At 32.4% G+C, this 113,212-nt stretch overlaps 7 protein-coding genes and 2 long non-coding RNA genes across 23 annotated transcripts in view; 5 read left to right on the top strand and 4 right to left on the bottom strand.

Moving 5' to 3' along the window:
• LOC117681861 (uncharacterized) overlaps positions 1-4,118 on the top strand; it is a 20,566-nt gene extending 16,448 nt beyond the window's left edge. Inside the window, exons 3-7 of the mRNA XM_034448204.2 lie at positions 832-999; positions 1,266-1,474; positions 1,838-2,004; positions 2,170-2,345; positions 2,937-4,118. Coding sequence (XP_034304095.2) covers positions 832-999; positions 1,266-1,474; positions 1,838-2,004; positions 2,170-2,345; positions 2,937-2,992 — 776 coding nt within the window. The 3' untranslated portion in view covers positions 2,993-4,118. The remainder of the gene's footprint in view (positions 1-831; positions 1,000-1,265; positions 1,475-1,837; positions 2,005-2,169; positions 2,346-2,936) is intronic.
• An 887-nt stretch (positions 4,119-5,005) lies between these two features.
• Positions 5,006-22,871, bottom strand: LOC105336809 (modulator of macroautophagy TMEM150B-A). Of its 5 annotated transcripts, none has more exons than XM_066085151.1 (9): positions 22,734-22,871; positions 13,221-13,376; positions 12,882-12,938; positions 11,989-12,056; positions 11,385-11,539; positions 10,680-10,860; positions 10,463-10,536; positions 9,800-9,949; positions 5,006-9,227 (listed from the first exon to the last, which is right to left on the bottom strand). In XM_066085151.1, the coding sequence occupies exons 1-9, from the start codon at positions 22,817-22,819 to the stop codon at positions 9,138-9,140; spliced, it is 1,017 nt and encodes a 338-aa protein (XP_065941223.1). In that variant the 5' UTR covers positions 22,820-22,871; the 3' UTR covers positions 5,006-9,137. The 5 variants fall into 5 exon arrangements, with proteins under 5 accessions (XP_065941223.1, XP_065941224.1, XP_034304082.2 ...); XM_066085152.1 differs by lacking the exon at positions 22,734-22,871 and adding an exon at positions 20,960-20,997; XM_034448191.2 differs by lacking the exon at positions 22,734-22,871 and adding an exon at positions 19,893-20,056.
• Positions 22,872-26,722: 3,851 nt separating this feature from the next.
• LOC105330907 (DNA damage-regulated autophagy modulator protein 1) lies at positions 26,723-45,530 on the bottom strand. Of its 5 annotated transcripts, none has more exons than XM_011432843.4 (9): positions 45,382-45,530; positions 35,218-35,326; positions 32,363-32,416; positions 32,013-32,080; positions 31,351-31,511; positions 30,842-31,028; positions 28,569-28,627; positions 28,037-28,195; positions 26,723-27,888 (listed from the first exon to the last, which is right to left on the bottom strand). In XM_011432843.4, the coding sequence occupies exons 2-9, from the start codon at positions 35,304-35,306 to the stop codon at positions 27,853-27,855; spliced, it is 813 nt and encodes a 270-aa protein (XP_011431145.3). In that variant the 5' UTR covers positions 35,307-35,326; positions 45,382-45,530; the 3' UTR covers positions 26,723-27,852. The 5 variants fall into 5 exon arrangements, with proteins under 5 accessions (XP_011431145.3, XP_065941221.1, XP_011431143.3 ...); XM_066085149.1 differs by lacking the exon at positions 45,382-45,530 and adding an exon at positions 35,408-35,692; XM_011432841.4 differs by lacking the exon at positions 45,382-45,530 and adding an exon at positions 35,411-35,692.
• A 7,166-nt stretch (positions 45,531-52,696) lies between these two features.
• On the top strand, positions 52,697-64,654 carry LOC105334201 (uncharacterized). Its single transcript, XM_011437568.4, has 10 exons — positions 52,697-52,837; positions 53,919-53,972; positions 55,240-55,296; positions 55,454-55,534; positions 55,687-55,722; positions 56,103-56,177; positions 56,396-56,551; positions 60,897-61,063; positions 63,607-63,732; positions 64,243-64,654. The coding sequence occupies exons 1-10, from the start codon at positions 52,786-52,788 to the stop codon at positions 64,345-64,347; spliced, it is 909 nt and encodes a 302-aa protein (XP_011435870.3). The 5' UTR covers positions 52,697-52,785; the 3' UTR covers positions 64,348-64,654.
• Positions 64,655-66,283: 1,629 nt separating this feature from the next.
• Positions 66,284-69,841, top strand: LOC105334191 (uncharacterized). The gene is made up of 4 exons (XM_011437557.4): positions 66,284-67,183; positions 67,299-67,491; positions 67,822-67,904; positions 68,451-69,841. The coding sequence occupies exons 1-3, from the start codon at positions 66,508-66,510 to the stop codon at positions 67,856-67,858; spliced, it is 906 nt and encodes a 301-aa protein (XP_011435859.3). The 5' UTR covers positions 66,284-66,507; the 3' UTR covers positions 67,859-67,904; positions 68,451-69,841.
• Positions 69,842-70,335: 494 nt separating this feature from the next.
• Positions 70,336-78,130, top strand: LOC105334161 (uncharacterized). Of its 7 annotated transcripts, XM_011437531.4 has the most exons (7): positions 71,684-71,917; positions 72,152-72,166; positions 74,603-74,696; positions 75,741-75,835; positions 76,002-76,087; positions 76,348-76,470; positions 77,836-78,130. In XM_011437531.4, exons 1-7 carry the CDS (start codon positions 71,838-71,840, stop codon positions 77,946-77,948), a joined length of 606 nt encoding a protein of 201 aa, XP_011435833.1. In that variant the 5' UTR covers positions 71,684-71,837; the 3' UTR covers positions 77,949-78,130. The 7 variants fall into 7 exon arrangements, with proteins under 7 accessions (XP_011435848.1, XP_065941218.1, XP_011435840.1 ...); XM_011437546.4 differs by lacking the exons at positions 71,684-71,917; positions 72,152-72,166 and adding an exon at positions 70,336-70,445; XM_066085146.1 differs by lacking the exon at positions 76,348-76,470 and having other exon boundaries at positions 71,637-71,917.
• Positions 78,131-81,066: 2,936 nt separating this feature from the next.
• LOC105334158 (nacrein-like protein) lies at positions 81,067-85,351 on the top strand. The gene is made up of 8 exons (XM_011437502.4): positions 81,067-81,392; positions 81,819-81,980; positions 82,109-82,272; positions 82,437-82,529; positions 82,655-82,717; positions 82,971-83,130; positions 83,397-83,557; positions 84,975-85,351. Exons 1-8 carry the CDS (start codon positions 81,236-81,238, stop codon positions 85,131-85,133), a joined length of 1,119 nt encoding a protein of 372 aa, XP_011435804.2. The 5' UTR covers positions 81,067-81,235; the 3' UTR covers positions 85,134-85,351.
• Positions 85,352-87,269: 1,918 nt separating this feature from the next.
• On the bottom strand, positions 87,270-90,170 carry LOC105334249 (uncharacterized). The gene is made up of 4 exons (XR_010713769.1): positions 90,083-90,170; positions 88,557-89,140; positions 88,338-88,431; positions 87,270-87,459 (listed from the first exon to the last, which is right to left on the bottom strand). It is a non-coding gene; the product is annotated as an uncharacterized lncRNA (long non-coding RNA).
• A 4,534-nt stretch (positions 90,171-94,704) lies between these two features.
• On the bottom strand, positions 94,705-104,498 carry LOC109619469 (uncharacterized). The gene is made up of 3 exons (XR_010714268.1): positions 103,400-104,498; positions 103,089-103,245; positions 94,705-94,956 (listed from the first exon to the last, which is right to left on the bottom strand). It is a non-coding gene; the product is annotated as an uncharacterized lncRNA (long non-coding RNA).
• Between the last annotated feature and the right edge of the window lie 8,714 nt (positions 104,499-113,212).

Below are 113,212 nucleotides of genomic sequence, written 5' to 3'. Positions count from 1 at the left end.
TAGTGCATAATGTTAAGTTATCAACTGATTATGTCCGACACAACGAGTCGCTAGAGATGTAATAAATGCCATTGACCCGTTAGCCATTCCTTCAGTGGTTCTTCGAGCCATTGAGTCTGTCAAGTAGTCACTCAAGCAGTCAGTTCGGGGGGTTTTCTAACGTAATTTTGTTTGAATTTCTTGAAAATGTTATAGTTAATACGCAAGACATTTTTAATGTGCATTAACATTACAAAATAACTTATTTTTTCTGAAAAATCTCCATTTTTTTTCTCTCTTTTTTTTACCAGTATATATACTCTGTCACTTCTAAATTACACTGCTGAAGAGAATGTCATTAAATCCTAAGTAGATATTATTAATTGGAATTTTATATCATTTCTTTTCGAAGAATGTTCTCCTTTATAACATAGAATTTGATTGAATTTATTGAAACAATTTTTCAGCGCAACCGTTGAACTCAATTCTCCTTACCTGTGTGATGCTCACATTATACAGTGTTATATTTGCATTTATTTATTCCCTTTCTCGCATATCATAAACATATTATAATTAATTAATTAATCAATATCTCTGTCATAGATGATAAACGAATGCGACTGTTGAGATGATACAGGTATAGTTTATATGAATCAGAATGTGTATTTTTGCAGGCTGGATTGATCTGTTATTTTATACTTACTTAGGAGTTGTTCCTTTTTTACTGACTAGTAATTTTCGATGGTTTTTAATGTATGCTCAGCCCATCATACTTATGATTATATATCGTTGTGCGAAAATTTTGGAGGATTGGGTATCTAACTTGCTCACTTTTTCCCTTGTGTTTTGAAGAATGTCCAACAACAGATTTAGAGTTGATTAATGGGGATTTTAATGGACCAGCGATAAAGGTAGGAGATAACCTGAATTTTACGTGTCACCAGGGATTTTCCAAACCGAACGTGACTCTAACGTGTCTTAGCAGTGGCAAAATTAAAAATGCTGAACAAATGGCATGCTGTGAGTCTTAATTCATTTTTTTTTTCAAATATGGTTTTATTATTACATTAAGTCTTGTAAAAGAAATAACTAGTAAAAGAATATATATATATATATATAGTCCCAAAAGTGAAACAGGGGCATTATTGCATTGATTTAATACGTTTAGAATAACAATGTATATACATGAACACTAGTAGAATGTATATTTTCACTGCGTCGATTATGATATATTTTGTAATGAATAAATGATTCTGAAAATCTCATTTTTGTGCACACTATTCTAGACAAAAAGGATGGACTTTGGACGCTGGCATACATAATTCAAAGTAACTCTGGCGCCAATCCACTAACCGCTTATTTAAAAAGTGGTATACAACAAGAAAGAAACGCTTCTTTTCCCGCAAATTGCATTGCCATGACGAAAGTAACTGGATGCTCTACTCCTTACCGAGCAGGGCTCATTGATGATTGGGAAACACTATTAATAACAAAAGTAATGTTTAAAGTTTTTAAAAATGCATAATGTCATAAACAGTCTAACGCCAGATTTGAGAATTCCTGTACATGTATGTTTGTTTTAGCTTTAAGGATTAGAATTTACCTATCAGATCCTTAGCTACTTTATTATTTTAAAGCTTTTTTTTAGCTGTAAACTGTCATTTAGTAAACGAAAATTCCATAGATCTGAACTTAAAAACTTTGATGTTTTTATATCATTATATAGATCTCTCTGTCTAAAGAAGACTTATATTGTCCACAAATAGTTTCGCTAATCTAACCCTCTTAAATCTTCTACGATCAAACTTGTTTAGCACTCGAAATGCAAGTATAGTTATAAAATATTGGTATCTTTCAGATTCGATTTACGGTAACCTTTCCTAATTCAACCCGAGAAATTATATTTAATGGCACCGGATCAAATTTAACGAACTGGTTTTCCGGAGATCAAGTCACTTCATCTTCCTGGCTTGATCTGTCCCCAACAGGAATATATCTTTACTTCACCATGTTTGGATATCAAGAGTAAGTTTTTTAACATAAAATTCCCCTCAACAACTTCAGGGTTTCATCACACAGAGACAATAAAAATCGAATATATCATATGCACATGTACACGCAAGTGATTTGTAATAGCAAGGAAGAAATATTTGATTAATATTTCAAAAATACATGTTTAATGTTTTTCAGCAACTTTGTCAACCGATTCTGGTCTATTATCAAGCTTCACGCAGGTTGTCCAGAAGACATAGGTTGGTTAACGGGGTCTTTTGAACCTCCTGGCGGATGTCTGTTCGACCTGACCAGCGGTTCTTTCCCGGTCTTCCGCGCATGTCCTGGAAATAGCTCTTGTTTCATGGAAAGTGGTCAGTATAGCTATGTTTACCTATACCAGTTTTTTATGTATATGTACATCTTACGCAAAACGCTGCTAAGAATAGTGTTTTCATATCAGTTATATTATCTAAGGAAGCTTTGAAAAAATATGATAATTGATTTTAACGTAAATTTTTACGGTTTCATGGGATACTTGTCGATATTATAAATTGTGGATAAAAGTACATCAGAACCAAAATACTTTGACCGATTAGAAATTTTCCAATTTTACACTATTTGACCCCAAAAAATGTGTTTTGAAAAGTTTTGGAAAGGTTAATATTACAAACATTCAGATTTGATTCGAAATCACGAGTAACATAGTCCTATGTAACGCTCCTATTGGCTGCGCTCTTGGGTAACGATTTTGCAAAAGAAAATAATATAAATGAGGCGTGATACTATTGTTGATTTTTAATTTATAGGAAGTACGTCGTGATATGGCGGTGTCTCATATCATTTTAACATAATCCTACTTTTGGCGGTTTTCTCTTGTTATTTGTCTTCTTTGTAAAGAGAATATTTAATTTACTTGTTTATTAATATTATACCTATCGAATATAAATTCATTGTCATTGCAGAAACTATCGAAGCGGAAACAATTGCAGTGTCCGTTTTGGCAGATAATTTAACTTAAATAATTTGAGAAAATCATAAAAGATTGACTGTGATGAAAGAATTATTTCTAAGAATATCAATCGTTATTGAGTATGTACATGACATTTAGCATAGATTTGTTTTGTGAAATTCATGAGGCATACATATGTGTCTGCAGTTTTATCAATCAATAAAATTGCTCGTTAATAATTTATTTTTATTGATTTTTCTTAATGTCATAAAACCTTTTTCGATATAACTATAATTTCCAAAAATTTACACCTTACAATGTATGTACAAAACGAAGTGTTTATAATTAAGGTCGATCGCATCAGGGATGTGGTAATGATAATTTGTAATAGAAATTGAGTATTATTAATTACAAATTTTAATGTAATTGAAAGCAACGTGTATTGTAATTTAATTAATTACTCCCAAAAAAAGGCATGCAATTGTACTTACTTTTTACTTTACTCACTGATGTATATATGAATAAGAAAGTTGTCCATTATCCATTGTCCCCAAACACTTCCAATAGTACAAAACTATAAAACAAAAAATACAAATACAAGATTAATTAAGTTAGGAAGAGTTTAAATGCATTAAGCTAAATAATTTTTAAGGTTCCCAAATTTATGAATATCGGTGTTTTTAATATTTATCAATTTGTTAATGACCAAATGATTTGAAAGGTATGCACGATCTCTTTAATCACCGTATTTTACTGGAATAATTAATGTTTCCAATTATTATTTTAAAAAATTTCTTCTTGTGTTACAAATAAAATTCAATGTAATTTAAACTGTATAAACTATTAAGTCATACTTTTTAAATGTCAGTTTGACCTTAAACTATATCTTCAGGAGGGTTTTTAAATTTTTTGTTGGCAAATCTGTTCACATGGTGGGTTCCTGTATTGAACATAGACTAATAGGTATAAATTATTGTGTTTTAATAAAACTAATAAGATTAAATTTGCTCTTTGTCCCAGATTTATTTGTATTTTTCCAACTTATAAAGAATTTAGTAGATATAAATGTTAGGTTTCAGCATCTCAGAACAGACTTGTAGATCTGATATGGGACATATATAATGAACAGTTAATGAACAAAACGTGCAACTGAGAACATTTGTGCGTCTTGTAGCTAAATCATTAGTAAATTTTTATTACAAAATTTGTACATATCATATTTGCTTGAATTCAATAAATGTATTTTTTCTCAAATGTAATATGTTATTTTATTGGTAATATTTGCAAAGTAATTGTAATCTAATTAATTACATTCAAAACCCTTGTAATGTTAAGTATAATTTAATTGAAGGCTTTAAGCAAGCCATTGTAATTTAATTAAATACTTTCAAATGTAACTGACCCTATCCCTGCGCAAAACTGAACAATCAGAAAAACTGATTTGACACAGATAGATGGCCTTGCATAAGTAATCATGTTTGTCCTGCTGTTGATACAGTAGAATGAATACACAATATGTATATGTTTACAATTTATTGACATAATATCAGACTTGTTAATAGACATAGGGATGGACTTCATCGGGTTTTAACTCGCCTGAACTGAAAGCTCAAGTGAACTTTTCTGTTCACTTTTTGTCCAGCGTCCGTCTGTCCGTCCGTCTTTCTGTCTGTCAACGTTTTACATTTTCAACTTCTTCTCTAGAACCAATGGGCCAATTTAAACCAAACTTGTCACAGAGCATCATTAGATGAAGGGAATTCAAGTTTGTTAAAATGAAGGGCCGAGGATAATGAAAATTATTAAAAATTTGTTTCAAAAATGTTCTTCTCCAAAACCATTTGGCCAAGAAAACTGAAATTTGTGTGGAAGCATCCTCAGGTAAAGTAGATTCAAGTTTGTTCAAAGCATAATCATTTAATATTTATTCGTTTGATGAGATATTGGCGCTTCTGATTGGTCGAAAAATTTCTTTGATACCTGCATCAATAAAATTTTTGCCGGATCTACTTTTCTCAACTGTTCTGATCTAACACTATTTATAGAACGGGAATTTCCTAAATAAACACTGTCAACAAAATGTAAAGTTGTGTCTGTTTTATTGTCAGCAAAAGAAAAACAACTTTATAAACATAAAAAACTTGAAAGTTTAACCTTCAAAAATAAACAAAACACATTATTTGATTCACGAAATAGAAAATTAAGGGTCTTCTCACGATTTCGTCTGCTTGAGATCAATCAACATTACTGCGATGCTGGCTGTTCCTTTTCCAGAATAATTATAACGAACATATAGGCCTATACACTTTCACAGTAACATTGCTGTTCAAATTTGGTAACGATGATTTTTAAATTTACACACGTACATGATCGGTCATCAGAATAATCATCGTAAAGCAAAGCTATGAGTAATGCATCGCGCATCAACTCCTTAGGCGCATTCCAAACGGCAGATATACCATTTAAGTACATCACTGGCTATCTAGTTACCGCAACGTTTACAAAAGTCGCTTATACATACTATTCTTTGTCGACATATCAATTATTTTCGTCCACGATCGCCTTTCCTTGGATGGTTATGTCCAGTTGCATATTCCAGCGATCTCACATGAAAACTAGTTTTATTACGAATCTTTCGGCACAGTGAATAATATCACAAGCTATCGCATGTATTTTCCTTTCGTTTTCAATTCAGTCGGTTCAGATTTTAACTCACTTTTTGTGTTTAATCCATTAAATTCAGCTCAGTAGCTCTGCATTAGCTGAAGGGCATCCATTTTGAATATTGTTGCTGTTGTGGTTTTGTATTCATACGCGCCGCTTCATTTATGTTATTTACATTTTTCATCAATGACACTTCACATTTTTTGATTTGAAAATGTTTTATTAAATGATAAGAAGTAAAGATAATATTTTTTCTATTGATCGACATATCAAAGATAAAATTGACCGGAAAACTGTTTCATCAATGCGCTACGCGGATATGTTGGGGCCGCAATTGGATTAACGTTTGTTCAAAGCATGATCCCCAGGGGTAGGGTGGGACCAAAATGGGGGATCAAAATTTAACATAGGAATATATAGAGTAAACATTTTGCTTATTTACAAAATATGAAATGTTAAACTATGTGGTTTTACTTATATGCAAGCATTTTGACAGATGTTGATTCTTAAAAATTATTTTGACTTTGGTCGATTCTTCGGCCTCACGAGGGATTCAAAGTTTTGCGTAGGTTGATATCCCATACATTAATAATTGTGTACGATCTATTTTAGAACTACAGTACCGATTAGACCCAACCTAACACCAGAGTAAACCCCAACTAAACCCCAGGTTTACTTTGGGTTTACTCTGGGTTTACTTTTTGAAAATTTGGGTCCACTCGGGGTTTACTTTGGGTTTACTTTGAAATTGCTTTTGAGGTCAACTGTATGCACTGGAGTGTGAAGCAGACTAGTATTTTATCTTACCATCCTACTACGTACATGTATAATTCCTACCCTTTGTATATTCCGAATACACAGGTAGCGTCTACTTTTAGGGGTATACTTCTGACTGGGTTTACTCTCTGTGTCCACTCTGGGTTTACTTTGAGTTTACTCTGGGTCCACTCTAGTAAACCCAAAGTAAACCCAGGGTTTAGTTTAGGTTTACTTTCTGTTAGGTTGGGTCTGATCGGTACTGTATCTATCGAGCCATATTTAAAATATATGGGCAATGTATTAAAACGGATCCTGTTTAAAAAGACTTTTAATATTTTCTCTAGATGCATTTATGTTAAGCATTGAGTCCCTATTGCAACAGAATGGTTTTAGCTTTCATCTCAGAAAAGCTTAAAACATCTTTTCTAAAAAAGAAAAAAGTCTATCATGAAAACGATCTTTTCAGGTGCATTAAACAAATGATTGTTTGCCATTACGGAGACCTTCTGAAATTGAAGCCCTTTGCAGAAAACGTCGAATATAAAAATGGGAGAGGGCTACATTATTGCAGCTAGGCTATTTACATGTATTATTAATATCAATACAGCTCTTTTGTCCTTAATTTTAAATATCGTTATAGTAAAACTCTTTTAGTATGAACACGAATATGCAAACATTAAGTTTTTCTGAGTTCCCGGTAAAGTTCATAACAAATCTTTGCAAAAGTTTGTGGTTACATGTATAACGAAATCGAATATAGATGTAACAAATTGACGGATATTATTAAATTAGTTAAGTGATTTTAAGTTGTGTAGAGGTAAATAATGACAAAATTCAACACTTTAATATCGAATTTCTTTACAGTTTTAAAAGTTTCCACTCACTTCTATTTAACATAATAGTTTGATAAATTTATTCTCTCATAAATTCTTCATTTAATATTCAATTCGATTATTGAAGATATCAAATGGTTAGCAAATATTGTGTTCTTGTGAAAGAAAACTTGTTTATAGTGAATTCGCTATTAATAATTATTTTTAAGAATTCGTTAATATAAAGATTTAACTAATTTCGGATATAACTAAGTAAAACCATTGGTCCCTAGGACTTCGCTATAACGGAATTTTACTGTAGTTGGTAAACGTGTGCGACCATAAATAGTATTAAGTTGATTAAAAAGACTATTTAGTGTAAATTCATTAATTGTTAGTAAATCTGCATTTTGAAACATATACAGTACCCGCAACGTTATTTTTTACAAGACAAACGATAGGATAGGATTCACGCACGATAGGATAGCATTAACGCACGATAGAACAGTATACACGCACGAAAGGATAGGATTAACGCACGATAGAACAGTATAGACGCACGATATGATAGGATTGATACACGATAGGAAAGGATAAACGATGTTCATGATAAACGTATGATCGATTTAAACGATATTCACGAACAAACTGATAATGGCAGAATTTGAGAGAGAACACGTACAAATAAAGATTTACGTGGAATTTCTTTTCAGTAACAATTGCCGAGTTGTTAATCATCGCTGCATCATTTATAGAATGTATAAAAATGACAAGTTAATTTTTTGTTCAACTAAAATTTTGAGCTTTAATGATCAATAAATTTTCTGTTTTGTTTAAATTTTTTTCATTACCGAACACCCTAGCCGATCGCAGCGAATATTTCAGCCCGAGATTAAATCACTCGGAAAATAGCGGGTTTAATTATATAAATCCAACTCTTGTATAAAGTAAATATAAAATCTATCATAAGTACATTTCTTTCTGAATAAGAAAATGATGCATTAAAAACGAATTATTACAGGCAATTTAAATAAATATTTACGCAGATACACATTCCGCGTACGATTTGTTAACATTGTTTTCATTACCACACACCCTAGCTGATTGCCGAGAACATTTCAGCCTGAAATCATATATCACACGGTAAATAACGGGTTTAAAATACAACTCGGGTTTTAATTAAATATAAATTATATCATAAATAGTTTTGTTAATTGTTAGTAAATCTGCATTTTGAAACATATACATTGTAAGTCAGGTATGTAACCGGCAAAAGTTTTAATTATAAATGTGGATACGTACAACATTAACATGTTAAATAATTTAAATGCAAATTAGCTATCATACATACATGTACATTCAATTATAGAGACTATTCTTACGATTTTTTAACTTAATTAATAGGATTTCAATTCCATTCGAATTCATTGAAAAGGTTCTGTTGATTTCCAATTAATATTTCTTTAAAAAAAAACAGGCATGGACAGATTAAAACTCATAAAATTATAACAAATGAACAGAACGAAACAATATTTCAAGCAGGTTTCACATGGTAAACTAACTAACTAACTAACTCTCTCTCTCTCTCTCTCTCTCTCTTGCTCTCTCTCTCTCTCTCTCTCTCTCTCTCTCTCTCTCTCTCTCTCTCTCTCTCTCTCTCTCTCTCTTGCATTGATGTCAGTTACATGTATACATGTATGAATACAACTTCCACAACTTCTTTTTCATAGTAACTCTTCACTGAGGAACTCGCAAAGATTTCCTAAGCATAGGGCGATTGTTGTTCATGACGTTCCGGAAATTGTTAGACTTTACTCTATAGAGACGTCCGTCCAATCATTATGCGTGTGAAGACTGAAAGACCGATTCTGACTCCGAGGCATGCATAACGTCTGAGCCATTGGATCGCTTCGGTCTTACACCAGTGAGTGACCTTAGCAGAGGTCTTTCCGCATTAATGACTCAAACTTATAACACACTTATAACACACTTGAATTAATTGTGTTCATGTTTGTGTCGTCCTTGCTGTTTTTCTGTGTTCCATTTGTGACAGATCTTGTTTCTCCGTTCTAAAAAATAAGGAATCCGTTTGTAGAGTTATATGTTAAATGTTTGAACTAGATAATATAAGTCTTTACAAGAAATGATAATTTTGTTGGTGTACACCACAGGCCTTTGTTTCTGTAATAAACGTTAACCTCGTGGTATAATAATAACATATTATTACTACATGTATTATTACATGTATTATACCATAAGGTGAACTTTTAATACAGAAACTAGCGCATGTTGTGTACAAATTGTCTGAATAACTGTCAATGTAATGAATTATGATTCTTTAAAAAAAAAAAAAATTTAATTATGATAACTATTTTAATATCAACATTGCGTAATGGAAACTTTTTTTCGAATAAAAACTGAGTAAACTTTTGAAATGACGTACGCCTCTAATACAACCTGTTATCCGTGATAAAAAAAAATCTTTTGATCAATGTTATTAATACAGATTCTTTGTGAATTTCAATTGAATTTTGAAAAGCAGTTACAAATTATACATAATTATATGGTCAAAGAAAGTATAAATGGTAGAATCAGAAATTTGTCAGGCTCTTAGCTATATCAAAACAGAAAAAACACAAACCTCAATCAGCTCAAAATTGACATTTACACGCGGTGTTTCCATGACGAGTGCCCGGAAGTCCCACATGAACGTGAGAGCGAACGTTAGTACAGATGTCGCCACTAACCATTCTGAGATCGTAGATACCAGGTACACTTCTGGTACTGTCGTCTGCAAAAGAGGATGACAATGTGTGTACAATTGTATTACTTATATATTCAAATCTGCCTTTTAATATAGTATTGCTATAGCCTTTCACAAACATACATATTGCTACATGGTCATATAAAACATATTCTAGTATCCTGTGTTATACCTGAGTCACTCAGGTGACCTAATGCAGTTGGTCTTGGTTCGTTGTTGTGCTGTTCGTGCCCCCCCCCCCCCAACCACCACACATACACACACACATACATACACGCATACACAAACACGCAACACATACATTTCGAGAATAAGTGTTTTTCAAACATCAAATAGTCTCAGATTAGGGTTAAGACTTCAAAATGAAGCTTAAAATGCAAAGATGGGACTCCGACAGATCAATATAAGGGCTATGATACTCAAGTGTCGGTCACTGACCGTCAGGGCCTGCAGGCCTCTTGTTTACTGAACAAAATAGTTAACTTGAACCTCAGATTGTATGAAACTATAACTGGTACTGAAATTTCAAAGCTGACTTACAAATTTTGTATCCGTTATTCCTTTTTTTAAATCTCTTGCTTCCTGGACTTTGTAGATTATTTTCGTTACAGCGACTGTAGTATGTTAAGGGAAGTAGCTTTAGTATCTTTTGATACTCTTGTAGAAAAAAAATGTATAGTGACAAAGTTGTCTCGTGGAAAAGCACAAGTACCAATTGATTAAAAAAACACGTTTCTGATTTAGTTCAAAAGGATACACAGAAGAAGGAACACTGTCAGTGCAATACTGTTGACAAGCTGGGCTACTGCAACAAAGTGGTTGCCATATTTCTCGCTGCGTAGTTTCCATGACAACCGCGTCTGCAGCCAGCAGTAGGCTAGACCCAACCCAAAAGCTAGACCGGCACCAACGTAGTGGGGTCCTCTTTGTACAACTGTCTAAAAATAGAAGCAATGTTTTTTTCTTTTAACTTCACAACAAAAAGTACTTAGAGAATGGAAGAGAAATAGATGAACACTTACAGATGATGAAAAAGTCGAGCGCAAATAACACCTTATAAAGCATCAACGATTAGTTTTAAAAATGTTGTTATAGTTGTTAATTTAAGATTTTAAATATTGTGGGTTTTTTAACGGATAGGGGTATGCACACGTAAGGATAATTAAGCAATCTCATAAAAATTAGACTTGTAAATCCGCTCCTCTACGATAATATAGCGTATCGTACAACAGATTTACAAGTCTAATTTTAATTAGATTTGTATAATATGAGGCATTTAAGTGAGGCACGGACGGTAACTATTGAATGAAATTTAACACAGAAGAGTGGATTATTTCTCACAACCATATAAATACATTTTACAGACATTTAAAGTTTAAAAAATAATTATAAACAAAAAATATTAAAAGGTTTGATTAAAATGTAACCAGTTTCCTACAATTGTGAGACAAGTTGAAATTACCTGGAAATTGGCAACCATGCTAATGCCTAGCGCAGAGAGAAAGCCGAGGATAATCCCAGCAATGTTCACCCTCTGCCATTTTATCACGTCCTGTACTTTCTTTTTTAGGAAAATTTCTTTGACGAACAAATACCTCACCCAGACATTCATGCCCACTGAAAGCAAATAGTGTGATTGTTAAGAAATGTAAATACGTTTGAATATAGTTCACCGTGTGCCTATCAATAATAAAGAATATTTCGATCCCCCTTCCCATCCCCCCCCCCCCCCGGGGCAAAAAGAAATCATTAAAATCATTAATTTATTGATGCTAAAAACAGTCATTTAATTAAATGTTCATATTTCAGACAACTTTTCAAATTTATGTTTTTCTTCTTATTCATTTATTATCTTTAGACTAAACAGTGAAAAAGTGATAGTATGTTCGTTGAATGACAAACGATTATTCATAACATTTACATAATTCAAGCCATGACATCCTAACAAGTGCTTTTAATCTCATTTTCCTTGATCTTCATAAACTGTGAGCGTTAACACAGATAAAGAAATGAGCATCGCTTGCGAGAAAAAAATCTTGGGTTTTCTTGAGAAGCTGTTGACTTACACAGGACAGCGCCAATGTTGATAAGTTGTCCAAACACACAGCGTTCCGGGGCCTCTATAGCCGTATAGCTGGAAAGATAGCGAAATTTATCACAGGATGAGAGCAGTTTATATACCACTTTCATCCCGTGTAAAACACTAAAGTAGACACTTCATATTCTTTACACGTACTAGTAGCTCCCGTATAGCATAATGGTATGATCTATTCATATAGTCAAATGTACATGTACATGCATAAAAATAAAAGAACTGACGTTTTATTTGAATAGTTGACAAATAAATGTAGCGGGTGTAATCATCATGCATTCATAGATCCTGAATTTTAATTTCATTTTTTTTTTTGAATTTGTATTCATCATTTTAGCTATGAAAACAACTACAGTGCAGGATCCGTTTTAAGAATTACCATTGCTAGTAACTATATAAGTGTAAAACTCTCGTTCAAGCTCAGAGTTAAAGATAAAACATGGAGTTGTGGGCGTCATTTAATCAATTACATTGAATGAAAGACACAAGTACTTCATTCAAGATTGTTCAAACTGTCCTGAATACACTACATCAATAACATAAGGGTGACGAGATCAAATCGATTTCGTATTACGTTTACTTGTTGAAGTCTTTGAAAGTGAACACGTACCTGACGACAACTTAAAAAATTATAAACTTTTATTAGTTTTGTGTTTTTTTATAATGCAAACGTTTAAAATCTAACTGATGCATTAGCTGACATGCACATGCATGTACATTTAACGTTTTCATTAATTCTATTCAGTGATCCATACATGTATATACATACGTGTACATGTATATAGGTTTGAAACTCAGATGCCTTCTATCATTGACATCTTAAACTTTTTTACTTTAATTGCAAGCTTATATCTTTGTTTGACATACCTGATATAAGGGAAATCATTTGGTTGAACGGAGCCACTCTTAATTGAAATACCATACCTAAAACACAAAAGATGCTGTGTTCTGATAAAGCCGCACATGACACATTAGAAAGATAACACAACTTATTTCCGTACGATGCAGAACATTTATTTTGTAGATAATAAACTCAAGTCTCGTTTGCTATTACAATATTCTTATTCTTGAGACAATCGTAAAAATCAGAATGCCAGTTTAGCCTTAATGGAAAATTTCAACGGAGAATGCCAAGAACAAATCTTAGAAAGTTAAACATAAACATGAATTGAACTTTTGTTTCTACAGAAAACCCAGGTGCCTTACGATATAAAGAATGCCATGATGATCCATACGGCCGTTATCAGGGGCAGCAGATAGAGGCGTCGCCTCAGGAAGACTAAGCACGCTAGACTCATCACTCCTGGTATCCGAGGGGGGAGAGTAGAGGGAGTGTCAGGGTCGGGAGTATCCTCCGTGGCTCTGCATGGGGAAAATATGAATTTTTAGGAAAAAATATTTGACGCCTATATATTTCTCTTTAGGTTTTGCCCCGTTGGTTCGTTTTTTTTTTTAATGAAAATTTGCCTTTTATCAAGTTTCATAATCAAGCTTTTTTCAGGTTAGTTTAATTTCATTTTATCTTCTAATGATATATTAACACTTTGTCAAAATGTTAAGTTGTATTAACAATATCCTAGTATGTTACTTGTAAGATCAATTGCAACTCACAACATCACGGCAAAAATGTGTTACTTGACCATGTATCCTAGAAAGATTAAGTACTTTCCATATTTAAAAAAACCCTGAAATCATTGACCATGATTATCCATAAAACACTCAAAATAAGAGTTCAATGATCTGTTAATAAACCAGGTTACCTGCGCCCGATGTTTCCCCTTACATTTGACGCTTGCATAAAAAATATCAAATACTGAAAAAAAGGTAACAACATTTGTAAACCATTGTGTAGGTGAACTTTTCAACAAAATTAAATCAATATCTGACGTGGTTAGAGATTAGCGATATATCTGTCCCTACTAATGAACGACTAATTATTTAAATTATATCTACAATTGCAAGACAATAGTTAAGATCTTTTAAATGTTTAACGTCCAATCGATTTTGATTGATTTCAAGGTATCGGCGCCGTTAAAGTATATTAAAATCTAATATATAATCAAAGTCCTGAAGAACTGACGGGAGTTGATTTTATTGATTATTATTTATTTTAAAATCAACGATAATATGTGCATGGCAAATAGTTTCTTAGCTGTATTTGAATAATTAAACACATTTTTAACATGAATTATCGGGCTTTTCCGACAAGAATTTAATACTTAGTTAAAGATAGAATAGAAGCCATCAAACTCTTACATGCATTATGTATCAGTAATCGAAATATTTCTGGAAAATTGTATCCACGCAATATTGATTTCTGGCGTAAGGATACACACGTCAACAAAAAAATATCGAAAATGTTTATAACATTTAAAATCTGACTATTTTCAAGAAAATGCTTCTGAATATATATAAGATTGGATTTATCGATAATTTTCAAGTAGTTAATCTTGTCAACGGTTATGATTTGTGCTTAAGACCAAGCTCTGTTTCACTTCCGCTTTGCTAGAGTAACTGCATACGAGAGCTGATTATAATAAATCCCCAAAAATGATATATGTTGTCTCTCTTTTTACAAAAGATACCACTTCTGTCCTCTATCGGTTGTTAGTTTACCTCTAATATCAATGCAATATCAAACAATTTTTTCTACGAAAAATCGAAGTAAAATTCAGTCACTGTAACTTGCGTGGTACACAAATTACAATCTCATGATTTCTTTTTCATTCTGAGAATAAGTTTAACAACCTTGTGTGTTGCTATGGATCTGTCGACCGACAGAGCCACAGGCGGCGACCAAAACATCTAATCACCGCAAAGTGTCAAAGTTACAGCCAGTGCTCTTAAAGAATATCCCATTTTGCATATAAAATGCATCATTGACTTCCGGTCGGTGGAACTGATAGAAAACGGGAATGAATAATGAATTATCCCGGGGTTCCCCTGCATACATGTATGGAAATAATCAAAAGCGTATTTAGAAAAGTGCAATGTGGCAAAAACAAATAAGCAAAAAGTTCTGAACAAAATAGATTTCTTTTTAAATATTCCCTTTCATTGCGTTTTAACCTAAACAAAAGGAAGCTTTAGAAGTTGTAATTAATTCTCGAACCAGCCAGTAGCACTAGGTCGACCTAATCTGTCAGAGATGCTGGTCTTAGAACAAAGGGATATTAAAGTTAATGGACGCACAGATGTTAGAAAAATATAAACATGTAAACTAAAATTCAGATACACGTGATAATTGTGAAACGAGGGCCTCGAATTAATTTTAAATGAATAAACATGTGTAATTTTTTTTACATTAATTAAATTACTTCACCGTATTCCTATCATTGCAATCAATTAGATTTGTTGGTATCTATAACGATTCATACAGTAATACTTAACAAAATACAACGGAAAGTTTACAATTTATGTAAGTGTTCTCTATATGTTTTTTTAGCAATGGGGATAAAAAGTAACAATACTTTTTTTTCCCTTCGAGTAGACTACAAAGACTTACCTTGCTTCCACGGCTATATCCACAATGATTTCAGCAAAAGTTGGGATTTAATTAAGAAAAACATTGACTTTCGTGACAACAATTGCTTTGTTCATTCATCCCTTGTCCACGACCTAGTAATTACGTATACTGATCACAGTCGTTCAAACAGGTGAGACAATAGTTCGATCTTTTTACCAATAAATCACCTGAAAGTCAATGCTCATAAAAAGGCTAATAAGAATGACAGTTACACGTCCGACTGCCCGTTCAGCCGTCAGATTGAGGGGTCGGGTCGGTAGGCCCTACGTGATGTTGACCGGACCGTCCGGTTCTTTGGAACTGAAATGACCCACTGAAGGCAAAAGCAATTCAAGATTCCTAGGAATGTGGTCACACAAAGGACTGCGATTACAGAAGGAAAACAATCGCTTATGAAATCCTCTGAGCCATTTCTTATGTTTTTATAGAATTATTCGGTGACCGATTCATGGGAATTGCTAGTTGTACAAGAATTAACTCCGTTCCCGCCCTCTGAGGATGATGGAACATAGTTCTGGTTTTAAGGGGTGTATACTTTAACCATATGGCTTAAAATATCATGTGCGCTTACGTAGTAAATATATACGCCTATCTTTAATGAATGAAATATGAAATATTAGAACTACCTATAATGTTCTGAAAATTTGAAATCTGCAGTATGAATAAAAGTTTACATGTATAATTTATGTATTTACCGAATAGCTGCAATGTCCTAAGTTTGTCTCGTCCTTTATAATTTTCTAATGGAATATTGCACAATAAAATCAAATGAATGTTTGAAGACCAGTGGGTTTGAATTGAGAAAAAAATCAATGAACTCGATTTTAGAAGCCACATAACAAAAAAGAATGAGAAATCAATGGTATTTAATACAATACATACAATATCTTGTTTAATTTATGTAAGAACAGATACATGTAAATGAATATAACATGCATAAGTATAAATGTTTTTAATAGCATCAGTTATGTAAATAAGGTCTTGAAATAACCTTTCATATCTCAACTGTACTTCCTTTTTTTGCTATTTTTGTTATTAGCATATTCTAAAAACATAAATGTGATTATATGTTACTTGGAATTTCGGTATCATTGTATATTATGAAATATGATACAGATGTGTGCCCCCCCCCCCCCCCCCCGCATCCCCCGCTCCTTTCGCAGTCCTGTGTGGCATTATTAAACTTAATGTAGCGGAATAAACTTTCATTGATCTATGACTGGAAACCCGGTTCCCCCACAGAACTCACATCAGCAGGGTCGGATGAAAACATGGCAGTCATGTTTAGATCTTATGGTTAAGGTTTTAATGGACTGGAAACCAAATTCACACGCTGGTTTAAAAAAAATGAAATTCGCGTACGAGCTTAAAACGAAAGTACTAGATCATTCATAAAAAGGCTTCGTCGTAATATTAAAACCAACAAATTTAAAATCTTCTGTTTCATGTCTTAATTGTTTGTAATAAATACACTTGGCCTAAGCAAAAAAGGTGTAATTTTGTTAGTTAAGATAATTTTACATTATGCAATTATTATACAAGCATAATGGGTTCATCGCATAATGTCAATATAATCAACCGTTTCAATATAGGAAGACGCTTAGTTTTCATTGTAGATGGTTTTAAATTCTACAGATTTCAAAACATTAATGTAACAATTACTCTCTGTTCTAAGAACGATCTTATCATCCATTTTCTGTTTGTCATTTCGGATTTCTAAAGAAATACGATCGCAAATGTAAACAAACAAAAAGCAATCTCGCCATACGGTACGAAAATGGGAGCATTATTCTAAAATTAAATAGGTTTTTTTTGTCTCTTTAAATAGTTCTTAAAATTGCAGGTCGCGATCGCGTTCTCTTTTGTGTCGTTTGCAATTTTTTTTACAACCCTAGCTGATAAGGACGCCAATACAAAAAAATATATAAATGGAGGACACGATATTTACAATCACGAGCAATACTGTAGTACATGAAAATGACTTAATTTGAAATTACGACTTCCGCAGTTTTTGGATTGTGTTCGTGTTATAGTTTAATAGACCTAGAATACATGAATGAATGGCATGTGTTTTTGAATAATTAAGTCATTTGATTCACATGTCTATATTTGTCAATGAATAACCACTTATCAACTCCTGACATACTAATATTACATGCGGCCGCGAGGTATTACTGCACAGGTACATAACATAACAATCGCATTAGCTTAATATCGAATATGCAAACTATCGAACTTGTAAACAAGATTAAATGGACAAAAGTTCAACCGTTGACACATTGCATTGTGTAGAACGTTATGGACTATCATCAGCTCGCATAGAGTAACATACAATAACAGTGGACCCCTCAGATTAAACCACGGGGTGATCCGAACTGTTGCACCTGCAATATTTTTTGTACGTACCGTAGAGGCTGAACTTCCTCTCCTTCCGACATGATTTTGTTTTTATATTCCGGAATTGTATGCACCTGGTTCTAGAGGTTTAAATGGTATTTCCCGTGTAATATGAAATCGAAATATGTCGCCGTACGAGTCTCCTATACGTATGGGGCCACCCGAGGGGATTGTTTGTTGAGCTGCCGTTTGAAGTGACCGGAATCTTGTTATTTTTGGTAAGAAGCTGACGAGGCTTTGTCAACAAAGCCCACTTCATATTTACAACAAAGTTATTCAACCGCACAGCTAAGGGTATCAGGTTTATAATATTGAAAAGAGAAGGAAAAATCTGACATTGTAGACACCGAGAGTAGAATTTCCAGAAATATCAGTACACGAGGGAAATTTCTAGTTTAGTAAAATAGAGTTATTTTAATCCATTAATCATCCACATAAAGCGCAATGAAATATTAAGCTTAGTTTTTTCAATTTATTTTTCCCTCGCAAACTGTTTCACTATGTTTATACATGTGAATATGTAGTTTATGCATGCCAATTACACAAAATTTAATGCACTCAAGTATTTAAAAAAAACACGACTTCCGTACCTAATGAATTGACTGTACCTAGTGTAAAGCAAAAAATATATGAAAATAAAAAAAAGGGAAGAACTCTTCTCTTCTTTGAATATATCGTGATAAAAATCTGGATGCGTCCTCAAAGCTATCGCGTTCCGACCCGAGCAATAAAAACGTAGTGAACGTGCCTCGGGGTTCGTCATAGGAGAACAGCTACACTATTTTTATCGCCCTCCCGAAACACTTAGACCATTGTCCAACAGAATAAAAACACAAAAAAGATTTCATTAAACGGCGTCTTCATTGAGACATTACTGAATCCATCAGTTGTATATATGGATACACGAACGACTTTGCTCATAAAGTTAATTAAAATAATTACTTGTATTATGAAGGTTCTTAAAATTGCGTACATAATAACATGAATGTATATATAAAGATTTAAGCGGTTTCTCGCTTTCCTTCAAGTACACGGATTTCCTTGATAAATTCCCCGAGTATTCCTCACGTTGAAATAAACGAAGAGAGCCGGAAGAATACAATACTAATGAATTACGCATTCTACATTGTCCCCTCTTTTAGTGACCGCCTTATCATCACGTTGCCTCAAATCAGATATACTATTAGCAGGGCTGTCTATGCTTTCTGGCCAACTATCTGTCTAGAATCGACTTATTACATGTATTTTTCAACAATTAGATTCTCCATCTGTTAAAAGCAGCATGCTTAGAGTCGTATTACAGCAATACGGAAAATTACAAAAAACATACTACGCATATTTGAGACAGAAATTAACTTATCGTATGTCACTTAAAATGATAGGCGGAATTTTCCTAGGATATCATTAGAGTTCAATTTATAACCGGAACGTAAATTAGTATCTTTGGGTCAATGCTGATTACAAGAGAGAGAGAGAGAGAGAGAGAGAGAGAGAGAGAGAGAGAGAGCGTCCTCGCTAGCAAAGGATGACAATCCACGAATAAAGAAACAAAGAGAGATGGAAGAGAGCATAAAATATCTAGATATCTGAACTGTTACTATAAGAAATATAAAAAAAAAAGCACGTGTTAGGCAGTGAATTAGGAAATGCGCTGTACATGTACATGCAACTATGAGTACAATGTCGTTTACATGATGGTTTAGATCGGTGATACTATTTCACAGTCCACTATTGATTACTAGTATTAATGTAACAATGTGGAAAGTTCAAAATATAGGAAGAAAATACACAATTCATAGTATTTATTTTTAGATGTAGATGTATGTATAAAAAAATAAGCATTGCATGAGTACTAGCATTTTAGTCTGTTTATATAAAAACAACAAAACCGCAAATTGAAAGATAGGAACTCACGGAATCGGCAGTGCATGTAGTACTAAAAATGGATAACTTACCTTACATATTTTGGCATGGTGAATTAATAACACTTTCCTAGCTCTGAAAGTCTATTTATCCTTAGGTCTCTATGTATTTGCTTACACCTACGTTCAGCATATGTAGTTGAAACTTGCTGTATCATATAGGATGTAAAACATTACAATATACTTCCTCCTCTCTCAGCTTTTCACTTTGTACGATTCATATGTATATAGTATAAGTACATGTACATTGTACAAACCCATTTCAGAAGAAATACATGTACGGTTTATTGTTCTCAAGCTAACGGCAGCTAAAACAAAACCGATAAACATATGATCCCTTGCCTGATCTCAAAGGTAAGGAGGGAACATATATTATAGTTCAAAATTACAATGCACCATACACGATTGATTTAAGAAATCATGTATATATGTTACAGTAATATATCTGTCATCTTTTTAATTAATACAATTACAATAGATACATGAACATGCAATGCGTTGAGAGTTCACACTGCGACAGTCCACAGCATAAATCAATATTATAATATACCATCGTCAGCTAAAATATGTCTAAAAAGGAGTCGACTTTACATTACATTGTATTACATTCTGCTGGGGAAGAATCGCCGTCGTCAAAAGAAATAGATTGCTTGTATACTGCCACTGGCAACATTAGGAACATTTTGCACGAATGCTACCACTGGCAAATCTAATAAATTACAGAATATATATTGCACGTGCATTGTATACTACCACTGGTAACATGTGGAATAAAGTACACGTATATTGCCCTGGCAACATTTGGAAAAAATAAATATCACCTGTACCGCTGTATGACAACAGGAAAATAAACCCATGAATACGGTGCCGGTAGTACGTTCAGGGGCAACGATATTAAGGACGTTGTTTACTCTGGGTTTGAGTTCTCAAATTCGGATTGGTATAAAGTTCAATGTCATGAGTAAAATTTGTTCTAAACACTAAAAGTATTTATGAATTTAATTATTAATGACAAATGACACATTGAACAAAGCAAAAGACTTTAAAATACTTATGAGTGCATTTTATGTACTGTATGTTATAAATGATATTGAACTTACGTAGCATATATATCATCAGACATCTCCTCATAGAATACGTGTCTTTAAATACTGCGTATATACATAAATAAAATACTTATAAAACAATATACTTCACACAGTCATTAAATTTATAATGTACTTGTGGTAAGATTGTGATATTGGCGAAAAAAATACATGTACAATAAAATTGTTCAGATTATTAAGTTAACGCATTGTACTCCTGTGTAGTATTTATGTAAATATGATTGTCTATATAAGAGGCCCATCCCACTTTAACGAACACTTAAATATTAGATTGTAGTGACAATGGGATGTTTCTTTGTGTTCTACGGTATGCAAGTTAATAACAGTTTTTGTTTTAAATGTTAACTACAAATGCACCCTTTCCGCTTTTCATTACTACGGATTTATGTTTAGCATTCAATTTTCCAATGTACAGCTGTATATGTTCAAGCGAAGAAACATAATCTATAGACAAGTTGATCGAATTGTTTTAAATCAACCTATAACATGTAGGTTTTTTAAATAGAAAGAGTTATCGTTATACAAGATCGAAAATATATATATATATATATATATATATATATAATTATGTACAGTAAATAGTGTCATTTTATTTTCAATGTTCCCTCTCATTGTATGCATAAAAAACCATGCTCCTTTGCATGGAACATCCAACAAAAATGAGATGGATATAGAACAAAATCCAAGCACAAAAGATTTCAAAACATTTCATACGTTCTTTTTACTCCCCTATTCACAATAATGCAATCGTTAATTAAAAATTATTTAAAACCATAAATTAATTTATTAACGACATAGCTCCAAATCAATAAGGACGCTTCCAGAACGTGATACATATTTCCGCTATAGATCACCCTTAACGGGTGGAATAAATCATACCAGTGTTCAAGAAGAACAATATACGGGATCGATACCTAAAATAAGCTCTCTCTTTACTATCCACCCTGTGATCATCATTTTTTTTTTCGATGTGTTTTCAGGTCAAAGTACAGGTAGTCTCTACAAAATCATTTGTCTTTTAGGGGATTTTGATGGAAGTTATAATTTGTTTTAGATATGCTGCAAAGGCACACGACGTGGTTGTTTTTAACACGTAAATTCGCAATTAATCATTTCTGCCAACAACGAGGTAATTCGGGTGAGGAGAGAGTGTTCGTTAACGTTCCAGATCTTTATTCCTTGAATTATGTAATGCAGTTATTTTGTTTTTATTTTAAAGTGTATGATTGTGTTAGTTTGATGAATATTAATGAAGCTCATGAAGAGAGGGAAAAAAAGCAGAAGTATGTAATGGAAAAAATTGTTTATGGTCGGCGGTGAAGGCACGATATTGACCCTTTACAGTTAGATGTCTCGGATAATCGACAAATATCTGGAAATGTGCAGGGTTAGAAAGTAAATCATTTAAAAATTTCAGAATTACAGAGTTCTGTCGAGACGTCGGATGCATCAGGTTTGATTAAAATAATAAAACACATTAATATGACTATAATTAACTATATACATGTAATAAATAAACCAAAACAAATCTTATTTACGTTCACACTTTTAAACATTCTAAATTCATTGATGCATTTAAAGACGTAAAAATAGATTAGTTTCAAGTAATAATGACGGAGTATCAAATACGAATGAAAATGGATTTTTTTGTACAACTTCAGACATTTTACCACTTTATATATATATGTATACATGTACATACGAAGATAAATGATTACTTAGAAAGCATAAAAATCCACCTCAAAATATATAATGCAAAAGGACTCACCTTACAGCTTGATAAAACCAAAAATGAAAATTAAGATGAAATTGCAAAGGCCCTCGTTTACTTAACATACATGTACATACATACATGAGGGTTCCGACCCCCGTGGAAGGTGACACGTCACTATGGGAGTTTGGGAAACAAGACGATATATGTACTTGCTAAAACTGTTAAAATGATAACGAGGCAAAGAGATGAAATGTGACGATTTAAATTTTTATGGACTAAGTGATCGACCTAACACCCCAAGTCTGCGTTTTATCATGAGAATAACGGGATCAGGCACATGAGATTGTCTCCATCAATGTTATCAGCGGCAATGTATCCGAAATGGGCGAAATGTTCAGAATAAGAACGGTTCGTGACGAGGAACAGTCGACTCGAGTTTAAATTTGTTTACAATCTGTTTGATATTTTTGAAGGCAAACAGATATAACCCCGAAAGGTCGTACACGGCATAATCTACAGAGAGAAGTTTCTTTTTACAAGATGAAAAATGAACAATTCAGCGAAATTCGTGTATCACCAGAGAAGCGATAAATATAAAATGAGATTTTAACTCCAGGTAATTATCAAGTTAAAAAAAGTGAAAAAGGAAATCTAGTTGTTCGTATGGGGTTATATAAGAATATGCATTCAAAAGATTGTTTTATCAAACACCACACGCCAAAGGAATAAAATTTCATTTAATCCCTAATACACGCGTACTGTATCAGTCAATGCAAACCAGAATAAAGCTCACCCAAAAGATCATTGCAGATAAACCAAAATATTGATCAACTGATTAAACGAAAAGATTATCAATTTCTATTAAAATTGCATACATTCACACATTTCACCCCCCCCCCCACCAAAAATACGCATGGAAAGCATTTTTGCAGTAAAAAAGTGTGCAGTACTATACAATCGCACCACCGGAGTACCAATACACACGTTATGAAAAATTTCTGCGGATGGGGGGTGGGGAGGGGGCTACCGGTATTTTCGGTAACTTTCTATGTAAATTAGTAAGCGGACTACATGTAGATTTACGTAATGTCAATGGTACGTTTTCGTACTATGTATAGCACGAAAACACTGTTATTTTATAATAACCTATGAAATGCAATATTTTGCAAATGTTTTTCTTGGTGTGTGGTATTGGGTTATCTTTCTTGAATTGGTTTTTGCATTGAGAAAAGAAAAAAATGACATGTTCTTTAATAGTATCGTGTTTTACTGGAATATTTAGTTTTTTCTTCGTAAATACACAACTGATAGTGTAGCTCAAGGGCTAGGGAATTTATATATACTCGAGATGTATGAGTGGGGTTTTTTTTTCAAGCAAGCAAACGTTGACTGAATTAGTACAGAAGTTGGCCATAAATGAGTTCGCAAAATGGCCGACGTTTACTCAGGTATCCCCATCACCTGCATTTTTGAAAAGCTACTTCTAACAACAAAGTATACATCATGATGACAGAGCATACATTTATGATTCTTTGTATCATATCCTTGGGTATGAAAAAAATCTTAAAATTTATTTTGTTTAGCCATGTACAAGCGTCGTATTCACCATAAAGGCAAACTAATACCTGAAATATCAACAATATCTCTTCCTTAGTTACGAAAAATTCTGATTTTTATACATGCTTAATCAACATTTCCCCTATGTTTTTAATTAATTAAATATTTGAACCTTATGTATGCCAAAAATGAGTTGATACTGTTAATTGGATATAGTGCATGGATGTTTTGTTATAAAAATCTACCTCACAGGAAAAAAAACCCGATGTTACGGCGTGGTCATTTTGCGAACTCATTTATGACAGTCACGCGAATGTATATGTGGTGTTTTCCCTCAAGACTTTTGTTTATTGTAAAGCAAGAAAAGTATTAACAAGTATTTGAACATATTTAAGACTAGAACATGATTTCCATTCTTAAATCAGCACAAATGTTAGAGTATTCGTGATAATCATTTCTTCCGAGAAATTTATTCACTAAATTCTTTGCAATTTCAAGGAATTCAGCATATTATCGAGTAATGATATGGGAACGGGCAATTTTCACAATCCCCAGTTGTCTTTATGAAGCCTTTTTATCATTAAGTTTGTTTTATCCATGAATGATTTGTTCATTTTCTTGCCACAACTAGGATCAGAAAACACCCTTGTTCATTATTCGCCGGGGAAATTATCCATCGATTTTTTTCCCCGACTATCTCTGATGTAGCGGATCTGTACAAAATGAGCCTCTTTAAAGTACTCTGTAGCATTTATTTTGTAATATGCTTTATATACATTGGTCAAAAGATGAGTGCTTTTGTTCACATTTAACCCCCCCCCCCCCCCCCCCAGTGTTGACCATAGGAAAACCCTAGCAATCACTGTAATGTACATTGTAAGTACTTTCGAAACATAAGATTGCTAAACAGAGCAATTGATGTTAACTTTATTTAAATATATCAAATAATATAGTTTAATACAATATCGTAAGAACATTTCAGGACATACCTTAATTTACGTCAAAGGACGAAGAAGCTGTTTAATGCATATCTTTGGACTGTATATACCCGGTAAATAATTATTATTGATTGATTCTTGTACGTTATCAGTAATATTTATAACGACAGTGGATTTTTAAGCAATAACAATGCAGTAAAACAATACGTAACCCGGTCATTTCATTCTACCGACCGTCTTTGAAAAGGAATTAGTTGTTCTATGCAGATTTCAGAGGTTTACACAGGGTTACAGTTGTCGAAATTAAATGTACATGTATATTTAAGGAATAAAGAATTATTCTTTGAGTATTATGAGCTCGGAGATATTTTTGGTCTGGGCGTGATCAAGTCTATCGTAAAGCCCTTTACGATAGATTTGATCACGCCCCGACCGAAATTATTACTTCATAATATACGAAGAATGATCCCTTATTACTTATATTTATATAATTTTCAGGAATTGTACAATTTATAATATTTGAATATAGATAGGCAAACCCCGCTTGCGCCCCAATTATACGTCATTTGAATTTATTGGACTGTATAGTACAAAATCGATACGTAGACACTGAAAAATGTAAATATTTAAAAAGATTATCTTTGAAAGCTAATCTTTACAATATTTAACGTTTGGTACTGTTAAATTTTCCCCTTTTTCTAATGTCATTTCTTTACCTATTTGCACGGTTACATTGAAATAAATGTTAAAACGGGCTTGCCCCTGTGCCAAATTGTAAAATACCGTGTAACAAGTTAAAAAACACCAATCATAAGTTAGAGAGCAAAATGTTTTCTCGTCCTATGACATACTGTGAAGTATTTTTGACATCTTGTAAAGTCATAAATAATTTGTACTAACACTTAGAGTCTATGAAAAGATTCGACTATCGTACTTTGATGGTACATGTATGGGATCTACCACCATTGTTTTCTTCCCAATAAGTCGTGTATTTTTTATCCACGCGCCTCGGTGAAGGATACAAAACACACGCATCCTCGTGCCTTGGTGAGGGGATGATCACGTGGCTTCGTTGGATAAAAATATGATAGTAACTATTATAACGAGAGAAATTCTTTGTGGTTCATTTCCGTTGTGTTCTAAGAGTGCTACACCGCTGCTACGACCATTTCTCTATGTCTTCACCATAGTGACAATATTCCACTTTAACAGATACTAAAATTATTTAATTTCTATCGATTTTCAATTAAATTCATTCCACGTCTACGTATACCATAACACAATTATACTGTCTTTCTTGACGTCAGAGATGGTTCTTATCTTTAGAGTTTGAACCGATGGAACGAGGACCAAACTGCTGCTGGGTTTATATATCTGCCTCTTTGATCAGTATATGGCCATATTCGATCGCCGCTGTCGTCGGTTTGCAAATCAATAGCTGAACGGCGGCAATAAAACCAAGAAAGAGATTTGTCAATAAGATACTGATTTCATGTATAGGTAATCACACAATTAATATTATACCTAGAATAAAAGAGCCAAGATGAATTATGAGAAAAATAAGTCTTTTATTTATTTGACAACAAAATCTGAGCTTACAATCGTACCCAGGGTACACATAATTTTAACAGTCATGTATGAAAGTTTTTTTTCGTGAATAGAAATGACAAACATAATAAAAATATTGTTCTTTCATGATGATATTTTCAGTGTAAAAATGTTAAATACAAAAAAAATGATTGCCAAAATTTTTTTGTGCAATACATGATCGAATCATGTCCCTTACAAACATCGTTATTTGCGGCTACATGTACATAAATAACTGACACCGTGTATAAGTAGTCAAACCGTAAATGTGATCAGTTTAATGTACACACATGTTCTTCAAAAACAACATCGACAGGTTAGGGTATGGACATGAACGTGCATAAATGCAAAAACAGATTTCATAAAATGCTATCTTTCCCAGTAGAATCTCGCTCTGCCTGTGTGTGTAATGGCAAAAAAAATATGGACGATTTTCCGCTGTCTTTCTTAGATCTATGAATATCAAGTTGAGGAAAGAAGCACCATTGTCCACCGATTTAAAACAACGTATGTTATCAATAACATACAGACTTTTCCCCATGGCCATGAACGGTCTTTGACTACCGTTAATATACTTAGTACAGTGTACCTTTTCTGATAAGGAAAGTAACCTAAATGAGGACAAACACAAAACTGATTAGTTGAAGTATGATCCTGAAATTGTTGGGTTTTTAATATGTTACACATTGGCTTCAATTTTTAATCCTTGATAAAATATTTATCACTAAATTAATGAACTGCAACTGAAAATATTGTGGTTAACAACATGATATGGTGATAATTAAAATTCTCTTTATACAATTTTGATAGGCCTGATTGATGATCCTGCGGCTAGGCACCAAATGACAAAATGGCACAAGCTCTCAAACAGCATTGATGAGGCATCGCATCCGAGTTCTCTATATCGGAGCCGTAGGAAGTAAGCCATTACATAAGTTGTCGCTGACCATAAATAACGTCAAGTGACGTCTAGCTTTAAAAAACAATGATTTTGTGCTCTTTTCCCAACACATGTTCGATATGTCGTCGTGATAAAATGACTACGTCCACTGTAGTGTACTATATTACAGAAACCTGGCTGATAATGATCTTCAAGAGCAACAGTTACACAGCCTCAGACAAACATTCTGTGAAAAATTAAGAGGAAATATTAAATTATAAAAAGATAGAGGCGTGTCAAACTTATTACTAAATAAATAAATTAATATGCATTTAATTTCAATTCCGTTCTCTTTTCTGCACATAAATGCATGTTTGTTAAGTGATGCTACTTACTGTTTTGCTGTTTGTTGCCAGTTGTTTAAACTTAACATTGAAACCATCAAATTCTAATTTTCTAAAACTTGGTATAAAGGTAAGGACATAGGAAATAGTGGCAATCGCCAAAACCCACTCCGAGGTAGAGGCCGACTGAAAAATGCCTCGTAACTCTCTCTGCAAAGTAAACGTAATTCGCGATGTATTATTAATGGTGAAATCTACTGAATGTACAACGTGATTTAAGAAATTTTAATATGAAAAATTCAGACAGAAATTTTTAATTAATTTGCCACATATTCATGGATCGATTGAGAATCTTTTTTTCGCCTTTAAGATGTCTCTTACTTTCATATAAAAACATGACATTGTACGAGATTCCCTGCTATGATATAAAGTCAATGGTTTTTTCTGTCTTAAAAGTGTATTTCCTTGATTCCAGATTACTCAGATCATAATCTTTTTAAAATCTTTTAATCTTCAGTAAACAAATTTTTAAACTTTTTTTCCCTACAAAATATTATTTTTAGAATCTAGCATATATAAATACCTCTTTAGTGCCGTGTCCCTGTTTCTTCTGATATCTGTATGATGCAAAGCTGATAACGACTTTTTAGGTTAAGGATTATGAGATTTTATAATATGATTATAACATGCGGACGGAAAATGTCTTCGTCATACTGTGGCATGCCTAAAGTATGCATCAATGTGCACACAAAGTTCTACATTCAATTTTCATAGGTTATTATCGTTCATCAAGAAAATTAGTCCTTATTCTGTGCAAATCGGTGGAACACTTTAATGAAACAAAACATCAATCTTCCAAACTGCTGACATAGAGTAAATATATGAAAGAATGTTTAAATGAAATTTAAAAAAAACCCGGAATGACGTTAACGTGTGATGTTGCTCAATTCCTCTAGTGGCAAAGAAAGATTCATCAATTACATTTTCCCCTCAAAGCACCGTTTATAGGTAGGCTAATGAAGCGTAAATGTGTCGCGTAAACCATGCAAAGGCATCTGTAAAGAGCCCCTAAAGCCTCTTAGAAAGAAATAATTTTAATTAATAAAACCCAAGGCCGTTCATTATCCAAAGCGAGGAGAAAATCACTCTCAATTGCTCACAATCACGAATCGCAATCAACTTGCCAAGCCTTAACATCGTGTTCAGAGTTCACTGATCTCCCCGTATGTCAGCCATGGACATTCTGTTTGTCACAACTAAGAGACTTTATTAAGCCTTCTGCAACTTAAATAAAGCAAGCAGTTCTGTCTTAAATATTACTCGAGTTATTTAGAATCTTTGGTTATGCCGCGGTAGTCGTTTCATCAAGTAGAAATTCTTTCACAAAAGAGGCTTAAGATATTAAGTCTGTTTTGTGATCTTCGAAAGATGAAAACGTTTTTTTTTTCATATGATATTCAAGTTAAGTTTACATCTTGCTCTTATGATGTTGAATGAATCATGTGGAATGGAGTCATACATAGTACATGTGCATTTGTATAACCCATTGTTTCAAAACGAAAAGTCAAGATAGAAACTCAACATCAATCCCAAATAAGCCTACTGACCATGACCACTTACAAATGTAAGTGGTGTATAAGTTAGCAGATGTTTTTCGTCCTAATGAATAATTCATGGCATGTTACTAAAGGCCCCTTCACACTTTCGTGAAGAAAATTTAACCAACTGTAGAAATCGTTAGGGTTGCGTTTATCATCAGTTGCTTGTTTTCATGACATGATATTCAAAAAGAACCAATCATTAGTACTAGAATGATAATGTCTTAATATCCAATTTTCATAAAAACATGAACAGTCAACTAGTTGGTTGTTGGCGCGAGATTCGACAATGGCGGATACCTTCATCTATCTTCCCAAACATACACCCATTTGAATAGATTTATGATCTTTCCGACATAAAGGATGTAAAATAAAGGTGAAAATGCTTGCAAATTGATCATTTGCCAGCTGCAGATCTGTAGCTCAACACAAAAAAATCCGGCTGACGGAATAAAGAGCTACAATTCCTTGATTGCATGTCTTGTTTGAGGCGTAGCATGTGAAATTATCTTGCCGGATAAACAAAATATGTGGTTATGCTGTCTTGAAATATACATGCAGGCGATATTTGGGTACGGGCCGAAAATGCGAAGAGGGCTGGACAAGCCTTGCCCTCTGCCATACCTTTCTTACCCTTTGCAAATACACTTATCGTCTAACAGCTAATATTTCAAGATACTAAACATGGATTTTATATTTGTAAATACTTGAAATTATAAATTTTTCAAACAGTCTAATATTTAGCTACTGTTATTGTCGCTTCAATTGCCTGGAATCTTCTCTTAAACGCTAACATACCTCATAAATCGAAAATGATGTGATCAAGACCTAGAGTCGCCAATTTAACATGCAAACAAATCACACTTAGTCTACTTCATTTTACGGGCCTGGGGAAGTTTAGAGGCAAGTAAAGTGATATATGTGATAACAGTCTGATGATTTTTTGTATCGAATACTTGTACAGAGTATCTAAGGAAATTAGATTAATTATTTCAAATTGTGTGCAAATTTGTGTACGCCGTAAATTGCAAGATTCAAGTGTGTTAAGCACTACAGCGCAATAGACCGTCAATCCGAAATGTATCGAATAACAACAGATTTTCAGAGCTCTAATCAGTTGTATGCATGTAAAATCAAAGTTCTGAAAGTTAGGTAACAAATTTTAGAGAACATGATCAGTGATTTTAAAATTTTTTACATTTATATTCTCTTTTTAAAAATAAACAATTGGTATAATTTTCCCTCTGTTAAAGGATACATGTGATGAAACTGACTGTGATTGTTATGCTGACTAAAACCTGAAGAACAAACGTGAGTTTCAGCATTGACTTTCTCTCTTCTTTATACAGTTTGTAGGTTATGGCTGCGTGAATCCAACAGCAAATGAACCCAAGGCCAAAGGTCACGAAAGCTCCCATGTAATGAGGCACTGGTAATGTATCCACCTACACAAGTAAAATATGATGAAGAGTGTATGATACATGTATTTGTAATTGTATTAAAATAATCACTATGATAGTCTTACCTATAGCTATAATTGAGGTGTTTTTTATGTAAATTCATTAGTGTGAATTATGAACATTGGTAACAATTGAATTTTTCGGGATCATGTTACATTACATGTAAACTTTTTATATTCAAAGACTCCAAAACTTAACCATAACAACTTAGTTTGACGATCTTGGATTGTAGTAAATACATTTACTTTGAACATTGGTTTCAGACTTGAAAAATAAAGTTAACGTAGGAAAGTAACAGGTTTGCTACCTGGAAACTTGCAACAAAGACAAGCCCAAACGAGGCGATAAGCCCGAGTCCTAAGGTCAACTTGTTGGCGGTGATCCAACGGGACTTTTCCGCAGGGGTCAAGGACATTTGTGTCATCATAAGGCGGACGTACTGGAATCGGATCTCTGAATTAAGAGCCACTGAAACAGAAAAATAATATCAGAACGGAAGGGCTTTCCATTCTAGGTGTTATTAATACGAGTTTTCTCAGCGCTTTCAATTTTAGCTGTTATCAATGCGAGTCGTTCCCAGCAGGTGGGTCCTAGTCGTGTCATTACAGACACTTTCGGATCTATACGGGAGCGTCATCGTACGGAAAATAATAGGAAAGCCTTTTTTATGCTTAACGAGGTTACCTAAACACCTTTGTACGTAGGTCTCAAAGTGCTTTTTAACACTGATAATCATATTTAACAAAAATTATTGTATGGTACTTGAACTTCACAATATTATACTTTTATATAAACAAGCTGTTTTGGCACACCCTAAACATTACAGTAACAACGAATCACTCTTACATGCATAGGAGACAAAATGTGTCGAACTGACTCATCACTTTCTGCAAAAGGAGTCATTTAAACAGAAATGAGACTGTAGTAAATAGCGCTGACCACGGTTTTCGATTTTTTAGAACCACTTACTTGAAAGACTGCAGACAAAGACGATTAAGGAGAAAATCCCTCTCTCAGGAACTTCTGTCCCTGTTTTGCTGAAAAACAAAAACAGTGCATGATACACATATCTGAAACAAGAGAATTATTCTGAAAATAATAACTGAAATCCCAAAAGCTGAGAGCATATGCATTCATGGAAACGAATGAAGTTTTAAAAAACTAATTAACTTTCTAAGTATGTGTAATATAACTTATATAGGGAATAAATTTTTGAAAATTTGTATTATCAACTAAAATGCAAGTTTTTAAGTGTATAATACAAAAAAGATAGCTTGATCAATATGTCTGCTTTATCAACATCATATTAATTCCAATACCTTATGTATGGAAACACATTAGAGGTGTGATTCAATGCCTGGGAAATGCCGTACCTGCAATGAAATACACCGCATTAATAAAAGCAATTCAAAATCTCGATCTGGGGTTCCTAAATGGAGCGGTCGTTAGCATCGCTTCCGAGTGGTAATCAGCGTCTCTTAATGATCCCAGAGCCGACACTGAAGTGGGATGGACGGAGGGATCTTCAAGGACAAGCGTACTACACACAGAAGCACTGCCAATTGTATTTAGAAGTAGCTTCATACTGTCCGCATTTTTCTTCTCCTAAATCTCTGGAACGCTCTGAGCATGATCAAAACATGGCGTTCCTAAATAGTACTTCAGTGTATTTGGTAAATCACCATTGACGTCTGCTCGTCTTTTATGATTCCATTGATAGGAATAACGTTTGTTGACTACAACTGTTTGGAACTGGCCTTATGAGACCAATAATAATTTTTTGTAGTATTTTGTGGCAGTAAATGCTGTCCTTACGGATCTATGAAACTGAATGAGGTTAAATATTTCCATTTTACACATGTGTTAGAAATTTTTTATAACAAAAACTGTCGATCGTCATTTGCGTAAAACTCGTTGATATGTTGATACATACATCATATAATGAAACAGTCTGCCAATTTTATACGGAACCAAACTGAGTTTGAGTTTTCATGATCAGTTGATATAAATGCACGTCTAGATCTCATGATGTACTGAGAATTGACTGGCATAAACTAATGGGTCTCGGGTGTTTAATAAAATGACAGGTTTGAATTTGGACAAAAATTTAAACAAAAAATAAATTTCAAACAAGAAATATCGATCTCGATAGAATAGGGTAGAAATATGCGTGCGATTCTACTTGTATTATCTTTGGGAAAACCAGCGAATGTGTGGAATATAGAAGGATCTTCATTGACTAAATCGTTTGGGGTGCTTAACGAATTTTAAGAGTTCATCTCTTCAAACCTTATGAGAAAATAAAAATGTTGTAGACAAAAAGGGTTATTTTCTTTAGACTCGAAGTGATTTACATGCATTGTATTTCAACTATATTTCGGCGCAGCAACCCTTGTCAGAGCAGCTGACTTCTTCTCGCAACAATAATTCTCTTGGCAAAATGAAAATAATTTTTATCTTGTCTATATACCAAAACTCCTGATAATCAAATATGTAATGAGTTACAATTCCTTTATATCCAGATTCATTTAATCCTGCGATAAAGTTTTTATTCATGGGATTAGAGTCATGGGAAAAAGAATATCGGTTCACCATTCTCTGACGACAATACTGGCATTTAATTATTTTCTGAAATCCGGATGCATCATCCGGATAACAGTCAGCAAGCCTTCCAAGATCAGCTGGAGAAAGAATGGGTTTTGATTTGGTTTAAGTGAGCTAGCTGTCGTCAATCTATATATACATCCTCGATCTACAATTAGCATGGACAATGAACGCACCTTAGTAGAAAGTCACGTTTTTCTCATTTGTCTGATTTTTTATCTCAGTTATTATGTCTATTCCTTTTTTTTCTTACTTCCCTTGTTGATTTAAGGAATGCATTTGATTTGGTTTAATTAAGTGACGTAGCTACTGTAATTCACATGCGTCTTTAATCTACAATTAACGTGGAAAACTAACGCACCTTAGTTACTATGGAACGTAATGTCTTTACCTTTTGATTACCTTTTATTCTGTTATTACGTCTTTTTTTCAATTTATCCCTTGTTGAGTTGAGAAAAAAACCCGGCAATTGTTTAAAAAAAGAAAAATCACAGCAACTGAATGTTCAGATTTACATCTGGTTGGCTCATTTATTTCCAGTCCATTAGCTAATGAAAACATATTTTTGATGAGCAATGTATTTTATGAAGCAAGGTAGGCAGGGAATTGATATAATAAAGTCAATAACAAAAATGTAAAAATAAACTGTAACCAACATTACTAAATTGAGAGTCCTAAATATAGCTCATCACCCCCACCCCGCACGGAAGAAAACAAATTGTCTTACTGTAATAAGTCTTTTTTCATTACAGTGCTAATTCATCCGTGTGACACTAATAGATTTGAATTGCTTTCTCCAGACAGATAATACTAAAAAACAGCCCGTGGTGTTGAAAAGTATCTATTATTGGCTATGTTAATATTTAATAAAAGTACTTTGACATGATTATTCATTACGCTTTTTTATGTATTTAAAATAGTATAGCCAGGTAAATGTGCTCATACTTTAGAAACACACGCCATTGTTTTGTTTGAAGGTTTCATTTGTTTTTGATTCCTTTGATATGAGGTTTCTTCTTTTCATCTCATAGATATATGCACTTGACTATTTCATGCAGTGGACGTTCAGTATTATTTAAGGAATGGATTGCACAACTGAGAACCTACAAAGAAGAGCCTGTAACATTGAATAATTAATACCACAGAAGATATTTTGCAATTGAAAAAAGAATATTATTCTCAAAAAGCGCCTTCGTATCAAGTACGTCACCATACTAACCATTAGTTTAAAATGTCCTACTTGATATTGCATGTATTTAAGGACCTGTACTCGAAGGAAAGTGCTATGAGTGATTAATTTTGACAATAAATCTCACATTGATCAAAGTCAATAGATCTCAAACACGGAAATCTTAATTTTAAAGTTCATGCACCTTGGTACATACACGGATTTTGAACAATCCACACGTGATGGGACTATTTGTCTCTTATAAGAAAAGGGTGTAGTCATTAGGGAAAAAATTCTTCCTTAACAAAGATGAGACGAAAACAAATTAATACATCATGGCTATTACATCACACAATAAATTTTGTTTTTTAACCCTTGTGTTATGAAAAATTTTCTACTCACGTTATAGCGAAACCCGAGACCGACCATATAACAGTAAACAGGGGTAAAGTCCAGAGGCATGTCCTCAGGAGGTGGTAGATGGTTAACATGTCTGTCCGTTGGCCTCAACCTTAAATTAGACAAGGTGTGAAACGTATTAATCACATCACGTTGTACAGTCAACGGTTTGCATTAAAACGAAAGTAATAACTACTACTGTGTATATCTCTCCACTCCTGTGTTGTGTAAAGTACTTTAAATTCCACTACGAAAACGCCCGCTTAACATTCACAGTATGCAATCCATGTAAAGTTTTTTCACCACCAATTGAAAAACAGTACTGAATCAGATGTCGATCTGTACTTAGAAAAGAACGTATACCACCTTCACTATAAATATACACAGTCGACCCTGATTGCATCAGTTTAGCCCCGGACAACAAAACAAGGAAATAAAACGAAAGATAAATATCGACTCGTAAAACTGAGTGGTAATTTAGTTTTAAAACTAACCCGGAACTATTTTATACAGAGTTTCAAGAAGATAGGCCATAGCACGTGTAACATGCGATACTTGTGTTATCGCTGCAATTGAACTTTGGGTAAGCGCCAGCTGCAGTCTCTTGCTTACTAAACGTTCTTCGTGGAATGTTATGCATACAAGATGCTTTACTTTTGTTTACTTAAATTTTGTGTCTGTTTTTTAAACACAGAAAGAAAAAAGAGGAATGAGAGGTAAAAACTGTGCAGAGATCGAAAAAAAAGTTATTCAATATAAAACACTGAATTCTCAGCTTATATTAATAAGATGTGGGAAAATTCAAGAAGATGGCCATGGGCCGTATCGTCTGCCTGAGTAGCAATTTCATACTTTAAATCAAAGAGCCATCTAGCTTCTCTTTATATCAACCTCAAATGCAATGCAATGAATCCCTAGAGTTTTAATGTTCAAACTTTTATATGCTTGTTACCTTCCTGGTCACAAACATTTTTAAATGTTACCTCTATGAAATGTTCCAATTAATTTTACACTCATAGTGTGGCTGTTTGAATTTTTTATCTACGCTGAACATATTGCAAGTAACAAACAAATATCGAAGTCAAACAGATTCTTACATGTATATGTATAAATATTATCATCTCATGCGCGGATCCAGAAAATTTTTCCAGGGGGGGGTCCGAAGGATAATTGTGTTTGCCAGGGGGGGTCCGAGGCATATTTTCGCGATAATTTTACTATGTAAATTTAATAAATTTTCATTTTCCAGGGGGGGGGGGGTCGGGACCCCCCCGACCCCCCCTCTAGATCCGCGCATGCATCTTATACCGACACATTTGTCAATCATTGAATTGTGAAATGAAGACAGCCACTCTTTCCATATAAGAAAGGTTTTGTGATTGTCTTGCATGTCAGTTAATTCACTTTGTTTAGCTAAAGATTCAGTCACTCTCGAAACAGTCTACCGTGTATTCCTAATCAAAAGTTCAAACACTGCTTATATTCATTCGTACAATATGATGTTAAAACTCGATTTAGTCGTGATCTCGAAGCAGATTTCTTAGTTCAGACGCTGCATGAACACAAAGTTGACGCAAGTACACAAACATTAACGTCTGCTCATTGTAAACGTGTGCTTTAAAATATTGTGGTTTAATGATGAGTGATCTTAAAGCCAATTCTATGTATTGGTATAATTCACTCATGTTCATGTTTATTGTTTTATACAAAGTCATAATTTCAGGCAGAAAAAAATATCTGTACTCGCTTTATTGGTTTCAAAACTGGATTCTTGTGATCATTCAATTAGAAGGGTTGATATCCTGTCAAGCATCACATTATCCAATTTGAACTTCTTATCAGATGCCAAGCAAATTGTTTTACAAACAAGTCCAACAAACAAGATGAAATCAACAAATTTCAAATATCGTAGAAGAAATCAATCACATACAAATTAGACCCCGTATTATTCTAAACAGAAAAAAGAAAATCGTGCTTGCAAGATGACACTCTGATGTCAAATGAATAAAACCATGTCTTTGAAATGGAAAGGGGAGCTGACATACCGCGACAGTTAATGGTTGGCAACGTCAATAAAAACACAGGCTGAAGTCAAAACACGAGTATCTTCTTCCGTCCTAATGGCTTTTCAACATAAGAAGTTTTGAACATATGGTTTAGTGATATCTGTGACTGAATGCAAGCGAATAAGCTCTTGCTACAGTGTAAAGCCTAGAATCATCTCAAAGAAAATAGTTTTCATGATCACTCGAGGACGACATATTGACTCTACTTTCTATGAATGCTAACGTTTTCTGTAAACCAAACCAACAGAATTATGTTTGTTGATTAATCTGTACATGTTTTGATAGAAATTCGCTTGATTTAATCAACTGTATGCGTACTTGAGAACATTTTTCGCCCAGCTTTCTACATTACGATGAATTAAACTAAGAAATACTCATTAAAACTATATGATTTACCCTAAGTGTAATCCTAATATGCGAATCAATTATCAATCATAACTGAATGTGGGTGAATACCCTTAAAGTATGTGGGAATGACATTAATCCACTAAAGTTTATACAGAGTTTTAGCTGTTAACTACTAGATTACGTCCCACATCACACAGTGATAATTTGTGTTTATAGTCTGGTTATCCTGCAAGTCGTGCTGGAAATGACTTCTTTAATTATTAATATATAATCAATGGGACCAAAAGCTGTCATCATGATAGTGCCATTATGATAGTATTGTCACACTGCGTTGGGCGTGTATGATATATTTTAATTGTGAACAAGATATCGCTAGATTAATTAAGTTGCCGGTGTCTTAGAATATAAATCATATTTCTATTGTTTCAGATTTAACACATGCTGAATGAGGGTGACATCACCAACATGATCCTCGAACTCCTTATGAACATGTACAACTTCTAGGCAAGGAACTTCTAACACAATCATGTACAATGCAGTTTCAGGTTTCATTTTGTGCTACATTTTGATTAATATTTTGATACTGCGTCAATATCATACTGCATTATAAATATTTTATTAGAATATTTTTCTCATTTTTGCGATATGGGTGAAAAAAAGCTATCTTATAAACCTTGAGAAAATCGCAAACGATTCTTTTACATTTAGCAGCACTTGAAGGACTGAGGAATCTTAGGGTTTTTTTAGACCATCACCGGTGTTCGACCTCCACAAATACATGTACGTCTTTAACGTTTGTCTATAGGTCTTTTTGTCAGGATCGGGTTCAGATTCTGCAAATCGGTCTGTGATCACGCCTTACACTTCCTAAACCTGAATCAGAATTAAATAATCTTAGTGCGCAATGTCCAAAAAAAGTCGTTTCCAATCTTTGAGAGACTATCAGAAAAGAACATTTTGATATTTCGTCGCAGCTAATAAATACTGAAGTATCATTTCAGTACAGATATCGATTTTTCTAAAATTCGATCCAACTAGCTTAGGGCCGAGACGAACAATTATGGTAACAACGTCCATATTGTCTGCATCGATAGTGGCTTTATGACAACTCATTAACAGTCGCAGACACGTCGTTAATCACATTTTTAAAGGAATATAATCCCTTTACCCCGACCCCCTTCACTTTACAGAGTAAAACCCCATGGTTGGTTAAATTCACGAAAAAGTTGGATGAACTTTCGTTGACGAATAAGCACGTGTGCAAAATTTGTCTTACTCATATGTATAGATCTATAAAGATTTATTATAGTACTGTTCAATAGATAATAAAAAGGACGAAGTGTTAAATGGCGCAACTTAAAAATCTTGCTGATTCGAAGGAGCTTCATCTATGACTGAATGGTTAACATTGAAAAAGACAGGCCTACAACACTTTATCTCACATTGCGTTTCACACATCTACCTTAAGGCCATAGTCTTGTAACATTGGCTCTTAGTCACCAAAAATTGGTCCTGTTGATAATTATTGGTCAGTTACATAAAACAACGAATTAAAGGACAACACTTATTGTTCGGTAACAGTAATATATAATTACTTATGTTTATTCAGTAAAAGGTGCATTTTCTAATTGACATAATTTAACTCTGGTGGATAACCTCTCGACGCGACCTTATAAGCTTTGTTATATCACATCAAGGTGAGACCATAACAAAGATACACTGGTTCGAAAGGTTGTAGAGACCAGTAGCGTCATTGATAAAGCCTTTTTCACGCTGCTTTGCCTCATGTAACCATATCTTTCACGCCCCTCGGCTTTAATAACACCAGGAAGGTCCTTTTTCCGTACCCCGATTAAATAGTATTCCAGCGGGCAATGACTTCAAATGATTTCATATATGTTCTTTGATGATTTTAATGACTTAAAATGTGCTTATTTCTGCACTTGCTCGTCCAGGAATTTAATAAACGATGAATGTGGCAGGAGAAGTTAAAATCATTACATGACATTGAACATCACAAAAAATGAGTTACATTTCTTCAAGGTTACCTGCCCTTCTCATTTACTTTATAAACAAATGACACGTAATAATCCACAAATTTAAAGTTGGCTTAGAAACATTTTTATAATATTTTTATTTCCACAACTTCTTCGTTTAAAAAAATCTCAGAATTTCCAATATGGGCATGTCCTGGCCCGCGGGGAATGGGTAAGTAGTGGGGGACCGGTGTCACCATAAAAACAGATTGAAAGTGTACCTCACAAACATACAGATATCGGTAACCTGTTCACAATTTCATACAAACTCTAGTTTACATAATATCAGTTGCATGTTGCAATTTAATATTGAAGCATTTCAAAACTAATTCAAATCTTCAAATTAAAATTTTTTTTTAAATAGAGCCCCCTGGTAAATTCTTTCGGAACGAACTTGAACTGCTTTTGGGGCCATTAATAATCCAAAGTCATGAGTTGTAAGGCAAATCTTCAATCATCACTATATGTAGCAGGATTCTTGCAAAGTACAATATTACATACAGTCATGTACATTTGTTTTCAAGTAGTTTATCCATGTGGACCAGTGCAATCCCCATAACCCCTTCCTTAGTCAGTTTAGTGCTCATTGTTTGAATAATCTTGAAACTACTTCAAATAACTAATCTTTAGTTCACTCTCAATATTACTGTAAATTTTAATGTACATTTTTTTCTTTAGAACAGGCTATCTACTTTATTTACCCTTTTAACTCTTTCAAGAGTAAGGTAGCCAGCCCCGCACCAAGACAAAACCCCAGCGTAAATTCTACAGAAGACATTTTCAAATGATGCACTAACACTTTCTAATATTTAATCAAATGGTTAGCAGAGAGACGTCTGATTCATAACCTTTTTTGGATCAGAGTTAAATATAACGGACTGTATTAATTATTTCTTGACAGCATTATCCGTAAGCCTTAACTTCCCAGGTGAAGAAGTTGAAAATTTATTACAGAAAGCGTTTCCACAATCTATTCTTTCCCAGTAAATGGGAATTAAAGGTATAAATTCTGTTTAGCGGTATCAGAACTTCCGAAGGCTTTTAGGCAAAGGATGCAATATTGTCTTTGATTATAATCTGGAACCTAAGCATAATGTATTGACTTAAGTCTAATGGCAATATATCGAGATCTAGCATTGACAACAAGACATTCTATTCAGATAATGGTTTTTCTCTTCTATGAAAGTAGTTTTTTAGGTTATGATCCACCTGAGCAAGCAGTTTTCTCAAATTGCAATTTGTGTCAGGAAGTTGTTTATATGTGAATATCATTAGTTTTAACGTTTTCATATACGCCTTCTCACTTCGACAAATTTTGTACTTATATCTTCTTTTGCAATGTGTTTTTGATTAAATATTGTGGGTAAATACTACCTTGCAATGAACAGTGTCTTGTATAATTGTTGGAAACTGTTAGACTGCTATCATTTAAATGTTATACGCTTCATCAGCCATAATGGATTTGATTTATATCATGTCTAAAAGGGAAAATATTATATAAATGCGCCTCTGGAAACAAAGGACAAAATGCAACCCTAAATTGTTTTAAATACTTCAATATGTGATAAAATATTATACCATGTTATTTTTATTTTGATATAATACAGACTTGCAAAAATGATGTATTAAATTGTCCTCATAATATATTAAAAACTTGATGTTACCGATAGTATTACAGTTATGTCGAATTATTCATATTTACCTAAACCAATTTTCGTAGATCGCCCTCTTAGTTGTTAGGGGACGGTATTTTGTATTGTTATACTTTCATGTTAAATACTGAAATCTGATTGGTTAAGACGCAGTTAATAATATTTACTATTACCCTTAGCGTTAGCAACGCACTTGGCAACGGGTAACATTAAAAAATGTTACATGCGCGAAAATTATGCGCGTACGGTTCGCTGTAGAATTCACGTTATTCCTATATAAAAGCAGTAAAATTTTCTTAAAAATTTTAAAAAAGACATTCAGTATAACAAAATAAATAGTGCCTGTTTGGGAGGATAACAGTTGAAATTGACACCCCTCGAAAACCATTGTCAACCTCCGCTTCGCGTCGGTTGACAATGGTTTTCTCGGGGTGTCAATTTCACCTGTTACCCTCCCAAACAGGCACTATTTATATATTATTCTGCATTATAAATAATGTATTTAAGGTCGTGTATTTTTATACTTGGAGAATAGAAATTATTTTGTGGATGTAGAGTATCCACATCAATTGAAACAACAACAGTTCTAACTATTCCACTTTACAGAATATGGCTGCTATTAGTGGATACAATTTTGCCCTAAGTAGATAATTTACAATATGACAACAATCAAAAATTAAACGTTAATTAAAAGTTTGACCAAGTTATGGCGAATTCTTATCTCATGAAAACGTTGCAACAACGGTAATAATTTTCTTTTCGTTGATATAATCCAACTTATTATTATTTTTTAATAGCGACCGACTGCATAAGATGGCAACATAAAAATCGTAAACTGGATTTTGCTTTGACTGCTTTTGCACCAAGCTAGCAACAATTATGATTTACTTATTGCAGTATATCTACATAAAGATTGCTTACGTTTCTAGCTCTTAGGGCACATTCTAATTGCACATCCAACCTATCTTGACATAATTTAGGTAAAAAAGGTAACTCTGTAAATTAAAATAAAGCTTAATTTATGATCTAAAAATCGATTCATTTCTTGGTAAAACCTTTTGAGATAATATTTGACGCTAAAAACACACTAGTTGAGCTGCAATGGGCAAGGGAAGGAGGTAGGGGTTACCGCTTGTGTTCTCCCGCGGGCTCGTAAACATATAACGCATGCGCAGTGGTAAGGTTTGTACAGCAGTCAGAATAGCTCTTTCTCGGGTGCAAGCACGTCATGACTCCTTTGCATTTTACATGATTTTTTTATTGGCAGTTAAGGACTTGACAAAGATGTTAAGTAGTGCTTCATTGAGGATTACAAACAGAAACTTTCCATTTAAAAACATCTGACTGTATGTACAAATGAGAAAGATATGGAAGCCAAAACTGATCCTGTTTTGCGTCTGAATATAAACGATCTGGTGTTCGAATTAATCGGTGGATGCACCCACAGTCCACAAAGATAGACGTATTCAGGGTTCTTACCTATTAATTCGTATTGATTGGAGATAAGTGCATTGTACGAGCGATAACTTAGTTTTTTTTAAATAAGAAATGGACAGAGGGCATTCACTGCAAAAAAGTATTCTTTGATGGGGAAGATAACAGAGTACACTATATAGTGTTTGAGCAAAGCTATGACGCAGGTGCGGGACAATGGTGAAGGTGGGAACACCATTTGAGAGACTTCAAATGATCTTTTTTAGTTGAATTGCCTTAAGAGAATGTCAAAGTGTGACTTTTGTTATACAAAGTGGGTGTGCTAGGACGCATTCAGCTAAAGAGAAACAGGTGGTTTTTCATATGTAACTATTTCTTTGTGCACTTTTCATAGTTATTGTCCTTTCATTTTTTTTTAAAATAATTATTAACCCCCTTTTATCAAATTTAAAAGTAAATAATGCATTCATTTAATAGTACTGCAAAAGTCTGGTTAAAATGAATTAAAATTTCCTGGTCAGATTGTAGGGCTTTTATTTAGTTGAAAAAATGAAATTTTAAAAAAAATGTGCAAATATCCTGTGACGTATCATTAGACAATATGCTCTGGGTTAAAACCAAAAGGGATATGTTGAGAGTGACATGCTTTTATATCTTTTATATCTGTACGTTTTCGAGATACTTGGTGTGACATTTTTTTAGCCTGTGTGTGGCATCTCTACTTAAAATTTTTAGTAATGGTGGTGGAGCCAGGGTTTGTCTTGTATTTTTTCTATCTCCAGTACGCAGGTGTGCTTGTCTACCTGATCGCTTTAAGTCAATACTGTTGATGCTGTTATAACATGTTCATGCCCATTAAGACTGCGCAGAGATGTCGACTTCCGTTCTTGCACAACGAATCATTCTAATAGTCGCAAACAAAAGGTGAACATACACGTACACATCAAAACGTTCGACTGACCATAAATAAATGACAGGAAAAGTGCAGATAACGGCCTCATTTATTGGAAAAGTGTCATTGATACTTGTCCATTATTTGTATATGATAGACATAGGTCGTATGTACTGATGATAACTTCAAAGAACTTTAAGAAAAATTGTGCCTCTCTTGGTAAGGAGGCTGGAGTGAAGTTGTCGATTTTAACTACGGGCACGTTTTTGTTAATGTTACACTTGACAAGAGCAAAACAATTGACTTCTTTTCTTTTATAAAAGAGATCTTTTGAAAAAAAATTCTGATTATACCTGGCAGATCCTTGTAAAATGAATATGTCCAGTACTATGTTTCATGCTCCCTATATGTTGCATTCTGCTATTCACTTTTACAAAATAATACTCTTTTTAGAAAAAGTAACACATCCGTAAAATACATGTTTTGAGGAAACATTCTTACGGCGCATGAACATATAACTGTATCTTGTGTCATAGTGTGTTGAAATCAAACGTCAAAAAAGTCTTTCCCTTATCGATCCCCTTATCGAACACATGCTTTTCTTTTTTCTGGTGCATTTGTTTTCCTAAAAACAATTGATGGTGTAGTTGTTTTTAAATCTTAACCAAATCTGCTCTAAGACTCTGCTCGTGAAGTGGGCATTTTACAAATGTGCCCTTATCTGTACTTTTTTCATGCGCAAGCTTATACAAAGACTCCATAATATCTTTTCTCTATTCTCTTGCAATATTGACTATTTTTAATTTTAGCACCAAATGCAAGTCATGTCTTTGCCCAAGGGATATGAAATTAAAACCCTTTGTCTGTTTAGACAGTGAGAATTCAGAATATCTATCAGTGACTCAAGTAACAAATTAGCGTTTGTAATGCAAAAATCATAGTTTTCTACAAATACATTTTCCGCATTTGTAATTTGATATCGAGCGTATGCAGCAGATTAGCAAAGCCTTGGAAGCAAATATGTGCATACTGATAAATTTGATTGGCATATTCCTGTAATTATGTAATATGTCAATATTATTGTTGAAGGTTCTGCAATGCAATATTATTTCCCAAAAGCCTTGTCTTACAAATGTTCATCTTTCTTCATTGTGTGCTTTTTTCAACAAAAAAAGGAAATCTTTCAAAATTAATATAGCATGAAAATCTAGAAGTATAGTGTAAGGTTGTTGATATTAATTAAATACGGAAATTATGCAACATACCCAGTAATTGAAGCATGCAGTTATTTTTGACAAGTTATAAAATTAATGTTATTGCACTGATATTTGTTTATGTATACATGCATTACACCTTTTGTATATTTATAAACACTTTTTTGTATATTTATCAATAGGCAGTTAAAAAGTGAATACAAATAGCAAAATCTCATTCCATTAAAAATGAATTAATCGTATATGAAAAGTATCCAGCGAAAACTATATGCATTTACAAAAAGGCTAACAGCATGAAAACATTTTTTCAGCATTCCTATAGATTCAACTGATATTTGTTTTTTATTATAATTGCTATAATTACATGTATTGCATTATATTTCAAAATATTTTGACAAATTTATATTTTACGTGGTTGAATAAAATATAAATAATTTGGATCGTAAAATTTCCAAAGTTTGAGTGAAAAAAATTATTTTGCGAATGAATTTTTAAAAATTGTAAACCTATGCAAAAAAATCTTACCATGTATATTGCGTGCCTTATCCTATGAAAATGCATGTACACGCCTGGAACTAATCATTGGAAATAGCCCAGTGTTTTCCCGACACTGCAAGCCGAAGCTTTCAGCCTCTCACGACAAACAAACCAATCGATACTCGTCAGAAACACCCAACCAGTTTTGATTGTATCACATAAAGTCTGTGTGTCGCAACAAGAAATCACAACATGCGCGGATGAATGGGTGAGTCAGGGGGTCCAGACCCCCACCCCCTGTGCTAGTTAAGTTTTCAACCTTCTCACCCAAACAAATTTGCAATGGCGCAATTATTTAGAAGACAGGCAAAATCTTTACTGATTGAAACTTAACATATTATACAAATGGAATTTTCCTTGCATGACAAACTCAAATCGTTACAAAAAGCACATTGTTAGTTTGTAAAATCAAATAAAAGGGCAATTACCAGAAAAAATATGAAATGCATATTTTTAGAGAAAAGATATATTGCATTGTCTGTCCTCTTAAATGCCTACCCATTGCCGGTTTTGGGTTACACTTTTCATATGTTCATTTTGTAGATATGTCCTAATACAATACAGTATAGTACTAGTAGATATAGTCTAAATGAATTAGATATTTCATTATATTAAACCTTAATGAAAATGACTGCCCTATATATCAATCTAGTAAATATGCAGGTAAACTATCAAATGTCTATGTAAATACATATTAAAGGGACTTGGACACGATTTGAGATCAAAAATTTTATTTTCATTTTTTATGTATAAAATGGTTTGCTGGTGCATTTTAAATGACGGACCAAACTATTGAATGTTTATTGTAAACAAAGCTCGAGTCTTATAGTTGTTTACAAAAAATGTAATGTAGAGAATCACCATTTCTTGGACAAAATGACATGTAAAAAACAATTTAAACTAATCCAATATCTTCATAAATACTATTATCAACAAAAGAAAGATACATTTGATTGAAACTTACACCAATACAACCCATATGTAAAAAATGACAATATTCGAGCTTTGCTTACAAAACAAAGAATTATGAACCCTGTATCTTGCTTATAACATGATATTTGACTTTCAAATTTTGACACAGCATTATAAACTTCTATATCTATCAGTATAAACATTGAAAATGGAAAAATAAAATTTGAAAATTTTATGTCAAATCGTGTCCAAGTCCCTTTAACCGATTAAGTTCACAATGCATTGGGTTGCATGGATAAAAGTATATATTACACATATCCTTTACAAAATCATGAAACTCTTGATAAGTGCTGTTTTAAAAGTGCTGTATACGACATTGGCATTATTTTTTAACATCACCAGCTGTACATAATATATCATAAGAAAAGATTAAATCTATTATATGTATTTCTTTACATTTTTAAAACTGAAGAGTCTGGTAGTTGACTGAATGACAGAGCTATACCATTCAGTCACCTTTTAGGGACCTTTCAAGTTCATTTCTGTTGTCTGAATGGCATAGCTTCATCTTGCGAGCAATTTGTTTTACATCATTATTTTAACATTTTTCACATGTTAAATCACATTATTACGAATTGTTTAATAAGTTTCCAATATATCAGGATGTTAACCAAACTGTTTTTCATAGAACCGATCTAGTTATGAAGAAAAAAACATAATGATAAAGAGTACAATGTTCATGCAGGGATATCAGCAACGTTGAATATTTCATTTATGACAGATTGGAAGAAGCATACTTTACTTAACAACACATGTACAGAGATTTAAAAGAATACACTTTTATTAAGTAAAGAAAAAATGATAAGTTCGATACAAACATTTTTGACACTGATATTTAAACAAATTTCTATTTAATTGGTGTATACTTTGATTCAGTTGCAGCCTTCTACTATAGGATGATGCTAACAATATTAATCATAATATCAAGATATATTAACTTCACATGGCTTCCAGTTTATTTCCTTAATGTACGTAGATCTTTATATAATACAAGCTTCGTTGTCTTGCAAAGGCGAGCTCGACCGTCGGCTAGAAACTCGGTTTCCTTTTGATATAATACAATCGAACTCGTTTATCTATAACAAAAATAACAACTAAAAATAACTGAACCTATACCACCGTTTAATTAAGAAAACTATCCTTCTATACTACAAATACGTATTGCAGACAAAAACTTCTATTATTTCTCAAATTTTATGTCGCCTTTCCCAGAAATAAGAAATCAGAATCAATACTCTTAATTTAAACTTTTCTTTGACAATTTGCTTTATGTGAAGAATGTCAATTTGAAAGACAAATTGTTGACCAGAGACCATTAACAAGACGCGTGGACGACGAATTTTAAGTATTTGCTGCCCCTAGTAGGCTATATTATGAAAGACCTAGTGATACTAGTCTTAATGGCCGGCACAATTTCCCAGTGCTTATTAAATAAATAAAAAGAAGTTCATATCCACAACTTTTCTCAGTGCATCAATTCATCAATTTATTTTAAAACGTTATACATGAAAACAATATTTGTCGAAATTTTATAATGAAGAGTATATTTTTTCTTAGAATAATCGCAGAACAAGATATTTTAATGGATGACAAATGTAAGGTATGGGAAATATTAAAATCTAGAATTATAAAAAAATAACGTTAACTTGTTTAAAAAACTTAGGTAATGAAAACAAATACCTATGTACATATATACATGTATCATAATGGTGCCAATATTATGAAAGCATTTTATAATTTTTTGAAAATGTTTTTAAGGAATGTTTTCTTTTATAGCGTAAACATCTTTATACACCATAGTTTTTATGAATTGAGTAGAGGGCTCAAAACGATTTATAGTTGATTTTTCATTCATACTTGAATGACAATGTTTCGAGTTTTACCAGTTTCCCATTATGAAGACTCTATATTGATCCACCCTTAATGACATGCCCACATAGTATCAATTTTTACCCTTGGACATTTATCTTTGAATCTTTGTAATCTGATTTCACCAAATCAAAAATGTAAGAAAAAAGATATTTCTGTCTCTAAAATTTACATTAACATCAAAAGATAGTTTTGTTAACAGAAATCATTGAAGAATGGCTCTGCACGAGAAATCGTTCGAAACTGTTATATCAATAATGCACTCAATAAATAAATGTATTTAGTGCTTCTTTAATCAAGTTATTGTGATATCAAATAAAACATTCTTTGGACAAATATGCTTGTTTTCCATCAATTCATGATCAAATTCTGAACTATTATATTCTGAAAAATGGTAAGAGTATTCACTCATTGTAATTTTGTAATGGTTTTCTCTCTTTTTAAATTGTAGTTTGATGTTGTTGGTGAATCTGGTAATTATGGTTCAATGTATTTACAACCATACATAATTATCAAAAAAAATAACAATTAATCATTGGCTGCAATGCTGATATGATTCTGAATTATGTCAAAATATGAAAATAATGAATTAGGCAGTATAAATGTAATGAATATTAATTGTATAGCATTCATCTTATAACCCCGAACCATAATAAAAATATTATTCGAAACAAGTTTAGAATAAAAGTCAATGTTCTGTACTCGATGCTATAACATTGCAGGCATTGATTTTTTTTTTCATTTTTTGGGGTCCACATATATCGTGATCACATCTTTGGATTATACTGTAAGCAATCGAGAATGATGACTATCTGCTGTCATTAGTGCACAATTCAATAATTACTGATCGCCATTTGATGCTATAGGTTACTTTTTGAAATGTGAAGGTTTCGTTTATTCAATTGTATCAGAAATCTTTGAAATGATTAACATGAAAGAGTATTGAGCCAAATTATTTTCCTGTAGAAACAAATTGATCATAAAGTTATTAAATATAGAATATCTATATTATCTTTACCAATAATCCTACACAATATGCTTTACTACAAAAATTATTTCTGTCTCGGTATTAATTATTTTTCAATGATATCAGTTTTCGAAGGTGAGCATCTCAGCTGCTAAGTGACCCACTCTAAAACGAAGGATTACACACTCTCTAGGCGATTGGATATTGTATGGATTTTTATATACGACACTCAGACGGATGAAAATAGCATAACACTTGCATAATTATCATAACATATTGTTATAGTAAATACGTCTTCGTTGTGTTAATTTGGAGTACATATATCTGAAATTTCGTTGAACGTTGAAAATAGAAGGTACTTGTAAGAAGAGACCCATGGGCCACATCGCTCACCTATTTAACATTTGCCATGATGGCTTTAATCAGTTATTGGCAGCGTATGGAACAAGGACAAGCTCTGATATCAAGTATAATACAAAAAATAAATGTAAACAACTGAAGCATCAACAATTTCTTAACATAGTAATGCCAGCTTACGCATTAGTTTAATTATTTTATTTGTTTATCTAACAGAGTGAAATATTAAAGTCAGTGAGTTTGAAGTTAAAGGTATACTTGCTGCCCCCCCCCCCCTTCCCCCCATTTGGCTTTTCAAGAATGTTTTGGATGAGTTTGCCCCCCCCCCCTCCCTTTTCAAAAAACGATGCCTGATAAATTCAAATTGACTTATTAAAAAAAAATGTTTAAGTATTTTAAAAAATGCTGGTTTTCTCAAACTTCTAACCTATAAAAAAAACCTATAAACCTATAAATATATCTATTTTAAAAAATTTAAATAAAGCTGAAATTGATCAATACAAACATAGCCCCCCTCCCCCAAACGGAATAATGATCAACTTTCTGACCCTAAGGGTATGGTTTAAATGGATTTGAAGCATTCTTATATTTGCTTCTACTTAAAACAATTTTACACATGAAAAGCTACTACCTATTTGCTTTATAAGAATTTCTTATCTATATAATCCCTTAATTTAATTCCACCCCTGCCTCATTTTTGCTCAAGTGGGTAAAATAAACATCGATTCTTAACTTAGAATTTGGTATTATACACATAGCTTTCTTTTAATCTTTTTTCGCATATTGTAGCCTTTCGGTTCTTCAGAAGAATATTAAAGTGTTGTTTTCTACTTAATCTATTCTGACTTCGACCTGTGTTAGGGCTCTTTCCAGACCTATGGGTCACGATTTGAACAAATTTTAATCTAGATCCACCATAAATGTTAATGTTTTAATAAAACAATTAAGTTTTTATTGCATATAACTCGGAAACTCAAGAACCCACAAAAATGTTTACTTGTTAATGCCAATTTCGATTTTTTTTTATTTCTATCTCCTTTCTATTTATGAATCATTCATTTTTTGCTTGATTAATATCGACACAACTCGTTTAACCACGTGCAACAGGACTTGTTTCGTCAATGAAGAATGAAGGAGTTCTCGCTCTTGAAAAACTTTCCTCTATTGACTGGGGATTCTTTTCACCTCTACTACGAAAGACAACTTACGTTCATAAAAGTCATGCGCTTAAACATTTATCATTAACTTATATACACTAAGTTGACCATCCCCTCCCATTACTTTGGCAAGCCAATATACTGCAAGTTTTTGTCCATTTCTGGAAGATCTTGTACTAACAAGATACAAAATAAGAAAGATTGTGTCAAAATGGAATACAACTTAATAATTCTTGATACTAAGTTTTAGGTTTTTTAATATGCGATACAGTCTACAATGCAAAAATTACGAGGTAGTTATTAAATTACAAGGTAGACAAGCAAAGTGTTTCTTACAAATGGCAAATTATCATACAACGTGATTTGCATTGATTTTAAAATACGATTGATCACATGGTTCTGTAATTCTAGTGGACCGCCCGAATAAAATTTAAGTTAAATATTTGTAAAAAAAAAAAAAAAAAAGGAATATTCCTAATAAATAATGATCAATATGCTTCATTACTTTGGAAACACACCTGAACAAAGAAACGTGTTAATAACTTGACATCTAATTGTGTGATCAGGCCCTTCTGAAAGAAAGGATGAACATTGGTTTTTTCCAGGAACATAAAAGTTAAAAGATTGATGGGGCATGGTCACATTTTGAGCAATTGTAAATTGTATTTGTCCCTTTTTGATAATTCGAATGCTTCTTTGAGGTATTTCTGATGGTCAAACAAACCTTGGGAAGTTGAATTATAAGCGATATACTGAGATCACGGTTCTTTGTTACGTAAACAGAGTTCGTTTCATGTATTTGTTCGCATACTGATTGCTGAATAAAAGAAAAAAATGTTTCAAAAATGTAAATGGCTCTGACTAAAAATAGTTTGTGTTCATGTCAAATGAGCGAAGAAAAGAAATCAGCTTGAAACAGGTGTTTTGGTATATATAGACGCAAATGTATACGTAAATAAAACAATTACACGATCTCTCTCTACATAACAAAATATATGTGAGCTCTACATCTTGTATATACCTTGACATCTGACATTCAAATTTTTATTGATAGTCAGCTATACATCTCAGTGAAACATTATACACTTTAAAGATGAAATATAAAGTATGAAAATTTTCAGGTTATCTGTGACCTTGTTCCTTAAGCAAAATAGAACATCACATCCCTTGGCTTTAAAAAAAAAGTATTAAGAATCCGTATTCTGAAATATTTTGTCTGACAAATAATTATGGGATGAGAAAGTTTGTCTGAAAGAAATTTCTTATTATTATTAACTTTTTGTGATCCAATAATACTATTTTTGAGAAATTTTTTAAAGAGATGGCACTACCTTATATGCCAATTAATATAAAATAGTTAGATTATTGCCATGCACCTATCATAGCCAAATTTGATCAACAATTTTGATTTGGCATATAAATAGTTCCTATTTCTTCCACCCCTGCGCGTTGAAATGATACACACTACTTAAGGATAGAGTCCCTGTAACTACATGCGTATGAATTTACCAAATTTCTTTTTATAGTCATATTCAGGTGTAATTTTTAATACCAATAACGTTAACCCGTTTCCAAAATCTAGAAATTCCGTCACTGACCTTCAAATATTATCAGAGGTTGTGTTTCGACCTTCTTATCAAGACTCACGCAAAATCAGATAATTATTACAACAGATTTGTTGTTGCTGGTTTTTACAATCATTAACCTCAATACACTGCATCAATATCGGTATTTAATAGCAGCATGATTATGGTTACCAAGAAGATGAGGTCTAGAAGTTTACATGTTTCTTGGTCAATATATGTTATATTTTGCCTTACTCACTAACGATGATTATGATTTCTAAGAACGTTTTATATACATATCTAGTAGATAGTTTTTTCTTGAGCTATTAAAATCACAAAATTGATATATGTAAAATCATTTAAAGCTATGTACTGATCACATTTGTGTTATCTTGCATGACTTCTTGATCTTATCGGTAGCCTTGGCCAGGAGCGGAACCTAATTACCGTCTTTTGTCACATTTTCAATATTCCTTGGAACTCGATCTCAGCAGAACCTGTCGTAATGGTTAACTATATTTTTTCATGTGTGCTAGTCTCTTTTCTGTTCATTTTAGGTAAGACAAATATGATATCAATGAATTTCAAAGGTATCCAATAGAATGCTTAATTATTTATTTTATTCTAAATATTTATATATCTTCCACCAAAATTCACATTTAACATATATATATATATATATATATATATATATATATATATATATATATATATATATATATATATATATATTCAAATAAAAAAAAGGAATTATTATAAGGGGGAAAACGTTATATCCGGTGCAGTCGGAATTTCTTTATTTTTATCATAGTCACCATCCTTAATATATGCAGATCTTGATATCGACAGTGTCTCTGTCCTTCATGATATATTTACATAGAAGATCTGAAAAAAACTGACTTTCTCATCTTATATTTGGGAAAAAGATTGACAAGTTCTCCAGTTAAAACAAATTAATAAGTAACAACGTTAAAGTATTATGCATGTTATACCTTATAATATGTTGTTGTTAATGTTTTTATACATGTACCCCCGCTCCGAAGAAGAAAGTGGTATGCTGTTTTACCCCTGTGTGTCTTTCTGTCTGTTTGTCTATCTGTTTCTCTGCCCTTTTGTCTGTCTGTCCTTCTGTCCGTAACAAAAATTTCTGTCGCATTTTTCTTAGCAACTATTCATTGCAGGTGCTTGAAATTTTAAAACACTTTTCGTTTAGGCACGCCATATGGTTGGATCTATTTTTGTATCAATCGGACGTCAACGTCCTGTTAAATAAGGACTTTGTTTATTTTTAGTCTAAATTTTCTAACAAATTTTCATCAAAGATTTTTCAGCAACTATTTATCGCAGATGCAAAATGTTAAGTGTTGACTATGCTTTTTTGTATATTCACATCAGAGCGGGGGTATTTCTAGTGAGTATTGACTCACAGATATTAATAAAATGTATAAAATACATATCTACTTAGCAACATGAAAATAAAGACATATTTATGAAATTAGTATATCATTAATACCAATATGCAGTATATCTCATGGTATAACATGTTTAATTAAAATAGTTAATACTATAATACATGTAGGTGCATTGTACATAGATGAATACCACTTAATACCACTATGTTTTTTTCTGTTTATTCAGATGCATCTTTTGCGGTACCTGTAGAAGTATGTGACAACGAACACAAACGTGACGGTAGGTGTTACCTGTCAATCGCAACTTCTCAGGTCTTTCCGGCAGAGTTCGGGACAAGTATTACTTTTAAAGGAATTATCGGCATGAAATATCATTGGTCAGCTCTGTTAACATAATACGAAAGCATTAGGCTACATGCATTTAATTGTCTATACATGTATAACACCGTTTTGTTGATTTCCGAAATAGCAAGGCATGAATAAGCTTTACCTTTAGTAGACAAATCATACTTCCGATAAATATTCTTACGCATATGTGAAGAAAAACGTAATTTGAACCATTATGTATGTAACTGTAAAATTGTTTTATTTTCAAAGCATACGGATAAGAGTAACGTTTTCAGTAATCTACGTGTAATTAAAGATTTAACAAACCTCGAATGTATTACATAGGCGCCCCCTTTCATAAAACTTTCTATAAATACAACACATTTTACGATTTGTTGAGATGTGAGCTAGACTTCATTATTTGTCATTTAATTGATATACATTTAGATATTGTAACTGCGTTTCTGCGGGATAGTTTTCTTTTATAGAATTAATAGCATGCCCATTTTTATGAATTAAATTATGTAGATATATGTTTTATGCCTTTAAAAAAAAATAATATTACATTTTTTTGTTTTACTCTTAAATGTAAAGTATTTCATAAATACACAGTAGCGCCAGATGAAGCATATAGACCCCAAAATTTTGTTTTGAATTTTATTTAAGCTATGTGTGTAGATTTTTAAAAAATACTTTAGAAATAACTTTAAGACTTTTGATGGCAGGATCCAACGTCCTTAAAATAGCATATAGGCCCGACGGCCGGGTGTTAAATCAATGCTTACTATTGTTGATATTACACTTGGAAATGTATACACATGTTACTATAAATAAATAAATTACTTACTTATCTTATTTAGAAGCGACTCCATTTTGTATAAAATTCTAATAACATCCAGTAGTCAGAGTTAATACATTCGAGGTGTTTTTCCGAGCCTGTCGGAAAGGCCCGAGAAGTTGCGATTGTGTTACCTGTATATTCTGTTCATACCAAGTCTATATAATTTAAACGAAACCTAAAAGAACATCCTCAGGGAATATTAAAAACCAACCGAACAAAAGGGAATATACATATATGTATGTATGATGTCACTGTTTGTAAATAGAACAGTTTAAATTTATCAATTCTTTAACCAAAAGCCCTCTCTAACATAGTCTTAATAAATTGAGAGTGACAGCTATTACCAGTATATAATTCATTAGTTTTACTTTATTTGTAGAGATTATAAAGGGATTTTCTCACCTTGTTCACGACGCGAATAATGCAGAACTAAACGGTAAGTAGAATATTATTGAAAGCAGCAGTTACATTACTTTTTTCGTGTTTTCTTTTGTTGTAGAATAGTCCACTCGCGATGTGTTTAAATATACGCCAAAAGCAAAATAGTAAATGAACACTTATTTCAGGGTTGTTTACATTTCGATAAATTTCAGTTTCCAAAGACTTTTACGCTGATATGCTTTTGTATGCCTTGCAAAATAAGCAACCACCTCAAGCCATTCCAGCAAAAAGAGGTAACAGTCCATGACATCGATGTTCTCACTGATTTTTTAACCGTATTTCAAGATTCCATTAATAACAGCTTCAGAACCTGTCTTTGTAATTCCATAAACAAAACAATTGCAGAAATATATATATGGAGTTTTTTCATCTGTTTTCTCTTTAGCGCATGGTCATATAGATCATCATTTCAGTGACAAACGTAAGTATTTATTTAAATCTTTTTTATTATATGAAAGTTCAATCAACTTAGGTGACTCGTAAGTATGTCAGTGTCATTAGGAAATATGATCTATGTTTGTAATTAAATTATCTCCCACTGAATTTTTTTTCTTTTCATCCTTTTAAAACAACAAAACATCTAAAAATTGTCCTGTCCTTTTTCATATAAAATAATTTTCAATTAGACTGCGATGTTATATTTAATACTTAGTTAAATTTGTACAACTCAGGCAATAAAATAACGTTTATAAAGACAGTTGGATATTTATTAGTTTTCCTTTTATAGTCACTTTTTGGGTTTGTTTTTCTATTTTCTTCATAAAATTGACTTATTATAATTGTGAAATTCTTTCTCTTCAGTTGAACATTACAAGAGAGATATGCTTCACCATATGAATTTGATTTGTGTTTCCCAAATACTGTGGGAGCTGGAAAGTAGGTATTTTATCAAACGATGCTGAGTTAATTTACGTCTGTTCTTCTGTCTGTTTGTCAGTCAATATTTTGTCGATCGACCTCCAGGTTGTAACGCATTTACTAAATTAGTTTTTATTGGTACCGATTTCAGGCTAGTACTGTCCTTCAAGGATTCCTTTAAATAGGATATTAACTAAGATTTGCTTTTCACAATATGTGTTAATAATTTTTTTCAGACATTCTTGGTTATCCACATGAAGTTGCAACCGTTGCAACGCAGCCAACACACCATGTGACGCATGCCAAAACAACAACAACAGCTCGCTACACTACAGCTACGACGACAACGACAACACCGATACCCACAACTACTCTACCGATGTTAAATGTGTGTAAGTGGACTCATAGTTTTCCAAAATCATTTTTGTAAATTCAAAAAGAACGAAATATGATAAGAGGATTTTAATTGATTTTTTTTCCTATTTATTCATGCTCGTACTCCGTTGTATGTGAGTTGAAAATTTTAGAATCTGAGATCCTTCTTTCGATGAATTTTAATCCAGCATCTAGGACTTTAGAAATTTAAAATCTTAGGTGGGAAAAGGAAGTTCTGTTTCGTCATAATCACTTCTGGAATTATGTAAGACAGTAGTAAATATGTGCAACAACAGTGTAGTACAAGTAACGACAAGGGAAGGACGTTGTTCTTTTATGTGCTACCAAAAGTTGTGTCTAAGTTAACGGGCTTAACTTAATTATTTCTACCAGCAATAATTTAGACACGGTCATAACTGAACAAAACTTGAGGAGTTTTGTATTTATTTTTCAACTGCCGTAAACCAGTGTTTGCGACTTCTTTGTGGCATGTTTGAAAATAGGACAAAACAAATGATACAACAGAAACAGTTACGAAGTAACGCACGTTTTTAAGAAGAATTAGATATGGAGAAACGTAAAGATGAGTTTAGAAGTTACCAAAAAGAGTTCGAAACTTGATGCTCAAGCGACGAAGGAAAAGAAAAAGCATGGTAGGTGCTACGAATGAAAGCGTTTGGAAAAAAAACCCCTATGAATTGGATGAGGTCCACAACGAAAGAAATGGTACAGAAAATGCAAACGAATGATGACAATATTAAGTACAATACTTGAAAACCGAAAGAAACGAGACGAAAATTTGGTAGCTTGAGTAACAAATATGGAAAATGAATTGCAAGAGTCGCAATACGATAATGATTTTGAATGTTTTGATGATGATCAAACATATGACGAAAATTCCAATGTACAACATGTCTAAAATAATTTTAAAAATTCAGATAATACGTCTTTGAAAAGAAAAAAAGATTGATCAGATAGAGAAACTGTTCAGGGAAACCAGAGTCGGTTTTCAAATATGAGTTAAAGATTTAAAGCAGAGAAATATGTGATGTGAAATTAGATGAAACTCTAGCTTCAAACATAACTGATCTATTCAGAAACGGAATGAATGAGGAACAATGTCTTACGATAATATCTTATCAAAGATGAAAATAATGCAAGACCAGACAATTGTTAAGGTATTAAAGTTGTGAAAACAAATCATGTTGTGTGGGATATTATATCCCCAGAAGCAAGAACCAATGAAAGAAAAATGCAGAGCATAGAAATCGCTGCAATTATTCTTGCTAAAGTGGCTGATAAATTAGCAGTGTTAGAAAAGGAGGTAGATGATTCACAAAAGCAGAAATTAGAAAAGATCGTGGATGGGTGTAAAAATAGCCTAGAGTTGCTTGATCATGCAAACAGACAAATGCATAGGCGTCGGAACCGGGGGGTTAACCCCCCCCCCCCCCACTTTTTTTGCAAAGTTAGACCTAACCATTAGGCACATAGCATAATAGGGGCTTCAGCCCCTCCACTTTTTATCGCAGTAAACATATTTGATCTGAAATTGACCTAGAAAACATATTGAAATATTTAGAAGTTTGAGTTAAAGGTATACTAGCCCCCCCCCTTTTCCCTAATTTCATGATTAGGGGGGAAAAAATTTTGGTAGGTAAGAAATTTTTTTGGGAACTATAGGTATACCCCCCCCCCCCACCCACTTTCAATTTGCTTCCGACGCCACTGAAATGGATATGACAAGAAGAGACCTCATAAAACCAGAACTGGGATATGAATACTTGCATTTGTGTGAACAATTTGTCACATATACAGCATGGCTATTCGGTGATGATATTACCAAAACAGCTAAAGAAATTGAAGACTAGCAAAATCGGTCACAAGTTACAATACAATAACAGCACTTCGGGCTTTATTGGATTCGATCACGCCCCGACAAAAGTTATCACCTCATAATACTCAAAGAATAGAACGATTCTTTATTCCTTATATACCTGCCTACCATTCGGGTTGTCTTCAGCAGTTCAAAAGTTCTCAAACCTATTTTTGAAAAACCCTGAACGTAAGGTTATGTAAGTGTGACCTACATTGATGATATCTTACTCTTTGAAGATACTGTAGAAGAGTGCAGAAAAAATGTTGACATTACAAAAAGATATCTTGAAAATATGATTAGTTTTTGTGATTCATGAAAAGAAAAGTCAATTTGAACCTAATAAAAGTATTACTTTTTCGGGTAACATAATAAATTCAGAGTGAATGATCGTTGAATTGACTGAAGAGAAAAAAGAAATGATTTATGAGGAATTTTTTCATTGATAAACAAAAATTATGCTGAAATAAGTATTGTCGCTCGAGTCACTGGACTCATTAATTCAATTTTTTGCAGCGACAGAGTTGGAACAATTACATTACATATTGTTAGAATCAGAAACAATGAAAAGAAGCAAAAGGAAACTTTGAAGCAATAATGTCAATAAATGATGAAATGAAAAAAGAACTTGCTAGGTGGTGCCCTAATATTCAGTCTGAAATTAGACTAATTTCTAACGTTAAAGACTGATGCATCATTGATGGGCTGAGAAGCCACATATATACATTGTATGATCATGAAAATATCGAAATAGGTGGAAAATGGAAAAGAAGAAAAAATAATTCACATAAATTATTTCGAGATGCTTGTAATATATTTTGGTTTGAGTTTTTTGAGAATCTGATACAAAACAAATATTGGAGCACCTAAACGGAAAAATGGTCCATATTCACCATCTATAAATAACGCTCTTGAATGTTTGACTGTTCGTTGTAATAATGGACTTAGTTATAGCTCTATAAACACAGCTAGAGGAGCTTTATCAGCTTTAGATATAAAACTAGATGATATCAGTGTGGGATCAAAAAGCCTTGTCAAAAGATATATGAAAGGAGTTTATAATATTCGACCAGCAAGACCTAGCGATTCATGGACGTGGGTGGTATCGTTAGTACTTCAACAATTCAGAAAATGGTCTCTCGTGAAGACTTTAAGTTTAAAAATTTTAACTTTAAAGTTGACAATGTTAATTGCATTAAAAAAATCGACACAAGCTCAATCAATTCATTTTATTCATATTAGTAATATGAGACATGTTTTAATGAATATATTATTGAATTTTCTAGACTGTTAAAACAATCCAGACCATGTTAGAAAACGCATGTTGTACATATGCAAGCACACCCTCCAGGCAGGAGACTTTGTATATACGTTGTGGTGAAGGAATATTTATCAAGAACTGCATTAATAAGAATGAAGAACTTTTAGTAAGTTATACTAAACCTCACAAAGCAGTCACAAGAGACACAGTATTACGGTGGAATAAAATGATGATGAACATTTCTGGAGTCAATACAGACGTATTCGGTTCACAGTGTTAGATCGGCATCCGTATCAAAAGCAAAATTGGCAGCTGTACCTGTGGGTGAAATATAAAGAAAAGTTTAATGGTCTAACGCAGGACTATTTTCAAAATTTTATGAAAAAGATATCCTTGTGGATAAAGACGAATCACATCAGCTGTGCCGCACAAGATAATAATAAAAAAGAAACAATAAATTAGGAGACAAGTTTATTGTGGGTAGAACAGTATTATGATCATGTTATATATTTATTATTTTTTCAACATTTGATCATAATGCGCTTTAAAGTCTCACAAAATTCTGGAAGTGATCATGAGGAAATTTACAAATTGACGAGGCTTAGCTTGGTTAAGTCGAAGTCAAGTTGTAATTCTATGAGCCAAAAAAAATCAATAAAGGGATTATGTGCCTCCCACCACTCCCTGCAATGGGGGCATTTCAGACAATGTATAATTTTATGTACTGGTATAATGAAAAGAATATGATAATAACCAATGCATTATGATCGACCAAATGTTATTTTTTTAAATACTAAGGGTTACTACTATCTCACATAATCCCTTCAGTGATCATTATGACTCATAGAATTACAATCTGAATTCGACTTAACCAAGGTAAGTCTCACCAAAGTTTTAAATTTTGCGGGAAAAAGAGAATGGTTTGACTTTTCAATTATCGATACATTTTCATATGTAAAATTAGATCATAGATACATGCAACAACATGAACATGTAAGCCATGGTAAAATATTATTCTTGGACTGATTCGTCATTTAAAAGGTTTCTCAGAATTTGGGATTTTTCTTTCAAATATTTACATATTATATAGTAGTCCTGGGTTGAAACCGCTGTTTTGTGGATGGAGAGGATTTTCTTTGTTATGAGTTGTATATTAATGCCTTGAAAAACGATTGTTCTGTTATTTTAGCGAAAGTTGTGTAAGACATTTTTTCGGTTATTTTAGCGGCAGCGTGCGACCCCCTTCTCTTTGTTCGGGCGTTGGCTACTGGAGTTCCACTGACCCACGCCGATGCTGGTATTTGTACTGACAACATGCACTCACAGTCAGAAGCTCTCCTTCTTAGAACGTGTGAAGCTAGTTCGCCAAGCACGTGGACACAAGGAGTTAATGTGAGAGTTTACCTTTATGATGGCATATGTAATATTTTTGATCGATGTAACAATGGTAATGTTGATTCTTTATCGTTTAAATCATTTATGCATACTCCTGTGGGTTTTTTAAGGAATAAGATCAAATGTTAAAGCTATACACGCAATAATTTGCGTCAATTTTGAATAAAGGGGAGAATGTATGTGTTTGATTACTAATAAAAGTTACCTTTATGCTATTAATTATGATGCTCAATTCGATCACGTAACAAATATATCAAATATTAAACAATAAAAAATATTTATTTTCCTGCCAGGAAAGTAATGCCTCCTCGTGAATATCAATCTATCACGTGATATCGACAGCTAAATTTAGTCTATCATACCACAACTGGTGAAGGGTCAACATCTTCATAATTGTGATAGTTTCACAAAGGAAAGGCTATTTTCAGTAAAGCATAAATTTGTCCGATATACGAGTACAAACAAAAGAAAAAAATACAAGCATGTGAGTAGATATGAATACTTCCTGTAAAAAATGACGTAGACCTGTGTTTTCCCCCTATGTGCTATTTATAGATCCTATAAGTGTTAATGCAGAAGTAAGGGTATCGTGAATGACCAAAACGTATTTTACTCATTATACATGTATGTATTTCAAATTAACAACTGTTAAGCATATTAAAAATCAAGTTGGATATTTAATTAGGCAAACAATAACGACCACCTAGTTCTCCGCGGACATGCGCAATGAGGTCGGTTTCGCTCTTCCTTCATCAATATTCATGAAAAGGTATATTTTCCTGGCAGGAAAATAAACAATTAAAAATCTATATCTTTGTAACGAGATGGAATTCACCATTGTAATTTACAGATTAAGGATAACTTTTATAAGTAGACAAACACATGCGTTTTCACTGTCATTCAAAATTGACGTAAATTATAGCGTGTATAGCTTTAACTAAGGTATACAAGATAACCTTGGACAGTTTTATTTTATACAATGCAAAGCAGTTTATAATAGAGTAAACTGTTCTAGGTTTTTATAAACTCGTATAAGGTTGACTGATTTCAGATTCATTCATTACAGATCGATTTTCTATGATTGAAGCTCATTACTTTTTTTTTTTAAATGACATTAATTTGATAGAAGAAAAAAATTAAACGTAACATCGAGCGAATTAATACGTTTTGCATGTGCGTCATATTGTGACATAGGTTAATTATGTTATACAATACATGTACATACAAGATGATTTTAAGTAATTTGTGTATCTTTTAAAATTATTCAAACTCTGATTAAAAGAGTAATTTTCTTCATATATGCTTCAAGGATAATTATGCATGGAACTTGATTATATCTTTTAAAAAGGATTATCATCATTCTATATCTGTGTTATTAGGGTCTTCCGTTTCCAACGGAAGACCCTATTGTTTTTGTTAGGTTTCTTTTTCTCTATTTTTCACTATTATTATTCTTTTTTTTCTTAACATTTTTCTTAAAACTCAAATATCTCAAATATGCTTCAATGGATTTTTATGAAAATTTCACGAATAATACAAAATATCAAGGTCTTTTATCATGTACATTTTTGTTGATGACGTCACTTCCGGTCGGCCGTTATATTCGTTTTTCTATTTGTAAAAAGTGATCTTGTCCTCCCTTTTTCGCAAAAACGATTAAAGATAGAAAATTGAAAGTTTCAGGAATGATAGATTTTTGAATTTCTAGGGCCGATCAGGTAAAACTACGATCGTCCGTCACTTCCGGTCCGCTCAAACAGCATTTTTGGAAAATTGTGTTTTAAAATTTTTTTAAATCAAATAATTTACAATTTTTTTCCCATCAGAATATGTTTTAAACTTATCAAATTTTAATATGAGCAGGTCGTCCGTCACTTCCGGTCGTCACCGGAAGTAATACTAATATTTCGATTTTTGGAATTTTAAAGCATATGCGTTTTGTTGACATTTTTGTACTGAATACAAAACTGAAAACCGTTTTAAAATCGGACAATGCATTGCAGAGATATTGAAGTTTAAAAATGACGTTTTCCAGAAATCTGCATTTCGCAGTGTAGGTTGAAAAATTAGTTTAAAAGGAAGTTAATATGTTAGTAAATCTTACCAAATGTCAACAGTTTAATTGAACCCTATCAATTCAAAATCAAACGAAAGACCCACTTGTTGCTCGCAACAAGGTGCTTTCATGTAATTCAGGCATTCTCGAGAAATTAAGCGTCAAAGTTTTGAATCGAGAGTCTGAGTAGCTCAGTCGATATAGTCGTGGGCATGGCCAAGGTGACTTAGGTTCAAGCCCCGATTGCCGCAATTTTTTTTTTTTTACTATTTTTCGCTTAGATCTACGATGTTATCTTTGAAGTGATAAGTTTAATCTAATCTATTCAAAAATCGGACGGAAGACCCACTCGTTGCTCGCAACGAGATCGTGTCTAGTTATATGAAGATTTTATAAATCATCAAAATGTACTTTTTTTCTACGAATGCGACATACCTAGCAAACCAATAAAGATTTATTATACAATTAATTTGTTTTGCAACAGGTAATGCAGAACTGTGCTCAAATCCCCAAGTATACACCCGTAGCAACGTTTCTGTTTGGACAATACGTTTCTGACGGCACTGTACTCTCGGGTGTATTTCTTAAATGCACAGCAACAGGATTTGAGGTAACCACTAAATAATGTTTCAAAGATTAGTAATTTTATTTAATTTCTCTTTTGAGAATAATGTCAGACAAGTCTTCGAAACGAATTTCATTGAGAACATGTAATCATCTGTAGTTTTTTTTTTTAAAGAAATCATCAATGTAACATATAATCACTATAAACTAACTGTTACCAGATAGAAAATTGAAAAAACTGCCAAAATATCCGAAGATAATGTGTATCTTATCTTTAACCGGATTGTATAGCTGATAATTCATGTCAGTTTTATGATAATGTTTATCAAAATTTGAATATATTGAGCGTTTTCAATGTGAGCGAAATTTTTTAAGATGAACGAAATATTTTCTGCTATGAACATTCGAATCCAATAATATGTATACTTATATGTATATTTAAAGAGTTATTACTTCTTTTACTTCTTCTTGCTTTAAGAAATTACCACAAATATGTATTATTAGGACAGATGTCTTGCTATGGTATTCTAATGTACTGTACTCGTTTTATTCTTAGATATCAGTACAAATATGCGGACATGGACCTCAGATATTTGAACTGAGTTCGACCTCGGGAAACACACGGCAAAACGCAGACAGCTATTACATTGTAGAGTGGTGATACAAAGATCATAAATATCTTAATTGTTCATATTTAGGAGTTTATATTTGGTCAGAAGTATGATTTATTTGTCAAAAAAATCTAAGCAATTATCTTCCACCTCATATTATAGCGAAACCTAATCTGCAAAATCAAGTTTTTGCTCAAGTCGTCTGCTGTACTTAGGTCTATACACCTATTGCTGTATTAGTGTTAGAAAAATTATCGAAGTTGGGGCAATAATTACAGTAAAACATATCCTTACTATCGCCTTTGTTCAGAATATGAGAACTACAATCCCTCTTGTTTGAAAGTTATTAAAATGATGGAAGACTTTGTGTATATTTATTTAACTAGTCGTTTGAAAAGGTACTACATACAATCATGTCTAATGGAATCTCATTCCTTTGGCTGTAGACTTTAGCGAATGTTAAATAAATTATGAATTAAGTAATTCTATATATGCGTTAGATATTAACGTGCAGTTGATACAGCGGTACCAACATGAGTTTTTTAATGTTTACACGTTAGTTTAAAGTAAAGAAAATAAACCGAGACAATCAATTAAAGCTCCTTACCTTAAACGATTTATGATGAGTACTTTGATGTTTCTTAAAGGCTGCATACAGAAATAAATAAATTCAGGGACTTTATAGTATTTATGGATAACTGATATGGTGGTGTTCCGTTTGACACAATACAACTCAAGGTATGAATTAAGTAATAAGAAAAGTCATTTGTTAAATAATGCAATAAAAGACAAAGTACAAAATACGATATAATATACCACAATGTAAACTACCATAAACTAAAAATACAGTACTGTTAATCAAAGGAAAATCCCGATAATGACAAACTGACCGTCTATTGTATGTTATAGACCTTTGATCTGTTGATTGAAGTGTTATTTTTCACTGTCAAAAAGTAGCTCAATGACGTTCTTTTTGAGTAACATGTACTGGCCATGGAATATTTTTTTTTGATTAAGAACAATCTCTTAACATTTTACACTACAATTGAGTTTATTTTTGTTGTGAAAATATTACAAATATTTCCGACAACGGTTTGTAATAAAAACAGAATGTAAATACTTTCTTTAATATTTGAAATACTACAACTATGAAAACAAAATTTAATAACCCCCCCCCCCCCCCCCCCCCCCATTTATCAAAAGGGGAACTTTTTAAATTCCAATTACATTTAAAGATTTGGCGTCCCCCAAATTAAATATCTTTTATCACATAAAGACTTTAGATAAAAGCAAACATAGCTTCATAAGAACTTGTCCGCTCTACCAGGCCCCAATGTTATAAAACTCATCCCATACTGGTTCTCAAACTTGTACTCCGTTCTCCGAGTATGTGCTCACTGAAGTGCATGTACAACAAAAACATTCTGAAAATAAAATTTGTTGATTTTGAAAACAAAACTTAAAATGTACTCGGTTTCAGGGCTGAGTTAGGTGGAGTAAATTGACACTAATTTTTGCAATTTAACAGACATACGGGTTTACAGCTAAGCTCAATTAATTCCAGCTGCATAAAATCACATGATTTATTTGTATTTTCATAAAGTACGTATACTTGTTAGCTTTGTAAAGTTAAACGTTTGCTGTTCGTAAATGAAAATGTCTGTGGTATCTGTGAATATATTTGCAACGTTTTAGATGTTTATAATTTATTTTCAATAACGGTTTTTATCCTGCCATAACCCACCGAAGAATGACCTCATCTTATTAAAGTACTGTGCATGTTTGTACACGAATGCATTAGAGTTTTTATATTCTGTGGTTTTTTTTTATTGGGGTGATTTTCTAAGCGTGAAAAATGTTTATCTTAATTGTATAATTGACTGTGTCCTTTTGATTTGATATCTATACCAGAGTTAGTATATGGGTCGTTTTTGAATGAATCTGATAACGATTTTTCAAAAGTGAAAGTAGAATTCGCTGCAAGTTATTTTTAAATCGGGGATTTTTCCAATACGGAAGCAAAACAACTAGTAATTGTGTTGCATTTTCTGTTTTATTTCTGCGAAGGTGTGATCCGTATTTCTTCATTTCTGTATAATGTGAGCAATACTTATTTGGGATTTATAAATTCGTATCAAAAGTAACAAAAACAATTAACCTTTAAGAAAACTAAAAGGACAAAACACTGGGAGGCCATTATTGTCGGTATTATGGCTCATGTTAGATATGATAAATGGAGTTCGGCAATTTCACCAACTATGACGTTTTCTCAGTTCATCAAACAAGTAGCAGAGCATGTTCTAGCTCGGGAATTTGCAATGCCCTTGTCCGGATTGGCACTAGCAATCAGGAACGATCCTAGCTGTAAATACCTTCAACTAAAACCGATAACTCTTCACAAGATTTTACAGAGTTACCCTGACTCTTTCAAATTCCAAGGTGCGAGAGAGGATCCCGAAGTTTCGCTCCGTCTTTCCATAGAAATTTGTAATAACGTAAGGAACTGTCCAGGGTTCCCTCAATGCAAAGATCTACACATTTGTAGATACTTCATGATGGACAACTGTATCCATACAAAAAGGAAAACAAGGGCACCATGTCCGTATCCCCATTCTTTGGATTCCAAACACAACAGAAAGGTACGGCAGTACCATAACTTGCTGTCTCTGGACATTACCGCCCTTAAAAAGAGGATGCAAGAATCTGCTGATTTTGCCAGTCAAGAGGCACCTGTTGATTTGAAGCTTTGCTTCTACTACACACGAAGAGTATGTGAAAGGGATGACTGTCCATACCTACATCTCTGCGAGTTTTTCGTCAAGGGATCTTGCAAATTTGGAAGAAGGTGTAAGAAAAACCATGACGTTTGCGCGCGCGATATTGAAGGTAAGAGTTATTATGGAACAAACCAACAAGATAAATAAACGAAAATAAATCAATAACTGATTGATAAAAGAATTAACATCTGTAAACTGTCTATCATATGCTTTATCATTTAAAGCTATCTTGAGGGAACATAACATTGACGCGGATGGAGATGAGGAAGATATTCTAGAAAATATCAGAGCAAGACTATATGGCGATGGTGAAGAAGAGAGTGAAGAGGAGGTCACTAGCGAAGAAGAGGAGAGTTTTGAACAACCAAAAAAACCAAATCCAAATCAGCAGAATGCTGTCCCTACAACAAGCAGACGGTGATTCATCTAATCAAATTTAGAACGTTCTATGTTTAATCTCAAGTACTAATAATAATTTTTATAAATACTGTTTCAAATTACAGTTATTTACCCACTGTTCTTCATGTGTAGATCTGATACGTGCGATTACTGTTGAAAATAGTTATTTTTGCTTGTATTAAAAAAGGTATAATCCAAAATGTGCGATGAATTAATGTATTTCACATGTATTCTAGATAATAATTGATAAGTTGATAAACAATAAATGCTTAAAAATGTCTACCTCTGTCATCGTATACGGAAATAAATTACATATGTATTTATGTCTTGGCTTCTATTTTTTTTCAGAAGCTACACAAACTTCAGAAAAAGGGATCGCCATTGAAAATGAACAAAACGAAACTAAAGATTAAAAATGAATTCCATGCAAGGTAATTGTTTTCTTATTGTATAAATGTGCGTTCGTGCAAATACCGATAAGGGCTTCACTGGTGATCTAAACGTAGATATTCAGTAGGTAGGTTGTACATAAAATTGAAAAAAAAAACACATTTAAATAATCAGTATCTTTTTTGTGTACTTGGTTAAATACGGTACAACTTTACATACAAAATCATACATAGAAGAAAAACGTCAAAGTTTATTGCGTGTTCTGTCACCTTATGTAACACTAAATAGAGTTTCATTTTTTGTATTTCATTATTTTTTTTGAAAGTCGATATATTCTCTACACGTGCGCCTTACATATAAAGTCATTTCTCTGATTAAAAATAGATATTAAAAATAGGTATATATGATAATGCTTACATGGACATTTACACGCACTTGTATATTTGGGTTTTTTATATATCATTCTGCCTCAAGTCATAAATTCGTTCGTCACATGATGCTTGACGCTTACTTTTTTCTCTATGGTTTTTTTTAAACTTCATTAGAGTTTTTTTTAAAATTCAAATTGTATGTGTATATATTCTCAGGTGAATCAAAAGAAAGATCAGGCCTTGTCAAGAGGAGGATGATGTACAAAGGGTGTTTTGTATTATTTACCACGTACATGTATTGGCACTTTTTTATATCACTTTTAATAATTTTTACAATAACCAATCAAGTCAAGATAGTTTTAGTTCTTTACTATTTAATACGTTAGGAACATAAGAGTTTTGTGAAATAAATGACTGAGTCGTCAGAAAGATAAATGAAAGGAAAAGAAGAAGATTTCAAGGAAAAATACGTAACTTTATGAAAATCTATGCAATGACATAATCTCTAGATTTAGAAACGAAACCAAAGTGTAATGTTACATCTGTGTAACAGTCATTTAACTTTGCTATTTTATTATAAGCATGCACTGCACATTTATATCGGTTTAATAATATTAATATCTGTAACGATGTTTATATTCAAGACAACGAGAGACATGAGATATTTATCAAATTTCTCGAAAGGATTGTAGATAGGGTTAAACACACTTCCCCAATGCCCAAAGAAACATTCAAACATAATAAAACAAACAAACAAACAAAAAACATGAAAAAAAAAACATGCTTAAAAACAAAGGAAGAATAAAAACCGAACACCAAATGAATTTTACAAACACTCAACCCAACGATAAACGCAAAGGTATTAACAAAAATGAAATAAAAAAAACGAGAGAAATAATGATACCAAAAAAAAACAACATTTAAATTAAATACACGTTGACAGGGTTGTATACGTAAATGTGTATGTAGTATTCAAGTCGTATATATCTATTATTTATGTTACATGTATGTTAAATTAGGTCTAAATAATCATTTGATATGGATATTTGTTTTGTTTTTTGGTTTTTCATTAATTATAATTTTATATTATTGCCATTGATAGAATGCTAGAACGCTTTTTTATTTTGTTTTTCATGTTGTTTAGTTTTTTTAAAATTTTCAATATAGTTTGTCCTGCAAAATGATATAATACAATCTGTAGTAAAATGTATGTTTACTTTTTGTGATATGAAGATCGATTCTGTAAAATTAATCTGATTTGATAATATAAAGTGTTTACATGTCAATTGATTGAATAATTCTTAATAATTCCTTGTCACTTGATAAGTTGATACAGTGTATGTATGTGCAAGGTATATTGTGTCCTGGTAAAATAAGTTACATGTATTAATAAACATGTGCTTAATCATGCTAATATCTCCCTTTCTCGTTCTTTTTCAACGATATGTATAACAATAAAAGATTTGTTGTTCATAATTACTGATCATTGTTGACATATGTCAAAGGTAATGTTTTTAATGATTTAAAAATATATATATAAAGCCAAGTATAAACCTTATTATCTATGTTCTTATAGGTTTTGTTCTTATTAAAATTTTCATTATCAGCTTTAGATTTTATTCTACTTTGATTGTGATTATATAAATATTATATATCTAACGACTATTGAAAACTAGCATTAATAAAGCATGCCTCACCACTAAAGAAGCTTAACAGTATTCATGTTTAATTTTTATCGCAATTTTTCACGTCGTACATGTAACTGTCGGAATGAATATTTTTTCACCTAGAACAATAAATAATTATATCGGAGGGCATAAACAAAGTATGTATTCTCCGAATGGCCGCCTCCCCAATATAGTAATACTATCTTCCAACGATCGACTTGCTAATCAATCCACCTTTAAAGACCTTGCGCAATATTTGAAGAAGTTGCTTGTAATTTTATGCAACATATATGTAACTCTATCCAACTTTGTAATATCTACATTGTCCATGTGTTTACCCTTGCTTTTAAGATCTGTGTTATTTTCAATGGTCAGTTCATTTGATATGACTTTGTTTGTTAATCTGCATTAAAGTTTGAATATCCAAAATCGAAACGATTGGTCTTAATCTTTACAACTCTATCAAGTAAATACATGTTATTAACCCTATTTGATCCAGTCGTCAAAGATACACTGACTGTTCAAGTGCCATGGAGCCCTCGAGGTAAGAATCTTATTCTATTTGTAAATCTATGATGCTAAGGGTAAAGTTTGCATGTGTTTTTTTGTGTACATGTACAAAGTGGACAAGGTTATTGCGAATGGAAAACAATAATCGATTGTTGAACTCTTCATATTTTCTGATTAATGCATGTGTAGGGTAGTTAACCTTAATTCCTCACCTGGAAATAACAATCTCTGCACGCAAAAAGTGGCCAATTCTAACCAAGACCTCTTATCAAATGGTCAACAATACAATTGTCTATGATTGTACTTTTAAAACTTTTTTATTAACAACATTGACCAACAGTAGTTTTTCATCTAAGGGATCTCGAACTATGATAAGAGAAATAATTTTTGTCAAGTAATATGCTTGTTTATACAGGACTATAGTTTTATCATAAAAATATAAATAATTCAAGAACTATCCGACGTTTATCATCAATACAAACTTGACTCTGACAATGGTTAGATAAACATTATAAAACTAGGGCGGCCATAAACAATATACATTGTACATGTTATCATTGATGTCACAGCGCGGAAATACGTCTGCAATGGTGAAGGGTTTTTACTATGTATCATTAGATAGTAATTACTTTGTTTACAAAGTAGGCGTGGGGTATAATATACGTCAATTACTTAAACTTTCCAGTAAACATGTCCTATTTTGAGAGAGAGAGAGAGAGAGAGAGAGAGAGAGAGAGAGAGAGAGAGAGTAAACCAAATATTTCAATTCTAAATCTGTTCTATCTAGATATTTGCTTATCAATATTTTTTATCAATGAAAAAATAGAACCTTAATATTAATTATATTTTAAACGAACTTTCACTATAGCAATCGACATATGAATTGGAGTTATATAATTAATGACAGACTTTGACACTCAATACATATAATTATATATCGAGTTACATATGAATGATACAGTTCGGTTCGATGCAACGTGTTTAAATATCCCGTCGCCAGAAGCTCCGCTCTTACATGGGAGAAGCGGCATTGTCTTTTGGAGAACTCTTGGGGATAATATGCATAATAGCTGAGTTGATTACATTCATGGCGGGAACAATAGGTTTTATATGTACTCCAGACACAGACAATGGTTCCGATGATGAGTAGACAGCCGCTGATTTGGTTGACAAATGTATCCTTGCCCTGGCACCCCGAGAGGGCGGGGCGGAGAACTCATAATATTACATTAAGTACACCCGTTGATGAAAGCTCATTGGAGCGAAGGACTGCCGCCCCGCATTGTAAAATATTAAGATAAGTTTAATGGTTTTATATCCATTTAAGCCTATTAAGGAAGGTAGTTGTTCGGGTATCGATTCATATTAATGAAAGTGTGACATAAGATAGATATTTATCGGGATTGTAGCAGTCCGAGAAATAAGCATGGCTGTCGCACCTCAACCTAACGTTGATTTTAGCAGCGAAACGATTCTGAAAAGATACAGACCATTAAGTCGACACAAGTGAGTACTTTACTTGGCTTTAATTAAAAGAAAATAGTGTTTGCGCGATTTTTTATTGACTAAGCGCGGCTGTCCTAATCTTGTTAACTGTGTAAAACTAATTGCCAAAAACAACAAATAATATGATGATGTTTTTTAAATTTTGTTTTGATAAATCTAAAAAATTAGAATTCAGAATCAAAGTTCAAAATTTTTAAATATGTGTGTTTCAATATGCGCTAATATCCATTTCAGTGTTGGGTGCTATGAGTATGTATTGTCGTTAACCTCATTATATATACAAGCACTTTTCTTCTTCAAGTAGTTGATCACTTTCCTCACCTTTTGTGTGGCAGTTTACTTTCGAAGTTCATCACAATCTTGAACTCATTAGCTCTCATGTATAACTTTGCTCAATTCTAAAATCATTCAACGTATTTCGTTTGCTTTTTCGTTTTCTAGATTACTTTTTAAGCACAAGGAATTCAATATTTGCTTCGCAATGTATTGAATTTTCCTTTAAAAGTCAAAATATGTTTAAATTAAAAATTGTTTGGACCATCAGTGTCATCCTACAAATTCTTTTTGCCTACAATGTTAATGTATTATTTTGAAGAAAAAGTCAACCTTTTCTATTGGATTTATCATGAATATTTCCGACCATATATCAAATCAGCGTCATTATTTAAAAGTTATGCTAAGGTGCGCAAGAATGTACCATAATCAAATTGAAAAACCTAGTATTAAAAACTGCCATAAACTTATTGATTTCCGACATTGTTTTTACAGATGCGTTAGCTTATATCGATCATCTGTATTTAATATTTCAAAACGACTGAAGGCATTTTTCCCGTGAAAAAATGTACAAAAAATATCACGGAACAGAAGTTTGACTTTATGCATCCAGAGAGTGCTATCAAGCCAGTGTATTATTCATTGCCTTTATTGATTCGTTTGCAATACACATTACCGCTCTATATACCCGTTCTAAAGCAGTTGTTAAGCACACACACAAAACGTATTATAGAAGGGTTTTAATCCAAAGGGGCCATTGTAAGGGGTATTTCCCCACAGACGTAACCCATGTCAAATTAAAAAACAAGTTTACTTAGTTTTAAATATTTATGTATAATACCGGTGTTGAAATGCAATAGACGGGATACAGGTTTATATCAACAAAAGACATTTTTAAAAGGATACTGTGGGATTATCCCCTTTGCAACGATTAACCTGCCCTGTGCGGTGTGTGTTTCGTTTGGGTTGAAAACACGATCAGGTCTTATTTTCCGGAGACTTAGCACCTCAGGCCGGTTCGGAAATCGCACGAGACAGAGTCTTAACCATGTACGCCGACCAGCCCTCGTACTGCGAGCCCACCCCCAACGTTGTCCCACCGGTCAGGCCAAACTCCGCCCAGAACTTTACCCCCGCGTATCTGTGGAGTGATTTTGACCCACCCGGGTTGCGTAGAGAAAGGTGACGTAATTTCTACAGTATTTACTTTTTTCTCGCTTTCACTTCTTTGAATTAACGCATGTCGAGGCAAAGTACACCAATGGCTTTGTATTCATATATATATATATATATATATATATATATATATTTAACTTGCTCTGATTGTGTTGAACGTTGGTCAATTGCTGAGATCGCGTAAAATATTTGATTAGATCTCGCAGACTGAGATTTTACAGTTAGATATATTGAGTTACTGATTTAATATTTTCTTTCACGAGCATTATTTAGACCAAAGATTTTTGGAAACTATAGCATTGAGAATATTCCCCTCATTCTATGCATGCCCGTTGTATGTGTTTTGCATTTTCGCACAATTCCCCTTCACAACGGTCAAATGGATATTCAACATAACGTTCTTTTAGGTTTGTGACTTTAAATTCAATTAATGGCGAATAAAAGACTCGCCGAACTATTAAGGGCAGAACGAAATCAGTAGCGATGAAGTGTGTACAAGTAATCAAGTAAAAGTGAATTAAAAAAAATCAAGGTAAAACTAACAAAATATGGGGCTACTTGATTTAGTGTTTTTCCAGACGATTTTTTTTTACCTGCTGATAATCTATCCTGTAGTCTAGACCCGCTTTAATAGCTGCCAAATTATACACACAGGTAGTTAGATCCTACAGGTGGATTTAGAGTTGATTGATTTTATTACATCGATATTAAATCAACTATAATAACACTTGTAGGTTAAATATCTTTATTGTTATCAAGAGTTCTCTTCGGCTAGAGAAGGGTGACAAAGTTCAATGAAATAATTTGATATCATTCTATAAAGAGAATGCATGCTCACAAAGTACATAAATTTGTTCGTTATATTGGGCGACCGGGTGGAATTTAATAAATTTAAAAAAGTTTATTAAAATTAATGTATATTTATAAATAAACGTCACAGTTGTATTGGATCGACAGATTATTTTTTGACATTTAAAAAAAAAAAAGAAAATGTTGGTGTTTATTATTTTTTTTAGGTTTTAAATAATCAAACAAGAGCTGTGAAATATTCATATTTCAAATTTTTCAAACTGTTTGAAGAAATCTCGTTCTCTTGGAGTGGTTTTTCTTTTTCTTTCAGAGAGCGCGCTTTAAAATCTGTTGAATTTTGAAATTGTTGAATTTCATTTTTTTAATCAGAAATGAAATAATCAATTTTCATCATATTTCATCCAAACCCATCATATGCATTTTCAGAACGACATATGGCCACATGAATGATTGGATGAAAGTCTCCAGGAATGGCGTCCCAGTAACTATGTCAGACAACAACTGGCACAACCTGAAACAAGTAAGTCTGATACGGATCATCGGGGACATCCGAGTCCCTTTTAATAATACATGTACGTCATTACTTCCCCCTTAAAGTTAATTAAGTCATTGCTATACGTATCTTCTTTCTTTTTTTTTTATACAGGACACTTTTTTGTTCGAGCTATTCCAATTACTGACCTTGTAGATATACAAATGTGACCATATTGAATATTCAATATAAGGAATTTCTAATAGTAAAAAAAAAGAACACACCCAAAAATCTGACGTTTCTCGACAGTTCTACACTGTGTAATTGATAAGACGATTATCTGTTAACACCTACGCAACTCAACCTTGACATATTTCACGAATAAATCCGAATAATAGTAGTAGTGTCACAGCAGAGTCAGAAAATCAGAAAATGAAAAGTACATGTGTACTTTATTTGATTACATGAAATGACATTTCATTTCATTCCCGTAAATGTTAAAAAATAATAAATATACCAGTAATTATACCTTACATTGCCAGAAGTCAAGCAAAAATACTAGTAAAATCATGCTTTTCTTGCATTTTCAAAATTACATTTCCATTTACATGTATGGGTAGTTTCCTGTGACACAGTTCTAGCATGATTTGATTATGTTTTGTGACGTAGATACATGGCGATGCTGACGTCATAGATGTATTTACTTGTCAAGTGTTCTATGACGTTGAGTAACTATAACGTCACGCATTGTCATAAGAAAAATGCATTGGCATGCGCGGATCTAGAGGGGGGGGGGGGGGGGGGGGTCGGGGGGGTCCCGACCCCCCCTGGAAAATAAAAATTTATTAAATTTACATAGTAAAATTATCGCGAAAATATGCCTCGGACCCCCCCTGGCAAACACAATTATCCTTCAGACCCCCCCTGGAAAAATTTTCTGGATCCGCGCATGCATTGGTATGCATCTCGTCCACAGTTTGAAGGGAATAAAAAACTGTGGTTTACTCGAGTAAGTGGAAAATTCTTATTTATGTATTGGACATAATTGAGAATAACAGCATGTAGTGTATTTGTTCTTTTTTCATATTCTAGAGTGAACAAAAAGAACATGATATACAGTTCAAGAAAGCCTTCAACAACCTGACTTCTAAAATTGCCTACAGATACCCAAACCCCGGAAACCCAAGGTATACGAAATACCGCCCCTGTAAATATAAACACAAATTTCCCCCTGATGGTTGCTCTTAAAAGGCAAATTCTTTTAAAGTATATATAATTACGTAAATGTTTAGGATTGCCTTTTAATTACAATGACGAACCTATAATACCTATAATGACGTTTTATTTCTAAAGGCAAAGACAGGGAAGAATCGGCGGAAGTTGGAGACATATTAAGGAAGTGCTAGGTCACGGGGGAAGTAGGGTGGTTTACGTTGATGGTAAGTATAGAGCGAAGTTCTGAAAGTCATTTGCATTTTGAATTATCTAATGAGTAAATTAGTCACCTCACTTCTTTCTCTCATAGTACATCAACATGTATTATCGGTCAAATAAGCGGTTTCTTTTTTTCAAGTATTGTATATTTGCTGTAAATGATTGTATTCACTTATATGCTTGTGATATCTAATGATTTTTTCATCCACATTGCCTCATTTGTTGTACAGTAAGCCTGTCTTAAACACTGCCAAATGTACTTTAGGTCTGATAAGTGTATACGATTCCGAAAATTTCAACCAGGCGTTGACATCACAGGTCCCGATGATGCCGCACATCAAAAATAAAGTCTCCCCTGAAGCGACCCAGGTCGGCGAGTCAGTCAATTGTGAGTTGGTCTGAGTTTTCTTACCTATTTTATTATTTCTTTTTTTCATAAAAGACCCGTACTCTCCGGAAGGACCCGGAAGACGGCTTATGTTTTCTCCTACCCGCGCCTACTTTGACCCATTTACACCGTTAGGGTCTTCCTGTGTAGAACCGAGTTGTAAGTCTACGCATGCGCTAGTCAACGTATATGTGATATCATATACTTACACGTCAAACCTTCTAAACCTGCTTTCATTAGACAAAGTATAGTAAATTTTTAACAATATGCTATTTTAATGAAGCACATAATTACATGTATCTAATAAATCAATAATGAATATAGTTATCACCTTTCCCATTAATGTTTTCATTCTAATAAAAATATGTTATATTTTTCTTTTTTTGAAGTTATATTTAACTTGAATCAGAGACGAAAATGATATCTAAAATAGTGATCAGATATTCTTTTCAATCATTTATCTAGTTAAAAAAGACGTCATGAATAATTTTGTAAGACACGTAGCAACGCAGAAGATAGGAACTCCCTTTTCTCAAAAGGATGATATTCCAGAAAACGTGTCAGTAGCTCTTTTTTTATATATATACAATTAATTATACATAATTATATGTGTGGTTACAGTGAGGTAAATTTCCTGTACCCCATCATAAATCATAATGTTTATATTGTATATTTCCAAGGTGATTTTTATTCCTTCGGTAAAAGGGGTTCTAGTAGGGTACATGTATCAAAGATTAAGTACACACAAAATGAGAAAAATACCAACAATTTTTGTTTGTTTTCCAATTTATTGTGGGCCGTAATCCATATCACCCTTTACCTCTCTCTGAAGTAAACGTCCAAGCCCCTGTATATTGTTAATTAGTGCTATGTGTAAGGGCCTGTTCGTAATATCTCAATTTTAGAGTGAAAAGTTTCTTAGATAACCTTCACAGGTTTTTAGCAATTTCACATCTATGTACAGATGCACATGTAGTTGCATATATACCCAAAGAGCCAGACCATAGTTTTACAATTTTGAAAACATGCAAAGGCACTAGAGCATGGGCATTGAATCATTCACGTTTCGCTACCACCTGTGTTTATTTTGAACTGTTAGGTTCATCGACTAATGACACATTCATTTTAAATTTTCTTAGTATTGTCTTAAAATCTATTACATGGTTTGAATTTTCAATCCTCATTCTACTTTTTAATGTAAACATCAATTTAATTTTAAATCATAAAATGGAAATTTATGTGTACAAAAGTTGAAAAGAAAATATGAACTAAGAAAATATTTCTGTTACTTACAAAATTATGATCAGTTCTTTCATGATCTACAATATTGTTTGATCAGAATTGAGTTGCCATTTTGTTTTTTAGATCCCTCAGTACAAGGTGCTTCACCCTCCTACCAAGATGGAGATGTCGCCAGGAAAATGGGACTCAATGTGTCCCCTAAATATAAAGGATTCTATCGTTATGGTGCCAATTAAACACATCACTTCCTGTTTCGCTTTCGTGATGGAAGTTTTTAACCAGTACCAATCAGTATTTCTGACTTTTTATTGCTCACATTTATTTTTTTATTTAAAAATATATGTATGTTTTGTTAAAGTCTTCAAATTATATTTATTTTGAAATGTATTATTTTACGTTCAATAAACATTCAATCTGACGATGCATTTTTTAATAATTCGCAATAGCTTTTTGTAAATGTATTTTTTGTTAAACTCTCTGCTGAAATTGATAAACATTGTTAGCATTCAACACTTTTTTCCTACTATAAGCAACAATGACTTTGGTAACTAAAGGTAAACAATAAGAGCGTATCTATATCTTAATTATATTTCAAAGTTATCGCTCTTGCCACCACATGAATGCAAACCACGAAATATACAGCTCGGATTCATCGGAATGCTACAAATAAACTTCATATTTCCACTAGTCTATGTATTGAAAATAAAGGAATTTAAATGCTATAACGGGTTTAAAAATCGACCCATAATTTCATTAGTTGGTTGTCTTGTCCACATTTTCCATTTACGTATATACAATAGGGAGGCCGGGTGGTTAACATGGTACCCATCAGATGATCTCAAACTCACTACAACGGTTTTAACTGTGTTGAAAATTGAACCAAACACCCCTGCGGAGATGAAATATGTCATTAATAATTGCAAATGACGAAAATAATGGAAATTAACTACATGTATATCAAATAGGGAATCAGTCTCCAAACTGTTTTCACGATCATACAAAAGTGAACTATCCACATGCTGATCCCAGAAACTTACATGTAGATAAACAATATATGTCAATCTTATATACAGCACATTATTTTATTTAGAGAAGAGAAAATCGACATATTTTGACATTTGATTTTTATACATCTTTTTTCAGAGCTCTTCTTCAAAAGGAGATTTATATTGTCTAGAAATGGCCTTGACCGGTCATCCCTCTTACACGAATGGTCTCAAATTTGCAGTCCAACATGTTTTTTTTACCCTTTTGTTTTTTGTTATTGGTTCTTTTTGTAATGAAGGTAATTCAGATGATCTCATTAATAGTTAAACAGAATTTAGCCCCCACGTACATTTTTCCTTTGCTATTTTCGTTATAAATACATGCATAACTAAACAATTATTGATCCTCTGTTAGCTAAAACCTTTATTTTCTAGATTATTGGATATCAGCCAATCAGAAAGCTAGGAATTAATTAATCATACAATAAAAAAAATGTCGACTTGATATCACGAAACAAGAGCCACAATGAATTATTAATTAAGAAATCAGGTTACAATTTAAGCGAGATACAAAACATACATTTTATTGTTAAGTAAACAGAACAAGTTTTTGTTAACAAATTATGTAAAGAAATTTCTCATATTTTTGATTTAAGAAATTCGTGGCAAACAAGATACACCGTTTCGTTATGCTGGTAAAAAACTTTATAAACAGAAAAACAAGAATAAATCTATTACCAATAAAATATCAACGTAAACAAAATCAAGGCTCGAGAGGCTTTACATAACAAAAAAAAAGTATCTCTGTAACTCGCTTGCAAGTCGACCAATGACATCAAAAAAATGGCCAGGCATTAGATATATTTATATCTTTCCCTAAATTGTTCAATCAATTATCAGTAAAATGTGAGAACAGTGCGTAAATGCATGATCATCACTGTCACGGAAAGAGCAGCCAATCAGTATAAATAAACATGCTGAATTGCTGATCATTTGTTCAACCTACTCTGCATCCAGCAACTTCTTGAAAGGTACATTGATCTCGAGCTTCCCAACTTAAATAATGAGAGGGCCGCAGGCCGATCCCGAACAAAATTAAGAATAGTCTTTTCCTAAAAACAAGCTTATCTTTTAAAAAGATTGGTGAGCTAGCGCTGTAGCCATCGTAAAACACAGAAGCAGATTTCTAAAACATTGGTTTATATTTCTGAATCGATTAATTAACAATAGGAAGGCACAGTGGTGTAGCCTACTGGAATTGTGCTGGAGTGGGGTCTCAATTTAGAATTGTGAATCTAGAGTGGACGTCACATCGGCAATGGCATAGCTTATTGCCTTAATCATTATGTAGTCACTGGAATTTCAATTTCGAGGTGAACATTTTCAAGAACCATTGGTACTGTTTTGTAGCAATCGTATCTTCGCGGGCCTTTTCGGCAAGCTCGGAAAACATATCCGAAGTTGTTTTCCGAGCTTGAAGGAATTTAAGATAAAGTAAGCTATCTATTATAATTGAATATAACGTATAAGACCTTTAGCTATTGTTACTTTTTGACTTTTACAATAAAACACAAAACTTCATGTGAATATGATGAAACGAAATTCAAATGGTACAGTTTATCTACAGTAGTAAAGTATTCCCAGAATCCCCCACTATGGAGTCGAGCATGCGTATTCCAGTGAAAAGGACTAACGTAGTTGCTAGCGCTCGAGCAATAAAGTCGTCAATTTTAGATGCATAAAATAGATGATAAGATAGCATGTATTTTGAATGATAAAGAAATAATTCACACAAAGTAAAAATCAAAAGAACAGAATAGACATCAACGAACGATGAAAACATGTTTATCATATTGAGTCGATATTAGTATTTTTTTAATATCTGAAGCACTTAGTTGCCAATGCCCTTTATAATTGGTTAAAGTAAACAATGCAAATGAAAGGGGTTTTCTTAAGTTTAAGAACGACGTTTATTTATATGCGGACAGGTCATTCTGGTTATAGGACTGGATTTCGTAGATTTCAGCCTTTGCCAATTTCTAAATGAGCTCCAATCGATTTTCATAGGAAAAGAAGGAGAAAATGTGTTGTGAACGTCAACACAAACGCATGGATGTAAAAAATACTATAAAGCATTAGAAACAACATAGTCATGGACAAGCGATAATCTGTTATAACTATATTAAAGGGACGACAAATCATAACACAGAAAATGTCGAAAAACGTGTTCAATGAAATGACTAGCGAAAAAAAAAGAGGAAAAAAGAAACAAAAGAAGGGAATCGACTTATCGTAAACCGACACCGGATATACCAAAACGTTTGTACGCCTCATGTGGAAGAAGAAAAGAAATATACTAGATGTTACATATAACTGCATCGATTGACCACAGAAACAGTTTGCTTGAACAATTTATGTACGTGATCTGCCTGTTTTACATCCAACATGCGACAAGTGTAAGGGGCATGTTAGAAAAGGGGATGGTGTAAACCGGACAAGCTCAGTGCTGGTCTGACTGCTGTTGGGTTTATGTCGTGATGGTTACTTATCTGTTGCTCGCCGGTCTGCTTGTAACTTTGTTACCATCTACTTTAGCTACTTCGTTGTATTCTCGGGACAGACAAGCTTTTGGACTTTGCTATGAAGAGGACTGCTTATCCGCTCACTTCAGCTATAATCCATATGGATGTCATGGTAAAGTATCAAGCATTTTACATGTGCATGTTTTTTTTTCCAAGAAGCCTTAAGGGTGATACTTCTTGACGACAAAGGTGGTATATTCATCGGGCATACATGTCCCATTTTTAGCAAAACGCAGAAATCATTCTTAAAAGAGAACTTGTTGAAATTACTTACAACTATCGGAAAGAATAACCACGATTACATGACTAATTTTTAAATAGTTTGAACAAACGTTTAAGCAACGGACAGTGATTTTTTTAGTTGATAAACAGATATAATACACGCATTTATACATAACGCCACAGATCTGTAGGTAGCATTATTATATACATTCTTAAATTGTGATTCTTTTATTAAAAACATAACTTTTTTGCATCTTATAAAACGCCATGCAAACTGGTTGTTTTTGTTTTTCAACATACCATCTAATATTTAAAGGACCAAGCAAGTGGAAACTTGTGACACCATGCTGGCACGAGTGTGGGGGTAAAAGGCAGTCCCCAGTCAACATCAAAACAGAACACACACATTATATGCCTCATTCTTTGCTTCACTTCCACAACCTTTGTACTCGAGTACCTGGTAAAATCCGAAACAATGGTAAGATAGAAACAAAATTTTAGTGCTGAACTATATATCTCAAAATACCTTAGTTAATTTCCTAGAAACCGATACATACATGCATAAGCATGTTTTGAATCCTTTTACAAACTTTACCTTCCTGATAGGTCACTCTCCCCACTTTAGTACCGATGCACGGATAATCTCTCTTACTAATGTTCCTTTACGAGGCTCCGATAAGTACATATTTGAGGAGATACATTTTCACATTGGAAAGAGGGAGGAAAAGGGATCTGAACATTCAATCGATGGGGACTTTTACCCCATGGAGGTACAATAATATCATACAAGTCATTTGATAAACAATTAACTAAAGTGTGCCTAAAAAATGAATTTGCATTTGCTCAGAAATTACTCACATCGATATGTATTCGTAGTTACGTCATAGTAATGCATCCCAGCTGCAATCATACATAAAAATGTTAAACTGTTTAGGCACACATGGTGTTTTACAATGACAAGTATAAGGACATCGGAGCGGCAAAATCCAAGAGGGACGGACTGGTTGTAATTGGAGTCATGGCTGAGGTAGTTTTTCAACAAGTACCTTAAAGTTTTCTAAATTCACCGACTTCTTTCTCATGCTAACATTAGATTGACTATCACATAGTATAGTTGTTGCAGAACAAATTAATATACTACATGTATTTCAGATAAATGACGACGAGGATGAGGAAAATCCGCAACAAACCTACTTCAACTGGGACTACCAACCTGTATGTGCAAGTTTGATATAGTTGAAAAATATAATTTTAAAATTACAAAGGAAATGGATTATTCTGTGTCTCCAAATCTTGTTATATCAAGTTTATTCTACATTTTGTCACCTCATTTAATGTGTTATTGAACATTTCAGCAGTGCAGTAGTAATCAGTAATTTTCATATTTTATCCAAGCATAAAATTATTTCAGATATAAATTAAGTCTTTACTACAGTTGTTGCTAACGCTTTTAAATTAATTGTTTCAGAGCAAACTTGATCTGAATAAGGCGTGTCCTTGTGTCGGTAAGAGTGACGACTGTTACCGCAAGTACTGTCGTTGTCGCCTGAAAAATGCCAGAATAATGAGTACTTTGATGGAAAAATACTTCTATACTGTCCGCGAATACGTCCCTCCGAAGAATAATGGTAATTTTTTACGTCTTTTATCGGATTAATTAAGTTAATCTAACGGGAAAACCTTTTTGTTTGAAGCGATGTAAATTCTTAATTTTGAATATATAAGAAATGTTCCTTTCCCTCGCAGCATTTGCGGTGAGACTCGTGAATAATGGCCAAGTGAGCCGATCAAAAATTTGTTTCAAGGCTCTATGGTTTAATACAAAGAATATATTATGTAAGCATTTTAATATGAAACTAATTATTGATTACCAGTAAACATCGACTTTTTGCAGGTACTCGTGACTTCGTGCAACTAACAGAGTTTATCTCCCCTGTCGACGTTTTGCCCTATGATTGGAGCTTTTACATGTATGATGGATCTTTGACCACGCCTCCTTGTTACCAGACCGTCCGTTGGATTGTCATGCGTTGTCCAATCAGGATCTCTCTTGAGGTAATGTGACACATTTTTGCTTGAACATTACCACACATATATATATTTACATGTACATATCTAAGCTCTATACATGTATATAAATGCCTCTGTAGCCCGAGTAAACAACATGTCTACAAGTTTAGCATTAGAAACTAGGCAAGCTTTCAAGTCATTTAAATCGAAATATGTTAAACTATCTCTCATTTCAATATATTGATCATATGGTACAAACTGTTAGACTTTGGTTTACATGGGGAGAGGGCATGGATTAATTCAAACTTTCAGATTGTGATGAGCATACTGCAGGGCATTACAATAAATGCCTATTTGATTGATGGGATTTTAAAATGACATTTTTCACGTCCATCTAACTGCAATTTCACAAACAAAAACATAAACTGTTGTCGTTACAATGATTTATGAAAAAACGTACATATCACATGTCGCTGTTTCAAAGAAAGCTACTCTAACAGCAAAGTTACGTTACTGCATGCTTCACGTTTTTAATAAATTTCACTTAGCAATGACGTCAATTTAAGTTCAACTTAAACAAAATGTATATTATATAGAATTTATCTTTAAGTGAAAAGTCATTCTTAAATGAATTTTATATTTAAACATAATCTTACAAAACTCAAGGATTTGAAACCAAAAAAAAATTAGATAACGTGTCTCTAACATTAAAATGCAAATTGTGTTTAAATTGTATGAATCAATACTATACTATTCACCTATCATACTATCATTAACATTCTAAAGAGAGATATTGTTGCTGAACGCATTTTTATATGTTGTTCTTACTAAAGTCATATTAGGTATTTTATCGCAAATAATACAATAATTGATCTTATTCTAAATAGGTTTAGAAAATACAGACTCATGATGCTAAAATGTCAGAAGTGTTACAAACTTAGAAATTAGTAATGATAATGTCCTCAAAATCACAAATTTAAAGAAAATACATTAGTTTTGCCCGTCATATATGGCTATAGCTTTGCAATCAAATGTCTCATAAACTAACCACACAGTTGAACGAAAAGAAAACAGCTTCTTTGATCATTATGTCTGCGCTTTGATTGGCCTATGGCACATCAACTTTTCTAACATTAATGCAACACATTAATTGTCTTAAGGCTGTCATTTATTTAGATTATCTGTATAAATGATTAAATTTTATATTTGATAACAGATCATTAAAATAAAAAATGATTACACAGACATATTTAAAAATAACTAGCTGCGTTATTTAACCAACACAACTAAAGTAGTAAAACATATCTATAAAAGGTGATAGTAGTGATGGATCATCTTTTCAAATAACGGACCTATATTAGCAACCTTATTCATTTTAAACAGTCTTGTACATTAATAAGCTAATAAATTATTAAACGTGTTATAAATTACCACAACATGTATATTATCATCTTTATTTCAGGCCTTCAATATGTATAAACTGGTTCAAGACGTTCACAATGTTCCATTAGTAACAAACGGCTTGCGCAGACCAATACAACGGCAGTTCATGCCAGTATATAGAAACTTTCACTGGGGTAACATTGGAGAAGAGACACCATATTGTCCAGATGAGCAGTGATCTTCCGATACTCATTGAACTGTATTTCTAATTTTTTTTAACAGCTAATCACTCTTTACATTAAAGCTTCATTTTCATATAATCACTACGAAACAAGATACATGTTTTTTGAATGTAAAATCTGTGCTGTTATGCGATTTTGAAAAAAAAGTCTTTTTCTGTCTATTCTAATTCTGTTCATTATGAGTTCGTTTTTATTCATTCAGTAAGCAATATAATATTTTGACTGAAAAATTTGTGTTGTTATTAGTTATTTAACTATATCGTAATATCGAAAAAAACAAATAATAATAGATGACAACTGTTTGAATCGTTAAACTCGGTATCCATATAAATTCTAATCGCTATACGTCATAATGATTACTATATCTTTGAGATATGATGACTTTCAAGTGTATCGGACAGAGTTTGAAATATCTAATATAAGCTCCATCTATGGACTATCGGTAAATTTTATCAATTTTTAACCTTATAGAATGTTAGCTAATGTATAACAATTTTCAAAATGAAGAATACATTTCTTAATCTCTTGTAGGATAGAGTAAAACTGACTTGTCTATGTGTTTCAAAAACGTTAATATTTTAATTTAAAACCTATTTCATATACTTTACGCCTGAAAAATCACCATAAGCGTATTATTTTTGTAGACTCCTTCTTTTGAATGGAATTATTATGCACTTTAAAATACATCTTCCATGTAGTGAAATAGCTGGAGTTCTTTTAATCTTGTACATTTCCAATCCACTTATTTAGACAGCTAAAATTAATAAGAAAAGAAAACAATTGTTTTTGGATTCTTCTTTGACCGCTCGTATTAATTTGCTTTATGTATATAATTTGGATAAACTTATAACATGTACACATTAAACAATTTCTTAAATGACTTATTTAAAAATTGGTAACATAAAAGTGTTATATTTCAAAAAACTTTTAAGTTAACATTAAACAGCAACGGAACAAAGAGTGAGTTGAACATATGGCGTAACAAACATTAAACACCATTTGCTAACATTTTTTTAATGTCTGTTTGATTTTGATATCTATCACATCATTGCAAACAATGCATGTACAGTTGTTAACATTTATATTAATTGCTTATAAAAACAGTTCCATGCTAAAACAACCACAACAAAAATTTCAAAAATATCAACCATTTTAAAAATATCTATACAATCATAGAATCAATTATAGAAAAATACATGTTAGATATTAAAAGTAAATTATAATTAAAATTATAATGAAAAAAAAATTGCTAAATCTCAAAAATAATTATCAAGCATATATTCAAAGCAGTTTACAACACAATTGCCCTTTCCTAAGTTCATGTAATGCCATAGGTATTAGATGCATAGAAATATGCATTGTTTGATGAGGCAAAAAATCATCAATTCTTTTATGGATATAAACAAGTGTGATTATGCAAGACAATAAACATTTTAACCAAAAAATAATAATTATCATTAATTATTTTGCTTAGCTATATTTGTCGGTCTAAAACAAAATACATCCAAATATCAATACAATAAAGTTTATTAGGATATGAGTCCGCAATTATAATATGTCTTCTCTAAAATTATAGCGTTCCTTTTGTATCCTATCAGAATTTTATTTCCATGAACGTTATATATATGGTCTTACTTTTCGTAGAAATAATTGACCTTCCGTAACCCATCAATCACTACCTACTCAAGGTTAAAAACGATTAAAGCTATCAATCACCAATGCATGATCAACGTGAGCTGATTATAAAGTACACACTAAAAATAACCTTTTCGACATAATACAACATCTATTCTTGCTTGTCTATTTACGAAATATGGGTTAAACGTCAAGGACCTCAGATGACCCAGTGATGTATCTGGGTTTGGTAACTGATAATGGTTAATTTATCAGAGGTTATGAACACCTTATACAGTACATGGTTTTAATTTTATTTTATGAAATTCATATCGAGCATGGAATAAAAACATTATTTGGAGAAAAATCTTAATGTTTATAAAAAAAAATTATAGTTCAATTAAAGAAAAAGTTACAAGAATCAAATGGTTAACATTTATATTTATTTTCTTTGAAAAAAGTACAATTTAATTTTACAAGACAAAATATGGTTGTCGTTTGACAAACATTCTGGGAAAATAAGAAAACCCGGTACGTAAAATAAAGGGCCGGTGAATCAGTCTGTTCTTCTGCACTCGCACCACCTCGGGGTTATTTGTTGTAAGAGAGAATCGCATTGGTTGCCAATGTCGATGATCGCCTGATCCAATGAGCTGTCGACCGGAAAGTTCCCTAATCTGTTGTAATGGAATACCATTACATTTTATTCTGTAGTAAAAAAAAAACATCTCTCCATAATTATGTTTGAATGTTGAAAAAAAATATTACAATATGCATAACGATTTTATATTTCTTTTTGAAATCAAACTAGGAATGGTTTTTTAAACATAATTCAGCAGGCATGAAAACTTTCAAAAGTTTTAAAATAACATTTAAGACGAATAACATATATTGCCTATGTAATTAAAGAAATAGAATATCATAACGAAGATCACCCAAAATTCCCCAAATAATGCCATTATACGTCTCTCCATTGGGCGATTTTTTTTATTTTGCTATTCAGCAAAAACATACATCACGCGTCTAGCCTGTCTGTTTGATCTGCTAGGGTTTTCCCATCTATTTAACATGTTGAATTTGCTTGCACTAACATTTTAAAGCAAATGAATTTACATGTTTAAAATATTTTGCTTTCATTACAAAGACACCAGTAGTCTGTAATCTTTCGGTAAAGACGCCATAAGAAAGAGTTGCAAAATAACATAAGAATATTCAATTTTTTAGGACTCTTTCAGTATTTTTACCTTTACACCCACAATCCTGCTTTTTGAGGTAATACTATGCAAACATATTGAAAAACCTGCATATAATTTAAATAAAATTTAGTATCAAACTATGACACTGCTGCTAGTGCTCTCCAAGTTAATCATCCCTGAGTTCAGAATTTTCATCACAAGAGATTAAATAAAATACATAGAATCACTTATAAATGTTTCTGAGGTGACTCTTGCGCTTGGGTTTCTTGTGGCGAGCTTAAAAAATGGATTATATTTTTCAATAATGTTCATGTATATTTTATCAAACAAATATCTAAAAGATGTTTATGGTAGCACATATCACTTTTCAGTTAATTGCACAATACTTACATTCCAAATACTTCATAACAATGATCTTGTAAATCCTGAGAGTTGGTGGGTTGGATATAGCCGATTTTGACATTATCTTGAACATTTGATGCATCTGTGAATAATTAGGCGTTGCGTGACTCAAACATCAATGGAATATTTTGTAATTATTTTCTCAAAATGACAAGACACAAATTGCAAAAGTTATATCATTTGCATTTATCACAAGAATACACATACCTTGACCTCCATAAAGTAAAGATGGCGTATTCGTATTGGTGGTCACAAAAACTCTATTAGGGGGGAAAACGCCTGCAGAAAGTTTTGGCTCATTCTGTTTATCTATAACAATCAATTCCAGTGGTTTACTGAATTGTGTAGGCATTGGTCCTTTTTCAGGTTTAGTGTTTGTATCTGTTTTTCTTGTGATTTCTACATTCATCAAATCAAAAGGAGTCATATCTGAAACAAACGGTTCGACCTCAAACTCAGATTTAGCGTTGTGTTTGACTTTAATCCTCAGTCCATGAAAGGATTCCAGTCCCAATGACTGTGGGTCTATAACAGTATCAGATTCGCTTTCATGCTTTACTTTTATTCCAAGCTCATTTTCACGCATTTGGTCCAAAAGACCTGGCCTCTTTTCAAGCTGCGACAACAGTGGTTTGACAACCATTTGAGAGAAGACGCCATGGTGACTGTTTATGACAGATTCCAAAGCAAGTAGATTTGAGGATACTGGTTCTTCTAGTTTAGGTTTCTCGGGCATCATCTGAACAGTCGAAATGACTATTAGAAATGTAAAAACAATTTCGAAACCCATCCTAGAGAAAAATGAAATTTAGTAATTGATCAAATGCAAAATAGTTTGATTAAATCCATTTTAAAGATATTTTTAATAAAAATATTAAGTGATCAAAGTAGTTTGTTAAACTTTGTCTCTCAAATTTTGTATGTGAAATATCTGATTGTACAATAATAAGTAAAGCAATTATATAGATGAACATGTTTTCATACTAAATTAAATCTGGTGTTTAATGTATCACACATGCTACATGTACATGTATTCGTAATGGAGGATTGCATAATTTGAACGGTATTCAAATGTATTTCATCGCTTTAAAGGGAATTTTTTGCTGTTTATTAATTCAATGCTTTTCAGAAATTATTTTCTGGCTTTGTAGTGCAGTTATTGTCAATAAGATTTGACGATATGAAGACAATACAGTAAAAGTATATACATGTAACATATAGATTTGACTGTATGACACTTTTCCTTGTCAATTACTAGTTATCACGATTTTGCCTTGAAGAAAAAATAATGCTTATGAGAATGTGAACTGTTATAATTGCTGATTCATTTAGTTATTTTAACTTATGATGACTTGTTGAAAACGAATTCATTTACACGTTGTTCAGTATACACATAACTAGGTTAGACTGTACTTTCCTTAATGCAATATTCATTATCACCAGTTTTTTTTTTATGGATGGATATATTGAGTTTATGACGTTTAGTCAATCAACAATTCAATTTTCATCGAAGTAAGATGAAAATACACTGCGTTTACAAAACAACTGTTAACAATATAACCTATTTTTAAAACCGTAAATTTTACAAAAATAATGCTGACGAATATTAATGAGACCACGACAATAGTTCATGTCATCCTTAGCCATTATTAAAGATGAATGAATAAAGATTAATTGAAACATTTCTTGTATCCTCCAAACCAAGATGAGCAATGCGACTGTCAAAAACTTACGTTTATCCTTGAAAGGCATCGATTTCCATCATGCAATCAAGAGTATCAGTAACATTTAAAACCTGTGCTTATCGATTTTATTCTCTTTTTCAACTGATAAAAACAGGTTAAAATCACAACATTAAAAACTTGAAGAAAAAAATGTGTAAATGCCATAGTTCCCCTCCTTTATCTTATGTCTTATAAGTGATAGAACGTTAATTGACCTGAATTAATCAACCATGATAATGACCAATTATTGTGAACTGTGTTCACCTCTTAATGAACAAACATTTGTAGCCACAAGATTTGTTTACACATTTTGTTTTTTCTTGTTGAAGGATATTTCTTAAAATGAAATGAGGTATTCGTAAATTTGTAATTTTTGTATTATTTAAATATGACAAATGTTCATGACATCAATTTTATAACAATATAAGACAAGTACAGATGATAATTGTTTATTTACGGAGATCTAGACTATTTGATTTAATTAAAATTTGTGTTTATTTCAAATAAAATATTAATGTGTAGTTTATTTATTACCTGCTACACCTGTGAACTGCAAAGACATATCTTTCCAGATACATGTATGACATATCATACCAAAAAAACTATTCTCTGTTTTCGAATTTTAGTTAGCTCTATTCGAGTCTTTGAATAATGTTCTAAGATTTTCAATTTAACATTACTATAACCAACCGTTCGCGTTGAACAGAAATGCATATACCTTGTTTTGAAAATACATCATAAAATGATGCAGATAGATTTTAAGATCGTGCAGATGAGAGATGTCCAGATATTAGTACGTATAAATGGTATATTGTACTGGGACTTATGTTGTTAAATGTGAGTAATATCAATTTTATGAAACATCTTATTATATACCTAACGTTATTAGTACAACATAAAATTACTATTATTTTCTTAAGTCAAACTGAGCTCAATTTTGAATACACTAAACTTTTGATTCTGTTTGAAATCACACTAAGATGCATGATATTAATAGGATATTGTATTGGTAGAATAAATATACCTTATTCCCTAAAAATTATTTTGAATGCTGAATACGATAATACTAAATCATTTTTTTCTTCATATTTCCCTCTATTTTTCGGACAAATATCAATAATGGATCCCAGCTATCAGCGTTTATAACAAAATTCTGGCGATAAATCATGGCATATTTATAAAATAGTTACTACTTATGCAGAACATTTTAAAATCTAATATGGCGTTTCAAATTGAAATGCTTGGCACCAGTCAAAAACAAGAAATAAAAATTCCAAAAGCAATTAAGAGTTGACAGAAAGAACCTGTACTGTTTGAGGTGCATCCTTATAAGCCTACGTGTACTTTTACTTTAGAATTTTTAATATCATGCAGGATACAGATTAATTTTTTATGGAAAACAAATATGACATCCAACAAAAAATTGACAGAAGAAAGGTAATTTAATGAGCTTTCATTCAATGGGTCCCTGTTGAAAGAAAATTTAAGTCAGAACTTGGACGCTCAGCGTTATCATCACTGCATATGAAAACTGTATTTGTATACTATACCTATATTGAGCTTTATACTGGTAAGGCGTTTTCTTTGTTTCTTCGCTTAGATATAAAAATATGTCTTTTTTGTCTTTTTTTCCCATTTTATAGGAATTACTACTCTCTCTCTCTCTCTCTCTCTCTCCCTCTCTCTCTCTCTCTCTCTCTCCATCCATTTAACTTTTGAAACATATTTATCGGAAAATGCAGTCTTTGATAGATGATAGGTTATTATGCAAAGTATTTCATTTTACATACCATGTTGGCTGGAAATTAATGGAACTTAATTTGGCAGTAAAAACAAACAATTTAGAAAAAGGAAGGGGTATACATCATCTAAGTAACATATTTTGGATGCAATGATATCGAAGTCTAAGTATAAAGAATGAGTCCACAGGAATTAACCAGTATTTGATAAGGGTGGTGTAAGCGTATTATGTTCGAATAGAAAATTGTCTGGATCAGCGTCACTTAAATTCTGAACTGAGCGTGTTCTGATTATCCTAGCTCTTGAGCTCTAAGTTACTGCAATTGAATCTTTTCTTAACCTACATAATGTCTGCATAAAACCATATGAGAATGGCAAAGTCCTCGTTAGCATGTTTCATTACTTTTTTTGGGGGGGGGGGGATTGAGCCATGTATTAAAGTAGCCTCATGTTTACTGAAAGTAGACGTAATTCGTTTAGTTGTGCCTATATTACACAATTCCTAGAAAAAGACAGAGGGCGACCAAAGAAGACGTGGCGGAAGTCAGTTGAATAAGAGAAAAAAGACCAGGGATGAACTTGGTCCATGGTGCAGCAGATTTCAGAAGACAGGCAGATATTGAGATCCTCGGTGAAGGCCCCAAGGCGGGAAGAGGACAATGAGAGATATTACACCTTATAGGAGAAATGACAACTCATCATTACGGCGTAATGAGGACATCTCGTATGAGGTAATCTCTCGTTAGCATCAAAATAAAACTGATCTGAAATATTAGTCGCAGAAAGTTAAGTCAAATAACTTTATTACTTGTAAACCACTTTCTACAACAGATATATAGCTCTGTACAGTAGGGCATTCCTATGCTTTAACTTTTTAAATAGCTATAATTTTTTTTTTTTTTTTTTTTTTTGGGGGGGGGGGGGTGGTAATTTAACTTAGATTTCTCATAGTCAAAATTAAAAAAAAAATCTTTTTTTTTTAAATTGGGGTGTTTAGAAAAATAAGGGAAAAAAAATTAAATTGTGTTTAATCTGCAATATTTATGATATGCATGCACTTGAAACCTAGATCAATGAAGACACATTTTTGTTATTTTGCATTTTTAAATGTAAAGGATATGTTAATTTTATCAAAGCGTTACTTCTTAAGTGATCATTCCATGTCAGAAGGAGGAAGGGGGTTATCGCAATCTTTGTTCTCAAACCTTAATGCTTGTTACAAATATACATGTATATGCATATGTCTATTGATTTTAATGTATCTTATAGATTTCAACATTACCCATTTTATACATGTATGGGGTTTTTACGATCATATGTTTCCATAAAGATTTATAGATTTTTTTATTTGTCAACAAAGATTTGGTTATTCGACCTGAATATATATTCCGGTCGGTTATTTTAGATTTGGGCGGGACTTTTTAAATGTTGAATTCTGTAGATATTTAAGACTTTTTTTATACATAATTTAATGATTGCATTTTGTATTGATTACAGATATGCTAAAATATTATTGAATTATTCACAAAAATAAATATTCTCTGATAGTGTGTATTTAAGTTCATAGATATATCAATTTTATTATTAACTTAATCTCTGTTAATTCTTGTATAGTAGTATTGGCATGCATATATGTAGTTATTTTTCTTCTAGTGTCCATTAATATTATATATTTATATATATTTCTTATTACAACTGTTGCACAGTGTCACCTTCATACTACAGAATGTTATTTTACTTTCATTTTCTAATAATTACGCAAGGAATAAAGCAAAGATTGAGTAGAGAAGATAGTCTTACTTATTTTACAAAAGGTTAACTTAATTGGGAACAATGGGACAATTTTAAACAGGAAAACAGATCAATCACTCTCGATGCCAACTCATCCATAACGAAATCAGTTATCTAACCCATGCCTCTTTTGAAAGCAAGAGTCAAGTTATATATTGTTACAAATTAAGCACTTTGAAATTCATTTTCAAAGTGGGTTGCTTTGAAAATTTTTTTTAAAGTGCTTTACTTTTTTCAAAGTGCGTTGCCCCACCCCATTTGCGGTTTTATTTGTCAATTATATAATAACATGTTAACCACGTAGTTTGTTACACCTCAGTCTTTTCTGTAAACATTATAACTGCGAACAGCACAACACATTTTGTACAAGACGCCAACAACCTTACACTCGTAAAAAAGTTCCAGGAAGATTAACAAACAACTATTTAATTTTCTAACATATATTTATCAATCTATGAAAAAATGAAGAGTATTAAATGCTTCAAATTTATAACTACACTTTTTAACTGAACTTTTCTGTCACTTCTTCATTCTACGTCAATCATTGCCTAAAAGTTCGTAATGTTTAATTATGACGTGGCGTAAAAACGCAAAGCGTTATATCAAAAAATTATCCTATGAGTGATATCCACCGTATATTGATATAAATATGTGGTAAAAATTGATATTTATAAGTCGTATCAAGAGGTTTAAGAAATTTGACTAGTTTTGTTCGTAAATATTCAATTTGATTATAATGAAAAAAAAAACCTGCAAAGGTAATCCATGGATCTTTCGTGTTTTCGGATATGTATTTGATTGATTAGAGCGCTAGAGCATATCAAATAATCACATGTAGGTTTCATTCTTTGTCGTCAAATATATTTCTTTTTTATTTTGTTTTCTTTAACACAATTCTTTCTACTTTGGATTTGGTTTTTATAAAGCTTTAACGACAAAAATGTTAAATTAAAATCAACTACGGCTTGTTTTTTTTTCTGACAACATTTAGGCCGTAAACGATATTGAAATGTTTGTGTATTTATGCATTTATGAAATTTGAAAATAAGCGGAAAGAACAAAATGATTTGGATTATTTCATTTTTATATTTAATAAATGATTCATAACAAAACAATAGATACATAATCTACATAGCATTGAAAATGCAAGTAATAATATAATAACATATATTGAACTTTTATAAACATTACATCACATTTAAATGCATAATTGTAACTATCACAGGTCGTAGAGTTGTACTATAAAGTTTCATAGCTCAACAGAAGTAGCGGCAGAATTCTTTTTCCTAAATTGACAGGCATTTTGATGTGATGATTGACACTTTCTTTCTATTTGGTCATGCCCTCTCAAACTAAAAGAAACATAAATAAAACTAGATACGATCTCGTTACGAGTAACGAGTAGGTCTTCCGTTTAATTTTTTAAACGATTCGATTAAAATATCAATGAAATTTCAGAATTCTCCCTCAACCACCTCCTTTTAGATAATGTATACGATTGTCAATATCCTTTAAAATGCTTAACAAAGAGTTTTGCTTTTTCACATACAGCACATTAAAGATTTAACATTTTAGTCCCCTAAAATCTCTAATTACGTCATCAATGGGTTTGGAAATGAGTTTTACAAACAGATATTGCTGCTATCAACACCTTTGCTTCTATAATGCATTACAAAATCTTGATCATTTTTAAGGTATGAGTAATAGAGTTACGGAGTCTATTGGCCCTTAATTTAAGGGGCCAGCCCCTTTTTCTTGATTTTATACGAAAGGTCTCATGAATACTAACATTTTTTGTTCTTACATCCATCTAAAATTGTTGATCACTTTTGAGATACAAATGATTGAATATTTTAGGGGCCAGCCCTCTAGATCCTTAATGGGACAAAAATTTATGTTTTGATAAGGGGAATCAATTTAAATCATTTTTTCAAACAATTTCTCTTCTATGATGTCTAACAAAATATGTATACATCTCTAGTTATATTGCGTCCAAGTTTAAGTACTTTGGCCCCTAAAAATCCCTTATTACGTAATAAATGGGCTTGGCAATGATTTTTTCAAATAGATATTGGTACGATCAACAACTTTGCTTCTATAATGCATTACAAAATCTTTATCGTTTTTAAGATACTTGTAATAGAGTTTACGGAGGCCTTGGCCCCTTAAAAAAGGGGCCAGCCCCTTTTTCTTCATTTGTTTGAAAATGTCTTAAGAATACAAATATTTTTTGTTCTTACACCCATGTAAAATTGTTGATCATTTTTGAGATACAAATGATTGAATATTTTAGGGGCCAGCCCTCTAGATCCTTATTGGGGACAGAAAATCGTGTTTTGATTGATGGAATCGATTTAAATCATTTATTCAAACATTTTCTCTTCTATGATGTCTAACAAAATATGTATACTTCTCTAGTTATTTTTCGTCAAAGTTTAAGCACTTTGGCCCCTAAAAATCCCTTATTACGTAATAAATGGGCGTGGCAAGAGTTTTTCTAATAGATATTGGTACAATAAACAACTTTGCTTCTATAATGCTTTACAAAATCTTTATCGTTTTTTGTAATAGAGTTTATGACTGTCTTGGCCCCTAATTTAAGGGGCCAGCCCCTATTTCTTGATTTTGTTGAAAAGAACTTTTGATTATCTACCACTTTTGTTATATATGTATTAACAAAATATCAACTCTTAAAAAGATACAGATCAAAACGTATGAAAAATTTGATTCGAAATTCGTACCCAATTTTCGAGCCTAGGCGAGCTCATAGAAATGGCGCCATTGGCGCCAAAAAACTACATTGTGCACAACTTCAACCTATTGTCTACCTATCCTGAAAATTTCATATTCCTATCTCTGATAGTCTCTGAGTTTATGTCTGCACAAAATTAGTCGTAAAAACTTACAAAATCGGCCGTAAATCGAAACCGGAAGTGCCGATTTCAAAATTTAAAAAAACTTCTAGAATTATGACCACTGGCAATCATCTGTGAAAAAATGGTCGAAATCGGCCGAATAGTTTTCGAGAAATCGCGTGCACAAAATTTGTGGAAAAAAATAATAATAACTAGATACGATCTCGTTACGAGTAACGAGTAGGTCTTCCGTTCAATTTTTTAAACGATTCGATTAAAATATCAATGAAATTTCAGAATTCTCCCTCAACCACTTCATTTTAGATAATGTATACGATTGTCAATATCCTTTAAAATGCTTTACAAAGTGTTTTGCTTTTTCAGATACAGCACATTAAAGATTTAAGGTTTTAGTCCCTGAAAATCCATAAATACGTCATCAATTGGTCGGGCAATGAGTTTTACAAACTGATATTGTTTCGATCAACAACTTTGTTTCTATAATATATTACACAATCTTCATCGTTTTTAAGTTATTTGGAATAGAGTTTAAGAGTGCCTTGGCCTCTAAAAAAAGGGGCCAGCCCCTTTTTCTTGATTTTATACGAAAGGTCTCATGAATACAAATATTTTTTGTTCTTACACCCATGTAAAATTGTTGATCATTTCTGAGATACAAATGATTGAATATTTTAGGGGCCAGCCCTCTAGATCCTTAATGGGGACAGAAATTCGTGTTTTGATAAGTGGAATCAATTTAAATCATTTATTCAAACATTTTCTCTTCTATGATGTCTAACAAAATATTTCTACTTCTCTAGTTATTTTTCGTCAAAGTTTAAGTACTTTGGCCCCTAATAATCCCTAATTACGTAATAAATGGGCGTGGCAATGATTTTTCCTAATAGATATTGGTACGATCAACAACTTTGCTTCTATAATGCATTACAAAATCTTTATCGTTTTTAAGTTATTTGTAATAGAGTTTAAGAGTGCCTTGGCCTCTAAAAAAAGGGGCCAGCCCCTTTTTCTTGATTTTATACGAAAGGTCTCATGAATACAAATATTTTTTGTTCTTACACCCATGTAAAATTGTTGATCACTTTTGAGATACAAATGATTGAATATTTTAGGGGCCAGCCCTCTAGATCCTTAATGGGGACAGAAATTCGTGTTTTGATAAGTGGAATCAATTTAAATCATTTATTCAAACATTTTCTCTTCTATGATGTCTAACAAAATATGTATACTTCTCTAGTTATTTTTCGTCAAAGTTTAAGTACTTTGGCCCCTAAAAATCCCTAATTACGTAATAAATGGGCGTGGCAATGTTTTTTTCCTAATAGATATTGGTACGATCAACAACTTTGCTTCTATAATGCATTACAAAATCTTAATCGTTTTTATGTTATTTGTAATAGAGTTTATGAGTGTCTTGGCCCCTAATTTAAGGGGCCAGCCCCTATTTCTTGATTTTGTTGAAAAGAACTTTCGATTATCTACCTTTTTTGTTATATATGTTTTAACAAAATATTAACACATAAAAAGATACAGATCAAAACGTATGAAAAATTTGATTCGAAATTCGTACCCAATTTTCGAGCCTAGGCGAGCTCATAGAAATGGCGCCATTGGCGCCAAAAAACTACATTGTGCACAACTTCAACCTATGGTCTACCTATCCTGAAAATTTCATATTCCTATCTCTGATAGTCTCTGAGTTTATGTCTGCACAAAATGGGTCGTAAAAACTGACAAAATCGGCCGTAAATCGGAACCGGAAGTGCCGATTTCAAAATTTCAAAAAACTTCTAGAATTATGACCACTGGCTATCATCTGAGAAAAAATGGTCGAAATCGGCCGAGTAGTTTTCGAGAAATCGCGTGCACAAAATTCGTGGAAAAAAATAATAATAACTAGATACGATCTCGTTACGAGTAACGAGTAGGTCTTCCGTTCAATTTTTTAAACGATTCCATTAAAATATCAAAGAAATTTCAGAATTTCCACTCAACCCCTCCTTTTCAGATAATGTATACGATTGTCAATATCCTTTCAAATGCTTAACAAAGAGTTTTGCTTTATCACATACAGCACATTAAAGATTTAAGATTTTAGTCCCCTAATATCCCTAATGACATCATCAGTGGGTGTGGCAATGGGTTTTACAAACTAATATTGTTACAATCAACAACTTTACTTCTATAATGGTTTACAAAATCCTAATCGTTTTTAAGGTATTTGTAAGAGTTGTTTTTAAGTTATTTGTAATAGAAATTACGAGTCTCTTGGCCCCTAATTAAAGGGGCTAGCCCCTTTTTCTTGATTTCTGTGAAAAGGTCTTAAGAATACAGACATTTTGTGCTCTTACACCCATCTTAAATTGTTGTTCATTTTTGAGATACAAATGTTTGAATATTTTAGGGGCCAGACCTGTAGATCCCTAATGGGGACAGACATTGGTGTTGTGATAAGTGGAATCGATTTAAATCATAAATGCAAACATTTTCTCTTCTATGATGTCTAACAAAATATGTCTCCTTTTCTAGATATATTGCGTCAACGTTTATGTACTTTGGCCCCTAAAAATCCCTTATTGCGTAATAAAGGGGCGTGGCAATGATTTTTTCTGATAGATATTGGTATTATCAACAACTTTGCTTCTATAATTGATACCAATATCTTTATCGTTTTTAAGTTTTTTGTAATAGAATTTACGAGTCTCTTGGCCCCTGATGAAAGGGGTCAGCCCCTTTTTCTTGATTTCTTTGAAAAGGTCTTAAGAATACAAACATTTTTGCTCTTGCACCTATCTTAAATTGTTGTTCATGTTTGAGATACAAATGTTTGAATATTTTAGGGGCCAGCCCTGTAGTTCCCTAATGCAGACAGACATTAGTGTTTTTGATAAGTGGAATCGATTTAAATCATTGATGCAAACATTTTCTTCTCTATGATGTCTAACAAAATATGTCTACTTCTCTTGATATATTGCGTCAAAGTTTAAGTACTTTGGCCCCTAAAAATCCCTAATTACGTAATAAATGGGCGTTGCAATGATTTTTTCTAATAGATATTGGTACGATCAACAACTTTGCTTCTATAATGCATTACAAAATCTTTATCATTTTTAAGCTATTTGTTATAGAGTTTACGAGTGTCTTGGCCCCTAATTTAAGGGGCCAGCCCCTTTTTCTTAAATTGAATCGAAAGGTCTCATAAATTCTAACATTTTTTGTTCTGATATCTATTTAAAATTGTTCTTCATTTTTGAAATACAAATGTTTGAATATTTTAGGGGCCAGACCTCTAAATCCTTAATGGGGACGGAAATTCGTGTTTTGATAAGTGGAATCGATTTAAATCATAAATTCCAACATTTTCTCTTCTATGATGTCTAACAAAATATTTCTGCTTCTCTAGTTATATTGCGTCAAAGTTTAAGTACTCTGGCCCCTAAAAATCCCTAATTACGTAATAAATGGGCGTGGCAATGATTTTTTCTAATAGATATTGGTACGATCAACAACTTTGCTTCTATAATGCATTACAAAATCATTATCGTTTTTGAGTTATTTGTAATAGAGTTTATGACTGTATTGGCCCCTAAATAAAGGGGCCAGCCCCTTTTTCTTGATTTCGTTGGAAAGAACTTTTGATTATCTACCACATTTGTTATACATGTCTTAACAAAATATCAACTAATAAAAAGATATAAATCAAAACGTGTGAAAATTTTGAATGAAAATTCGTACCCAATTTTCGTGCCCAGGCGAGCTCCAAGAAATGGCGCAACAGGCATTAAACAACTACATGGTGCACAACTTCAAACTATCGTCTACCTATCCTGAAAATTTCATATTCATATCTCTTATGGTTTCCGAGTTTATAGCTGCACAAAATGGGTCGTCGAAAATTACAAAATGGCCGATAATTCGGTACCGGAAGTGACTACGAAAAAATTAAGAAAAATGTATTAAGTTTAGATCACGCCAAAACATCTGTGAAAAAATGGTTGAGATCGGTCGAATAGATTTCGAGAAATCTCGTGCACAAAATTTGGAAAAAAAAAATAATAATAATAAGAAACAGTACGAAAACAATAAGGTCTTCCGCTGGAAACGGAAGACCTTAATAATAACTAGATACGATCTCGTTACGAGTAACGAGTAGGTCTTCCTTGCGATTTCTGTTTTTAATCATACCATGAATAATCGATATAATTTTAGAATTACCCCCCCCCCCCCCACACACACACACACTTTCAGATAATGTATACAAATCCCTAATTACGTAATAAATGGGTGTTGCAATGAGTTTTCCAGATAGATATTGCTACAATTAACAACTTTGCTTTTATAATGCATTACGAAATCTTAATCGTTTTTATGTAATTTGTAATATACTTTACGAGTTTCTTGCCCCCCCCCCCCCAAAAAAAAGGGGGCCAGCCCCCTTTTCTTGATTTCTTTGAAAAGGTCATAAGAATACTAACAATTTTTGTTCTTACACCCATCTAAAATTGTTGATCATTTTTGAGATACAAATGTATGAATATTTTAGGGGCCAGCCCTCTAGATCCTTAATGGGGACAGGAATTCGTGTTTTGATAAGTGGAATCGATTTAAATCATAAATATAAACATTTTCTCTTCTATCATGTCTAACAAAAAATGTCTACTTCTCTAGTTATATTGCGTCAAAGTTTAAGTACTTTGGCCCCTGAAAATCCCTAATTACGTAATAAATGGGCGTGGCAATAATTTTTTCTAATAGATATTGGTACGATCAACAACTTTGCTTCTATATTGCATTACAAAATCTTTATCGTTTTTAAGTTATTTGTAATAGAGTTTAAGAGTACCCTGGCCCCTGATTTAAGGGGCCAGCCCCTTTTTCTTGATTTCTTTGAAAAGGTCTTAAGAATACTAACAGTTTTTGTTCTCACACGTATTTAAAATTGTTCATCATTTTTGAGATACAAATGTTTGAATATTTTAGGGGCCAGCCCTCTAGATCCTTAATGGGGACAGAAATTCGTGTTTTGATAAGTGGAATCGATTTAAATCCTTTATTTAAACATTTTCTCTTCTATGATGTCTAACAAAATATTTCTACTTCTCTAGTTATATTGTGTCAAAGTTTAAGTTCTTTGGCCCTTAAAAATCCCTAATTACGTAATAAATAGGCGTGGCAATAATTTTTTCTAATAGATATTGGTATGATCAACAACTTTGCTTCTATAAAGCATTACAAAATCTTAATCGTTTTTAAGTTATTTGTAATAGAGTTTAAGAGTACCCTGGCCCCTGATTTAAGGGGCCAGCCCCTTTTTCTTGATTTCTTTGATAAGGTCTTAAGAATACTAACAGTTTTTGTTCTCACACGTATTTAAAATTGTTCATCATTTTTGAGATACAAATGTTTGAATATTTTAGGGGCCAGCCCTCTAGATCCTTAATGGGGACAGAAATTCGTGTTTTGATAAGGGGAATCAATTTAAATCCTTTATTTAAACATTTTCTCTTCTATGATGTCTAACAAAATATTTCTACTTCTCTAGTTATATTGCGTCAAAGTTTAAGTACTTTGGCCCCTAAAAATCCCTATTTACGTAATAAATGGGCGTGGCAATAATTTTTTCTAATAGATATTGGTATGATCAACAACTTTGCTTCTATAATGCTTTACAAAATCTTTATCGTTTTTAAGTTATTTGTAATATATTTTACGAGTGTTTTGGCCCCTAAATAAAGGGGCCAGCCCCTTTTTCTTGATTTTGTTGGAAAGAACTTTTGATTATCTACCACTTTTGTTATATATGTCTTAACAAAATATCAACTGATAAAAAGATATAAATCAAAACGTGTGCAAATTTTGAATGAAAATTCGTACCCAATTTTCGTGCCCAGGCGAGCTCCAAGAAATGGCGCAACAGGCATTAAACAACTACATGCTGCACAACTCTAAACTATCGTCTATATATCCTGAAAATTTCATATTCATATCTCTTATGGTTTCCGAGTTTATAGCTGCACAAAATGGGTCGTCAAAAATTACAAAATGGCCGACAATTCGGTACCGGAAGTGACTACGAAAAAATTAAGAAAAATGTATGAAGTTTAGATCACGCCCTAACATCTGTGAAAAAATGGTTGAGATCGGTCGAATAGATTTCGAGAAATCTCGTGCACAAAATTTGGAAAATAATAATAATAATAATAAGAAACAGTACGAAAACAATAAGGTCTTCCGTTGGAAACGGAAGACCTTAATAACGATAAGATAATCTCTTGCAAAATTTATCTTTATACCATAAAACCACTTGAATCAAGTTTCCTCGCATTGACATTAGAATCTTAACTACTGAAGAGTACTTCATTTTGCGAATATTGTATGTTTTGTATTCTGTGATGCATATTAAAATGAAAGTATAATAACTTTTTGAAAATAAAACAGAGAATCAGCTCGGGTATAAAACCGTAAATAGCAAGACATCTTTCCTTTTGTATTACCCTCGCTAAAGTATTAATACGGCTTGCAGGAAAGGCGGTTGTCATTTGTTTTCATCACAGATTTAAATATACATGTATTTTGAAAAAAGGGTTAAAACGTTCTCAAATACCTACCGATTCTAATCATCTTTTGTGCACAACACCCTGGAGCAGCCTTTCCTACAGGAACCATGGGAACCAGTGCCGGACCATTGAGATGTACGAGAGGTGTAAGAGGCATCGGCGCTGGGTTTGATATGACAGGTCCCATTACTGGCAATAACGGACCACTCTAAAAAAATCATTGTGAAAATTACTTCTTAAAGGTTTGGTTATAGTTCTCTCTCTCTCTCTCTCTCTCTCTCTCTTTCTCTCTCTCTCTCTCTCTCTCTCTCATACAGAACTTTTATCGCAATACTTTTTAATGTAGCTTAATTGTTACTTACAAAAACTGGAATTCTGTTTCTTTGATAAAGTGCTATCCCATTTGGTCTTGTCCGCATTAGTCGTCTAAGCAAAACAACTCTTCGAGCATTTGCAATTGAATTCGCATTCACAGACTGTGGAACCAACTGTGGGTGTTGTTGTGTTAAAGTGAAGGCACCTCTTAATGATCTTCGTGCGACTTGCGGTTTTATATCATTTGATTTGCTGAAGATAGAGGTGATTAACCGGTGTTGATTAGATGGTTTGGTATATAGTATTCTTTGAGGTTGCAGAATTTGTTGATTATCAACTTGTGCTGTTTGTCTTAGCAAAACACCTCTTCGAGGATTTGTAATTAAGTTTACATTAACAGGCTGTTGAAACAACTGTGCCTGCTGATCCCTTAAAGTGAAAGTATCTTTTATCGATCTATGTACTACTTGTGGAGTTATACCATCCGATGCGCTTGAAATAGAGGTAATTAATTGAGGTTGGTTAGCTGTTTTAGCATACAGAATTGTTTGAGGTTGATTATCCACTTGTGCTGCTGATACCAATTGTACTTCCGGCGCAGAGAAAGGCTGATGGACTTCATTAACATGAAGATTAGAATTTCTAAGAATACCCTTTATTTGCAATGATCTTGAAGGTGTTTCTATAACATTGATATTCGTTGCAATATCCTTTCTTTGGGTTGTTTCAGAGGGTACATTTACGAGATAAATTTTAGTTTGACTAGACACCTCTGGGTTTTGTTGAATTTCTGGCTGTTGAAAGTATTCTCCGTTTGACGTTTGTGGCTTTATCTGGAATTCCGAATTTGCAGTATGTGAGATTTGCATAGAACCTGTGCCTGAACTCATCGTGATGGGATTTAAATTGATATCCGAATTCGTTCCGTGCGCTGCTCGTAACTCTAAATTTTTATTTTTAACGTCCTTTAATAGTGACGGCCTGTTTTCCAATTCTATTAGTATTGGCTTTACCATTGTGTTTGGAAAGTCCTTATGTATGCGATTCATCTCTGAAAGCACTTCACGTGGAGTAATATCGACGTTATTTTGACCAGATGTAATTGTACTCACTGCCAGCAGGCACGCGCAAAAAACGATGTTTTCCATCCTGCAAAATAGAAACAAACGATAGACTAGGTATTTTCATATTATATTTAATTAATATTTGTTTACATTTATTATATTACAGATTGCTTTCATAACAAAGAATATACATGGTTTTCAATTATCCGTTTTGGTTGAAAAGTGCAAGAGCTTTGCAAAACGTTGTAACGATTATTTCACCGCCCTTTTCGTTATCAATGCATTTTTGTATTTAAACTATTCATCTTAGATCTTTAATTTCTTTTAAAACGTTTACTTCTTATTAAATTACATCATAAAATTGCAATCTTGCAATTGCAGTCAATTTTTTTTATAATTATCATAAAAGCAAACCAAAATTTTTCAAATTAAATTTCTGATGCATCGTAAAGGCAAGAAGAGATATGAACTAATTCATAAATAAACTATAACTACTAGAAGAGCATTCGTAATAGGTCTGTTTGATCTCAATTTCTATATCTTATCTGCCTGATTAACATTTGAAAATAAAAGCTGCATGACATATGCATGTGAAATAACACATACCTTTAGGTGATCAAATATTAAAATCGAAACATGTAAATGAAAAATCAAATGAATTCATATTCGTTAAACAATCCGAGATGTTTCTCTCATTTCATTATACATGAAATTAAATCGACATTGGTCTTATAATATCTGTATATTATACTGATGTAGACATTACTTATCGTATAACACTCACCTCTTCAGTTGCAGTGAATATGATGACATCGAGTAGTTTTCCGATATTTATACGAATACCAACTTAAAAATAAAACAAGGTCCCTCTGTAATCATTATGTGTTAAATATAATTTCCTAAATGGAAAGCAAGTTCTGAATCCATTTGCATTTTACCAATTAAAGAATAGATAATGTTGAAAAGTGAAGATTGATCATGTATCACGATTTATAGAATAATATAATTTTATTCCTGTTACTCCAGATTGAGTATGCATCTTTAATTTAATGTTTTCCCAGTGAGGCAAATTAACGTGATTTACTTCGTGTCTATAAAAAAAAATATTTAAAGATCTTAAGATATACATGTAAAGTGCATACATGTTGACATTTCAATTGGTATGGAACATAGTGTTCGTCAATTTCAAAAGTACTGCAGTGAAAATGCAACTGATAGTATGCTTTTAAAAATATCTGATGAAAAATGAATTTTAAGGACTTATGCAGTGTTTACAATTATTATCTAACCGTTGCATGTTTCCTTACATAATATGTATCAAATGTTTTACAAGCTTTGTACTTGAACTAATTTAACTTCTTTGTTTTCTTAACCGTATGACCTCGTCCAATTATTAATGCAATTTTGATGTTCTTCGCTTTTTTGCATTCTGATTTTTGAGGATAGTTAACTTATCCTTAATAAGGTTAAGTTAAAATGAAAACACTTAAGGATTTACCTGATATTTTTTTCGGAAAATGAAATTGGTTATGTGGATACAATATTTTACGAAACGTTAAAAGACAAGAATGTGTGAATTTTGATATGAAATGTAGTCAATACACAACAACCAATGTTGTGAAAAGCTAAACATTTTATTTAGGATGCCATACAATAACAAACAAAAATTAAATTTTTCTATCAAAATTTGTTGATTACTAAGTTCCACGAACCCATTTATCAGTCCTATTATAAGAACTTGTTTAACTTTCAAATAAAAACTGGAAAAGCATAGACATTAATAAAATTAAAAACATAATTATTACATGATAAGAACATATGGAAATTTTATTACAAATAATTAAATAATATATTAAGCTGCAATTCGTTTTTACATCAATATAAGTTACGACCCAGCAGATGTTGTGATTATTGTCAAGACACAACAGAGAATATTGAACAGGTAATTTTTTTTATGGGACAATGTCAAAGAAATTTGGTCAAAACTGTGTACGATTATGCAGCTAGATATTATGTGGAAACATGTAATCATAGGTTTCTATTATGAAAATAATTTTAAGGCACATTTTTGAATAGTATTATATCTTTTGTTGTTCATAGAATTTACAAATTTAAGATGTTATGTAGATTTTAGAAGAAAAACCAAGCAGCAAAGTCAGAGAATATGTGATGAATTATTTAATAAGAGATTTGAATTACACTACAATGTACTTAAACTTACAAAATATTCACCAAAATTTAAAACATTAATAAATATATTGTGATTACTGTTGTATACCCTAGATACTTAGGCTCTGCTAATGTGTGTATATGCTACACCCGGGGACCATGCGGTGGACTGTATGTAGATGTGTTTGTCCTCCAGGTTAGCTAGCTAGGGCATCGCATGTATATTTACTGTATATTTCTATCTATTACTAAACTAGCTTAATTTGTACCAGTTTTTCCTGTTTTTTTGTGTACACAAGTATATATAAATATAATTATTATTATTATTATTATTAAGGTCTTCCGTTTCCAACGAACCTTATTTCGACGAGATCTCAAAAACAGTAACGACATGAACAACAAAACTTTGTGGGATGATAGACCTATGTATGTACATGTGTTAACACTATTTTGTTTTATCCGGCGTAACTTCCGGTCGTCACAGGAAGTACACCCAATTTTGATTTTTTAAAAATATTTTGGTTATTTAGCATTGAAGTAACATTTAGCTATAGAAATACAAAAAGTCATCTACACATGGTAAAAAAAAGTTCTACTTCCGGTGAGACATCTCATATATCTCAGATAGCCTTCTTTTTTAAAAACAAAGTATAAATAAGATCTCAGAAACTGTGATAGATCAAGACACAAAGCTTATATATATTATATCCATTTTCTGTTTACAAGATAACTGGATTTTTTGTGCAGATTAATACATGAGGAACGGAAGACCTTTTTGTTGCTATAGCAACAAGAGTCTAGTTATGATTATTATTATTATTATTATACAAATATCATGAGCCCTATCTATCCATCTCGAGAGATTATTGTCGTACATATATCTTAATTACATATACAATAAACAATTATCTACCAAAATAAAACATAATTTTTACATGTATGTATATATTTACATACATGTTTTTCAAGACAACCAGTAAGAAAAACACTTTTTAAAATCCTCTCAATGAGAGCATGTACAATTATATGGAGTACTAATACAAAAATTAAGGAATTACACAATGTGCCTGCGCATGAAGTTTTTGTATACCTTGTTTGCTCTTAAGAATAAAAGATAAAAAACAACAACATATCCTTAATAAGGCTGTAGGACTCTAAAGTGTAATGGGATTCATCCAATGTTTGATCGTGCCGCCAAACCTCCAATGGTTCGCGTGGAGGTGCAAAAGCCCGATGGTGTAATACGCCAAAGCCCAGTGGTTTTAAATAGGTGACTCGTAGCACAAATATGTTTTTCTTCATTCGACAAAATAGCATTGGAATAACAAAAGTACCTTGAACTGAGAATAAAGCAGAACCAAATAGTCTTTATTTTTTTTAACAGTAAAACCCGGTTTGTTTGTTTATTTATTCATTTATTACATATTTTTTCAAATATATTTTGCCACATTTTGTAATCTCAGTACTCTACTGATAACTTCTCTCCCATACTATCATTTCAAAATAATTTAATTCTGGTTGTAACGCGGCATTTGATTGGATAGAAAAATTTAGTTAAATTTGTATAACCTGGTTTGCACGTCACAAGACACGTCACAATGCACCAACGTACTAATTTACTTGACGTTACGTTTGAATTTTGAACAGATTTATATCATTTTTAAAAGTAAAACGGACTCAATTTGTACAGCAAATTCCAGAAAATTAAATTATAAGGAATGAACTCAATATCTACCCAAGTTATACTCGTATAACCTGGGTTGGAGCAATTTACGCTTTTTTATAATCCGCTTCGCGGATTATAAAGCGTAAATTGCCCCAACCCAGGTTATACGAGTATAACTTGGGTAGACATTGGGTTCATTTCTTAAATATTCACCTCTACTGCACTGCATTATCGATCTTTTCTCCATCATCCAAGTTTGAACAGATAGCTGCAGCGTCACCAATGACGTCACGATAACGTGACGTAACAAACATGTTCTGAAAACATCGGACTTTGGTTTGGCAGGCCATTGGACTATAGTGCAGACCATCGGATTTCATCATTTTTTTACGATTTAAAATGCTTAACTAAATTAATGTTATTTTAATGTTCACAAAAGTGTTAACGTCAGTTTTCATTTTTCAAACGAGATAAATCGGTGATTAATAACTAAGACTTGTGTCATATTTTTGTTTACAGGTAAGCGGTTCATAAAAAAGCGTAAACTGTTTCAAACCATTTTATATCGCATTAAACTAATAAATATTGAATTCATTGCTTATAATTTAATTTTTGTACTCTTCATTGTAGATAAAAACGGTCATTTGACCTTTAAAATGACGTAAAATTGTACAAAATTCAAAGGTAACGTTAGGCGTATTGGAACGTTTTTGACGTTAGATTTACTATGACGGAGGCAACATTCTTTATTCGATATAAAATAATTTTTTAGCCAATCAGAAAGCGCGTTACAACCAAATTTAAATTATTACAATATACATGATAGCAAATGAGATGTGACAGACAATAATATTGTTTAATTGCATAATTATAAATTTATAAAAAGAAAACGATAGATTTAAAGATTTTTTAAAACAAAACAAAAACAAGTTTCAAGCCATGTTTACATTTCAAAAAAAGAATTTTTAGCGCTATATCCCGAATAAGTTAGAAAAATCAACAAAAAATCATATATCACTAATACGCTTCTGTATACACATGTAACGCATATGATAAACATTTAAATTCTAGTACAATACGTAATGTCAGGTATGTCAGTGATAATTTATCATTTTTCCTAATGTTCATGCCAAAAAGTAAAATTCGTGATGCATTATGAATTTTATTATTTTTTGATATTTCACTTGTATTCACAATTAGAAATGTTATTTTAGTATACCACTTTTTCATAGGTTGATCTTTATAGAGCACATCTTCAATGTATCAATAATTAGTTCAATATTCCAGTACATCTGACATTTTTGTCTATACAAATTAATGAATAATCGATCGCACACCAATTTTAATAGCAGTATAGAGTTGCTACTTCATAATAAAGTCTCTCTCTCTCTCTCTCTCTCTCTCTCTCTCTCTCTCTCTCTCTCTCTCGATCGATCGATCGATCGATTGATTGATTGAAGTGCTGGATGACAAGCAGTTTCTTTATTTTTGTTAGACCAAGCAATGTAGAGTACATGCAGGTAAGTAACTAGATGCAAATTAGAACACAATTTAAAAGTTGGTACCAAAAATCATCAATAAAAATGAAAATCATCAAATTAAAATCATCAATAAAAAATAAGGAAGTACAATTAATGAAATTCTATTCTGGGCAGAATTGATATTAGGTAAGACAAATTATAATGCGCAGCTTTAAACTTCAAGATTAATCACGAAAATGAGTTAGCTAGATACATGTATATTGTTCATTCTTACACAAAGTTCATTTACCTTTTTGCATTCATTTTCTTAGTTTTTTGTTCTATTAAATGTGTTTTAACTCGTAACCAAAACGTTTATTTTATTTATTGTTTTTGGAGGGTAGTTGGTGGTGTTAAGGCATGATGGTTTGTGGTATGAATGCAAAATAAACATTTTAATGTCTAATTTTATCAACAATTTTTTAAAACAAAACAAAAACAAGTTTCAAGCCATGTTTACATTTCAAAAAAAGAATTTTTAGCGCTATATCCCGAATAAGTTAGAAAAATCAACAAAAAATCATATATCACTAATACGCTTCTGTATACACATGTAACGCATATGATAAACATTTAAATTCTAGTACAACACGTAATGTCAGGTATGTCAGTGATAATTTATCATTTTTCCTAATGTTCATGCCAAAAAGTAAAATTCGTGATGCATTATGAATTGTATTATTTTTTGATATTTCACTTGTATTCACAATTAGAAATGTTATTTTAGTATACCACTTTTTCATAGGTTGATCTTTATAGAGCACATCTTCAATGTATCAATAATTAGTTCAATATTCCAGTACATCTGACATTTTTGTCTATACAAATTAATGAATAATCGATCGCACACCAATTTTAATAGCAGTATAGAGTTGCTACTTCATAATAAAGTCTCTCTCTCTCTCTCTCTCTCTCTCTCTCTCTCTCTCTCTCTCTCTCTCTCTCTCTCTCTCGATCGATCGATCGATCGATTGATTGATTGAAGTGCTGGATGACAAGCAGTTTCTTTATTTTTGTTAGACCAAGCAATGTAGAGTACATGCAGGTAAGTAACTAGATGCAAATTAGAACACAATTTAAAAGTTGGTACCAAAAATCATCAATAAAAATGAAAATCATCAAATTAAAATCATCAATAAAAAATAAGGAAGTACAATTAATGAAATTCTATTCTGGGCAGAATTGATATTAGGTAAGACAAATTATAATGCGCAGCTTTAAACTTCAAGATTAATCACGAAAATGAGTTAGCTAGATACATGTATATTGTTCATTCTTACACAAAGTTCATTTACCTTTTTGCATTCATTTTCTTAGTTTTTTGTTCTATTAAATGTGTTTTAACTCGTAACCAAAACGTTTATTTTATTTATTGTTTTTGGAGGGTAGTTGGTGGTGTTAAGGCATGATGGTTTGTGGTATGAATGCAAAATAAACATTTTAATGTCTAATTTTATCAACAATTTTTTAAAACAAAACAAAAACAAGTTTCAAGCCATGTTTACATTTCAAAAAAAGAATTTTTAGCGCTATATCCCGAATAAGTTAGAAAAATCAACAAAAAATCATATATCACTAATACGCTTCTGTATACACATGTAACGCATATGATAAACATTTAAATTCTAGTACAACACGTAATGTCAGGTATGTCAGTGATAATTTATCATTTTTCCTAATGTTCATGCCAAAAAGTAAAATTCGTGATGCATTATGAATTGTATTATTTTTTGATATTTCACTTGTATTCACAATTAGAAATGTTATTTTAGTATACCACTTTTTCATAGGTTGATCTTTATAGAGCACATCTTCAATGTATCAATAATTAGTTCAATATTCCAGTACATCTGACATTTTTGTCTATACAAATTAATGAATAATCGATCGCACACCAATTTTAATAGCAGTATAGAGTTGCTACTTCATAATAAAGTCTCTCTCTCTCTCTCTCTCTCTCTCTCTCTCTCTCTCGATCGATCGATCGATCGATCGATCGATTGATTGATTGAAGTGCTGGATGACAAGCAGTTTCTTTATTTTTGTTAGACCAAGCAATGTAGAGTACATGCAGGTAAGTAACTAGATGCAAATTAGAACACAATTTAAAAGTTGGTACCAAAAATCATCAATAAAAATGAAAATCATCAAATTAAAATCATCAATAAAAAATAAGGAAGTACAATTAATGAAATTCTATTCTGGGCAGAATTGATATTAGGTAAGACAAATTATAATGCGCAGCTTTAAACTTCAAGATTAATCACGAAAATGAGTTAGCTAGATACATGTATATTGTTCATTCTTACACAAAGTTCATTTACCTTTTTGCATTCATTTTCTTAGTTTTTTGTTCTATTAAATGTGTTTTAACTCGTAACCAAAACGTTTATTTTATTTATTGTTTTTGGAGGGTAGTTGGTGGTGTTAAGGCATGATGGTTTGTGGTATGAATGCAAAATAAACATTTTAATGTCTAATTTTATCAACAAATCGCATTCCTATTTATGTTTTTTGATGCATTTATCATTTAATATTTATTCGTTTGATGAGATATCGGCGCTTCTGATTGGTCGAAAAATTTCTTTGATACCTGCATCAATAAAATTTTTGCCGGATCTACTTTTCTCAACTGTTCTGATCTAACACTATTTATAGAACGGGAATTTCCAAGATAAACACTGTCAACAAAATGTAAAGTTGTGTCTGTTTTATTGTCAGCAAACAAAATGCAACCTTGTGAATATAAAAACTTGAAAGTTTAACATTCAAAAATAAATAAAACACATTATTTGATTCAAGAAATAGAAAATTAAGCCTCTTCTCACGATTTCGTCTGCTTGAGATCAATCAACATTTACAGCGAGGCTGGCTGTTCCTTTTCCAGGAATATCATAACGAACATATAGGCCTATAAACTTTCACGGTAACACTGCTGTTCAAATTTGGTAACGATAATTTTTAAATTTACACACCTACATGATCGGTCATCAGAGTAAGCGTCGTAAAGAAAAGCTATGAGTAATGCATCAACTCCTTCGGCGCATTCCAAGTGGCAGATATACCATTTAAGTACATCACCGGCTATATAGTTACCACAACGTTTACAAAATTCGCTTATACATACTATTCTTTGTCGACATATCAGCTTCTTTCGTCCACGATCGCCTTTCCTTGGATGGTTATGTCCAGTTGCATATTCCAGCGATCTCACATGAAAACTAGTTTTATTACGAGTTTTTCTGCACAGTGAATACTATCACAAGCTATCGCATGTATTTTCTTTTCATTTTCAATTCAGCCGGTTCAGATTTTAACTCACTATTTGTATTTAATCCATTAAATTCAGCTCAATAGCTCTGCATCAGCTGAAGGCGCATCCATTTTGAATATTGTTGCTGTTGTTGTTTTGTATTCATACGCGCCGCTTCATTTACATTA

The sequence above is a fragment of the Magallana gigas genome, chromosome 5 (genome assembly GCF_963853765.1).
Source record: "Magallana gigas chromosome 5, xbMagGiga1.1, whole genome shotgun sequence".
Taxonomy (NCBI): Eukaryota; Metazoa; Mollusca; class Bivalvia; order Ostreida; family Ostreidae; genus Magallana; species Magallana gigas.
The sequence above is the reverse complement of the archived record's forward strand: the minus strand, read 5'-3'. Positions and strand labels throughout refer to the sequence as shown.

What these genes read in the sequence shown, in the direction of transcription:
- LOC105330907 (XM_011432843.4), bottom strand. Translation starts at nt 35,306, where the DNA reads ATGTTAACCATCTACCACCTCCTGAGGACATGCCTCTGGACTTTACCC. An exon ending in AATGTGTTTCCATACATAAG is followed by an intron (nt 32,081 to 32,362) that starts GTATTGGAATTA and finishes TTTGTTTTTCAG; the next exon opens with CAAAACAGGGACAGAAGTTC. An exon ending in TGGCAACAAACAGCAAAACA is followed by an intron (nt 27,889 to 28,036) that starts GTAAGTAGCATC and finishes AATTTTTCACAG; the next exon opens with AATGTTTGTCTGAGGCTGTG.
- LOC105334158 (XM_011437502.4), top strand. Translation starts at nt 81,236, where the DNA reads ATGGTTACTTATCTGTTGCTCGCCGGTCTGCTTGTAACTTTGTTACCA. An exon ending in TAATCCATATGGATGTCATG is followed by an intron (nt 81,393 to 81,818) that starts GTAAAGTATCAA and finishes TAATATTTAAAG; the next exon opens with GACCAAGCAAGTGGAAACTT. An exon ending in CGTCCCTCCGAAGAATAATG is followed by an intron (nt 83,131 to 83,396) that starts GTAATTTTTTAC and finishes GACTTTTTGCAG; the next exon opens with GTACTCGTGACTTCGTGCAA.
- LOC105334191 (XM_011437557.4), top strand. Translation starts at nt 66,508, where the DNA reads ATGGCTCATGTTAGATATGATAAATGGAGTTCGGCAATTTCACCAACT. An exon ending in TTGCGCGCGCGATATTGAAG is followed by an intron (nt 67,184 to 67,298) that starts GTAAGAGTTATT and finishes TATCATTTAAAG; the next exon opens with CTATCTTGAGGGAACATAAC. An exon ending in GTCCCTACAACAAGCAGACG is followed by an intron (nt 67,492 to 67,821) that starts GTGATTCATCTA and finishes ATTTTTTTTCAG; the next exon opens with AAGCTACACAAACTTCAGAA.
- LOC105334161 (XM_011437516.4), top strand. Translation starts at nt 73,239, where the DNA reads ATGTACGCCGACCAGCCCTCGTACTGCGAGCCCACCCCCAACGTTGTC. An exon ending in TAGGGTGGTTTACGTTGATG is followed by an intron (nt 76,088 to 76,347) that starts GTAAGTATAGAG and finishes AATGTACTTTAG; the next exon opens with GTCTGATAAGTGTATACGAT. An exon ending in GGTCGGCGAGTCAGTCAATT is followed by an intron (nt 76,471 to 77,835) that starts GTGAGTTGGTCT and finishes TTTGTTTTTTAG; the next exon opens with ATCCCTCAGTACAAGGTGCT.
- LOC105336809 (XM_066085151.1), bottom strand. Translation starts at nt 22,819, where the DNA reads ATGTATGTATGTACATGTATGTTAAGTAAACGAGGGCCTTTGCAATTT. An exon ending in CAACATTGGCGCTGTCCTGT is followed by an intron (nt 11,540 to 11,988) that starts GTAAGTCAACAG and finishes ATTTGCTTTCAG; the next exon opens with TGGGCATGAATGTCTGGGTG. An exon ending in GACAGTGTTCCTTCTTCTGT is followed by an intron (nt 10,537 to 10,679) that starts GTATCCTTTTGA and finishes AACATACTACAG; the next exon opens with TCGCTGTAACGAAAATAATC.
- LOC105334201 (XM_011437568.4), top strand. Translation starts at nt 52,786, where the DNA reads ATGGTTAACTATATTTTTTCATGTGTGCTAGTCTCTTTTCTGTTCATT. An exon ending in CAACGAACACAAACGTGACG is followed by an intron (nt 53,973 to 55,239) that starts GTAGGTGTTACC and finishes CTTTATTTGTAG; the next exon opens with AGATTATAAAGGGATTTTCT. An exon ending in AATACTGTGGGAGCTGGAAA is followed by an intron (nt 56,178 to 56,395) that starts GTAGGTATTTTA and finishes AATTTTTTTCAG; the next exon opens with ACATTCTTGGTTATCCACAT.